Genomic DNA, 144,179 nt, shown 5'->3' with positions numbered 1-144,179 from the left:
TACAAAGTGGGAAACAAAGAGTCACATGACTTTCCCAAATACAACTAAGGGGTCAAAACCAGGCGGGCCCTCAGCTTGATTCCAGATGAAGAGGCCTGGAGCATTGCTGCAGAATCCAGACCCGGGACTTCAAAACTTTTAAGGTGAAATTTTGCCTTCCCTCCTCCTTTCCCACCTTTGAAACAAAGGTTCATTTTTCACTCCTGAGGAACTCAGCCTTCGCAGCGGGTACCCTGGGAACAACGAGTGTGCTTTAAACACCAAGGAGCTGGGGCCAGAGCTGGGGCCGGAGCTGCCTGCCCAGGAAAGTGGAGTCATGGATCATATTGACATCTGAACAACACCTTGGAAGAAGGAGAAAGGGAAAGGCCTGTGTTTCCTCTGTCAGCTGCTACTCTCTGGCTCCAGGGCATGTTCACTTTCTCTCGCAGCAAAGTCACTGTGGGGAATGAAGGACGCTCAAGGAATCCCAGACTGAGGCTGGAATGGCAGGCATCCTGTCACATCAGGACAGGCTCCCCGAGAAAGCCCTTGCTCTCTCCTCCTCAGCGAGCCTCTTTTCCTGTTCTCTCAAGCTGAGGGCTCTAAAAAGGGCAGTGCCTCGGAGCCTTTGCCCCACCTTATTAAGCCAGCCTCAATAACTCAACACTAATTGCATGTGTAGGTCAGCGCTTGCTTTTGCTTGTCTTCAAGCTCTCTGATAACGTTTAAAATAAAATTAAAACCACAGCGAGAAGCCATCCTCTATTTTCCAAACACTAAAAGGTTTTCTAGTGGTAATCACTTAAAATTCATGGAACGATATCCTCAAAGTCAGCAAGCAGGAATAAAGAGTGGCACACAGCTCGTCGAGGGCCTTAAAATATGCAAATTACCTGATCCACTGATTTTCTTGAAAATTTAGCCTAAGAAATGAGTAGGGAGATAAACCATGATTGATGGGAAAGAATATCATAGCAATCTGTTGAAATCTATGTTTGAAGTCTATCCTGAACCAGTTCCCACCCCTACACAAATTTTTACACACCCACACCCATGGTTTAACTGGCATCTTCTTACCCATCACCGTCCCCTGGCCACCACGGAAGGAGAAGTCTGGAGTTCTGACCCAAGTGGACTCAAACCGGACTCTTCAGACACCCTTTGCCAATCAGCATTTACGAGGACAGAGGTGAAAGGCAATTTTTCAAGTTGGGTTTCTCAAACGCATGGGAAATGGTGTGGACAGAGACATCACACATCTTCTACACAGGACTGGCTACATAAATTGTGGAGCCCTACAAGGAACTGCAGGGCTGTGACACCGGCAGCTGCAGCAAAAACACTCTGTCTAGAACGTCCTGCCAAGATCACATTCTCCCTGGATCCGCCATGTTCTCTCTCATTTTCTAGAATTTAGCAAAGTTGATCTTTTCAAAGCCACTAGGGACTTTTAGCTGCCTGGTCTGTTGGCCTAGACCTTGTGTGCAGCATTTGGCACAGGCCTCCGTGCTGCCGGAATTCTTCTATTTCCTCACCCCATTCACCTTTTCTGTGCCTTCTCAAATCCTGGTTCCCTGCCATCCTCCCTACTTAGAGATATGGCAGTGCCTCAGAGCTCAGTCTTTGACTTGTGAGCCTTTCTTTTCCCGCTCCCTAGTAATGTCGACACATCACGATGGTTTTCTTCCAGCTGAAAAGTTGTGTGGGGTTTTTCCCTGACTCCCACACCAAGCTACCAACTCTGTTTCTTTGTTTGGCCATCTAATGGGCCCCTCAAGACCATCTGAGTGTCTTAATTCCCCCTATGTCCCAATACTTATCCTAAAACGCACTCTTTCTCCATTTTTCCAGCCTAATCAAACAGGCAATGATTCACTTTGTTGCTTGAGTTTGTATCTAAATAGCAGCTACCCCTGTGTGATAGGAAGACAGTCTTCTGGCTTTCTTGCAACACTAAATAGGCAGGCCTTGATCAGAAGGAGGCATCGAGCCAATCACAGAAGAGAGAGGATTCAAGAAGAATCTTTGCTGGATGGATCATCGTGTGAATTTCCTACAAAAATAGGTCTGAACCGCAAGGAAAAAAAAGACAGATTCTTTAAATAAAAACACGAAGTCTATACTTGCGTGAGAAGGAGAACTGAGAGGATGGGGTCAGGAGACAGGAAAGAATGACATCATAAAAATAGTCCTCCTCTTAGAAGCTTCCTTTGGGGTTGTTTTTAATGTTTGCTTATTTAGTTTATCTTTTTATGCATGCACGTGTGCCTGAGTACATGTCTGGGCACCATGTGCATTCAGGAGCCCTTGGAAGTCAAAGGGCATCTGATTCCTCAAACTGGAGTTACAAGCAGTTGTGAGCAGCCGTGTGAGTGCTGGGAACTGGACCCAGCCCTTCCGGAAAAACGGTCTGTGCTCTTGCCCATTGAGTCATCTCTCCGGTCCCCTCCCTCTGGGCTTTGCCCAAGTCACCAGGGTAACTTGAGTCCTTTGCTCCTGAATTCTTCATGCTTGCTGTCATCTATGATTTGACCCTTACTGTCTGTCTTTCTGTCTGACCTCTGAGACGGAATCCGATTAGCCTTATAATAAATGTTTATAGGAAAAGACCAAGACTTTCCTCCTAGTGGATGAGCAGATTGCCTCTGTGTTCATTTCTCAAACTTAGCCTGTCATTCTGTATTTATAAAATCATAAATTCTAGAGCAGGGTGGCATCTGGAGGTTCGTCAACTCCACCTGTCTGGGTCCTGGGAAATCAAGGCCCGAAGATGGTGAGCAGAAATGAGCTCAGCCCCAGCTCATCTATCCCCACTTTCTCTGAAGCATCATGGGAAGAAAGCATAAGAGGATCCCAGGCAGGATATCTATTGAATCCCCTCCCACAGACAGAGAAGGAGGGATACACCTCTCTCCACACCCCGCATATTCGTTACTGTGGGATTTATTGACTCAACTTGGTTAGTGTTAAACAAAATGGCTCACGTGGCTGAGTTGGCCCTGGTGAGGGATCAGCAAAAAAGAGACTGGAGCTTCTTCGATGATCATCCGGAGCTATCCCTGAAGGGCTAAGACACGGGGCCAATTTTGGACGACGGTTCTGATTGCTGGATAAATAACAGCAGGAAATTGAAATGAGCGGTGTGGAGGGCACCGGCAGGGCACATTAAGGGGAAGTAAACAGTCCTGTCTACCTTAGAGAAATCACTGCATTCAAGCAGAGAGGATCGTGCACGCTGTCCAGGGAAATAAGGAGGGACAAGGAAAAAGAGAAACGTAGATATGAGATACATAAATCAAAATGATAAAGTGGTGATAGAGGAGACGCAGAATTAAAAGGAAGGAAGAGGATGATAGCAGAAGATAAAACTGAATGGAGACGCAGATTGCAAGAACAAGAAAAAAATCAGAAATATATTTACCTCTCGATAGTTTCTTGGCTTGGTGATTTATTCGTAGCGTCTTTTTCATGCCAGGTTAGACTCACATGACCACAAAGCACGGAGCTCCTGTCTTTTCTCCTTGCCAGCCAATGCCCAGAGAATGCAAATGTGATAATAAAAAATGATCAAAGGTCAACATTCACTGTAGTCATAGCTGTCAATAAGTCATAAATAACTTATGCCGGGCAGTGGTGGCGCATGCCTTTCATCCCAGCACTCGGGAGGCAGAGGGAGGTGAATCGCTGTGAGTGTGAGGCCAGCCTGGTCTATGGAGTGAGTTCCAGGACAGCCAGGGCTACCAGAGAAACTCTGTCCCAAAATTAAATAATTAATTAGAACAAACTTATTCATTGATTTCAAACATTGAGCATTTAATATGTACCAGGCACTGTGCAAGATATAGCACTGGAGAGAATTGCTGCAGCCCCTATTCCTCATGTGCCAACACTCTAACAAGGGGACAATGTGATATACTACACAACCACCTCAAAGGAATTTGGGGTATCAGCCACGTTACAACTTGGGTGTCCCACAAGACTCAGCCACATTTAGTAGAAAGCCTAAATAAAAGAGACTCAAACAAATAGGGGTTGTTTTTTTTCTCATGTAATAAAATCCAAGCAAATACTGATATACTTTTCATACATGAAAAAAAATATGAATGTAGATAGTCTATAAAAGATGCAACTCCTCAAAATCACACAAAGACCCAGCATGAATCTGTTGTTCTAGACAGGCAGTGTGGCCCAGGGCTCCATGAAGGGATGTCCACCCCAGGTTGCTTGAATTAGTATTTGCTTAAAAGCTCTTATCAAATATTATTCTTAAATCATGGCCCTGCTACGCATTAGCTGCCTAACATTGAGAAAGGAGCTCAATGTCTCTCCAGTTCTTCAATTTCTTATCAGTGAAGAGGATGGAAATAGCAGGCCCTCTCGCCTAAGTCGCTCGTAAGAATTAATTTACGCGAACTGCCAGAATAGTACAGTGAGCATGGAAGGGTCATTGAAGGGCTGCTATTACTGTCCTGCCCCCTTTAATGTGTTGGATTTTTATCCTCATTCTTGGCCTCTCGTGACCTGTGTCAAGGAGGATACCCAGCTTCAGGCCCCATGAGATGCTCAAGACAAGAATGTTAAAGACTGTCTCTAGCTTCGTACCATGAGTTGGTTGTGGAAACTGCAAGACACGCGGCTAGTGGAAGGTCTTTAGATCATTGAGGATACTCTTGAAGATTATGCGGCCCTGCCCCCTTTCTTTTCTGATTCCTGGTGATCAAGTGAGCAGTTTGGCTCTACCATGGGCTCCTACTGTGGTGTGTTGCCTTATCAGAGGGTCAAAAAGCATAAGGACCCATTGATCATAAAATTCAACCTTGAAGACAGTGAGCCAATTTGGACTTTTTTGGTCTAGAACCATCTCAGGTGTTTGTTACAGTGATGGAGCCTTAACCACTACATTAGCTGAATACAGTTAACCACTACCATAGCTGAATACAGTTAACCACTGCAGTAGCTGAATACAGTTAACCACTGCAGTAGCTGAATACAGTTAACCACTACCATAGCTGACTACAGTTAACCACTACCATAGCTGACTACAGTTAACCACTACTGTAGCTGAATACAGTTAACAACTACTGTAGCTGAATACAGTTAATCGCTGCAGTAGCTGAATACAGTTAACCACTGCAGTAGCTGAATACAGTTAACCACTACTGTAGTTGAATACAGCTAACCACTACCATAGCTGAATACAGTTAACAACTACTGTAGCTGAATACAGTTAATCGCTGCAGTAGCTGAATACAGTTAACCACAGTAGTAGCTGAATACAGTTAACCACTACTGTAGTTGAATACAGCTAACCACTACCATAGCTTGTAGTAGTAGGGGCGGCAGGGTTGCGTCCCCAGCACCCGGCCGCCCCCACGGCTAGCTTATGCCCCGAAATAATTACACACTGTATTCTTTTAATCACTGCTTGGCCCTTAGCTCTAGCCCTTACTGGCTAATTCTGATATCCCAATCAACCCATCTCTAACAATCTGTGAGCACCGGTCTTACCGGGAAGATTGTGTCTGCTCCCGAGAGGAGAGCTGCGGAGTCTGACCTCACTTCCTCTTCCTCCCGGCATTCTGTTCTGTTTACTCCTCCCACCTATCTCCTAACCAATGAGAGCCAAGCAGCTTCTTTTATTTTAACCAATGACCTTCCTCCATCAATAGCTGAATACAGTTAACCACTGCAGTAGCTGAATACAGTTAACCACTACTGTAGCTGAATACAGTTAACCACTGCAGTAGCTGAATACAGTTAACAACTACTGTAGCTGAATACAGTTAATCGCTGCAGTAGCTGAATACAGTTAACCACTACTGTAGCTGAATACAGTTAACCACTGCAGTAGCTGAATACAGTTAACAACTACTGTAGCTGAATACAGTTAATCGCTGCAGTAGCTGAATACAGTTAACCACTGCAGTAGCTGAATACAGTTAACCACTACCATAGCTGAATACAGTTAACCACTACTGTAGCTGAATACAGTTAACAACTACTGTAGCTGAATACAGTTAACCACTACCATAGCTGGCTACAGTTAACCACTACCATAGCTGAATACAGTTAACAACTACTGTAGCTGAATACAGTTAATCGCTGCAGTAGCTGAATACAGTTAACCACTGCAGTAGCTGAATACAGTTAACCACTACCATAGCTGAATACAGTTAACAACTACTGTAGCTGAATACAGTTAATCGCTGCAGTAGCTGAATACAGTTAACCACTGCAGTAGCTGAATACAGTTAACCACTACCATAGCTGACTACAGTTAACCACTACTGTAGCTGAATACAGTTAACCACTACTGTAGCTGAATACAGTTAACCACTACTGTAGCTGAATACAGTTAGCCACTACTGTAGTTGAATACAACGCTATCATGTTGCCATCCTTAACTACAACTCAACCTCTCAGTGGTACCCGAGTTATCAGCAGCCCTCACCAACCACAACCAGCAGTTTTCTTGTGCCCCGACTCTCTCCTGAGCTTTCTCTTTGGCTGGTTGTCTATGCTACATTCTACCCAGCTGTTCCATCCCTAAGGGCCTGAAATGATTTTGGATAAGATTAAATTGATTGACGTTGAGGAAAGCAGGTTGTTCTTCGTAATGTTCGCCTCTCTGCCCACACAATATGTTTCTCCCGTGTATCTGCAGAGCAACCCTAACAACACAAACCAAGAAGGCACTGAAGCAAGTCCAGGCAGATGTGGGAACTGCACTTCCACTTGGACCATGGAGTCCATAGGATCCAACACTGCTTGACAGATCGCTAGCTAATGGATGGAGATGTTTAAAGGCTTTAGCAGGTCCCCTAGAGGTCAGTGGTCTTACCCCCTCTGAGGTCACTATCAGATATCCTGCATATTAATATTTATACTACAGTTCTTAACAGTAGTCAAAGTAAGGTTATGAAGTAGCAATGAAACAATTTTAAGGTTGGGGAGGTCACCACAACAGGAGGAACTGTATTAAATGGTCGCAGAATTAAGAAGGTTGAGAATCACTGCTATAGGCAAACAGAGAGAGAGAAAGTGAGAGAGAGAGAGAGAGAGAGAGAGAGAGAGAGAGAGAGAGAGAGAGAGAGAGAGAGACTGTTTCTGGAGAACTCTCCCTGTTCTAGGTGAGCACATTCACATGCCTGCGCACACACACACACTTCTTGATCCTGTTTCTGGAGGACCTCCCCTGATCTACGTGAGCATATTCACACACACACACACACACACACACACACACACACACACACACACTCCTATTGGTCCTGTTTCTGGAGGACCTCCCCTGATCTAGAACACTTCTGTGATCCTTTTCTCTTCATGTCCTAGTCTTGTTTTGCTTTTGATCACTCTGATAAACACCACAACCCAAGCGACTTAAGGAGGAAAGGGTTTATTTCATCATCTACTTTCCAGTCCATTGTTGAGAGCGACTAAGGCAGGAACTTGGAGCTGGGAACGCTGGCTTGTTTTCCACTGCTTACTCAGCCTGCTTTCTCATAGAGCCCAGGATTCCTGCCCAGGGGAGGCACTACACATGGTGGGGTGGCCATCCTATGTTGATCGTAGCTCATGACGATGTCCCACAGATGAGTCCGTAGGCCGATTTAATGAAGGTAACTCCCCAACTGAAGTTCCTTCTTCCCAGATGACTCGGTCAGTGAAAAGTTGGCAAAAAGTAGCCGCCAGATCTGGTGACTGCAAGCGTTCCTCGACTTGTTTCTTCACCTTCACCGCATGCCACCTCCCCTCCTGTCTTTTATCAGGACGCTTGTCGCCGGATTTGGGAGCCACCCGCTAATCCAGAGTCATCTGGTTTTGAAATTCTTATCTGGGTCTGCAAAGAAGCTTTTTGAAAACTAAGTTCACATTTATAGCTTCTAGGGATTAGAATGCAGGCCTATCTTTTTAGGCCACCATTCAATCTGCAGCATCTCCTCACAGCCCATTCTCATTACTTAGGGGGCGGGGAGAATTTCATCTACTAACCCACTCAGTGGCACTCCTAAAAAGTTGCAGTGGACTTCCTTTGTGTATTGGTCAGGACTCTTTAGAGTCATAGAGCTTATGGAATGAATTGTTTTCTCTCTCTCTCTCTCTCGCTCTCTCTCTTTCTACATATATAAGCATATATATGTACATATGTATGTGTATGTACATATATACGTGTACACACACACACGCACATACATATATATATATATATATATATATATATATATATATATGATTTATTGGAATGACTTACGGGCTGCAGTCCAGCTAATCTGACAATGGCTAGCTGTGAACAGAAAGTCCAAGACTCCAGTAGCTGCTCAGTCCCACAAGACTAGATGTCTCAGCGTCTTCTGTATATTCTGGAATCCTGAAGAAGCAGGCTCCAATGCCAGGGAAGGAACAAATGTGCTAGCAAGGTGAGGACAAGCAGGCAGAGAGCAAACAGTTCCTTCTCCTACGTCCTTATGTAGGCTTCCAGCAGAAAGTGTGGCCCAGATGAGAGGCGTGCCTTCCCTGCTTTCCACTCCTAGAGGTCCAGATCAAAGATGTGTGTTTTCCTAGCTCGACGGTCCAGGCTAGAAGTGGGTTCACCCACTTCAAACCAAACAGGAAATCTCTCACGAGTGCGCCCTCCACTTCTGCACTGTAGTTCGTTCCAGACATAGTCAAGTTGACAACCAATCACAGCCCGTCCCACTTTGCGTTTCAAAACAAAGTCACCCTGCACATCTCCCTGACCTCACCCCTGCCTCCCCGAACTCCCGCCACACAGGTCTGGTGTTCCTCCTGGAAACCCGGCACACTTACTTCCCCTTGTGCAGGCTCACCTTCCTGTGACTCCACACTGTCATTCCCGTCATGGCTCAAGCCTCACCTCCTGAGCAACGGCTTTCCCGGAGCACTCAGCCTGCACTGTAATATTTCTCAGGCTCCCTACCTCTGTCTAGATTATGCATTTGTTTATTGGTTTACTTCCATCATCCAGGATTATAAAAATTTCATCTTTTTCACTGTGCTATTTCTCACCGCCTAGCCACAGCAGAAGCATGAAAAATCCTCGTCTGTAACAGAAGGCATTTTGAAATAAGCGGCTAGACTCTGAGATGGATTTGTTGTTCCTGCAGCTGGAGGCTGGAGGCCGGAGTGGAAATCAAACAGCATTAGATAGCCAAATTTTTAAGCTCAAGGAACTTTCCAGAAGCTTCTAAACATTGGGCTCATTGACACCCAGGCAAGAATTTCTGAAAGAACCCAGAACTGGCACACAGACCTCATCTGGAACTCACTACAGCTTACATTAGATACATAGCTATGAGAAGTTAGGAGGGAAATTTTTACGTCAGGAAGGTCAGTGTTTGTAGTAGGAGAACAGCTCTTCTTGGGTGCCGGGAAACCCTTTTGTAACATTAAGTGACGTGGACTGAACAGGGCCCTCCAAAGCCCCATGTTAAAGCCCTAACTCCTAGTGCAGTGGATTTGGAGAGGAGGGTCTTTAGGAGATAATTGAGTCAGGTGGTGGTGGCGCCCGCCTTTAATCCCAGCACCTGGGAGGCAGAGGGAGGCAGATCTCTGTCAGTTCAAGGCCAGCCTGGTCTATAAGAGTGAGTTCCAGGACAGGACAGGCTCCAAAGCTACAGACAAACCTTGTCTTGGGAAAAAGAAAAGAAAAAAAAAAGAAGATAATTGAGCCTAAAAGATGCCGTGAAGACAGGCTCCTATTGACTTTAAAGACACTCTGGCTTCCTCTTCACCCTGCTGCTGGGTTCTTTCTTCCTCCTCGGCCCTTGTCACTGCATGTTAAATGACTGACTCATTTTCTCCTTCCTTCAAAAAGGGTCGCATCTGCCTTGTTCGTTTCTATGCCTTCCGCCTGGAGTGCTTCCAGGCACACACGACTCCACGCTACGGGGTTTATAAACTACGTGGCTGATCAGGGAAATGGTGATCGGCCTGGCAGAAACGAGACCTGGGACTGACTCTCTAGCTGGCGTTTGTCCTCTGTTCTGCTAGAGGCATGGATAGAAACCCAGAAGAACAGAAATAAAATCACAGAGAAGCATAGGAGGAAAGTCTTAGGTTTTTAATACCCGCGACTTGCAGTTAATAAGCTCTGCTTGAGCCAAGGCCTTTCAAAAGAGGCCAGGGCATTCCCGAGTACGGCTTCCATCATTTCCTTCTCCGCGGGTACTCCAGTTGCTGGGAGGTATTCAATCTGAAGCAAGGAGATAGACAGTCTGGGTCCTCCATTTCAATCTTCGCATCCTCATTAGCACCACAAGATGGTTAACAGATTCAGTTTGGGAACTAAAGGCTACAAGCTAAGGTCTTACATAACAGCTACCTGCTTGCCTCCCTAGTCCGCCGTTCTAAAAGTAATGTTATTGTGGGTGCCAATACGCGCAAGCAACAGCTCAGACCTGGAGAGCCAGGCCAGGTAAAGTGAGATCCCCTAAGGGGGACAGAGCAAAGCCTTTGCCTTCAAGAAATGGCAGGAGAAAGGGCGCATTTTGCTTCCAAGGCTCAAGGTGTTGGCTTTTACGCTAAAATAATCTCTTTCTTAGAGCGCCACCTACTGGTACGGGGCTTTCTAGCAATGGCTAAATTCTGCTTGTACAAAGTACCTAATCTTGACTTCAGCGAGGTTTAGAAAAGATTATCGCATGGCATTTAAAAACAAAATCTCTCTCATGAAGGGGGTCTCTATAGAAGCGTTACCGTTTAAAAAATAGAAGAGCTTCCTGGGCCTTAGCTTTTATAAGAAACAGACAGGCCTTTTCATTTTGCCTTCTGTTTTCCACAAGTTCCTTGACTTGGTAAAACAAGCATACTCCAAAACTGAACGGAGAGATTTACATTTTAATTGCAGCGAGGGGACAGCCTGCTTTAAAGAGTCCCAAGAGTAATCGAATCCTTTTCTAAAGTCAAACAAGCACTCCATCGTGTTTGCTTTTAAACTCAGCCTCATATTTAATTTGCTCCAAATTCAGGCCCACCTGTTCTCATAACATGGGTTCTGGGCAAATTTAAATGACAGCAGCTCACTCGCACCCTCTTTAAAAACAAGCCAAATACACTCCCAGCCCATTCCGAGCCTGCCGCGAAACCGGTGGAAGAGAATATTTACGAGGTGTTTCCCCTGCCTGGATCTGGGGTTGGGGGTAGCCCAGACAGGCCCCACACTCTTGTCTTGCCCTACCCATCCTGCCTCGTTTCATGATGTGCTCAGCAGCCACCCCTCCAGGGTGCTGAAAACTCACTGTTTAGATTCCCTGATGTTGCTAGCCCATCCCCCAAATGAACAGAAGAATTTTGTGTGTGAGCCACAAGGAGGTTAGTAACTAAGGGGGAGGGGAGGGACTTCGTTATGGACCAGTCAGGGAAAGAGAACTCTAAGAGACTAATATCATTGGACCTGGTATTAATGTTATTCATATAAACAAGATCATTGAAGGCCAGGAGCCTTAAAAGATGGCGTTGTACACTCTCTGCCAAGAAAAGACGGCTCTAGGGGATTCGAATATGATCTTAAGTGTAAGCGTTTTCATTGTGAGTAAATCAGAAAGAGCTGATTTTTAAATCTCAATTCTACCTCATTATCCTTTAAGATGCAGGGGAAATTATTTAGCCTCCGCAACTTGATCCTCTCAGCCACAAAACAGAACAAAACGAACACTCTCCTGCAGGTGGTCAAGATGGAGTGAGAATTCTTACGAGGCTTCAGAACACAGTGGTGGCCATTAGCAATAGTGACCCAAATGTCATATTCCTTTAGTGAGCCCTGACAAGGACCTTCAAAGGCCAGAAGGAGGCAGTAGAAAGGGCATCTAGTTAGAGCAGCAGACTGAAGGCTTCGTCCATGAATGCAAATATAATAATAATAATAATAATAATAATATCCTTACCTCAAAGGGAATAAGAGGTGGTCAAGTATGAGTGGCTGTAGTCCAGGAACTCAGACTCGGGTCACCCCAAATGCCATATTCTACTGTGGAAGTAGCTTCTTGAGACTGTATCTGCTACAGAACACAGAAAGTCATGAATCAAGGAATGTAACAGACATGGTAGTGGAGACCACAGAGGGAGGTTACAGCAGAGCAAGGAAATGTCTACAAAGACCTTCGATCTACTCGATGGCATGATTAACTTTAGGTTGGTGGCACCTTGGGTCTGTTAGTATTCCTAGGGTTTAGCCTCTCGTCACAAGGGACATTAGATCACACACAGGTGGACAAGAAATGGTTATTTAGAGGTGTAAGGTAGGCCATGGTAATCTTGGCCCTGGACCTGCAACGTTCCAACTCTTTCCAATCACTCAAGTTTTAATGAGTCAATCCGACTTGTAGAATGTCTAACGCAGGTGCAGCCTTTTCTCTGGGAACATCACACGCCCCAGCTCTGTTTGGAACTGCCTGTTGTTGGGACCATTTGGAGTCCTGGCCTCCAGCTGCTCTTCCCTGCTAGAGATCTTTCTTTACTTTCCTTCTGATTTGAGTTACTGAAAGCTGTGTCAAAGTTGTTTACCAGCTCTGCTTCACGAGCGCGTGTTGCCTTGGCCTTGAGGATCAGGGGATAAGGTTTTCACCTGCTGGCCTACCTGGCTGTTGGGTATAGAAGCCTCCACGGTGCTATTGAATAAGGGCTTCTTACCAGTGACTAGAGGTCCGTGTCTCTGTCTCTGTCTGTGTGTCTTTGTGTGTTTCAACCTCCAGCCCCTTGTCCGAACCTCGCGGACTGTATGGTAGTACATAGTGCACAGACAGGCGTTGTGCGCTGTGATCCTCAGCTGGTCCATTGGTTTCCCTTTGGCCCTCATTCTCCTTACTTACTAGGTAAAGTCATAACGGTAACCAAAGAGCTGTTGCTTTAAAAATGTCTTACAGGGCTGAAGCAATGGATCAGTGAATAATGGCACCTGCTGTTCGTGCAGAGAACCCAGGTTCTGTTCCCAACACCTACACGGCAGCTCACTACCATCTGCAACTCCAGTTCCAAGGGACCTGCTGCCCTTTTCTGACTTCTGCAGGCATGCACATGGTACACAGACATACATACATACATACATACAGGCATACACATGGTACACAGACATACAGACATGAACATGGTACACAGACGTACATACAGACATGAACATGGTACACAGACATACATGCAGGCAGGCACATGGTACACAGACATACATACATACATACAGGCATACACATGGTACACAGACATACATACAGACATGAACATGGTACACAGACGTACATACAGACATGAACATGGTACACAGACATACATGCAAGCAGGCACATGGTACACAGACATACATACATACAGGCATACACATGGTACACAGACATACATACAGACATGAACATGGTACACAGACGTACATACAGACATGAACATGGTACACAGACATACATGCAGGCAGGCACATGGTACACAGACATACATACATACATACAGGCATACACATGGTACACAGACATACATACATACAGGCATACACATGGTACACAGACATACATACAGACATGAACATGGTACACAGACGTACATACAGACATGAACATGGTACACAGACGTACATACAGACATGAACATGGTACACAGACATACATACAGGCAGGTACATAGTACACAGATGTACATACAGGCAGGTACATAGTACACAGATGTACATACAGGCATACACATGGTACACAGACGTACATACAGGCATACACATGGTACACAGACATACATACAGGCATACACATGGTACACAGACATACATACAGGTAGGTACATAGTACACAGATGTACATACAGGCATACACATGGTACACAGATGTACATACAGGCATACACATGGTACACAGACATACATACAGGCATACACATGGTACACAGACATACAGGCATGCACATGGTCACATGGTACACAGACATACAGGCACGCACATGGTACACATACATACAGGCAAGCGCATGGTACACAGACGTACATACAGGCAGGCAAAACACGCATACACACAAATGAGTTTTTTGAAATGGCTTTACCATTATGAGCACTAGAAGTATAAAGATGATTATTCTACGGAACCCAAGAAAAGCATCTTAATCTAAACTTTAAGCTAAGTCTTCCCCCTTCTGTTTGCAGTGTCGTAAGTGTGTGTGTGCACTACAAACAAGGCTCCCTTTAGATTGTCACTAAAGGTTTGGTCTGAAATGAGGTCAGGGAAGGCGGAATGTGAATGCTATTGTCCCCATGGGGGGCTTCTTGTGGGCTCTGTCACAGCCACGAGAGTTTCCTCCATTGGCTGGAATCCAGGCAAAAGGAGGAACTGCTTGGGAAAAGAGCAAATATTCTCCAAGGACCCGATTTTAATCACCATCTTGTACCTTTCAAACTGCTAAGAATGACGTGTGGGGGAAATGACCTTGTAATCAAATCAGAACAGCAGAGGGAGGCCAATCTAGAACAGAAGTGATTTCTGGAAATCAGATTTATAAATGATCTTTTGACAGCAGCCGTACAGACCCCTCAGCTTCATTGACTGGGGACGGGCACCTTTACCATCACCAATGGCTGTACGGTGGAATTTCCTCTCCCAGAGAAGTTGATGCAGTCTCAGTAACAAGTCAGTGTGAGGGCCCTTCCCCTAAGAGCTGCCTACAACCCAACTGTCGAGGTCACATACTAACCCTTCACCGAGCAATCAAACAGGAATTTTCCAGAAAGAGCCTGTCTGATCGGCAGCGTCTGGTGGAATTGCTTAGGCCTGGGAATGATTTTCTGGGTCTTCTCAGTGAATCAACAGCACACATTTTAAAAACAAAACTAAATTTGCATATAGGAAAACTCTAATAGCAATGACAAAGGCTTCCCTTAATTCAGGAAGCAAAGAGAACTGAGAGGCCTGTTTTACAGTATTTTTGTGTATATTTTTATACAGGATGTGAATAAAAATGGGATCTGAAATACTTTAAAAATCAAAGAGTTCAAAGAATCAAATAATGAGTTAGAAAATAGAAACTCACAATTCTTGAGGCTCAAAATGGGTATTCAGCTGTGCTGGGTCTTGGGAAATGCTACCCAGAGTGGGGTGGGGGTACCGAAGAAGAGAGAGAAGGCCTCAGAAGCAAGAAAGTCACAGCCTCCCCTTGCCTTTCTGAGAGCTGGGCATAAACTCTAACCTACCTTGTCTGGAAGAAGATCATAAGCCCCTGGTTCCTAAGGGGCCACTCCCTGTGCAGAGGAAGAGAGCTGCAGAGAGAACTAGATAAATCTGAGCAGCTGGGCCTCGCTCGCAGGCTTCTACCACAGCCATTATCACTGGAGCCCAGGTTGGTCCACTCAAATCCTGCACAAACACTCTATACCTCATTGAGCCAACGCATAAAAATAGTTTTTCCTGGCCATTTGTATTCATATTTTTTAAATGCACTATTTTTTTTTATATGTGCGGGTGTTTTGACTGGGTATGTATTTGCAATGAGTGCCTGCTCAAGGGGGCCAGAAGAGGACATCAGATCCCTGGAACTGGGGGCTTTGGAAGAGTTGTGAGCTGCCATGTGCTAGCAATCAAACCCAGGTGGTGTGGAAGAGCAGGGAGTGCTTTTAACCCCTGAGCCATCGCTCCAGTCTGAGCTATTCATTTTGGGAGGCTCTTCTGCCGATAAGACTTGAAGCAAATTCATTACACTTTATTTTTATTAACCTGAGTTTTGTTATGGGTGTATAGGCAATGACCTTCATGAGGAGCAGGGTGGATGACACACTTATATTCTAGAGTATACTTTAAAGAAATAAAAACCATTTGTAATTCCAGGGTGTTGTCTCCTCCCTGCCCCCACACCCCTTTCTGTCAGGTCTACTTTATTTTTCAGTTTTATACTGGGGCTTCCTTTGCTTTTCTTTCTGTCCTTTTTATTTGCTCCTAACATCTAAGCTGCCTGAGACCCCTTTAATTGTGTCCTGTGCTTCTGTTTTAGGTCTCTCACTATTGGGAAGAGACTTCAAAGCATCTGCAAAATGTGACCATTAAGATCCTCATTAAACAGCTAGGGGAAGTTAGAGACAGAGGCTGCTGTGGAGACTTGAGACGGAAGGGATTGTATTGTCCGGTGAGAATAAAAGATTGCAATTAAAATTGATTGGATAAAAAAAAGCAATAATAACACTACAACCATCTTCTGCTTCAATAACATTAAAAAGAATCTGCTGTTTGCTCTCTTAAGATTCAAGGACATAGCTTCTATTAAAGTGGTTGTGTAATCTACGAGAACGCCTATGGGATTAGAAAATCATGTTTCATTGTATAAAATACGATATATTATCTATTACCTATTATTGTCGTGTGAAATTCATGTACCTGCTACACAAGACACACAGCAATCAGAGTCAAGGGAGTCAGTACTTCAAAGTGGAAACCTCGAAGATTCAGAGATGGCCCCGTAGTTAAGAGCACTGTTCCTACAGAGGACCAGGGTTCAGTTCCCAGAACTTACATGACGGCTCACAACCATCTACAACTCCAGTTCCAAAAGATATGATGGCCTCCTCTGATCTTTTGGGGCACCAGACATACATGTGGTGCACATACATACACACATACAGACAGACAGACAAACATTTGTACACATGAAAATAAAATAAATCCTTTTTAAATGTTTTCTAAATAAAATTTGGGAGTTTGGGACCCATTGTATTAGCAAAAACTCTAATTCATAGGCAAGAAAATCTGATTTTGAAAAGGAATTGAAGGGCAAGTAGCACTACTGAATATTCCAGTAAATAGCAATAAAGTTTAACACATGCCAAATGCCTTGCTAGACAGACGCTAACATGAACTAACCCGTTTGATCCTGACCAAAGTCCCTGTGGTCATATACTGATAGCTTCCCCCAATGAGCAGACGGTGAAACTAGTGAGTAGCTAGATAGTTGAGTACGGATCCTAGCCTAGGAAGCTTAGCTCAGAGCCTCCGTGGGTCCTCCCCTCACTAGCTCAGAGCCTCCGTGGGTCCTCCCCTCACTAGCTCAGAGCCTCCGTGGGTCCTCCCCTCACTAGCTCAGAGCCTCCGTGGGTCCTCTCCTCACTAGCTCAGAGCCTCTATGTGCAATGGGTCCTCTCCTCACTAGCTCAAAGCCTCCATGGGCAATGGGTCCTCCCCTCACTAGCTCAGAGCCTCCATGGGCAATGGGTCCTCCCTCTCCTCACTAGCTCAGAGTCTCCGGGGGCAATGGGTCCTCCCCTCACTAGATCAGAGCCTCCATGGGCAATGAGTCCTCCCCTCACTAGATCAGAGCCTCCGTGGGTAATGGTTCCTCTCAGGAGCTCAGAGCCTCCATGGCTCTCAATAAAAAAGAACGAAGACTGTTGTTGGTTCCTAATCCAAATAACTCAGATCTTTCATACTTTACCAGAATACTTCCCTTGAGACCTCGCCTACTTCCTTAGACTACATGAGCTCCGTGCCCTTTACTTAGCGTCATAGATGCTAAACAGCGTTGTCCAACTTACAAGTGTTGGAAGTTACTCGCCAAACAAGCTGCCTTCCCCAGTGTGACTCTCCACAGCAGCAGGGTCTGCCATTGGTTTTCTCATCTCTGTTCTCTTAGGGCCAGGCACAGATGAGACACATGATAGGTTTTCGGTGTATGGATAAATAAACAAACACGTTATATCTGTCCTTGCTCATAGGATGATGGGAAAAACAAGCGACATATGATACTAAGCCTTCCACAGTGGGGGGCAGGCAAAAAAAAACCCTATGCTATGAAAACAGGTTACAACCATCCCAGTAGGATCACAACAGATCAGACCTGACATCTGCTGGTGGTTTTATATATCAAGGAAAAGCTAGTTTGCAAAGAGAAAACCCGTTGGCATGGCTTGCTCGCTGAGGCTCTTACATGGCACCGCCCTGAGAGGGGGCAACTCAAACAGAAACCGCAGGACCAGCAGCGCAGGCCCCCGCTGCACAGCCTTTAAGGATGAACAGCAAAAAGCATCCAGGGTTTTTGTTACTGAGATTTAAGAAAAAAAAAAAAACTGTCTCCAAAGACTCGATTTTTTTTATAAAGACCCTGCATCTTCACTTTATCATAGGCTTCTAATGAGAACAGCTTATCTTAGGTAATTTGACCATTTCTATTCCATTTGGAAGCCTGGATCAGATCCCAGCATAGCCTGTTTGTTCATTTAACTCATTTAACACATTTTAGCCCCAAAATCTTGCGTTGGTCAGTGGGACACAAGAGACAAGAGTGAACAAAACAGAGGCAACCCTACTCCACGGTGTAGTAAAGCAGATAATACAGTGTGGTAACGGGCAACTAGCAGAAGCCTACCGCTTGTGCATAGCAGTTTCTTTTTTAAAAATATTTATTTATTATGTATACAACATTTTGCCTCCGTGTATGCCTGCAGGCCAGAAGAGGGCACCAGATCTCATTACAGATGGTTGTGAGCCACCATGTGGTTGCTGGAAATTGAACTCAGGTCCTCTGGAAGAACAGTCAGGGCTCTTAACCACTGAGCCATCTCTCCAGTCCACATGGCAGTTTCTTGAAGTGCTCTTTCAACAGTAAAACAAAATAGCAAACACTGGACGTGTGCATATCTCTGCATTTTCATCAGATTCTGTTTCTGCAAAGATTTACGTGTGTGTGTGTGTGTGTGTGTGTGTGTGTGTGTGTGTGTGTGTGAAGTATTGTGCCTGCATGCATGTATATGCATTATATGGGCATAGCGTAGGTAGAGTTCAGAAGAGGATATGCCCTGGAACTTCAGTTACAGATGGTTGTGAGCCACTCCATGGGTTCTGGGAACTGAACTGGGGTCCTCTGGAAGAGCAACAAGTCCTCTTAACTGCTGAGTCATCTCTCCAGCCCCTTCAGCAGATTCTTAATCTACTGGCTGAAGGAATTAAAAACTCAAAAGGAAAGCACAAATTGTCCATCTTGGCCCGTTGGAACTGGATCTATTATGTAATTGGACCAAGCAGGAACGGCTATGAGTTAGTTACCAAAAATCTTTATTCTATTTTAGAAGTTCTGTGCAGAGGATATTCAAAGATATAGAATGTGGCTTTGCTTCCTACCAGTCTCTTCTCCCTCCCTGTAATAGGGTGACACATCCCCAACCTCCAAGATATCAGGCCTGGCTGTGTGGTTTGCTTGCTTAATGACCTGTGCGCAGAAATGCCGCATGTCTTGTCCAAACTGAAACGTTGATATCTCTCTGGTAGATCTGCTCTGTTCATCGCCATGCAACATCTATTCCGAGCAAGAGGCGCTTCTCCAGACTAGGCCCAGAAGGGAAAAGATACAAGGTTTACCTGGGCAATGAGCAACACATGAATGAGGGTCAGGCCATTGCAAGATACATTCAATCAACATCCTTCAGTATCACCAAATAGTATCCACATAGTGGCTTCAGGAAAGGTACAGGAAAGACAGAGAGCAACACAAAGCCCTATATAACAAGCCAAGAAATTAAAGGCAAGAGAAATTTGTGGTCACATAGACAAAGGGGTCAGTAAACTTTGGGAGATGTTTTTGGTGAACATGAACAGGACTGATGTAATATTTACCTATAGTATACTTTAAGCAAAGAACTGGAAAATATGTATTTTTTTCAAGCTCAATGGAATAACCTGCGAAAAATGACTTGTGTTAACCATTAAACAACCAAAACAAATTTCTGACCATACATAATTAAATGATACTGAGAATTGATTTTAAGACAGAACTAATCACACAGCAGGTATGGCGATATGGTCAGCCTGGTAATCTGAGCCCTGGGGAAGGGGAGGCAGGAGAACCAAGGTTGCCCTCACCCTCTGCTGAGCAACAAATTTAAGGTCAGCCTAAGCTATGTGAAACTCTGTCTCAAAGAATCAAAACAAACAAACAAAAATGAGTGGAAGGGAGGGAGGAATGGAGGAAAGGGGAGATAAGGTGACATATATGTAGAAGTTGAAAACATACAAACCATGAAATAAATTATAATGCAGATTAGAACTAGGATGGGCACTCAGGGGGTGGAGGCAGAAGAAGATCAAGGCAATCAAGGCCACAATTCAAGGCCCAATCTCAAAATAAATAAATAAGTGAAGGATAAGAGAAAATATTTTAGAACAAACTGGACAACTTTTGATCACAATCTCCTTAGGTGTATTACTATGCTATGGCAAAGCTAAGGCTTGGGGGATGCCGCAGTCAATAAGAACACTTGCCTAAGTTCAGATGCCCTGCAACCATGCAAAAAGCCCAACATGGCCGCATGCACCTTTGACTCCAACACTGTAGGAGACATCGCTAGGGTTTGCTGTGTAACCAACATGGTGACCAAGTTCAGTGAGAGACCCCTGTCCCAAGGGAACGAGAGAGCACAGAATAGCCAGTGTTCTCTGTTCTCCACACAAGCACACATGGATCCATATACCACACTCAAGCGTGCACATGCACACACACACACATGGGGGGAGAGAGAGAGAGAGAGAACACTAAAAACCAATTAAGCACCCTGCTTTGTAAGTTTAAACATAGCAAAACAAAACAAAGGGGTAAAAATGTATCTGCCTTATCAGATAGTAGCTGAGATACGCTGACTAATGAAACAGTATAAACAATCCTGAAATAGACTAACCTGGTTTATTGCAAAGCCTATTGCATAACCCAAGCTACCCTTACTTTAAAAGAAGGAAACATTTTATGATTTCTTATAGTTCTGTAGGCTTAGTGGATTTGGCTGAATTTCAACGGTGAGTCACAAAAACCAAGCCACAGAATACTTACTAGAACCTATCTCACTCAACTTACACGAAGTTTAAACTACAGAAAGAAAAGAAATAATTTGATTAGAAACATGTATATGTGCATATAAATAAGGGAGAATAGGCATGAACTTCACAATAGTGAGTCCCCTTTGGGAGAAGACACTGAAGGGAACAAAGAGGCACCCAGAGTGACTTCAAAGGCACAGGTTACCTAGCTTTAAACTAGGTGTTGCATATGTTGATCCTCAGATCATATATAAGGCTTTTTTCTTGCATAGGTAACTGACCTAGGAAACAAGAACTTTGTATTTAAATGCAACATCTTATTCTCGGTGTTGTTGGTGAAGACCACTTTGATGACTGAGGTTTGCACAGAGTCATTATGTAACCGTCTTCTCAGTTATTATGTAACCTTCTAGACTGGTCTCTGAAAACCTTGTATTATTACTTTGGCCAAACAGATAATCAAGATCACCTGGGGTCAAATGCTTTTGAACTTTCTAACATGTCTAACAACTTCTAAAATCAAATTTAAAATAAAATTCTCTTGACCTTGAGCTAATAGAAATTTCCAAAGGGCCACTGGAATCTCAACAGAATTTGTCCCTTACCTCGTGAAAGTGATATACTACATTAAGAAGGTTTATTTGATGTGTCAGCTTCCATGGGAAGCACTGCCAGACAGGAAGGTGAAGCTAGGCTTCTTCTAGGTTAGATTCACAGCGGTTGCTGAAGCTGTGCTAGCATTCCTAAACACATCATGGTATGAGATCGATCATAACTTTGCCTATTACGTTAAAACATTATATGCCACATAAATAAATCCCCTGTCAAGAAGGTTGAAAGCAGAAGAAAGATGTATGTTGTTTTCTATATGTCCATTTCCCTTAACAAAGTCATATGCTCCTGAAGAAAATGTATGTTTTTCTTTCTTCTACTGTCAGATGCCAGCATAAGACTCAGCACACAACAGGCAGAAAACAAATGCCTGAGACATAAATAAGAGATATGAATGTCAGAAATAATAGCTAAATAATGCATTCTCTTTATAAATCCTTAAGACATTCATCTTTTGTAGCTTAGAAAGTTGCATATATAGCCAATGATGTTGAACTAATAAGATTAGACTTTGTAGAAGGTTCTAAATTATTGATGCTATCCCTTGGAACTCACAGTATAATAAGGGGGACTATTCATGACAGATTTGAGGAGCTCTGGGCATACACAAAGCTGTGGTAGAAGAAGGATATGGTATCCACTCACTTGCCCATATCCTTGGAAATCTGTGCTCAGCTATCTCAGCAGTTGAGATCTGGAAAAGAACCTCCAGGTGAGCCATTAGCACAATGCTGTCAGCTTCCTGGGTACTCATGCTGGGTGAGTCATGGGGAGAATATTCTCCTAGCAACTGCAGAGCCAGTAAGCATGTGACAGGGTAGCTGAGAATACTGGAAAAATGTGAGTTACATTTTTGGACATCTTTTGGAAATAATGAAGGTGACACCTGTGGGCAGGAAGCGGGTCCAGGTATAAGGACCACTGGAAGGCCATCAAGCTAGTAGGCATTTGAACAGCTCACGGAGCACGTTTCGCTTTGGTGTGGTATTTAGGAGGTTCTTCATAAAAGGCCTTATGGACGTTTCCCTTGATTGAGAAAACCTGTTCCTGGCCTAACTCTTCATCCCTGCTAATTTGAAAATCTTGCCCACCTATTATAGTTGGCCTTTCTCCTGGGGTCATAGCCCTTACTTCCTGCCCAAATGCCTGCACTTCCCATTAATAGCTGTCTCCCAGGGGCCGTGGTCATGCCACAGTTTGGCATCAGTCACAATATCTGGGCAAAATCTGTTTGAATGTTGGCCTTGAACTTTAAAAGGTCAAGTAGCCAATTTGCAACTTTAATGTCATTTCTGGCATCCCTACACGGACATATGATTGATGAGCGAGGGGTCAAGTAGTGACTATTGAATCTTATCAATAGAACCATGTCACCTACAGAGTGAGATGCGTCATTACATTATTAATAACTGAACACATCATTTCAAATATAGGTAGGCATGTTAGATGTAACTAAGAACAAACATATTGGTATGCCTTAGATTTTGAATTCCTATTACTCATTTGGAGTATAATCGTTTTGGGTTTTTGTTGTTTTGTTTTGAGATAGGGTCTCACCAGGTAGCCTTGTATATAACAGGCCTGGAACTTGCTATGCAAACCAAGCTGACATCAAACTCAGAGATCAGCCGCTTCTGACTCCGAGGCTCTGGGATTAAAGCATGTGCCACCATGCCTGAAATAATCGTATATTTTTTTAATGTTTAAGAACAAAATTCCAGAGCAGTTAATAATGACTGTGGAAATGTTTTGTTACAGAAATTAGACTAAGCAATTACTAATAAGCAGAGATAGCATTAACTAGAAACTGTCCGGAAGAATGCATACTATTCCCTTTTTTGTTATAAAAGTTTCAATAATGTGAACAGCCTAGATTAGATCAGAGCCCAATCTAATCTTCTTAGAAGCATGGGGGGGGGGGTAGCACTCATACCATTACATAAAGTAGCCTCCCAAAGCATTTAGTGTTTAGAGTCTTCATTCCTTTTAGCCCATGCATCTTCAGTTCTGTTTTCAGAGAGCAATTAGCATGCGGCCTAACGAAGCCCAATTGCTGGCTGTAAACAGAGCATAAGAGGATACTTTTATCATTTTCCTTCTGCCAAGGAGAAACCACGAGGCAGACAAGGGGTTTAGGAATTGGCTTGTCATGCATTCAAATAAGATGTTCAAGCTAGATGAAATAGAAGCTATTACGTTTTTTAAAAGGCTGCTTGAACAAGAAAGAGCCTTTAATGTAGCACTTTGCAGATTAAAATACCAACACAGCAGCAACTACTACCACCAGAAAGTCTGCACAGACCAGAACCCCCCGAGGAAGCAACCACACAGTGCCTTAAGGGAGCTAAAATGTCTTAGCCAGGCATTGGTGGTGCACACCTTTAATCCCAGCACTGGGGAGGCAGAGGCAGGTGGATCTCTGTGAGTTTGAGGCCAGCCTAGTCTACAAGAGCTAGTTCCAGGACAGGCTCAAAAGCTACAGAGAAACCCTGTCTTGAAAAACCAAAGAAAGGAAGGAAGGAAGGAAGGAAGGAAGGAAGGAAGGAAGGAAGGAAGGAAGGAAAGAATCGTCCAGGAGTTAGGAGTTTCATTGTCTCCCAGACAAATAGAACGGGTTACTGGCAGTAGTGATGTCACCATGGGCTCTGAAGTGGTAAACCTCATCACTAAGGCTGTCAGGTCAATTGCGATAACTGAGGTGTTCTCCCGCATGGGTCAACATCATCCAGCAGACCGGCCTGGGTTTGGGTTTGATCACATGGTAGTGGTTACAGTAACCCAAACTCAACAAAAGACAAAGCCTGTCCCTCCCTAAATAGATTCTGTCAAGATGCTGTTTGTAGAGATGGGGGATGTAGTTCACTGGGTGGAATGCTTATACAGCATGCATGAAGCTGCGGACTCATTCCCCTGCAGAGTTTAGCCCGAGTAAGGCGATACACACCTGTAATACCGGCATTCCAAAGGCAGAGGCAGGAGGATCAGGATTGGAGGTCATTCTGGGCTCTGGGGTGAGTTGGAAGCCAGATCGGACTAGGGACCCTGTCTCAAAAAAAAAAAAAGCGCATGAATGTAAAAATAAAGATTTTGATAAAGCCACTTCATTATTCCTTCATTATTTATTAAGCAGCTTTTCTCCCCTCTCCCATCTCCCCCTATCTCTTCTCTCTCCCCCTTTCTTCCTCTCCCATCTCCCCCTCCCTTTCCTTCTCCTCTTTTCTCTGAGGTGTTTGTGTGTGGTGTACATTCGTGTGTGGGCACAGAGGCCAAAGGAGGTCCTGCCCTATCACTGGCCACCGTATTTCACAGTCCCAGTGAACCTGGAGCAGTCATGGAAAGCCTCCTGTCCCCACCCCCACAACAGCATTAGCACAACCCCGCCTGGTTTTGTATTTAGGTGCTAGGCATTAGAACGTAGGTCCCCGACCCCGAGATGACATGTCTGAAACTACTTTGGCTCATGTATTTTGCCTACATGTATGTCTGAGCACAGTGAGCGTGCCTGCTGCTCTCAGAAGCCAGAAAAGAATGTCTGAGCGCCTGGAACTTCAGCCATAATCCCTGAGAGTGGTGAGCCGCCATGCTGGTGCTGAGAATTCATCCGGAGTCCTCTGCAAGACAAGCGAGTGCTCCTAACTGCTGAGCCATCTCTCCAACCGATAATTTTAACTTTGGGGGTTTGTTTGTTTGGGGGTTTTGTTGTTGTTGCTGTTTCCCACCCTGGAGACAGGGTCTCTCTACATAACCCCAGCTGTCCTGGGACTTGCCCTGTACACCAGGCTGGCCTGGAACTCAAGAGATCCTCCTCCCTCTGCCTCCTGAGTACTGGGATTAAAGGTGTGTGCTAACATGCTCATAAATTACATTTGAATTGAAAAAAATCACAGGGAAAAAAATGTTTCTATTTTTTAAGGCAGCTTCTGCATAGAAAACTAAAACCAGTGTGAGTCCATTATACAAAGTGGCCCCTTAAGAAAGGTTAGCCCAGCCCAGTGGCCTTCCGGCTAGGCACCCTCCTCCTCGACCAGGTTCCCAGTGATCTCCTTTTGAACTCACAGGTTTCACGGCAGCCAGAGTCTTTTTTCCCCCTTGCCAACCCTACTGAAAGTAAAAGCTCTTAGGGAGGAAAGAATTTAAAGATTTCTCCTTTAGCTTGTTGTCTGTGAGAGGGAACGGAAGTGGGAAGTTAGTGGTGTGTACAGAAAAGGTCCTTTTAAAACTTATATTCAATGTATCAAAGGCAGGGATTTAAAGAGTAGTTTCTTTCTGAAGCCTCAACAAATAAATCTTCTTCTGCTGGTAAATCTAGCAGTACATTCTAATAAGGCAGCTTAGGTTCATAGTCTCCACTTATACAGACTAAACTCCCCCTGACCAGTTCTGTCTATAGTTCGTTTAATTAAATCTTTCCAGGGTAAAACACTTTAAATTGTATTCATAAATTTAGCATTTTCAGTGTCTTCTTTTAAGCACATTAGTGACCAGCTCTGACAAGCAAAACATCCCCCAAGTACTTGCAGACCAAATTAAATTTATAAATGTAATGAATCCCTTAAAGATACCAGTACAGTACAGTTAGCGAGACGTAAAACCCTCCTGTAGCTCTTAGCAATAGACCACAAATCTAAACTATCTGCTTCTCCGATACACATTCCAAGCTGAAACCTGAAGATTAATCTCTCGGACACCCCACCATTTTAGACACTGCAAATACCACAGATATGTGTTAGATATGTAACACAGAGAGATTGTTCCTAGCTTTCTAATGCTCTGTATTTGCTCTCTTGATCTTTTCACATTCATTTTCAAGTCTTCCAAAAGCTAAAATGCATATGTGTATACTAGAATGAAGGGAATAGGAACTGAACCTCAGATTGGGCAGCTGCTTCCATCCAGACAAGTTGAGTTCATCTTTTGCCAGAAGACTTTTGGCCCAAAATAGGATGGGATAGGAACTCTGAGGTGATTTTCACACACACACAAAGGCAAGCCTTTGTCCTTTCAGAAAACCAGTCAATCTAGGACCACTGCAAAAGCTCCTTCCTGGGAAAGACATAAACAATGTCTACCCCTCCTTCTCGGGTACAGATGACAAATGTCTTCGTTAGGGTCATGATGGCTGTGATGAAACACCGTGACCAAAAGCAACTCAGGGAGGAAATGGCTTATTTGGTTTACACTTCCACATCACCGTTCATCATTGGAGGAAGTCAGGATAGGAGCTCAGACAGGGCAGAACCTGGAAGCAGGAGCTGATGCAGAGGCCTTGGAGGGGTGCTGCTTACTGGCTTGCTCCTCATGGCTTGCTCATCCTGCTTTCTTATAGAACAGAGGACCACCAGCCCAGGGATGGCACCACTCCCAAGGGGGAAGGTCTTCACCCATCAATTGCTAATTAAGAAAATGCTGTAAGGCTTGCTTACAGCCTAATGCTATGTAGGTATTTTCTTAATTTAGGTTCCCTCCTCTCAGGTGACTTTAATTTGTGTCAAGTTGACATAAAACTGTCCAACACAACAAACTAAGGTATGATTTCACATAAGTTCACCTGGGAAACCAATGAGCTAGCCTTGCCCACAGAACAAGGAGGAAGAGGTTATGGACAAAAGAACAAACGACTTTAAAGCAACCATCTTGACAGGCCACCCAGCAAGCAAGATGGCTTTCCCAAGGCCGCATAGATGGAGCACCCCTCCCTCATTCTTCCCCACATACATACCTATGCCCCTCCCAGAGACCCTGAGCAATGGGGCAGAATTACATAGAAATGCTTGGGAGAGCTGACTTGATATCCAGATGGGGGTCCCATAATTCTCCCTACCCCTTCTTTCCTAGAGGGAATGTCAAGAGTCAATAAACCCAGTCATGATGGTTTGGCAAACAGCCAGTGGTACTCCTGAAGATAACAGCAGCTTGGCCCAGAAGACGGTCCTGTACAAGAAGACAAAACATGATCCAGGAGACCACTGACTTTGTGAATCTGCCTGCCGGGTTTAGGTTGTACCATAGCTTTTCTTTGAGTTACACGCCTGCTCTGTACTCTACAGTGTTTCTCCACATTGATTAGATTCAATCAATAGTTGTACTCTCTGATTAAATTAAGCAATTTCCAATGTTTATCTTTGCCATCTGTACAAGTTAGAAGTTTTATTGATGGTGTGTGATAGCTTTGAGGAAGGAATGAAGCCTGGGGAGCTGTATGATGCTGAAATCTGCTGAATGAGGAAGGAGAGAGAGCCCGAGCCACTGTGTGCAATGTGAAGAGACGGAAGAGTGTCATACATGTGAGGAGACGGGAGCCTGTCATACATCTGAGGAGATGGGAGCCTGTCATACATGTGAGGAGACGGGAGCCTGTCATACATGTGAGGAGACGGGATCCTGTCATACATGTGAGGAGACGGAAGCCTGTCATACATCTGAGGAGACGGGAGAGTGTCATACATGTGAGGAGACGGGAGCCTGTCATACATGTGAGGAGACGGAAGCCTGTCATACATGTGAGGAGACGGAAGCCTGTCATACATCTGAGGAGACGGGAGCCTGTCATACATGTGAGGAGATGCAAGCCTGTCATACATGTGAGGAGACGGGAGAGTGTCATACATGTGAGGAGACGGGAGCCTGTCATACATGTGAGGAGACGGGAGCCTGTCATGCATGTGAGGAGACGGGAGCCTGTCATGCATGTGAGGAGACGGAAGAGTGTCATGCATGTGAGGAGACGGGAGCCTGTCATACATGTGAGGAGACGGGAGAGTGTCATACATGTGAGGAGACGGGAGCCTGTCATACATGTGAGGAGACGGGAGAGTGTCATACATGTGAGGAGACGGGAGAGTGTCATACATGTGAGGAGACGGGAGAGTGTCATACATGTGAGGAGACGGGAGCCTGTCATACATGTGAGGAGACGGGAGCCTGTCATACATCTGAGGAGACGGGAGAGTGTCATACATGTGAGGAGACGGGAGCCTGTCATACATGTGAGGAGACGGGAGAGTGTCATACATGTGAGGAGACGGGAGAGTGTCATACATGTGAGGAGACGGGAGCCTGTCATGCATGTGAGGAGACGGGAGAGTGTCATACATCTGAGGAGACGGGAGCCCGTCATGCATGTGAGGAGACGGGAGTCTGTCATACATGTGAGGAGACGGGAGCCTGTCATACATCTGAGGAGACGGGAGCCTGTCATACATCTGAGGAGACGGGAGCCTGTCATGCATGTGAGGAGATGGGAGCCCGTCATGCATGTGAGGAGACGGGAGTCTGTCATGCACTCGGCAGCTCATGCTTGGCAGGAGAAAGAATGATGATGATGGCCCAGGCTACCATCCCTGGTCATTCACTCCTCTCCCCCTCTCTTCAAACCTTAACCTGGATTATAGCCTGTGTCACCTGCCACAGGGATGGTGGTGCTAGCAGAAGGTGTAGGATCTTGTCTTGCTACTCTATGGGAAGATGTGTTACTTATTTCTGACAAGCTATTATTCCAGAGGAGCTCCTGAAGGTAAACCTTCCCTGTAGTAATATGGAGCGGCGGCGGGGTTGCGTCCCCAAAACCCAAGCCGCCTGCCCGGCTAGCTTATGCCCCGAAATAATTACACAGACACTGTATTCATTTAAACACTGCTTTGGCCCATTCCTATCTAGCCTCTTCTAGGCTAATTCTCACATATTAATTTAGCCCATTTCTAATCATCTGTGTAGCGCCCCTAGGTGCGCTTACCGGGAAGATTCTAGCCTATGTCCATCCTGGGTCGGAGCTTCATAGCGTGCATCTTCCCTGGAGCGGGCAGCATGGTGTCTCTCTGAAGGCGTCTGCTCTGGAGAGGAGAGCTGTCGAGTCTGACCTCACTTCCTCTTCCTCCCGGCATTCTGTTCTGTTTACTCCTCCCACCTATCTCCTAACCAATGAGAGCCAAGCAGCTTCTTTTATTTTAACCAATGACCTTCCTCCATCAATACCCTTAGTATTTCTTTGCAGACGGGCCTGAGAGTCTCTGTAACTACAAATTATACTTATATAATAAAATTCCTCTCTGAAATGTGGCCTTTGGTGGCCTGCCCTTTTTGACTGTGATACCTCCTGCTTGAGTTATGTCTGTTTCCCTTTGCTTGTGACTCTGCGAGACCTTTTCCTAACTACTTCCTCTTCATGAAGCACCTTTGGCTTGTTCTTCTTGCCCATCTCCTCTGCTTGGTTCGTCTTTACCTTAAGATCTTAGTTTCAGTTGCTTTCCGTCTGCGCTTGCTCCTTCCTTTCCATACAAGTTCCCATATCCTAATGAACAACCTCCTGTTTTGGCTGACACAGGGTCTCATGTAGTCCAGGCTGACTCTGAACTCCTGCTGCCTCTGCTACCAGCTCCTAAGTCCTGGTATGACAGGCATGTGACATCATACCCTGCTCACACCCTTCTTGGCACTCTTTCTCACTTGGCTCCACCAGGACAAGGTTATGTCTATATCAATGGTTAGATTTCTAACTGTGGTGGTTTGAATGAAAATGGTCCCCATAGTCTCAAAGGGAGTGGAACAATTAGGAGATGTGGCCTTGTTGGAGGAAGTGTATCACTCGGGGGTGGACTTTGAAGTTTCAGATGCTTGAGACAGGCCCATTGTCACACTCTCTTCCCTTTGCCTGCTGACACAGATAAAGATCTCTTAGCTAACTTTCCAGTACCATATCTGCCTGTGTGCTGCCATGATTCCTGCCATGATGATAATGGACTAAACCTCAAACTATAAGGCCAGCCCAAATTAAATGTTTTCCTTTATAGGAGTTGCCATGGTCCAATTTCTCAAAAAATTAGAAAACAACATTCCTCAAGACCCAGCAATACCACTTTTGGGTATATATCCAAAAGATGCTCAATCATACAACAAGGACATGTGCTCAACTATGTTCACAGCAGCATTATTTGTCACAGCCAGAACCTGGAAACAACCTAAATGCCCCACAACCAAACAATGGATAAAGAAGGATGTGGTACATTTACACAATAGAGTACTACACAGCAGAAAAAAAAATAATGACATCTTGAAATTTGCAGGCAAATGGATGGATCTAGAAAACATCATATTGAGTGAGGTAACCCAGACCCAGAAATACAAATATCATATGTACTAACTCATAAGTGACTTTTAGACGTAAAGCAAAGAAAAACTAGCCTACAATTCATAATCCCAGAGAACCTAGACAAGAAAGAGGACCCTAAAAGAGACATGGATCTAATCTACATGGGAAGTAGAAAAAGACAAGATCTCCTGAACAAATTGGAAGCTTGGGGACCTTGGGAGAGGGTAGAAGGGAAGGGGACAAGAAGGGAGGGGAGTAGAGAAAAATATATAGCTCAATAAAAACAATAACAAAAATTAAAAATATATAAACGTGTGGAAATAAAAAAAGTTTCTGTGGTCACGGTATCTCTTCATAGCAATAGAAAACCCTAACAAAGACAAAAGTTAGTACCAGGGATTTAGGGTACTTCTCTGATAAGCTGGACCATGCTTTCGTTTGGAGGAATATGGAAGACTTTGACTTTGGACGAGAAAAACAACTGGTACATTAAATAGGCCATGAGAGTAGGAGCATGGGTGATGGAGGTGGTGGGGATGATTTGAACTGTGGGAGTGGCCCAGCTTAAGAGGTTTCAGAGAAGAAGAATATTAGCATGTAGCCTAGAGACTGTTCTTGTGATGTGTTGGTGAAGACTATGGCTGTTTTCCACCCTTGTCCCAAAAAAAAAAAATTTAACCTGAGGCTAAATTGAAGAGTTATGGATTAACAGCTTTGGCAGAGGAGATTTCCAAGCAACCTAGTGGCTGACTGCCCTGTGGCTATAAGCGGCCAGTCGTGTGCAGATCTGTAATGAAAAGGAGCAAGGAGAGCAAGGAAAAATACAAATGTCCAGTTGGAGGAGAAAAGGAGCAGCAGGAAGTATAGATGGTGAAAGAAAAGCCTGATGCTATGGGGGATAAAGGGAGCAAGACTTTTTAAAATGCAGATTATGATTTTGCCTTGTGTCAAAGCTACTGTAGACAAGGCTAAAAGTGTTTGTGTAGCATGCATAAGGCCCCAGATTCAATTCCCATCCCCAACAACAACAAAAGGAGCTTCCAAAATTATATTTTGTTGCAAAGCTCAGTAGCAAAAAACTTTCATTATTAATCTTACACTTATCAATAAATATTAGGATTTCCTTAAGTTCGTAACTGGTGTTTTCACATCATTGTGACACAGCCACTGCAAAATTAAATGGCTTGAAACAGCAACATTTGCTAATTTGCTCATTAACATGCATCTGGGTAGTAGTGGGGAGGACAGCTTGTCTCCTGGCCATGGGGGCCGTGCTTGAGTTGGATCCAGAGCATGACTGAAATGCAAGGGTATATTACATTTTTTTTTATTGGCTCAAACGACTTTAGCTTGCTGCTAAATTTTTAAGTCATTTAAAACAATGCTGTCTTCCACCCGGTCAGTTTAAGCTTTGTTACTTACCTACTAATGCTTAACTAAAGATTTTCAACTGCTATGAGAGAGAGAGAGAGAGAGAGAGAGAGAGAGAGAGAGAGAGAGAGAGAGAGAGAGAGAATAAAGGCAGGAGTCAGGTACCTCTGAGCATCAAGAAGTGACATCTACATCACCAGATGTTAGGAAGAGCTGCCACCCCCAACAGAGGAACAGCAGAATGCCACACTGCATAGTGGTAGCGCCCCCAGGAGACGACAGGTTATTGCCAGAACTGATGGGGATGTGAGCAATAAAACCCGATCCAATCAGAACAAACTGTTACTGTGTATCATATGGCATACAAAGTCAGCAAGTAGACGGAAATCTGAAAGGGCCATGTTAGGGATGTGAACAGAGTCTGTGCTTTCGTTTCTCTGATGACCAGACCCGAATAATCACAAATGAACTATATTAATTACATTGTTTGGTCAATGGTTTGGGCATATTCCTCGATAGCTCTTACATCTTAAATTAACCCATTTCTATTCATCTATGTATCGTCATGAAGCTGTGGCTTACTGGTAATGTTATGAGATCTTTCTCTTTCGGGGGCTACATGACATCTCCTTGACTCTGCCTACTGCCTCCCTCTATCTCTGTTTGGATTTCATGCCTGGCTTTACTCTGCTAAGCCATTGGCTGAAACAGCTTTCTTCATCACCCAATAAAAACAACACATCTACAGAAGGACATCCCACGTTATAGGCAGATGACCATTTCTGCAGAGGCCAGTCAGGACACACCAAGGGCCCAAACTGTGTCTACCATTTGTGCCACATGCCTAGATAAAGCTCCCAGGGAACATTAGGGAAGCCTTAAGAATAACGGGTAAGTTTCTTGTCAATTCGGCAAAGTAGAGGCATGGCATGAGAAATTGAGAGGAGGTTAAGAGCACTGGCTGCCTTTCAGAGGACCAGAGTCAGCTCCTGGTACCCAGATGGTGGCTCACAGTCATCTATAACTCTAGTTCTAGTCCACTTCTGAGGGAAATCTGAGGACCCTGTAAATATGTGATACACACACACATGCACACAGACAAAACACTCATATATATATATATATATATATATATATATATATATATATATATACTGTTTTTGAAAAGAGATTAAATTGATTCCTAGAAGATAATTTTTCAAGCTGGCTGGTAGTAGTGCACACCTTTAACCCCAGCACTCGGGAGGCAGAGGCAGGCTGACCTCTGAGTTCAATGCCAGCCTGGTCTACAGTGAGTTCCAGGACAGCCAGAGCTACACAGAGAAACCCTGTCTCAAAAGAAAGATGAAAGAAAGAAAATAATTCTCCTTTATATATACCTTTAAGGGCTAAGATTCAGAGCAACAAAATAAGGGTAATAAAGAGCTTGACTGGGGTGGAAATTTCGAAAACCTATGTGTGGGAACAGAGGCAACTCCAGTGCATTGTGGGAGATTAGGTACAGAATACTCAATAAGTCAGGATCTCCTAGAGGGCTGGGATAAGAAGGTTGGATTAAGGTACTTCCATTCCAACAGTGTTTTTTTTTTTAAGATTTCATTTATTTATTATGTATACAACATTCTGCCTCCATGTATGCCCGCATGCCAGAAGAGGGCGCCAGATCTCGTTACAGATGGTTGTGAGCCACCATGTGGTTGCTGAGAATTGAACTCAGGACCTCTGGAAGAGCAGCCAATGCTCTTAACCACTGAGCCATCTCTCCAGCCCTCCAACACTGTAATATGCAAATCAGTTTACAGATGATTGGCTAAAGCAGAAATGATGTCAACGAAAGGCAAAACCTGTCATATGTATTTTGCCTCTCCACTGATGCCATATTCCAACCTTCCCCTCCCCCCAGTAACAGCAGCTGAAAGGCACGCAGCTGTAGGCATCATTGTGAGCCATAGAGAAATACAGTGCTGTATGGAATACCCATGATTCATCCGTGTTTCCTCTTGTCTGCATGTAGCCTGTGTCTGTATTACAGGTGGATGTACCTGGCTGGCCTTTATTGAATTCTTATCTCAGGCTAACTTGTCCTATATCCTTTACAAAAAGTCAGCTTTGGTTTTTAGAATTAAAGCCCCATGTTTAACTGCTCACATGGAGATTAAACTTGTTAGGATCATCCTTTGGATGCTGTAGGTATTAAATTGTGGGCAGTTAAATGTCCAGTTCAACCTCATCTTTAATAGACCTTGTGGCTTTAACTGCACGTCTTGCAGAATAGTCCATACAGGTATGCACAGATTCTCACGGCTCTTCTTTTCTGTCACATGCCTCCAGGTGGCATCACCCAGTACCAGGCAACTTCATTGCTCTCCTGGAATTCGAGCCATTAAGGGTGAGAGGGAAGTGCCGGCTGGGCAGTGTTCTCCCAGTCAGCATGTGCTTGTAGCTTGCCTTCCTTTGGTTACCTCTCAGTTTTGCTCAATAACTATTTCTTACTTAAAGATCTAGCCAGGCATGGTGCCCCCACCTATAATCCCAGCAGTCAGAAGGCAGAAGCCATAGAATGGCAAGTTAGTGCCAGCAGGGACTCAGAGTAAGACCCTGGGGGGGGTGTTTTGTTTTGTTTTGTTTTTGTTTTGTGGGGGGGGGGAGTTCGAGACAGGGTTTCTCTGTAGCTTTTGGTTCCTGTCCTGGAACTAGCTCTTGTAGACCAGGCTGGCCTTGAACTCACAGAGATCCTCCTGCCTCTACCTCTCGAGTGCTGGGATTAAAGGCGTGCACCACCTCTGCCTGGCAAGACCCTGTCTTAACAGTACTAGAGCCTTTGGCTTTGCAGACACAGAGGCCGTCCTATCTGTTTTAATACCTTGAGCTCAAAATACTTGTCATTTTTGCGTGTTTTCTTCAAAGCATTCCTTTCAGTTCTTTCGTGGCTTTGGTTACCATCTGAAGCAATCTCTAAATCTGCTTGTCTATACAGACACCTCTCCAAGTGCGGGTGTGTCAGTATAACAACACCAACAGCCACAGGTTTATTCCTCAGTGAATGTCCAAGCTCCACGGACCCACGTCCTTTAGAAAGCACTTCTACAGCCCCAAGCAACATGAAACACAGCCTCCCTACGGTATCTTTCTGTGTGTTCTATCCCTTCCTTCTCACTGGCTGTGTTGATGTTATGCTTCTAACCCACACCTCCGCACCCCAGGTTTCTGTGTTGTTCGTTATGTTTTCAATGTGCAGTCAACATACTTCTTCTAAGACACAAAAGTTGACATAAGCCTTGTAAGTAAATACACTGCCACATGTTGTCCACTACCCAGTTCTTGGGAACCTCCCATTCGTTCCTTTTTAAATATTTGGTTCTGTTTAATGTGGATGCAAATTTCTACAGCCTTCTGAGGTCCCTGTTAACCCGCATCCCTTGCCTTCCCCATGTCCCAAGAGGTCTTGATTTGCACCTCTGAAACAGCCTCTAAATGCCACTCTGGGGGAGGCCCTGGGGAGGCTCTGCTCCCTACCTTCTCCATTTTTAAGAAGCTGACGAATCTGGGCCTCAGTTATCTCATTGACTTTGTTCCTCTGCTCGTTACTATGTTACTATGACAAAATGCCTGAGAAAACAAGCAGAAGACTTGGGGAGGGAAGGGGTCTGTTTTGGCTCATAGTAGGAGGATACAGTCTATGGTAATGGGCAAGTCCTGGCAGCAGGAAAGTGAGGCAGGCAGGTGGTCACCTTGTATCCGCACCCACGGAGCAGGAGGGATTAGAGCTGGAGCTCAGCTTGCTTTCTCCTTTTTATTACATCCAGGCTCCTAGACCATGGAGTGATGCCATCTACAGATACCACAGGGCTCTTCCCACCTCATTTAACCTAATCTAAAAACTTCCGCCTAGGCATACCCAGCCCTTTGCTTTCTAAGTGATTCTAGAGGCCATCCAGCTTACAAGTGACTTCAGCAATCACAGCGGGAAGTCGGTGTAAGAGGTTCTACCGGCGGTCGCAGAACATGAGGCAGCTGATCACACTCTTTCTCTCTGAGTCTGAGTCATCTCACTTAATATAATAATTTCCATATCTATCAATTTCCTGAATTTTTATTATTTCATTATTTTACAGATAAATAAAACCCTCTTCTGTTTATAGATTTATCTGGCAATAAACATCTTGGCCCACTCCATTTCCTTGATATTTAAGAACGTCGCATCTTGAGGAAGGTTGTCTATGCTGCAGTCTGGTTTGGGGATAATCCTGTATGACCCCCAAACTATAATCTCTCCAAGCTGGCATTTGCTGAATACCTGTGTCCTCGTCTGTCAGCACATCACAATCCCTTATGACTTTTGCATTATACCATCCGCTTGTTATAACTCTTTAAGTAGCTGGTTTTCTTTTTCAGCTGATTTTCACTCCCCTGTGAGGAAGTGCAGACATGGAGACAAATCAAGCTGCGGGCTGGGATGTAGCCGAGATGACAAGAGTCCTTACATGGCATGCGCGAAACCCTGGGTTTAACCATCACCACCACATAACCTGGGCGTGGCGGCTCACACCTGCCATCCCAGAACTCTGAGGTGAAGGCAGGAGGACCGGGAGTTTAGAAAGTGGAAGGCAGCCTGGAGTACATGAGATCCTCTCTCAGAAAACAAAAAAGCTGCTGCTGATATGGCTCAGAGATAAAGAACAGTTGCCGAAGACCCTAGGTTCAATGCCCGGAACCCATACGGCAGCTCGCTATCATCTGGAACTCCAGTTCCAGGGGACCCAAAGTCCTCTTCTCAGCTCCTGGGATGCTAGGCCTGCATATGTGCAGGCAAGTGAAAGTCTGCCTGTTCTCTGGAGCCAGCGGGGGTCTGGCCTGTGCTTCCTGGGCTCCTCTGCCCCGTAGCGTTCCACACAGGCGATTTGGTTGCTACTACAAAAGTCTCAAAGGCAGTTCTTCCAGACACTTGGTCTCCTGATTTCAGATGGAAATTGGCCTAAATCCTTTCTATCGTCAGATTACCCAATGTTTATCTTGGTAATCTGAAGCTGACCCTAGATAAAAAGTATGTTAAGATATTACCTTCTTACTTCAGATACCGTTTGACCACATTTTATCTTATTTTCCTGTTCTTAGGTCTCTGTCCAGCATGGAGAGTGTCTATACGGTGTTGTGGGAGGAATGGGACACAGTGAAGCTTTCCTGATTGACACTGGGATCAGGCTTGAGTTCAGGACAAGACTTTGTCCTCTAACACGGCTGCTCTGAGACCAGACCAGAACACTGATGCTAATGCTGGCCTTGAATCAAGTGACCTGCACGGGGATCATCATAGGACCAAAGGAAAAAAAAAAGGCTGTGGAAAGGAAAAAAACATTGGCTAAATTTCACAATATCATATTGCTACATTTGTAACTATTTACACTTCGTAAATGTACTGGGTCAGCAAGGAGGATAAGAACCAGAGAGAGGGCTTTTCACAAGTACATCCTTATTAACTGGGTCAACTGTGGATTGCATTGATCTACAGCCAGGAAACCAAAATGACTGGTCATATAAAATGGGGAATATTTTGGTGTAGGAGGTCCTTCTGTCTGTGTGTGGCTTTTATTGGTTAATGAATAAAGAAGTGCTTTGAGCCTATGGCAGGGAAGAACAGAACTAGGCAGGGAAAGCTAGGCTGTATGCTGGGAGAAAGAAGGGCGGAGTCACGGAGATGCCATGGAGCCTCGAGAGACTGATGTGCTGAAACTTTGCTGGTAGGCCACGACCTCGTGATGATATACAGATTAATAGAAATGGGTTAAATGAATATGTAAGAGTTAGCCAATAAAAAGCTGGAGCTAATGAGCCAAGCTGTGATTTAATTGATACAGTTTCTGTGTGATTATTTCAGGGCTAAGTGTCTGGGAACCAACAATATTTAGTAAGAGGAACTATGAGCTATAATAATTGACTAAGATAGGTAGAACTCTAAAGAACACCCAAACCTGTGCCTGAGTACTAAGGACACATTTAGTGAAGCCAGGGATCTTCCCCAAGAGTACAATTTACACCTCACTAGAGAAGGTGTGGCTACAGACACTGGTGGAAGCCCACAGAAGTGGATCCATTCCGCCTTAACTAAAGGTCAGAGAGTTTAAACCTGTTCTTGTGCCTTCTGGTTATTGACAGGAGATTTGACTTAAGGTGTGGCTACTAGCAAAGAAATCTTGACCTAAGGTGTAGTTACTCGGTGTTTTGGTATTTAGATGATAACCATTTTGTTCCTGTATCATGATAAAAAGAAGTCTTTGGCTTTCTTCCCTGTTTTGGATTGGGGTATTTAAAGATCTTAAGAAATAAATGTGGACAGATTCAGTATTTACTGGTTTGCCCTCCTGGTACAGTCTCTGTATTTTGTATCTCTGTTTATTCTACCTAACATTTCTAACCCACACACCCCTACTCTGGATCGTAGGAAACCATCGAGGCTGGACCCTGATGGATGTCACCCCATGTGTGGCCACGACAGACACTGGAAAAGGAAATTAGCCAGAACTCACTGAGAGGCTGGTAGGCAGAAAGTCATTGCTGGCAGTGATCACAAGAAATGCTTCCCTAAAATGCACTGAGACTGGGACAGGGTACCCAATGTTAGGTTGTCTGTGAGACGCGGTGGAAAGCCACCAACCAGGCTGCTACTGAAACCTGATAAAAACTGGCTCATGAATGTCCACTCTCCAAGGGCTGCTGCCAACCACAGAGTAGGGGAAAGAAAAAAGAAAACAAAAGCATGCAGATCTCAGAAGAGATGGTGTCTCAGCTTTCCATCCTGCGTTCTACTGGCAATTCATAACATAATGCCAGAAGCAAAGGAGATGTCCTTTTAAGGTTTTGGTCTACTATCGAGAGGCAATGAAATGTGAATTTGGAGCTGAGATGCAATAACTAATAACTGATGTGTGAAGTAAACTCAGCGTTAAATGTATGAGCAGAGTCTCTAGAAGAGTTTATTACAGGGCTGGAGAGATGGGGTTAGCATTTTACATCACCACACTGAAGACCAAGCTTCTCACACATGCGCCCTCAATGTACAAACCACACCCAAACCATAGCAGTCCCGACGAAGTGAATGGCAAGAGATCTGTGTGTGTGTGTGTGGTTTTGTTTAATTTGAGAAAGGGCCTCACTAAGTAGCCTTGGCTAGCTAGTCCTGAACTCAGACTAATCTCCCCAACAGCCTCCCAACTGCATGAAACCACAGTCAGTTCTTGACTATGCCTGTAACTAAAATTCACTCTAAAAGAACAAGGGCCAGTGATGAGTTGTAAACCAAGGAAAGAACTTTGGATTTAGACACAGGTTGGGATTTTCATCCAGTTTTATTACTTATGTCCTGGAATTTTAGGATTTTTTTGGTTTTTTTTTTTTCAAGACAGGGTTTCTTTGTAGTTCTGGGGCCTGTCCTGGAACTTGCTCTGTAGACCAGGCTGGCCTTGAACTCACAGAGATTCACCTGCCTCCGCCTCCCAAGTGCCGGGATTAAAGGCACGTGCCAGCTCCACCCGGAGAGTTTTAGTTTCTTTTTTTTTTTCTTTTCTTTCTTTCTTTTTTTTTTTTTTTTTGGTTTTTTGAGACAGGGTTTCTCTGTGGTTTTGGAGCCTGTCCTGGAACTAGCTCTTGTAGACCAGGCTGGTCTCGAACTCACAGAGATCCACCTGCCTCTGCCTCCCAAGTGCTGGGATTAAAGGCGTGCGCCACCACCGCCCGGCGAGTTTTAGTTTCTTATCAATAAGAATTATCTTTCCCTGCTGGGCGGCTGTGCTACACACCTTTAAATCTCAGGACTTGGAAGGCCAGAGTCAGGCAGATCTCTATGAGTTTGAGGCTAGCCTGGTCTACAAGAGCTAGTTCTAAGACAGGCTCCAAAGCTACAGAGAAACCGTGTCTCGAAAAACCAAAAGAAAAAAAGAAAAAGAAGAAAATTATCTTACCCTAATAGATTTAACTGTATCCCAATAGCATTATAAAGATCACACCCAACATGTCATGCCACTAATCCGCAGACACAGGGTGTCCATGCAGCTCCCAAGAGGCTCTTGGTCCTGTCCACCACTTTGGAAAGCCCAGCCCCTGCCCAGGCTGTCCCCATACCCATAGTATCTTAGAACACCTACTGGACCTGCAGGGTGGTTTGGAAATGCCCTGGAAGACACAACTTGGCCATCTACTGACTGCATCAAATACACAAAAGTTACTGCCAAGACCTAGAACTGGTTTTCAGTGTGAAGAAGTTAAAAACTACCTTCTCCATGATGCCACAGCATAACCCCCTAACACCCACAAAAATGCTACAGAGAAAAAAGTATCACAAGATTACTAATATACTGTATATGGAATATAGCACTTGCCAAATAAGTCATGGATGTTATTAAATGGCAATCTCCATTGCCCAATCCAAATATAATAAAGTCATGGTTCATGTGCAATTAAAACCCTTTTGTATTTGAGAAATGCACTGTTGATACACTTTTATAACAGATTAGTACTTCAATGCTAAAGTTACACAAACACCCACACAGTGTCTGTTACAAAATTCATCTTTATTGAATGAACAATTCATAAGCAGAAGTCAACTCTACATGGATTAACTTTCTCTTCACTTCCCACCATTTCGTTTGGATTCTTGAAAACAGCTTTGATGTCTTTAGATACAATCTGCTTCCTTTCAGATTGTTCAAAGCCAAACATAAAACACTGTATCTTTTAAAGGTACAAAATAGGTCCTAGGACACAGCACCATCCCAGTGAAGAAGGCACAGCTCTGTTATCAGGTCTTCTGCATGGGCGATGAGAGGCGGAAGGTCCCTAGCAGTGACCACAAAACGTTTACGCCTTTTTGCAGAAATGAACAATTTGCTTACTTCTCTATGGTTTTCACGTACATAGTTTCAAATCTTCTGCAGAAACTAAAACATGAAGCCCGACTACTGTGGCAACAGAAGGAGAGGTAGAGAAGAATATTTAGACATCTGCTCCCTAAAGCACTGAAGTTAGCTTCCTGGTATCATTTGTTAAAGCTGCCATTATAAAGTACTGCACTCTAGGTAGCTCACAGCTACGGAATTTATTGTGCCACTTCCAGAGGTCAGAGTTCAAAAACAGGCATCGGGAGGGTCATGTGGTCTCTGTAGTCAGTAAGGAAGGATCTGTTCCAAGGCTTTGCTGATTCCTGCTCATCCCTCCGTTTGTGGCCAACCATAATTTCAATCTTCACATGGCATTCTCTCTATACACATGTCTGTCTCTATGTTCAAATTTATCCTCTATTTTGGACACTTAACATGTTAGATTAGAGTACACCTCAGAGATGACCTCATCTTGAATAGGTTGTACTTAAATACCTTGTTTCCAAATGTAGTCATTTTCACAGGTAAGGGGTTTTTGTAAGAACTTGAAGTAGACACAATTCAACCTGTAACTAGCACTATTTTCTTCCTCCTTTTAACTTTGCCAAACATAATGATGCCCGGCAACTCTTCATTCATTTGTTCAATTAACACTTAATTAACACATGTCTAGCTCTGTACTGGATACTGATGGCCCACAAAGACAAGCTGGACTCAGAGACCCTGTCCTTGAGAAGTTACACTTTGGAGGGAAGCAGAAACACATTTACTATATTGGTTAAGTATTGTTGTTGAGGTAATATTAGGTATTGTAATAAAATGTTTTGTTAGTCTTAGTAACAGTGTGTCAAGTGATGTATCAGACACATGCTTGGAGGACTCAGGGAGGCGCTATATTTGTAGTAGAGGTAAAGAATGTTTTCACAAATTAGGGAGCATTTTATTTGGATCCAAAGGGTATGATGAGATATATACTTTAGGTAGCTCAAAGATGATTGCAGTGAGCTGTAGATCCCAAAGAGCATTCCTCTGTCAAAAGAAAATCCTGCACAATAAAGAGTAAGAAACAAATTGCAAACTCCAGGAAGGCTGGGGTTTTGTTATCTCCTTTGCACACTCCTGCTTCATTCAATAAGCAATCGCTATGCTGGCCCTAGTGGCACAGGTGCCTGTAACACTGAGGTTGTACTCCTGAAGATGAAGCAGGGTGTGTAAAGATATCCCTGGCTTACAAAGTAAATTAAAGGCCACCCTAAGCAACTTAACAATATCCTCTCAATAGATAGATAGATGGATGGAGACTATATAATATATATATTATATAATATATTATATATATACACATTCTATATATATATATATATATAATCTCATGAATAATATAAGCACATGGGCGATGTAGGACTCAGGGATGGGGACATGAGAATCAAAGTCATTCTCAGTTCCATAGCGGGTTCAAAATAAACCAGGGCTACATGAGACCCAGCAGCAACAAAAAAGGCATTATATGTCTAATGCATGACATGTAGTTTATTGTTAGAAAGTCTGGCAAAGGTGCACACGTAGCCCTGTGTTCTAGTTAGATTTCAAATGTTTGGATAAAACATCATGACCGGAAACAACATGGGCAGGAAGTTTACAGTTACTAGCCCTTCATGGAGAGAAGAAGTCAGGGCAGGAATTCGAAGCAGAAACCTGGGGACAGAGCTGAAACAGAGGCCATGGAGAGAGCTGTTTACAGGGTTGCTTCCCCTGGGTTTGCTCAGCCTGCTTTCTTATACAACCTGCCTAGGACCACCTGCCTAGCGGTGGCACCACCCACACTGGCCGGGACCTCCTCCATCAGTGATTAATCAAGAAAATGCCAACAGACTTCTCGACGGGCAACCTGATGGAGGCCTTTCCCGGTTGAGGTTCCTCTTCCCAGATTAACTCCAGTTGACAAAAAAACTAATCGATATCCTCTAAATACACCTCGTGTAATAGATTAGGGTTGATAAACTGACGATGTACCGACAGTATTATGAAACGCCGGGAAGTGCTGAATTAGCTGGTACTGGACTTGTCTTGTCCGGAGCTTGTGCAAAAGTGTCTGCGCCAAACAGAAGCAACAGCTAAAGGGGGTGGTGTCCGCTCCTTCCAGAGCAGTGCACTCCGGTTCACGCCGGACTGCGGTGGTTCTCCTCCTGTACGACTCACCCAGTTCTGCCGGAACTCTCGGGGTACACCACACTGGCCCCAGACCTCCCGCACACCGCTGAGGAAGAACCTCGGGCGCGCTCCCGTAACGTGGTCCCTTCGATCACACCGCCAGGGCTCCCGCGTGCCCGCGCGCCGGAGCCTAGCAGAGCGCGCGCTCGCGAGCTCCCCGCAGCCCCGTGCTCATCCGGGTCTCGGCGAGCCTCAGCCAATGGAAGCCGCTCCCGGCCCCCCCGGGGGAGCGGGGCCGCGCCTCCTGCCCCTCCCCCGAGGCCTGCATCCCCGGCAATCATCCTGGGAGTGGAGGACACCCGCTGAGGCGGTGAGCACGGCTCCCCGGCGAGCACTGAGGTCCCGAGTGCCCAGCGGCCACAACCGGTCCAGAAGCGCCCAGCACAGCCGCTCTCGCCGGGGTCCCGGGCCGGCGTAGTAAACACACTTCAGAAACGTGAGGTGCCGGTGGTCACGTGGGGCGCGTGCCGACCAATGAGAAGCCGGGGGCGGGGCAGAGGCCGCTGACGCGGCGGAGTCACCCGGGCAGCCTCGGGACCGGTGACCGGGCCGGGCTGAGATAAACGTCTAGCGAGCCGGCCTCGCTGCGCCCGCCGGCCGCGATCCGAGCTGCCTGCCCACTCCGGGGACTCACGGGGGCCGCGTGTCGGTCGGTGGGAGGCCGCTCGGGGCGAGCCACCGTCTCCCCCGCGGGCCGCCTCGCTTGGGCGAGGTCTCCGTGACGAGCCTCCCGGGGCGGCTGCGGCCAGCTCGGGCCGTCGTGGCGGCTCGAGCCCCGCGCGCTTGCTTGCGCTCCGGGGGTCGCAGGCCCTGGAAGGTATGCGTGTCCTCCGGACGCCGGCCGCGGGCGCGGGCTCCTGAAGGACGTCGCCCGTGGACCACAGCGCCTCGGCAGCCTCCATTCATCTGCCAGCTGCGCGCTCGCCGCCTCCTCGCCCGGCCTGGGCGCCGCCTCCTCCCGTCCCCCCTCTGCCGTCCCTTCCCCGCTCCTCGTGTGCGGAGGTTCTCCTGGAAGCGCAGGTGTCGGTTATGAACCCGGCTTCCCTCCTTTGAAGCTCTCGGTAGAAGAAGTCGGGGTGACCCTCTGCGCCCCCCACCCCAGGCATGGGGGTGAACGCCGTGCACTGGTTCCGAAAGGGACTCCGGCTCCACGACAACCCCGCCCTGAAGGAGTGCATCCAGGGAGCCGACACCATCCGCTGCGTCTACATCCTCGACCCCTGGTTCGCCGGCTCTTCCAACGTGGGCATCAACAGGTGGCGGTGAGTCCAAGAGCGCTGGGGACACTGATCGCGGTGTTCACGAATCGGGGCTTGATGAGTTAGTTACTAGCAGATCTGAGATTTGGTTTTTCAGTCCAGAGACCGAATTGCTTACGTCGTTTAAGAATCGTAGATGTGGTCATTGCTAAATGGTAGAGAACTCTCGACCTGGAACGCCATCGGTAAGTTATGTGTCTGTGTTGATGGGAACTCTTTCCCTGATTTGTGAACATCAGGGAAATGAAACACTCCCAGGCCTCGGTTCCTTTTGCCTATGAAAGGGTTGCAATCTTTACTGTTGACGTGTGTGTCTAGGTAACTCATAATGCGGAGAAAAACCATTCATTTATTATAGCCGATTCCAAATCCAGCTCACTTCCCCCTTGAGGTTAGAGGAGGAAAAGCAAGGGAAAAGATTACCTGAGTTCTCTTTGCTCAGCGCGCGCGCTCTCTCTCTCTCAACTCCTCCTTGTGGTTGACAAGATTAAGCACAGTTTTTTCTTTCGAGGTAAAATATAATCCTTCTAGGGAATCTACACTGGAAGAAACCCCTCAGGACTTTTTAGGAGCTGTTCCTGCAAAAACAGGATAGATGATTGTGCGGCTGAAGAGTTTGGCAGATGTCTTGATAGTGTCTGTGTGAGGCATAGCTTTGAATGAGAGAGATGGGTGTGAACGAAGGAAAAAAATATATAGTTTTTTAGGTAGTGAGACGTGCTGCAAAGAGACGAGGTAAACAGGAGTAGAGACGGAGCCACAATCGAAAGCGCTGTTAGGTAGCTGGGCATAGATCTCCCTGGAAGAGAACTCGCCTAGGATGTGTGAGGTTCAGTCCTCAGAACCATGGGGAAAACTGTCCGTTGGTGTACAAAGAGCAGAGAATGCGACAGCAGGTTTGAAAGAAGTGATGGGATTGTAGCTAAGTGAGAACGTTACAGGAAAGGGCCCTGAAGTGACAGTGCACTTGACCTTTGGAAGGAGCAGCCAGTCAGAAGGACTGGAGCGAAAGGAGTGGGGGAAGCAGGGTAAGGAGGTTGGAGCTGTAATAAGGGCCAGATGAATAGAGCTGGATGCGCAGCTGGATACGCAGTTATGAGGTCTGCGAGTTTGCTCAGAGTGAAGTGGAAGTGATCACAGGATTAGGAGCAGAGAAGTGGTGTAGTCTGACTCAAGTTAGTGCACACTGCATCAGGGTATGCACTAACTCCCAGAAAGGGACAGATGTAAACCGCTTTTGGGTGGGTTACTCAGTCTAGGGTAGAGCTCTCCTAGATTGCCCCATGATACCATCACATTGAAGATTAGGTTTCATCATAAGAATTTGTGGGGAGAGCCGGGCAGTGGTGGTGCACGCCTTTAATCCCAGCACTCGGGAGGCAGAGGCAGGCAGATCTTTGTGAGTTTGAGGCCAGCCTGGTCTACAAGAGCTAGTTCCAGGACAGGCTCCAAAAGCTACAGAGAAACCCTGTCTCAGAAAACCAAAAAAAAAAAAAAAAATTGTGGGGATGGAAATGCAACATTCAGACCATAGCAGGTGTAATATGTGTTCGTTTCTCTCTTCCATTTAACAGATTGTACCTTCCTGAAGATAAGCTATAGTTTCATTTAATCAAAAATCAATTCCCTCTTTCTATTCATAGAAGGCTCTATTCCTAGGGGATTTACAGCAGTGAATTAAACCATAGTATCTGCTGTGAGGAGTTTCCATTCGTGTAGAGGACAGAATGTGTGTGCAGGGGACGTGTAATAGAGAGAAAAATAAAGCAGAATGTGAAAATATAGACCTAAAGGAAGTGAGAGAACATGCTGGGCGGGGGTGTGGTCCTGCGTTCTTCATAGCATGGTGACTACACAGTAGTCTTCTGAGAAATACTGATTCAGTTTCCCTATAGATCTAGAGTTTAAGAATGAGGCAGTTACTCCATTTAACTTAGATACTTATGCACACCTTAAAATTATGACTGAGAAAACCTTTTAGCCAGGTATGGCGATACATGCTTATAAATAATTCCAGCATTGGGAAATAGAGGCTAGGAGAATCATAAATTCAAAGTCGTCCTCAGCTATGTAGAGTAATTCTGAGGTCAGCTTGGACTATATTAAAACCTATCACAGAAAACAAAATTTAAAATTTTTTCAGTGAATACTTTTTTTTTAAAGATTTATTTATTTATTATTCATTCATTCAGTCAGTCAAGTATCCTGCCTGTAGGCCAGAAGAGGGCACCAGATCTCATTATAGGTGGTTGTGAGCCACCATGTGGTTGCTGGGAATTGAACTCAGGACCTCTGGAAGAGCAGTCAGTGCTTTTAACCGCTGAGCCATCTCTCCAGGCCAATATTTTACTTTTTATCATTTAAACATTAACTACTTAATTGAAACTATCACATATAAGGCCTCTTAATTTTTAAAAACCAAATCTACAAAAGTGCCTACCATGTTTACCCATTTACTTTCTAGTATATGATTTCAATGGGAAACATGTAGGTCATCTTTAACATACTTTTTAATCCCATAGCTTCTAGTTTATCTAACTTTATATTCATATTTTCTTCAATGTCTGTATTTAACCTACAACTTCTGGTTTTATATGTATTACTGAAATATATAGTACATTTAAACTCAATACAGTTATTGTTAGTCTTGCTCTCATGTTACTGCTAGGTACTTGGAGTCTTTTCTTTGTGTCTTGGTTTGCTCGCTGCCTTATGATGATACACATCTGTAATCCCAGGACTCAGGAGGTTCAGGCAGCAAGGTTGCTGAAAGTTGGAGGACAGCCTGTACTCCACTGAAAAGACGCTGCCTCAAAGAGAAACAAGCAAAAAACATCCTAGAAATATAATAAATAACAGTAATATTAAAAGGATCACCTTCATGCTGGGCAGTGGTTGCATGTGCCTTTACCCCCAGCACTTGGGAGGCAGAAGCAGGTGGTTCTCTGTGAGTTTGAGGCCAGCCTGGTCCACAAGAGCTAGTTCCAGGACAGGCCCCAAAGCTACAGAGAAACCCTGTCTCAAAACAAACAAACAACAACAACAAAAAATCACCTTCACAAAAAGCATGAGGTCCAGGGTTCAGATAGTTTCATAGTTAGGTTTGAGTGACTTTTCAGTGAGATATAAAGTAACATCTACTGACTTCTCAGGGAGAGCATTGACAGAGAAGGAAAGGATCCCACCCAAATCCAGCCATTTGAACCAATGACTGTGTCTTGTATTATTTTTAATAAAATGCTGATTGGCCAGTAGCCAGACAGGAAGTAGATGTAGGGCAATGAGAACAGGAGAGTTCTGGGAAGAGGAAAGCTCAGTCTGCAGTCCTGACCCAGCCATAGAGGAAACAAGATAGCAAGATGTGACTGCCTTGTCAAAAAAGGTACCAAGCCACGTGGCTAACATAGACAGCAATTATGGGCTGATGTAAGTTCTAAGAGTTAATAAGAAGCCTGAGCTAATAGGCCAACCAGTTTATAATTAATGTAGACCTCTGTGTGATTCTTTGGGACTTAACGACTGTAGAACTGGGTGGGACAGGAACTTCTGTTAACAATAATGGAAGCTCATGTATTCTTGGTTTTCCTGTTAGGATTATAAAATGACGGGGAGCTTTAAAAACTACATCTGTCATAAAAAAATAGTTTTCACCTCAAAGGGAAGAAAAGAGTTTATTCTGCAGCCAAGTATGAGTAATATGGCCTTGGAGCACAGATTCAAGTTGCCCCAATACCATGTTTCACTGTGAAAGTAATTACATGAGATTTTACTAGTTACAGAACAAATAAAGTCATAAATCAAGGAATTTAACAAGCACTGCTGGGGACCACAGGAAATTTTACAGTTGTTAGAGGTTTCAGAGTCTATCTGGGGACATGCTTGGCTTTTGGGTTGATAGGAGCTGGTGGTCTGTCAGCACATTTTAAAAGTTTTGGTGGTTACAGACAGACAACACTGACTTCAAAGGGACTGAAAATTGCCCAGGGTAATTTGTCTATGGCCTATAACATGGTCATTCTCTGTAGTAACACAGTTCAGCCACTTAGCCTTGTAGAAACTTTAACAGACCTGGCTATTTTTCACCTCACATCTTTACCATCATGAGTAAACCACAGTGGGGTACTGTAGAGCTCTGTCCGCACCTTTGCCTTGGGAGGCGGGCATTTTAGCACAGATTCCAAAGCTCGTCACCTTTTGCATCTCACTAACTTCATTTTGTTCACATTCGCTGCTTGAGGCCAAAATACACCTTTCCATAAAGCTTCAAGAAATCAATCTCAGTGGTGCGGTGGTGCACACACATCTGTAGTCCAGTGGTGCAGTGGGACACATACATCTGTAATCCCAGCACTCAGGCTGAGGCAGGAAGTTTCAAGCAATTTCCAGGGTATTCTGGGTAACATAGCAAGACCTAGTCTCAATAAACAAAGCAAGAAAGCAGTCTCGTGCTGAATAAGTAGGATGAAAGGGGTGGGGTGCAGCTTTTAAAAAGGCACAGAGCATCTGCTACAGAATATATGCATCAGTGTCTGTTTGAAAACAACTAGAGTATCCATTACAGATGAATGCAGTTTTAAAAACATGTCACAGGGCTAGGGTAGCTATAGTTACAGAATGCCTACCCAGGTATGAGGCTCTGGGTTTGATAATCAACACTACAAAAATAATAATGAAATGAAATTTTTTAAATTGTCATCTTATGGAGCTGAAGAGATGACTCAGTGGTTAAGAATGCTTTTTGCAGATCTGGGTTTGATTCCCCGCAGTCACATGGCAGATCATGGAGTTACAGATCATCTGTAACTCTAGTTTTAGGGGATCTGATGCCCTTGTGACCTTCACGGGCACTACTCACACCTGCTGCACACAAGTGCAGGAGAACCATTTCTGCACATATAAATAAATAGTTAAACCCAAACCTTTTGTGAAATTCTAATCTCTCTGCTAACATGATCATAAGGGTTAATTAGAAATTGCTCCTTGCTCCCCCAACTCCTTCCTTTTGTTTTCAACCTCTCTATAATTCCTTCTGCAAAAGAGAAACTCCTCCTGAGTTTTCATGTAAACAGCTGGCTGCAGGAGGTCAAAGTCCATGTCACTGTGTCACAAGCCTGCATTCTAAGACGACCAGCTCCACCTCACTCAGCACTGAGGATCCAGGTTAGAATGACCTTGCCACGTCCCAGTGAAGTGGAGTGATTACCAGTGTGGACTATAGCCGCATAGAGAGAGAGGAGCCATATGTACTGTGGATGTCAAAGTATATACTATAGCTATACGTGCGTGCACACACACACACACACACACACACACACAATGTAAAGGTGTAGAATAATGTCCAGAACAGTTACTAAGTTGGTTATTCAGGGAGTGAGATGATAAATTGGGAGCTGCATTGTTGAAGAAGACTGTGCTACCCACAGCTGAAGGAACTTGGCTGGCAAGTGCATGACTTGAAACCAAATGCAGGTCTCTTACATTTGCCTGTGTCAGGTCCTAAATAGATATAATTTGATGGCTTTTGATAAACTGATAATGTCCAGCTAACAACAATTCCAATTATAATAAACAACATATCTTTTTACCACAGAAAATTTACTCAGAGCCCTCTTCCAGTCTTTGGAGTGTTTAATCCCAGCACTCGGGAGGCAGAGGCAGGCAGATCTCTGTGAGTTCGAGACCAGCCTGGTCTACAAGAGCTAGTTCCAGAACAGGCTCCAAAACCACAGAGAAACCCTGTCTCGAAAAACCAAAAAAAAACCCAACCAAACAAACAAACCAACACTTTGTTTCAGTTTGTACTCCTTCAGTTTCAGACCTCTGTCTACCAAATAGTTCCTTAGGGTGAGGCTTCCCCCCCTTCCCCTACCCTGATTAAAAACTGTGCCCCTAAGTGCTGAGGAGATGGGCCAGTGGGTCAAAGGATCTTCCACACCCATGTTAACAGCCAAGCACATGTATCTGTATACCCATGGCTGGGAGTGAAGAGATGAGGCAAGACAGACTGATCTCTGGACCTTGCTGGCTGGCCAGCCTAGACATGACTTTAGTTAGCTCTAGGGTCAAAGAGAGATTCTGTCTCAAACGAGGTGGAAGGCAGTAGAACAAGACACCCAGTGTTGATCTCTGACTTGTAAACACACATGTATGTATGTAACACACATAATAAATAAATAGCATTATTAGCAATTTTACACTTAAAATTCATTTTTAAAATTCCTAACACATTAAAGTTCCTGTTAGTTTTACTTGATTATGAGCTGATTCTCTCATCTTCAAGCTTTGGGCTATAAGGAAGTTCATGGGGATAGAAAGAGGTGTTGTGTTACTTCTCCATCTCAACCAGTTTTCTCATCTTCTCATTCCTAATTCAGTAGACAGACTTTATCTTTTTAAGCTGTGTTATACTGCTTTCTGATTTGCCGGTTTATCCATCTTCGTGTGTTGTATATTGGTATTATAAAGGTATGTGCTGTTCTCACAGGGCACCTGTCTTCCCTGCCTAGTGTCATAACCTGGGTGAAGAGCAGAAGAGACCACGTGTGTCAGGTGGCCTTGCTTTGTGATTGCCTGCTCTCATGAAAACCAACTTGATCTTACGAGAGCTAAGTTAATCCCTGTGAAGGGGCAGGACCCGTGACTTAGCTTCTAGCAGGGCCTTCCTCCTAAGGTCTGCTACCACTTACTGCCAGCAGAGAGATGACACGCTTCCAGATATGAACTCAGAACATACACAGTCTTACCAGAGCACAGAATATCATCCCCGTGTTTGCCCACATACACGGGCCGGCAGGCATCACAGGAATTGTTCCACTTGGCATTTTTTTAAGCTTTTTTATTCTGCTTTTATGATTGTCTCATCAGTTCATGTTTTTTAGTCTTGTCTACAGAAGTATTAAATATTGTGCCGTATTTTATAGTGTGTTGGGTGCTTTTGTAACTATTTCTTGCTATATTGTGAGTACTTGGAAGGTGGTTTTCTTTCCTTTTTATCTTTTCTTGCACATCTTATAATCATCTGTGATCTTTTTTCTTGAAAAAGATCTTTTTGTTTGCTTGAAACATAGAATTTAGAATTTCCTTCAGTGACATCTTTTGAAGAAAAATGCTTTTTATCAAAATGTGTCATATTGTATTTGTTTTAATTATTGAAGGCTATTTTGATGAATATAAAGCTTTATGTTCCTGGGTTTGTTTTCAGCTTATTAAAAATACTGTATCCTTTCTTAAATTCCATTGTTACTGTCAAGAATGATTGCTACTTAATAGGTAAGCTGTCATCTGCGTCCAAACCCATAGTTACATTGAAAATTTTCATACAATGTTTGAAAAAATTTGGAAATATGCAGAGGTACAGAGGGTGTTTAAACTGGAGAGAGTTTAAACTTCTTAGAGGTAGTAGAGTTACCGACTCCAGGGCATTTTAAGTTTTCTCTCTTTTTAAAAAACAAAATAAGAAATGTATATATTTATTTTTTCTTTATTTTATTTTTATTATATTTTTAAAAAAGAAAACAAACTATCTTTTTTCATTATACATGCCAACCCAAGTTCCCACTTCCTCTCCTCCTCCCATTCTCTCCACCCCTACCCTTTCTCCCCCTTCCCTACACTCCCCATCCACTCCTCAGAGAGGGTAAGGCACATTGCTTTGGGGAAGGTCCAAGGCCCTCCCTTCTATGGGTTCCCAAAAAGCCAGTACAAGCAATAGAGATAAATCCTGGTGCCATGGCCAGTGGCCCCTCAATCTGACCCAGCCACATAACTGCCACCCACATCCAGAGGGACTAGTTTGGTCCTATGCTGGGTCCTTCCCTGTCTGGCTGGAGTTGCTGAGCTCCCATTAGCTCAGGTAGACTGTTTCAGTGGTGTCCCCATCATGGTCTTGACCTCTTTGCTCATATTCTCATTCCTCCCACTCTTCAACTGGACTTTGGGAGCTCAGTCCAGTGCTCTGATGAGGGTCTCTGTGTCTGTTTCCATCAGTTGCTGGATGAAGGTTCTGTGGTGATATTTAAGATATTCATCAGTCTGACTACAGGACAAGGCCAGTTCAGGCACCCTCTACTGCTTAGGGTCTTAGCTGGGGTCATCCTTGTGGATTCCTGGGATTTTTTTTAGAAACAAGTTTCTTGCTAGAACCATAATGGCTCCCTCAATCAAAGTATCTCTTTCTTTACTCTCATCTCTGTCCTTCATCCACTTCAACTATCCCGTTCCCTCAAGTTCTCCTCCCCATCCCCTTCTCTCCTCCTCTTTCCCTTCCACCCTCCCGTCTCCCCCAACCCCTATGTTCCCAGTTTTGTCAGGTGATGTTGTCTATTTCGACTTTCCAGGTGGACCTATATATGTTTTTCTTAGAGTTCAGCTTGTTACTTAGCTTCTTTAAGATCATGAACTATAGGCTCTATGTCCTTTGTTTATAGCCAGTAGCCACTTATGAGTGAGTACATATCATATTCATCTTTTTGGGTGTGGGTTACCTCACTCAGGATGTTGTTTTCTAGTTCTATCCATTAGCATGCAAATTTCAAAATGACATTGTTTTTACTGCTGGGTAGTACTCTAATGTGTAAATGTGCCACATTTTCTTTATCCATTCTTTGGTTGAGGGGTGTCTAGGTTGTTTCCAGGTTCTGGCTATTGTAATGCTGTTATGAACATGGTTGAACAAATGTCTTTGTAGTATGATTGAGCATCTTTTGGGTATATTCCCAAGAGTGGTATTGCTGGGTGCTGAGATAGGTTGATTCCCAATTTTCTGAGAAACCGCCACACTGATTTCCAAAGTGGTTGCACAAGTTTGCATTCCTACCAGCAATGGGTGAGTGTTCCCCTTACTCCACATCCTCTCCAGCATAGGTTATCATTGGTGTTTTTTATCTTAGCCATTCTGAATGGTGTAAAATGGTATCTCAGAGTTGTTTTGATTTGCATTTCCCTAATGGCTAAGGATGTTGAACATTTCCTTAAGTGTCTTTCAGCCATTTGAGATTATTCTGTTGAGAATTCTCTGTTTAGTTCTGTACCCCATTTTAAAATTGGGTTATTTAGAATCTTTTTGTCTATAAATTTCTTGAGTTCTTTATATATTTTGGAGATCAGTCCTTTGTCTGATGTGGGATTCATGAAGATCTTTTCCCATCCAATAGGCCACCTTTTTGTCTTACTGACTGTGTCCTTTGCTTTACAGAAGCTTCTCAGTTTCAGGAGGTCCCACTTACATATTGCTCTCAGTGTCTGTGCTACTGGGGTTATATTTAGGAAGTGGTCTCCTGTGCCCATGCATTGAAGGCTGCTTTCCACTTTTTCTTCTGTCAGGTTCAGTGTGGTCATATTTATATTGAGGTCTTTAATCCATTTGGACTTGAGTTTTGTGCATGGGGATAGGTGTGGATCTATTTTCATTCTTCTACATGTTGATATCCAGTTACGCCAGCAGCATTTGTTGAAGATGCTTTCTTTTTTCCATTGTATAATTTTAGCTTCTTTGTCAAAAATCAGGTATTCATAGGTCTGTGGATTAATATCCAGGTCTTCTATTTAATTCCATTCAACCTCTCTGTTTTTTTGCCAATACCAAAATGTCTCCATTACTGTAGCTCTGTAATAGAGCTGTAATGTCAGGGATGGTGATGCCTCTGGAAGTTCCTTTATTGTACAGGACTGTTTTGACTATCCTTCATTTTTTTGTTTTTCCATATGAAGTCGATTATTGTTCTTTCAAGGTCTGTGAAGAATTGTGGTAGGATTTTGATGGGGATTGCATTGAATCTATAGATTGCTTTTGGTAGGATTGCCATTTTTATTATGTTGATCCTACCTATCCAAGAACATGGGAAATCTTTCCACTTTCTAGTATCTTCTTTTGTTTTTTTCTTCAAAGACTTAAAGTTCTTGTCACACACTGAAAATTAAATTTTGGGCTGTAAATTCACTCTAGAGTTGGTCAGTGCTTTCCTGCTTACCCCTCCCCCTTGATTCAAAGAGCCAAGGAAATCTCACCATAAAGCATGGAGATGCTATGTCTGCCTCACCCTTCCCTACTGTGTATGTGTGGCTTTTAGAAGTGTTGGCTTAATGTTTCAAATGCCTTCATTTAGACTTTATGTCTACTCTGGTGCTCAGTCTTGACTCTGTCCCCCTCGCGTTGTGAAGCCTTCAGAGCCAGCAGTTCAGGTCCTCTGGGATCAGCACCCATCAGGGCAGACACTGAGTGCACACTCTGCTCACCCTTTGATTGTGACCCCTTGTTTTGTTAGCTCTTAGCTGCCGTTAGGAGGTGTTTTATATATCTATTGTAGTTTCTGTTTCAGTGCCAAGATTGCCCTAAATCACCTAGTTATTATTAAAATTGAATACATTTGACTTTTTAGTGTGTTTGACTTAAATGTATTATCTATACTTATTTTTCCCTTTTCATTTTCTTTTTTATCATAAAAATTTTAATTATATTATTTTTTGAGATGATAATATAATTACAACATGTTCCCCTTCCCTTTCCTCCAAACCCTCCCATATACCCTTTTTTTGATAGCCTCTTTCACATTTATAGCCTCTTTTTTCCTTCTTTCTTTATGAAAGAATTTGCTTGCATTTATTTTGATCATGTTTTCCTAGTCCCCAGTTTCCCCCAGATCCTCCCCCATGGCCTCTTTATTTCAGGAATTGTTGTTACTTACATCTATGTGTATGTGTATGCATGTGTGTGTATACACCCATTCCTAAATACATAGATATTGCTTGCTCTGTCTGTGTGATGTTACCTGGATATAGATCTTTAGGAATGACCATTGGTATTGGGTAACCAATGGGTGTGCTTTTCCTTGGGTAAGACTGTTTCTCCCAAGCTCAACGTTCCTTAGTTGCCTGTAGTTCTTAGTGGGTTTTCTTAGCATGTCTGCTGCTGTTGTTGTCCTTGTTCAGCTCATATTTAAGAAGTCATCATGGAACTCTGGTTGTCCTGGAACTCACTCTGTAGACCAAGCCTTGAATTTACAGAGATCCACTTGCCTCTACATCCTGAATACATTGCTGGGATTAAAGACATGCACCACTAGCTTGGCCCCTTTCCATTTTTAGTAATTTTTATTTATGTTTTTCTCTTTTTGTTTTGATTTGATGTTAGTTAAAGATATTTTGAAAACTAAATTTCCTGTTCTTTTCTATTGGGTTTTGTTGTCGTTTCTTCCTCATTTATTTCCTGGTGTTAGGGGTTGGATCCATATCCTTGCGCCTCTAGGCAGTAGTACTCTACCACTGAACTGCATCCGTAGGTCCCATGCATTGTTATTCTCACTAGGCTCTTCTGTCTTACTTCTTTTTCGTACTCTGATTTACTGAAATGCTGTTAGGATTAAAATAGCCTATTATGCTTACTAAGGTAAGTTCTTAGCCTTTTTATTTTTCTAGGGTCAGCATTAAGTGTTCTGCTTGACTTTATAACTGTAGCTCACAGTCTTTTATGTGAGAGTTTCATTATTAAGAATTTCCAAATAACTTTGTAAAGTTTATTATTCTTGTTTCCTTTGATTAGTGATTTAGAAAAAATTGATTATATACTTAAACTTTTTATAACATTACAGATTTTTTGTTTAAGAGAGGGTTTCCCAGTAGCTATGGAGCCAGTCCTGGAAATCACTCTGTAGACCAGGCTATCCTCAAACTCAGAGATCCATCTGCCTCTGCCTCCCGAGTGCTGAGATTAAAGGTGTGCGCCACTGTTGCCCCACCAATTACAAATTTTTCTCTTTTTTATTACAGATTTTTCTAGTTAACTTTTTAATACGAGTTTTCAACTTAAGTACAAGAAATTATGAAATTTGCTATGTTTTATTTCAGTTCTTTGACAAATGTTTTGCTTTTAATGAGCTAACATATATTCAGATAAAATGGCCTATATGTATACTTTATTCCATATATATGGAAATATGTTCATATATTCCAGATACACACACTGTGGTTCTTAAGGAGGACATGCTTTGATTTTTTTCCCCCACTAGGCCAGGGTTGGTTGTGTATTGTCCAGATCTTCTCTACCTAGTGTTGGTGGGCTTCACTCAGTGTCGTCTTTACTCTCTCACTGTTGTGACTGAGTCCCGACAGAACAACTTCAGGGAGGAGTTGGCTAAGCAGGTGTCAGTCCATCGTGGCAAGGGGGATGACTCAGAGCAGTTGACATGGTGGAAGCCAGGAAATGAGATAGGAATGCCACTGCTTCTTTCCTCCCATTTGGGCTGGGTCTTCATCAGCATTACTAAAAGTGCCTCACAGACACACAGATGTCTCACAGTGTCCCAGGTGATTCTAAATTCAGTCAAAATTGGCATGAAGATTAGCCACCTCTGCATGAGCAGCAAGTGCTCTTACTGCTGAGCCATCTCTGCAGCTGTATGTCAATGATCTTATTTCATATTTTCTTTTTTGTCATTCATGTTCTGTTGCTTTATCTCTGTTATTTTAATTTTATTGAATTAAATTTTATTAATAATATTTCTACTGTTTTGGAAAGTATACATTGTCTTAACTATTCACTGTTAATATCAAATTCATATAGATCCATGCCTACAGTTAATAAATAATTTGTCCCTTTATTGGGTAATAAAATATGTTTAAATTGCGCATTGATTGGCCTCCTTCTGATGGGTATGTATTTCTAGTTATTCTGGTCTTCTCCTTGTTTATAAAGCCACTGAGGACCTCTGTGTGCACTCACCATGTTTGTTCTTTGTTCTTTTTTCTCCTCACATGTCAGACTTTCCTTTACTGCACCAACTGTAGAGTTCACTCTAGCGGAGGATCTAGGGGCGCGCTCCTTCATCTTTTGTCTGAAGATACTGCCGTTGAGTCCATCATACCACAGCACACTGAGAACCAGTTAGCTGAGGAAAGTTTGCCTGTAGCTCATGGTTTCAGACACGTCAGGTCATAGTTGCTGTCCCAGGGATCAGACCTAGGTCATTGTAGAATAGCAAGAAGGGAATGTGTGTTAGAGCAAAGTGGGCAGTGACCATACGGTGTCTAGGAGGCCACGAGAGGGAGAGGGAGAGGGAGAGGAGGGGAGGTCACAAGTGTCCCCTTAGTAGAGGGAGAGGGGGGTGGGTCAGGTCACAAGTGTCCCCTTAGTAGAGGGAGAGGGGGGGAGGTCAGGTCACAAGTGTCCCCTTAGTAGAGGGAGAGGGAGGTCACAAGTGTCCCCTTAGTAGAGGGAGAGGGGGGGAGGTCAGGTCACAAGTGTCCCCTTAGTAGAGGGAGAGGAGGGAGGTCAGGTCACAAGTGTCCCCTTAGTAGAGGGAGAGGGGGGGGAGGTCAGGTCACAAGTGTCCCCTTAGTAGAGGGAGAGGAGGGGAGGTCAGGTCACAAGTGTCCCCTTAGTAGAGGGAGAGGAGGGAGGTCAGGTCACAAGTGTCCCCTTAGTAGAGGGAGAGGGAGGTCACAAGTGTCCCCTTAGTAGAGGGAGAGGGGGGGAGGTCAGGTCACAAGTGTCCCCTTAGTAGAGGGAAAGGAGGGAGGTCAGGTCACAAGTGTCCCCTTAGTAGAGGGAGAGGAGGGGAGGTCACAAGTGTCCCCTTAGTAGAGGGAGAGGAGGGGAGGTCACAAGTGTCCCCTTAGTAGAGGGAGAGGAGGGGAGGTCACAAGTGTCCCCTTAGTAGAGGGAGAGGAGGGGAGGTCACAAGTGTCCCCTTAGTAGGGGGAGAGGAGGGGAGGTCAGGTCACAAGTGTCCCCTTAGTAACCTTTTCCTATGACAAGGCCCAATCTCCGAAAAAATTCTCCCGCCTCCCAATAGTTCCATAAATTGGTAATCAAGCATTTAACATAAGAGTTACGGGTGGTCATAAATTCTCACCCATACCAGATCTCATCATTTTACAGTATGGTATAGAATAATTATAAGTTGACAATTATACTTTCCCTACATACTAGAAGTGTGTGATCAGCTGTTGCTCCCAATATTAAATCTGTGAGGTCAGCATACCATCTTCGTCTGGTTTTAAAAATTCCCTTTGTCTGATGCTGTACAGTATTTTAAATGATAATTTGTGTATTACTCTGTTAACTTCGTATGGACGTGTCCAGCTTTCTGAAACTGTGTGTCAGTGTCTTTTGTCAGGTAGAACATGTTCCAGATATCGCCTTTCTGATACAACCCTGATGGTTCTCTTTTCTCCTTTTAAACATCCATTTGTTTATGTTAAATGTGTTTACTGTATTTTTCATGTCTTCTTCACATTTGTGTCTGTTGGCTCTATTTTGTTTTGTAAAATGTTTTATGCCAGCCTCTTTCAATTAAGAAATTAAGTTATATAAATAATAGCACAAAATCACTATACATGCATACAGTATGTAATGACCAAATCACACTAACATACTTACACTTCCAACATCTCTTGTTTCTTTATGTTGAGAGCCTTTAAATTCTTCCCCTTTGTCTCTTTATGACCTATACAATAATTACTATAAGCTGTAGACACCTGACTGCATGCCGGAGCTGTCCTTCTGTGGCCATTGTTCTAGCCTGCACTTGTGTGAACCAACTGTTCAGTTCCCACATACATCTCGGTGTGTCTGGATCATCTCACTTGATGCGGTGTCTGTGTTGCCTCAGTCCTTCTTCCTTGTCCTTCCCAGAATTTATTTTTATCTTCTTGATAATAGCGACTCTATTTAGGGAAAGGAGATAATTTTTCTTTTGGGGAAGGGAGGGTCTCGAGACAAGATTTCTCTGTAGCTTTGAAGCCTGTCTAGAACTAGCTCTGTAGACCAGGCTGGCCTCAAATTCAGAGATCCGCCTACCTCTGCCTGCCCAGTGCTGAGATTAAAGCCATGTGCCACCACTACCTAGTAAGAAAGATGATATTTCATTATAGTTTTGATTTATATTTCTCTGATGGAGAACTTTTTATTATAAGATCTTGGCCATCTGTCAAATCTTCAGCAAACCAACTTAATGCTGGTTATGGATCTTTAAAAGTAGAATATTTGTATTATTAACCTGAAGGCCAGAGATGTCAAGTCAGACAGAAAGAATCAGACTTAGATCTAGGGCAGCATGCTTTTAAGCACGTTAGGCAGATGTTCTTTAGTACTAAGTCCTCTGAAGCCTAGAAGTGCGTGTTATACTTGCTGTAACCTGACTTCGGAGTCAGTGCAGTGGTGTCTAAAATTAGAAAAGGAATATGATTTCTAGATTATAAATAGCTGTGTTGTTTTTTTGAGATCACAAAGGAATAAGAAAATTTTAGATTTTTATCTGTCCTCTGTATGAAACAAGAACCTCGATAAAATTAAAAATATCTATTCCTTGAATGTTTGATTGAAGTTTGCCTATAAAGCTGTGATTTCTTTGTGACTTTTTAACTATTGATTTTTGTTTAATTTTTCCCCTGTTTTTTTTTTTTTTTTGAAGTGTCTCATGCAGGCAGGCCAGGCTGACCCTGATTTCCTGGTCTTTCTGTCTCTTCTGTCTGAGAAATGGGATTGAGTCACAGTCTACCATGCCAGCTCTGATTGCTTGCTCGTTGTTGTGCTTGGCTATGGAATCCTGTCCACACTGTCTAGTCTCTCACAGTTCTCTTGCCTCAGTGTGCCACCACCCCTGGCTTCAATGTCCTTTATAGATACTGGGGCCATTTTATATGCTCTTGTGCACTCAAGTTCATTTTGGTAAATTTTATATTTCTTCAGGTCATGTTTAGTAAGGAACTTATTCATCTTAAGTTTTTTATTTTTATCCACGTGTTCTCTCTCTCTCTCTCTCTCTCTCTCTCTCTCTCTCTCTCTCTCTCTCTCTCTGTGTGTGTGTGTGTGTGTGTGTGTGTGTGTGTGTGATATGTGTACATGGGCATATGGAGGTCACAGGCCAATGCTGAACATCCTTTAGAATTGTTTTCCACCTTGTTTTTTGAGACAGGGTCTCTCACTGAACCTGCAGCTCACCAATTGGGTTAGACAGGGTGGTCCTTGTGTTCCTTGCTCCACAGCACTGGGACCCCAGGCACAGACTGTAACACACTTTTCCACAGATATCGGAAGTCAGACTCAAGTCTTCATGACTGCTGAGTGAGCCATCTCCCACAGGCCCTTAAGTTTTTAATTTATTTGCACAAAATTCCTTCATAGTATCTTTTAATTTAAAGCCACCTGTATCTGAGATTATGCCTTTTTCCTTAATATTGCTTATTTTGCCCTCTCATTTTCTTAATTACTTTTACCATAAGTTTATTATTTTGTTTTATTTTTCTTTTCTTTCTTTCTTTTTTTTTTTTTTGAGACAAGGTGCAAGGTGGCCTCAAACCTCAAACTCATAGTAACTCCTGCTTCAGCTGCCCAAGTACTGGGATTATAGGCATGAGCCACCATGCTTTTTATATTACTTTTGTTTTACTATTTATATTGTTTCTTCATATGATAACTTTGACCTTTTTTCTATTTTTATAAATTTGTATTCTATTTTCACATCTTTATAATTTCCTTTTTCTACGTTTTTAGGGGTTCCTGGTGTTTTTCTAATGTAATTTAAAATCTTTCCTAGTTAGCATTTAAGCTGATATATTTCCTTCTGCTGTGATGTAGACATTGGGTTGTGTGTTCCCCAAAAAGTTCCATGGCTGAAGACTTAGTCCACAGGCAGATGCTGTTGTGAGGTGGAGCCTTTAGGGGGTAGCGTCTAGTAGGAAGTCCTGGGAGGGGGACAAGTGTAGAGCCACACCCATGTTTTCATCCTTTCTGCCTCCCAGCTCTGACCCATGCTCGTGGTCCTCTACAGTCCCACCACGGTCCATAGCGCAGAGGCCCAAACACTAGAACTGTCCAGTCTACACCTCAACCACCAGGTGATCCAAATACACCGCTTCTCTTTATAAAGTTAGTTGTCGTGGGCATTTTGTTGTGGTGAGGTAAGACTGACATACAGCACCACTTACAGTACGTTCAACAAGTTTTAGGTGTATCTTCATTGTTTTTCAGATCTAGGCCTTTTCTAAATTACCACCACATCCTCCTCTCCATATCTTGCTTCATTTTCTATATTGATTTTATTTCTTCTAGTTCTTCCCCTTCCCCAAACACCTTCCTAAATCTTTCCCTGTCTTACTTTGCTTGAGATTCATGTGTTTCTTAGTTAGTACCTTTCATGAGCTCCAAAAAGTTCTCATTTATTTTTAGATCTCTTATTTGCAACTCAAGTGATTCTCTATTTTGTGATCGATCTTTTCTTTGTGTGGAACTTTTGATGGGATTTCTCTATAGCATGTATTGAATTTAGGAATCTGATAGGATTTGTTATTTGTGCATGCATGTTTGTGGAAGGGAGGGGTCTTGTGCATTGATGTTTGGGGCATCACAGAGAGGCATAGGTAGACTTTAGCATTCTAGATTACTATGAACCTGTTATTACTTTAAATGCAAGGCTTTACTTGAAGTGTTTTCTAACACATAAATTCCTTGAATTTTCTTTCTTTTTTAAAAGATGTGTTTGTTATGTATACAGTGTTCTGTTTGCATGTTTGCCTGCAGGCCAGAAGAGGGCACCAGACCTCATTATAGATGGCTGTAAGCCACCAAGTGGTTGTTGGGAATTGAACTTGGGACCTCTGGAAGAGCAGTCAATGCTCTTAACCTCTGAACCATCTCACCAGCCCAATTTCTTAAATTTTCAATCCAGTAACACATTCTTAGGGCAGATATTTGTCAATAAAACTTATTTTGAATTATTTTAGATACATAGAAAATATGACAAATAATTCAGAAAAGTCCTGTGCTCTCCGTCTCCAGTTCTCTAATATTAATACATATTTTTTCTTCAAAATTGAGATAGTACATTATTTACCAAAGTCCAAGCGTTATTCAGATTTCACTATTGATTTATTTTCTGTTCTAGAATTCTATGCAAGGTACAGCAGTGACTCCAGTTAGCAATTTCCTTCATCTGCTTTATCACAGTTCTTTGGGATTTTCCTGCATTTTATTTTTTTTTCAGGGTTGAGTTCCATGATTTTATTTTTTTTTAAATTTATTTATTTATTAAAGATTTCTGCCTCCTTCCCGCCACTACCTCCCATTTCCCTCCCCCTCCCCCAATCAAGTCCCCCTCCCTCATCAGCTCGAAGAGCAATCAGGGTTCCCTGACCTGTGGGAAGTCCAAGGACCACCCACCTCAATCCAGGTCTAGTAAGGTGAGCATCCAAACTGCCTAGGCTCCCCCAAAGCCAGTACGTGCAGTAGGAACAAAAACCCTTTGCCATTGTTCTTGAGTTCTCAGTAGTCCTCATTGTCCGCTATGTTCAGCAAGTCCGGTTTTATCCCATGCTTTTTCAGACCCAGGCCAGCTGGCCTTAGTGGGTTCCCGATAGAACATCCCCATTGTCTCAGTGTGTGGGTGCACCCCTCACGGTCCTGAGTTCCTTGCTCATGCTCTCTCTCCTTCTGCTCCTGATTTGGACCTTGAGATTTCAGTCCGGTGCTCCAATATGGGTCTCTGTCTCTGTCTCCTTTCATCGCCTGATGAAGGTTAATATTCAGGAGGATGCTTATATGTTTGTCTTTGGATTCACCTTCTTTTTTAGCTTCTCTAGGATCACGAATTATAGGCTCAATGTCCTTTATTTATGGTTAGAAACCAAATATGAGTGAGTACATCCCATGTTCCTCTTTTTGGGTCTGGCTTACCTCACTCAGGATAGTGTTTTCTATTTCTATCCATTTGCATGCAAAATTCAAGAAGTCCTTGTTTTTTACTGCTGAGTAGTACTCTAATATGTATATATTCCATACTTTCTTCATCCATTCTTCCATTGAAGGGCATCTAGGTTGTTTCCAGGTTCTGGCTATTACAAACAATGCTGCTATGAACATAGTTGAGCATATACTTTTGTTGTATGATAGGGCCTCTCTTGGGTATATTCCCAAGAGTGGTATTGCTGGGTCCAGGGGTAGGTTGATCCCGAATTTCCTGAGAAACCACCACACTGCTTTCCAGAGTGGTTGCACAAGTTTGCATTCCCACCAGCAATGGATGAGTGTACCCCTTTCTCCACAACCTCTCCAGCAAAGGCTATCATTGGTGTTTTTTATTTTAGCCATTCTGACAGGTGTAAGATGGTATCTTAAAAGTTGTCTTGATTTGCATTTCCCTGATCGCTAAGGAAGTTGAGCATGGCCTTAAGTGTCTTTTGGCCATTTGAACTTCTTTTGTTGAGAATTCTCTGTTCAGCTCAGTGCCCCATTTTATAATTGGGTTGATTAGCCTTTTACGGTCTAGTTTCTTGAGTTCTTTATATATTTTGGAGATCAGACCTTTGTCAGTTGCAGGGTTGGTGAAGATCTTCTCCCAGTAAGTGGGTTGCCTTTTTGTCTTAGTGACAGTGTCCTTTGCTTTACAGAAGCTTCTCAGTCTCAGGAGGTCCCATTTATTCAATGATGCCCTTAATGTCTGTGCTGCTGGGGTTATTCCTGCATTTTATGACCTTCATGATTTTGAATATTATTTTTGTATTTTGTAGAATGAACCTAAGTTTGTGTTTGTCTGATTTTTTTCCATGATTAGACTGGAGTTATAGGATTAGGAAAAATGTCTTATTAAAATGTTCTTCCTGTACTAGAGAGTTGGCTCAGTGGTTAGGGCACGTGGGACTCTTGCAGAGGACCCAGTTCTGTTCCCAGCACCATATGGGAATGCGCTACCATCTGCGACTCCAGTTCCAGGAGAGCTCGTGCCCTCTTCTGGCCCCATGGGCACCAGGCACACACATGGTATACATACATGCATGCAGACACACACTCACACATACAAAAGAAAACTTTAAAACAACTACAGTGGTCTTCTCATCTCATTGGCATAGAGTGCACATGATAACGACATGTCTGACTTAGTATTGGTGTGTTTGAGCTGATCGTGGGGTTTACTCTGGTGGTGACCCTGCTGCCCACTGTTCATTTGCTGTTTTACTCTTTCCACTCAAGGGTAAACTTTGCTTCTTTCTGGGACTGGGAAGAACGAGCAGTGTATTCTGTGACTTAATCCTTGCCGTACTTAGATTTGAACTGGGAGTGAAGCTTGTGGGTGCCCTGACTGGAGGAGAAGGGTCTGTTATTAGCTCGCCTGCTCTGGAGGGCCTTGGACTCTTACCTTCTGTGTTCCAGAGCTTTATAGAAATCCTCAGGCTAATGCTGACTCCAGCACCTGCTTTTAGAGCAGCCCAGGGAATTATTTTAAGAAATGTTCAGTTCTCTTGTTTGCCAGCTTATCAGCTGTTCTCTGGAGAGTGCCTTAACCCAGAGTGCTGTCCACAGGGGTAGTAACAGACTTCACTTGGCATTGAGTTTTCAATGTGTTAAAACTTGAGGGACATGCACATTATTTTAGAAAGTATGGTGCTTATTGTAGTCATTTTTCAAATAACACATTCCTCACCATTCTCAACTTTTAGGAGTTTTCTTGATTTAGGCATGATATTTTCTGATTGCCTTTCCTACTTCAGTGTCTTGATTGGTTGATACCTATCATTCTTTCTACCTATACAGACGCACATGCACACACAGGCATGTGCATGCAGGTTTCTTCTGTGAGTAGATGAGCCTCCGCAGATGTGTCACACAGCATGAGTGAGGAGTGAGTGACCTGTGGAGTGGCTGGAGCCTGGGGGAGGAGCTTTCTTACGTAGGAGGAAGTTCTTCACTCTTCCTCTACCTTACACCTCTGCGGCTTAGGTGTTGAACTGCTGGTCTCTGGCTATTAGAACACGATGTGCTTATATACATGGATTTATACATTGATGGATTGATAAATTGATGGAATTATTGGAGAGTGGTAGAAGCTAGGACACGTGGCCTAGTTGGAAGAAGGACGTCATGGAGTAGGGGTGGGATGTGCCCTGAAAAGACAGTTCTTTTCCTGGTGTCTTCCTTCTTTCTGCCTCATTTTGCTTCACCTCATGCTGCCTACCATGATGTTCTAACTTAGGCAAGGTGCCTGTGGACTGAACTCTGTGGAGCTATGGCCCAAATGCAGCCTTCATATCCTAAGTTGTTTTTGAAGGTATTTTATTACAAAAAGAAAAAGTGAACTGATACAGCGCCCATCTTCCCCAACCTCGAGGGAAAAAGAAAACTGTTGTAGTCATCTTAATGTCCTTAAAGCGTCAGGTTAGTTTTTCTGAAGTATCGTTGTAATACTCCATGTTGGAAAGATAACTAAAATTATATGAGTGCTATGGGACAGTGGTCCTTGCCTCTAAAGATTCGTCTCTTGTACTTGTTTAATAAAATGTTGATTGGCCAGTAGCCAGACAGGAAGTATAGGCAGGGGGACCAGAACAGGAGAATTCTGGGAAGATGAAAGGCTCAGCAGCAGTTGTCACCCAGACACAGAGGAAGCAAGATAAGAATGCCTCACTGATAAAGGTACCAAGACTTGGCTAACACAGACAAGAATGGGTTAATATAAGATATAAGAGTTAATAAGAAGCTTGAACTAATAGGCCAACCAGTTTATAATTAATGTAGGCCTCTGTGTTTCTTTGGGACTAAATAGCTGCGAGACCAGGCAGGACAGAAACCTCTGTCAACGTATGAGTTCTTAATTTACCAATGACGAAGAACAGGCTTGTGCCTCAGAGTCTCTTGGTGCCTAAACTCAGGGATTTGGCATTTTTATAAAGCCAAAAACCACATGACCTTATATCAGAGTTAGATGAGGGTCAGAGTAACCTTATATGTTCATGCCTGGCAGAGCATAGTAAGTACTTTAGACATCACATGACAATTATTTTTGACATATACCTTCTTTAGTTATTTTGGTTTGCATGAATTATTTTGGTTAATACATTTGGACCATGGCCAAAGTCACAGAAACCTCAGGTTGCTGCCTAGATCTAGAGCTGTCTGAGTGGACACAGATGGAGTCAGGGTACGATGTCATTGCCTCAGTCTCTTCTGTGTTAGTGCATGCTCCATAGAAGTGGTGCTGTGCAAGCAGAGAGCACAGCTCTGGAGTCAAGCACATCCATAGTAAATTTTTTTTATTCTTTTTTTTTTTTTTTTTTTTGGTTGTGAACTTGGCTTTTAACTACTGGGCCATCTTTCCATTCCTTAAATTCTTTTTTTTTTCAGCTAATTTTTTTTTTTTGGTTTTTCGAGACAGGGTTTCTCTGTGGCTTTTTGGAGCCTGTCCTGGAACTAGCTCTGTAGACCAGGCTGGTCTCGAGCTCACAGAGATCCGCCTGCCTCTGCCTCCCGAGTGCTGGCATTAAAGGCGTGCACCACCACCGCCCGGCTCAGCTAATTTTTTAACATTTATTTGTGTGTATGCACATGTACACATGCATACACTGCATAGCCTGTGTTAGGAGACCAGACAATAATTTAGGAGAATGAGAACACCTGGGAAAGAGCTGTCTTTTCAGACACATCTCCCCCACACCCCGCAATCTATGATGTATTTCTTCCAACTAGGCCACATTTCCTAGTTTCTACCACTTCCCAATAATTCCATCAACTTATGAATATATCACTGAACTAATCCATTTATAAAAGCACATCATGTTCATTTTATTTGTTTGTTTATTTTTGTTTTTTGTGACAGGGTTTTTGGTTTTTGTGTAACAGTCCTAGAACTCACTTTGTAGACCAGGCTGGTCTCAAACTCACAGAGATCCACCTGCCTCTGCTTCCCAAGTGCTGGGATTAAAGGCATGCACCACCACCACCCAACTCCACACATCTTGTTCTAATAGCCTTTCAGCTGCGTCACAATCCATTGTCTCCTTCCATCTGGATCTCAGGGATTGAACTCAGGTTCTCACTAGCCCCAAATTAAAGTTTTTATTTCATTTCATAGCTGATGTTGGAAAACATACATGATGAGTTTCCAAATTTGTAGTTATTTTAATGGGATATTTTATAGGGTTGTATGACTAGTACTTAGCAAAATAGACATGGAACAAATATTCCCTCCCTGTCATACTTCTCCACCGACTATTGAGTCAAGCCTTTAAAATCCTTCTCATTACTTAATGTTTGATGATTAATTAGGTAGCTATGTATGGTACTTCTGCTATATGTCAGGAATTATCTGGACATTGGAAAGTGGTAAACCTGCCTTGGTTGAAATCCAGGTTTTTCCTTCTCTTTCTCTACCTCTATTACTGTATTGATACTAAAAGGTACTCCTCAACCATCACTAGGTTCTTGAAATTTTAATATCTTCCCTACCTTAGAGAAGGAGGAAAAGCCAAAAATGCTTTCTCCCTTCTGGTTTATTACCCTTTTGTGCTACACACACATGTTGTCTTCCATCATAACAGGTGTGATGTGTGTCTCTATGTCATGTACATGGTCAAATACCTTTCCTAGTTCTGGGGACATTAAAACTCTCTCCTAAATTAGTTATCACTTCTTAGAAGGCATTTTAGAGGTTTTTCAGAGGCAATGTTGGTTGTTAAGATGGTTGGAGAAAGCTAGGGGTCTGGTGCAGAGAGGCCCAGAGTAGGGTGCTGCCCTTAGAACTGCACGTAGTGTCTCGCAGTAAAAAAGTTTTCCATCCTCTGAATGGAAGCCTAAATTCACTGTACCTCAAATCAGCAGGTATGAAAACGCTGTTTTATATGGAGATTTTTCTGATTTTATGTACTACTTGTACACATTAGGGAAGCTTCAGGCTTTAATAAATCTTTCTTTTTTTTTTTTCTTTTTTTTCAGTTTTTTAGAGACAGGGCCTCTCTGTAGCTTTGGAGCCTGTCCTGGCACTTGCTCTTGTAGACCAGGCTGTAATAAATCTTTTCATAAAGCTCCAGGGAATCGCATCACCAATGATGATAGTGCTCATCCTGTTTAAGATGCCAGTGATACAACTGCATCAATCTGGTTTTGCAGCTTTTGAACTTAAAGTTGTTATGTAATGTCTTTGTTCAGTCAAGGTTCCACTGTTTCCAGGCCCTGAATTTAAATTCTGTGTCAGTAGCCTGTGTGCCACCGTCGCGAGTGTGCGCCTGTGTGTCACCGTCGCGAGTGTGCGCCTGTGTGCCACCGTCGCGAGTGTGCGCCTGTGTGCCACCATTGTGAGTGTGCGCCTGTGTGCCACCGTCGCGAGTGTGCGCCTGTGTGCCACCGTCGTGAGTGTGCGCCTGTGTGCCACCGTCGTGAGTGTGCGCCTGTGTGTCACCGTCGCGAGTGTGCGCCTGTGTGCCACCGTCGCGAATGTGCGCCTGTGTGCCACCGTCGCGAGTGTGCGCCTGTGTGCCACCGTCGCGAGTGTGCTCCTGTGTGCCACCGTTGTGAGTGTGCGCCTGTGTGCCACCGTCGCGAGTGTGCGCCTGTGTGCCACCGTCGCGAGTGTGCGCCTGTGTGCCACCGTCGTGAGTGTGCGCCTGTGTGCCACCGTTGTGAGTGTGCGCCTGTGTGCCACCGTCGTGAGTGTGCGCCTGTGTGCCACCGTTGTGAGTGTGCGCCTGTGTGCCACCGTCGTGAGTGTGCGCCTGTGTGCCACCGTCGTGAGTGTGCGCCTGTGTGCCACCGTCGTGAGTGTGCGCCTGTGTGCCACCGTCGCGAGTGTGCGCCTGTGTGCCACCGTCGTGAGTGTGCGCCTGTGTGCCACCGTCGTGAGTGTGCGCCTGTGTGCCACCGTCGTGAGTGTGCGCCTGTGTGCCACCATTGTGAGTGTGCGCCTGTGTGCCACCATTGTGAGTGTGCGCCTGTGTGTCACCGTCGTGAGTGTGCGCCTGTGTGCCACCGTCGCGAATGTGCGCCTGTGTGCCACCGTCGCGAGTGTGCGCCTGTGTGCCACCATTGTGAGTGTGCGCCTGTGTGCCACCGTCGCGAGTGTGCGCCTGTGTGCCACCGTCGCGAGTGTGCGCCTGTGTGCCACCATTGTGAGTGTGCGCCTGTGTGCCACCATTGTGAGTGTGCGCCTGTGTGCCACCGTCGCGAGTGTGCGCCTGTGTGCCACCGTCGCGAGTGTGCTCCTGTGTGCCACCGTCGCGAGTGTGCGCCTGTGTGCCACCGTCGCGAGTGTGCGCCTGTGTGCCACCGTCGCGAGTGTGCGCCTGTGTGCCACCGTCGCGAGTGTGCGCCTGTGTGCCACCGTCGCGAGTGTGCGCCTGTGTGCCACCGTCGCGAGTGTGCGCCTGTGTGCCACCGTCGCGAGTGTGCGCCTGTGTGCCACCATTGTGAGTGTGCACTGCAGGCCTGGCCTTCTGATTTTTATTCATTACTTTAATTTCTTTGCTTTTGAACCTAGAGCCTTGACCATGTTGAGGAAGAGTTCAACTGTTGCAGTGCGCCTGACCACCCACACAAAAGTCCCGTTCTGTCTCTGTTGACTTCTTTGTAGGAAGGTCCGAAAGGGGTAGCTATAAATAATTTTGTTTTAAGATTTTAATCAAGGCATTTAAAAGGATTTGTCCTAAAAATAACTTTGGGTTCTTATATGGGTCTGTTGATGTGTGCTCTTAATTCTGAGCCTAGCAAGTGCAGAACTCACCTGCATGATACATTTTATCTATGTTAGGTACTCAAGTGTTATCCTTGGGGAATTAGCCTTCGTAATGTGTATTTTATCTGTATTAAATCCTAAAGTCTTGTCTTTGGAGGAAATGTGCACCGTATTTGACAGACTAAATGTAAGCACTAGTTTATTAAAAGCTCTGAAAATGGAGCATATAAAAACCTTATTCCATACTTAGAGATGCAAATTATGATTTTTAATTTTAAAATCTCTGATAAAAGATTTGGTATGGTTGAGAATCTCGTTTTTTATTTATAATAGTAGGTCTAGATCTTTAATTTTTTCTATATTGAACTTTGATTTCATATGTAGAGGAGATGTTCTTCATATGGTTTTAGTTTCTATTCTGTAGGGTCAACACTGTGTGGTTTTGTTTAGGAGTTCTAAGAGTAGTTTGCACTGACAAGTGTGTAACACAGTATGGACCAACGTTAGCAGATGGCTTCGTTCTGGTGTGCACACGTGACTTCGTAACGCCTTGTTTTCAGTAGCAGTGGGATTATGTTGTATCTTGCCCTTGCTTTTTTCAGACTATTTTATGGACAGAACTAGAAATACTAGTTATATAAGCTATTCTAGCACAGACTAGAAAGTAGGTCATTGTGATGGGAGTTTGCTAAACCACCCACTGGTTGCTATAGCAATGACCTACTTTAGAAACTATTTCTGTTGATTCATGTTGAAATCATCTTTTGGAAGTGGCATAAGGAACTTACTACATGTACGCTTCTATAGTAGTAAAAGGTAGTGGTTTTTAGAGGAAAATTCCTTAAAACATTTAAAATAAGGAGGTGCATTAGTGTCTCTTTATTTCAGAGTGGTTCATTCAGTGTTATAATTAAGTTGTGCCTTTGTACAGTGAGGGATTGTAGTGAGTTTACTAACAGTTGGCCTGTTTAAAAATCAGTCTATTTTCAGCCAGATCTTCCAATGGGAGCACATGGCTGCAATATATGCCGAAATTGTCTGCTCAGTGTTCAGTTCTGTTTTAAGGCACATATCTTTATAGTGTAGGAGTGTTTAAATGATGTGTTCTGTGGAGCACACAGTCTGAACTCTGAGTAATCCTATTCCAAACTAAGGACAAAGGGTTAGATTTTGTGTAGTTTTCAAATACTGGTTTTCATTTATCACTAAAGAGAAACTGTTCTATTCAGTGACTTGGTGCTCTGAATCTACACTGTTTATGGCTAATTTTTATATAGCACCACCACAGACTTACAAGCTTAGAGATCAGTCGATTTGAGTTTTAATTGTATCGTCCCTTTTTAACAAATAGGTATTTGTATAGCAGTGGCTTTGTCACTGGGGAAGATAAAACCTTGGTTCACAGTCACATTCATATGGAGTTATACATTCAGTGAGATTCTGTATACGCCTGGGCATCCAACTAATTTATTCTTCCTATTAATGTATATACATGGGGTTTGTTTTCAGAAATAGATATTACTCTCTTTTTTCTCTTTTCCTTTAAGGCAGGTCAGACGGACTGCCTATATAACCCTTGGCCTTGGGATCCTTGTACTTCATTTCTTGAGGATTAGAATTACAAGCGCACACCTCCCTGCCCATCTTAAGAACAGAACTATTCTAAAGGGAAAGTAACAATGACTTCATTTAATGTATATCAGCCATGTGCTACCAGTTGACTTTACGTATTTCTAATCCTCTCAGGACCTGTGTAAAACAGCCGTACTAGCATCTTGTCCTACTTCCGGTCTTTTCAGTAGACTACAAGACATGTGGCGATGACATAAACTAAAACCTAGGTTAGGGAGGCCAAGGCATGAAAACTTAGATACAGGAGATGCACAGAAGAGAGGGGTGTGCGTACATACACATGTTGGCATGCAGGTTTTTCTGCTAAAATGAATGATTTGAACTTTGCTTGTGATGGAATACATTCTTGACAGTTGAGAGAGGAGAGAAAGTGACTTCAGCTCTAAGACTTCAGACTTGGTATAAACTTGAGATGGGAATTGGCAAAAATCCTTCAGACTGAGGAAAGATATCACATGTTCAAGAGAACGGTTGTGTACACAAGAGTAGTAGCTTGATGTAGTGCAAACAGTAGTGGCGTAGGATAGAAGATGAACCTGGAGCCATTGGATGGTGACTGAGAACATGCTTTGCTTTTTATTGAATAAAAAATGAGTCTCAAAGATCTTTGTACAAGAATATGTGCCTCAACGCGATCTGATAATGTGCACTGAGGTGGATTATGGCGGCAGAGATTGCTGGTAGGCAGGGCTATTTTAAGACTGCAATAAATACAAGCAAGAGATAAAACTACTGTTATTGTAGTAAAAATAGAACACCAAGTATTCAGTAACACATAATAATGCTCACCATGTACAGACACTGTTCTAAGAGCCTCACATACGGTAATTTACTCAGCTTCCACAAAAATTCCCATGTGTGTCCGTACTATTATACTCTAATTTTATAGACAAGGAAACTCAAGACTTTCTGTAGGTCATCAGTGTATAATACGTACTGTTAGACTTGTTAAGAATATGGAACACCTGTACAGTACATGCTGGAAAACATGAAATTACCTGTTGCTCTCTAAAGGTGTTTAGCGCCAGTAAACCAGGTGCAGGAGATCAGACCTCACCCGTCCTACCCCGAAGGAATGTGTGCTGGAATCAATTTTGAGATTAGTGCATTTTTATCTCTACTCAAACTCCATTTCTCAGGGTAGATATAATAAGTACCCTGGTAAGTAACGTTCCAGTTATTTTCTTATGCACAACTAAACATAAATTGATACATATATAGGTTTTATTTAACCAAAGAAATACGCATATAGTTTTTTCTGTATTTGTGGTAGATACATGTCTATCATTTTTTATGGGTATATGAATATGAATTCACATGCATGATGTTAATATAGACTTGGTTGTTTATTTTATGAATTAATTATATCCTTTTGGTATTTTTCTTTCTTTTCCCACCTTCCTATTATAGATATGTTCCCATCATTACATTCAGTATGAAGAACACTTACTTCCAGTTTTGGTAGAAAATGTGGGCTCAGTAATACAGCAAAGATTTAGAGATCCCATCTGCCTTGGATTGTCTCTATGGGATGTTTGCGCTTTCTGCTGTTTTTACTTAATGCAAACTAGTTCATTCCATTTCTTTTTATCAAAAAATTCTTTGATGATCTTTATTACATCTGAGATATCTCAAATATAACTTGGGAAGTGGTGAGCTAGAGATGTGGCTCATTAGTACTTACTGCACAATTATGAGGACCAGAGTTCAGATCCTAGCAACACATAACAAGGTGCCCCTCAAATACCAGTCATGCCAGTGCTTCAGGGAGAGACCCTGCCTCAAAGGAATAGGAGGAGACTTTCGGGGGGCACTGACACCCTCTATTGTCCTTCATGGGTATGAACAGGTGCATACACCCCACACATGGCTGTCTACTCACAGAGCCATATACTGCAAATAAATAATCTCTAACCATTGTTGTAAAAATTAAATATCTCTTCTGGGGCTGCAGCTGTATCTGAATTGATAGAGTGCTTGCCTCACATGCTGGATTCAATCTCTAGCACCATATAAAGAAGCCTAGCATTGTGGCACTTACTTAGAATCCCAGCAGCCGGGATCAGAAGTTAGAAGCCATCCTTGACTTCACAACAAGATCAAGGCTGGCCTGAACTACAAGACCACATCCTCCCAAACTCCAAAACAATCTTGCTAAGAAAACACAAGAAATTGCATGACTGCCGGTGAACACTTCTCACTTATTAAATTATGCATATTTGTGAATAATATGAACCTCAGATGTTTTTGTATCACTGCATCTACTAACAGCAATCTTTTCTCAAAATAGTAAGACATGTTGTAGTAGTGCGCAGGGGTGGGGTTCAGGTGTTAGGAAATAAGTCCAAACCAGGACAGAAAGGGGATAGTTGAAATAAAAAAAAAAAAGAACAATGTTTTGTTTCCTGTTTGTTTAACACCATGAGACTTGTTAAGATGAAATGCTAAGATTATCTTTCATATCTACATGGGTATACCTATGGATATAGAGAGCTCTGCAAAGTTCTCCAAAGCTGTGGGAGGTTGCTAAAGAGGGGCTATCTCAGACTAACTAGTGCACTTACGTCACTGATGACTGGAGTTATGAAATACCAGCAAGACTGAGGTACTGAAGGCAGAGATGCACAAAGAATACAGACAGTCCCTAGTCGGAGCAGTCTGTCAGGACAGTGCCGTGTGTGTGACCTTCCAGAGGTAGAAATGTGCTCTGTGTCGGGATGTTGGCTGCTGGCCGCTGGAGATTGGACACCACGGCTCCACTTAACCCTTGGCTACCGTCCTGTAATGTCTGTTTCTGCCATGTGTTCTTCTTTTCCGCCTGGCTTCCTCCTCACAGCTGCTTCTCAGTGAGGTTGTAACTCATGGGAAAGGCAGACAAAAGAAACCTTAACCCGAAGAACATAGAAGAAACAAAGTAGAGACAAACTGAGATCTGCCCAGCTGAGAGGAGCAGAATCTGGGTGGAATTAATGGATAGAGCTTGGACTTTCCAGAGTAGCCTTCCTTTTGGATGTGTTTCTGGGAAATGCTCTGTCCTCAGAACAGAAGATGTAGAATAAGCAGTTTCCCTACTGCTCCAGAATTTTCCCAGGTGTCTCTCATGTGTAAATCTTATTTCTGCTTACTTCACTGAAGAAGTCCGTGTGATCCCACCCACTCCATGAAACCTTTGTTTGTTTCAAATTAACATAGTATTCTCTATAGTCACGATAATGGCATATGATTTAGCATCTATCTATTCCTTTTTCTTATATTAGAAGCTTTATTAGATTTAGAAAAGGACATTATAGCTTCCCCTAGGTGATTGCAATGTCCTTTAGCAAAGTATTCATTTTCTCTCATTTGCCTGTTTGGTTTTCTGCATCAGGGTCTCATGTAGCCCTGACTGACCCCAAACTTGTTACATAATTGAGGCTGATCTTGAATTTGTGGCTCTAAGGTCATCTTTCAAATGCTCTGTTTTCTGGTGTGTAGCACCATACCACACCCAAGATGCTTAAATTATTCAGACATCCGGAGTTACCAAATAGAACGTTTCCATTTTTCCCAATAAAAGATATTCTAGATTCTTTGAAGTAACTTTTCCATAAAAAAAAATTCACTTTATCAGATTTGAACAATGAAACTAGTTCATTTAATTGCTTTGATATTTATTTACATAATTTTTATGATTACAAGTTAATTTTTTACTAGATTATTTAGTGAAAATAAGTGATTTAATTCAGGGCTTGCTTAAAATGTTAGAGACTATGATGTAATAAAAAAAACTCTTGTCAGTATGGCTTCTGAGAATACTGAGTCACCAGTAAATAAAATGATGAGTCCACATTTGTCATTTGTAGAATGTAGTGTTACAATATTTTATACCTTGTAGATACATATTTTAAGGTTTATAATATTTTCTCTCTAGATTTTTGCTTCAGTGTCTTGAAGATCTGGATTCCAATCTACGGAAGCTGAATTCTCGTCTGTTTGTGATTCGTGGACAGCCAGCTGATGTGTTCCCCAGGCTTTTCAAGGTAATTTGAAAACATATGCATGAATAATAATCTTTGCCAGAGCAAATATTTGACAAATACCTTTTTTCGAAAGCATGGGAGGTAGTATTTTTTTAAGCTTTTTATTGATTCTTCGTGGATTTCATATCCTATATCCTGATCCCATTCATCTCCCTGTCCCTTTGTATGCGTCCTCTGCCCTTGCATCTTCCCCCTCAATATAAAATAAGAAAAGTTAAAAAACAAAAAACCTCATCATGGAAGCTAGAGTGTGACACAGAAGTCACAGTGCCCTTTAGTCCACACATCTTTACTTGTGAGTGTTCATTGCAATGAGGCCTCTGGTTTCTGCTACATTATCAATACCGGATCCTCACTGGGACTCTTCGTGGAGATCCTGCAGCTCTGGATCTGAGGTCCGGCCCTTTCATGTGCTCCAGCAGTTCACGGATGGGGTGGATGCTGGGTGGGTCAACTCATAGTTCTGCTGGGTTGGTCAGCCCACCAGCTCCCCCTCTTCCCCACCATCAAGGTGAGCTCTCCAGCACTGCCCCGGGCAAACTCATCAGTGCAGCAGGCAGCAAGGGGCCAGGCCAGTTCTCCCGCTCTCTCCTGCACCCGCACCACCAGGGCCAGCCAGCTCCAGTGTCTTGCCCTGCTCTCCCAAATGCTGCAGCCAGTGAGGACCAGAGCCAGCTCTCTGCTCTCATGACACCAGGGCCATCACTCCCACGTGCTGCGGGGAGGAGGTTGCTGTGCCAGGACCACATGGGTGGGGCCAGCTCTCCCATGCTCATGTTCTTGAGGCTGGCTCACCAGAGCCCTGTCAACAGGATCAGCTCTACTGTGGTGTCCAAAGGAAATAGTATTTTTAAATTAAAAAAAAAATGTGGCTTTTCTTTATTGACAGTGCTAATATAGTAAAATTAGACATTAGAAAGGTTAAAATGAAAAGTTCCTTTTTGGCCTCAGACTATTAGTTCTCCCCAAAGCAGCACTATTTCCATTTCCTGCATGTGCAAATATAAATACCCTTTGTATGAACAAGAATTTGTGTGTGTTTAGACATCCATGTGTCTGTGTCTGTGTTAATTGTTCTCTGCTTTAATAGTCAAATGAGAACACATTATACACAATCCTCTGTTCTGTGCGTTATTCATATGTTGGAGGACATTTCGTGTCATCTCCTGGTCTTTTCTATGATTCTGTAGTAGTAACATGTATGGGTGTGTTAGATTTCTTCTACTGGTTTTCTATTGAATGTTTAGTTACTCTTCCCATAGGCCTCTGGCTAACACAGTGTTGCCAGGGAACCTCCTTGTCCACATTTATGTTCCTTTGTGAGTTTTTTTTAAGAGGGCAGTGACAGTTAATCTCCACTGTCACCTTGATATTTAGAATCACCTGGGAAATGGTTCTCTGAACATGACTGGGATGGGATTGTCCTGACTGTGTTACTCGAAGTGGCCAGACCCACCCACTGTGGGCGGCACCATTGCTTAGTGGGATCCTGGACTGTGACTGGAGGAGGGGAGCTGAGAAGCAGCGTGGCTCATCACTCCCTGCACCCTGATGCTCGACTCTGAGCCCCAGTCCTCAGGGAGTCCCATCACAGCAACAGGAAAAGGAGTGAACACTCACATTTTACCAGTAGTATAGAATTATAGTATTGGGGGATTTTGTTTTGACTTGAATTGGAAGAATCTTCCTAATTTCCTTGTCTTACTGCAGAGGAAACTTCTCAAGGTCCGAAGGAAATTAATGAGTTGCCCAAGATGAGACGTTTAGCTGATCTGAGCATCTCAGACCACTCATGTTCCTGCAGTCTTAAATTCTTCCCCTCCCTACTACACATAGATTTCTAGCTGTGTATCTGCTCGTGTTGCAGCTATTTGATATACCTTAGTTTTTAAAATGGCTTTTTACATGCATTTTCGAGTCAGGGTTTCTCTATGTAGCCCTACCTGTCCTGGAACTCATCACTCTGTAGACCAGGCTGGCCTTGACCTCAGAGATCCATCTGCCTCTACCTCCCCGGTGCTGGGATTAAAGGTATCTGCAAAAATAGCAATATTTCTAATGCAAAAGAGACGCTGCTTTCCCTGAATGAGAAGGTCTCCAGTGCTGGGAAGTAAATCAGTTTTGCCTAACTTTCCTAGTATGGAAGAAACATTAGTGCAGTCTTAGTTAGAAGAGACTGTTTACTCCTGAAGAATTCTCATTTAGTCTAGGTATGTGGAAGAGTTTTGACAAGAAAGCAGACTGAAAGTAATGATACCTCATCCACAGCTCATACAAACCGCAGTGTGTGGAGATAAGTACATCAGTCCTCCCTCCAAATCTGTTTGGTAGAAGTAAAATGTCTTCTGAGATTTTGGTATTAAAAATACCACAGTTTTTTATTTCGTTTTTAAACAGACTTTTTCTCAGGCCAGCGACTTTTTTGTATTGTGTTGGATTTTCCTCCCTAGGACGGGAGAGAGGGTTCAGTGACTGACATATTCACTGCTCTTCCCGAGGACCTGGACTTGGTTTCCAGCACCCACATGACAGCTCATGATGGTCTAACTCCGGCTCCAGGAGATCCAGTGCCCTCTTTTGGCCTTTGAGGACACCATGCATTGTGAAGAACTTCATATATGCAGACAAAATACCCATACACATAAAATAGAAATAAATTTAAATATATAATTTTAAACTTTAATTCTGGATAGAATAGCATCATATTGTTTCATGCTGCCTTACACAGAGTCAGTGAGATGGCTTAGCAGGGAAAGGCACTTGTCACCAGATCTGACACTTGAGTTTGGTCTCTGGACCCATATGGTAAAAACAGACTGCTCCCGCAGCTGTCTTCTGACCTCCATGGCAATGAGACGTGCACATGCATTCTCTCACACATTTGACACTCTCTGAGTCCAATAGAATTAAATTTAAAATAAATAGCAACAAAATACCAAATATGGATAACCGCCCCCAGAAGTACTCAGGAGAGCTCATAGCTTTCTATATTGTTATAGATATAAAGGAGACAAATAAGTAACTTTTTGCCTCAAAGATGGAAAAGGAATAAATCGAGCTATCACAAAGTAGAGGAAAGAAAACAGTAAAGGACTGGATATGAGTGAAACAAAGCTGTCCTGGGAAGACATAGTGCAGGCATCGGCTGCTGTGCCTGCAGTCCTGGGAAGGCATGGCGCAGGCACCGGCTGCTGTGCCTGCAGTCCTGGGAAGGCATGGTGCAGGCACCGGCTGCTGTGCCTGCAGTCCTGGGAAGGCATGGTGCAGGCATCGGCTCCTGTGCCTGCTCTCTGACTCTGCCCAGCACTGTGACGTGAGCTGGGCACTGTAAGCATGTCTCCTTTACTCGTTGCCATGACAGTAGCCACTCATGGTTGTTCTTTTCAAGGATATTTCAGAGGTGCTTCCTAGAAGAAAATGGTGTGTAAATTAATACATCTAATGTTCAGGGAATGTTCTCCCTGGCTTTTCAGTTTTTCTTATGGAGAACGTTCACTAATTCATTCCCAGGGAAGAGATGTGATGTATTGAGGAGTTGAGGAGAAAGAGCTGGGTGAGTATGGTTCAGACAGTTCCTTTTCTCTTTCACATACATTTTACCCTCCTCTTCTGTATACTGTCTTAGAGCGAGAGCCCATAATGTAAGGGAGGCGCTCTGTATGATTGGCAGAGTAGGGAATGTTAACTACCACTGTCCACTTCAGTAGTGACATCAGCAAGCTGATTTCCCTTAACCCTACGATATTTTCTCCAACTAAGCTTTACTGATAATGTGCTTATATTTTTACCTTTAGCTCTTGAATGTGCCTGAACTCAAAAAGCAAAAATAACAGGGAATATTATTTATTAACTCACCTCAAACACTTAACAGCTAAAATATTATTTCTCAAAAAATAATAAATAAATAAATAATAATAAATAATAAAACAGAACTAATTGCAAGATACTCGTTAGGGTAAAGGTCTTCATGACTTACACAATGAAGGGTTCTGTTGTTAAATTACAAGGAGCTAAGAAACCACACAGTTACAACAGAATCAAGAGGACATGGGCTGCAGTGCACAGAAGCGCGCACGTGGAAGCCATGGTGCTTAGGGTTCACCATGCTCCCCCGTGCTCTCTGCTCTCTGCTAGGAGAGCAGTGTGTCTGCAGTGTGAGCAGTCTTCACTAGGAGACCCTCAGCTTCCAGTCCTGGGGTGTTTTATTGCTAGACTGTACACCTTAGCATGAAATAAACACATAAGTGTGTATACACTATGGTTCCTACTCTCATTTACAGTTTATCCTTAAATTTCAAAACTGTGACATTTGTACTAGCAAATACGAACTTTAAGGTAATCATCTGTTAACTGCTGTTACATTCCAGACCTTCAAGAAAGGAAAAACTTTTAAATGTATTATTTTTCTCCTAGCAGTTTCAAAGACGCCTTTGAACGATAATGAATATGTGCCTGGCAGTCACTCTAGGGCAGTGCTGATGGGAATTTAAGGCACAGCAGCTGAGAACATGCCCAGCATCTAAGCTTAAAATGTGCTTGTGTTTAATTCATCATTTTTCTCTCAATGATTTATTTCTAGGAAGGTATGATAAATGACTAAATACATCTTAAATGTATGCACTGGGCTAGAGAGGTGGCTCAGCCCTAAGAGAGCTTACTGCTCTTCCAGCACACTTGACTTCAGATCCCGGCACCCACAACGACAGCTCACAGTGCTCCATAACCCCAGCTCCGAGGATCTGATACCTTCTTCGGCTTCTATGGCATCCACTCACACGAGCACAAATATACACACTAAAAAAATATTAAATCTCTTTATCCGAAAGATTAATAAATTAAATCCTTATGAAAGGTAATCAATTGCCAAATGTATTATGTGCATTGTACCATCGGTGACACCTTTGGTCTGTTCATGTGGTATCATTTAGTCGTTTAAATAACAGAAGTAAATCAGAATAGATTTTAGAATTCAACAAAACTTGACTACCATCCTGAGGTAATCATTTAATTCCCTGAAGTCATAGTCTCCTCATTTATAGCAGCTATAAAAACATGTAAGCTACTGATGCAATAATAGTCAATAGTTGCTGTTTTATTGCTCGTTCCAAGTTTTCTCCTGTCAACTTTTTGTTGTTGTTGTTTTCAAGACAGGGTTTCTCTGAGTAGCTGTCCTGAAACTCACTTTATAGAACAGGCTGGCCTAGAACCTGGAAATCTGCCTGCCTCAGCCTACCAAGTGCTGGAACTAAAGGGTGCACCACCACCACCACCCAGTTTGCTGTCAACATTTTAATAGTCAGAAATAAGGCTTTCTAAGCAAAACGGTTCATACCATATCAGCTATCAAAGGCTTTTTAAAGAGAAGTTCTTAGAATCACCAGATATAAGTTCATGTGTCTCTGTAAGCCTGAACATGTCCCTTTTTAGAAAAAAAAATAATAACCTTATCTGCAAAATAGCGAATGGAGGTGGTTTTCATTCAGAAATAAATAAGGCAATAAAAGTAATTGAAATAAATACTACCTAAACACTGTAGTATAGAAGAGTACAGTAAGTATGTTGCTAAATTTGCTCATGCCTGGCACAGTGCCCGGAATCTAGTTAGCATATATTTGTCATATTTTTACATTGACAAATGGTTTATTGTCCACCCACATTTCTGAAGTTTGGTTTATGTATATTGTTTGATGTAGATGTTGAGCTTTTCATTATTTGATGTTAGAAGAAGAACACATTTATAAAACCATAATGTCTTGTTGCGCCCTCTCTCGTCTGGCTTTAGGAATGGAGCATCACTAAACTTTCCATTGAGTATGACTCAGAGCCTTTTGGGAAGGAGCGCGATGCAGCTATCAAGAAGCTGGCCACCGAGGCTGGGGTGGAAGTCATCGTGCGCATTTCACACACCCTGTACGACCTGGACAAGTAAGGCGAGCTTTTTATTGCAAGGAATATACAGTGACATTCACCATCTTAGACATTGTTAAGTACTCTGTTGGGTGACATTAAGTGCATAGTTGAGTAAGGTTATAAAATGGAAATGACAAAACCAGAATGTACACCAAGCAAGCCCTTAGCATTTTACTCAGCTGCTGTGATTTCATTTGCTCAGTTGTAATACCAAAATTATAGATATACCAAAATTATAGATATAGTGCATGCTCAGTTGTAATACCAAAATTATAGATATAGTGCATAAAAAAAGTATTTAGCCTTTCAGCATTAAACTAAGAAATGTTATTTACACATTTTTATCCAACTACTGATTCACCCAGTATTGCTTTCTAGGGTGTCAGTATTTCTAAATTTACAGCTATGTGTTTGACACACAGCCATAGTTTACCTTGATATATTTTGTGTTACTATGTGGGTACTCTTTTGTCCTTTCGTTTAGCTGAGATGAAAACAGAAGTAATGGGGGGCAGGAATAAAAAAAATAGAAGTAATGTAACTACCCAGCTAGGGTCCTCTGACCATGGTATCATCCCCTATTGGTCAGTGTATTTATTGAAACACTATCCAGTCTCTGAGGCGCTTTGGCCAGCAAAGATTCTGTGGCCAAATTGAGCTTAGCGTGTAGCATGTGCTAAGATTCTAGGGAGTTCATGAGCTGTGCAAGTTTACAGTAACTGCTGGGATGAAATCGTCTTTATAAATATGAAAAGATCACCATTTATGTACTTATTAAATGATTTCACCTTTTAAATTATGTACACATTTTACCATTAACAAAATAATTTTGTAAGTCACATATCAAACTAACTTCTGTTTGCAAGTGGATGAATAGAATCATGATTTGATTTAGACAGATGTCTTACCTTGTTATAAACCTAGAAGTGCCCAGCCCTTTTGGTAATAAAATGTGCCTTCTAGTTTACCAGTTTTCTTAACTACAGCGAGTGATTATAAGGAGGCAAATGGGATAAGAGAAATTGCTGCTAAGTGGGAGACTCGGCTGTGTTGTGAACTTAATTTTTATTGGGTTGTTTATGAATGCATATTAAAGGTTATCATATTTATGTTATGTATAAAATGTTTCTGTGGGTTCCAGTTTTCTAGTAGATATTTAAGAGACATGTGATCGTGTCATTGTAGCATCATTGCACTCAGCAAAATTCATTATAGTCCTGTGTGTGATCTCAGGACACTCAACCAAAACAAACTTTACTTACAGCAAGACTAGCTTTCCTGATGTTTTTTTTTCTGTAAATATAATTGATATTAAGGTATAAAGAAAAATACGTTATGTTTGGGATGAAGATATACTTGATTAGCAATGTTATCAGTTATGTGATCTTTGCTAATCTACCTAAAGGATAAAGCTGCTTTAACCTGTAGTTGTAAGCAGATAGCTGGAACGAAAAAGCATAATTAGTTATTGTGAAAGTGTCTAGACAGCAGACCTTCGAAGGTGCTGCTGCCTGGTCTGGTCCTGGAAGTGTGACTGGACTGAGGCATCGTGGTCAGCAATCACGACATAATGTACTTAAGTCTAAATGACTTGGAAAAAATGTAATGATTTGGAATTTGGTGTACATATATCTTTGGTATTTCTCTTTTTATCCATAAGGATGACATTCCAAAAGCCCTGGTAGATGCCCCTAAACCACCAATTCAAGCCCTGCGTATCCTGTACTTTCTGTCTAAATATCACACAACGATGAAGCTTGCTTTGGAAATTATAAACCATAGGAAGTTAACAGCAGTAGTGAATAGTTAACACAGTATTCTACAATAAGTTATATCGTCTAGATGTAATATTTTGCAGCACAAATGAACATAACTGAACCACAGATAATAGAAGCTCAGAGAGGGGTTACTGCTGTCTCACAGAGGCACACACACAACAGAAAACACCTATATAGTCTTAATGAAAACTGATCAAGGAAATGGGAAGACAGAGAAGAAAAGATACAGGAACAGAATGAGAATGTCTGGGGGTGGAAGACACAGCGTGTGGGCTGTAGTTGAGGAGGTGCTGATGGCTTGGGAGTTGTGCTGCACAGTGGATTTTAGCTATTCTAGCCACAAAACAGGAACAGGTTACCAGTGAGATCATTTACTCTTCAGTAAAACTAGTATCTGTATGTTTCCTGCAGCATCATGGTGCAAACCTCAAATACAACAAATTTAATTTTACTGACAATTTATTGGTGTAATCATCAGCCTAGTTGAGTTGTATAGAGCCTCTGAGATTCCTTGAGCTCATTTTTCACTTGTCCATTGATGGTAGTTATTATATACACATCCTGTAGGCTAGTTGAGCCACTGTTATTTTTAACTTGACATCAATGTTTTGATATTTGCATATTCTATTATTTGACACATAATAAATATCTAAGAATTTGAAAGAATGATTTTTAGATTTATTAACTATTTTGAACACATTTTCTGGTCATACCAAAGGTCCTAATTGATAGATTTCTGATCTTAAGTCTTTGAGCTTATCAAAGTCTATTGTCATTTCCTGTGTTTTACTCGCTCCTGCAATAGGATCATCGAGCTCAATGGTGGACAGCCACCTCTCACTTACAAAAGATTTCAGACTCTCGTCAGCAAAATGGAGCCACTGGAGATGCCAGCAGAGACCATCACTTCAGATGTGATAGGAACGTGTGTGACCCCTCTGTCTGATGACCATGATGAAAAGTATGGAGTCCCTTCCCTGGAAGAGCTAGGTGGGTACAGCTCTTTAGAAACACGGTGCTTAGGGGTTAAAAATCCACCCAGAGTAAATGGGCAGCACAGAGTGGACCTGATGGCTTTGTTAAGAAAGATGAACAAGAACACAAAGTCAGGATGGGAAGCTTTAGGGGATGGGGGATAAGGGACGTGAGTGTGCTCAAAATACATTGTATGAAACTCAAATAATTTAAAATATATTTTAAAAGAGTTAATATCATAAATCATTTGGAAAATTTACTTTTAATGTAATTTTAATTGGAAGAAAAGTAAAGGGGAAAATAAAGGGAAAACCTCAGAATCTAAATATTTTGTATATTCTGTAACACGTGACCTGCTGTTCTTGTGAAGAAGTGCATTCTGAAGATAAGTGTTAGGGGAGGGGCTTGTTGTCCCGGCTGTATTGTGGTCTCTGGGCAGGAGTCTCACAGCTGGTGAGGCCAGTGTAGGCCTTCATGTGCAAGTCTAGGCAGTCTTGTGCAGTCCTGTGTACTTCTGTGCAGGCCTGTATACTCCTGTGTAGGCTTGTGTACTCCTCCTGTGTAGTCCTGTGCAGTCCTCTGTAGTCCTGTGTACTCCTGTGTACTCTTCTGTGCAGTCTTGTGTACTTCTGTGCAGGCCTGTATACTCCTGTGTAGTCCTGTGTACTCCTCCTGTGTAGTCCTGTGTACTCCTCCTGTGTAGTCCTGTGTACTTCTGTGCAGGCCTGTATACTCCTGTGTAGTCCTGTGTACTCCTCCTGTGTACTCCTCCTGTGTACTCCTCCTGTGTATTCCTCCTGTGTACTCCTCCTGTGTACTCCTCCTGTGTACTCCTCCTGTGTACTCCTCCTGTGTAGTCCTGTGTACTCCTCCTGTGTACTCCTCCTGTGTACTCCTCCTGTGTACTCCTCCTGTGTACTGTCCTGTGTAGTCCTGTGTACTCCTCCTGTGTAGTCCTGTGTATTCCTGTGCAGGCCTGTGCAGTCTTGTGTACTCCTCCTGTGTACTCCTGTGCAGGCCTGTGCAGTCTTGTGTACTCCTCCTGTGCACTTCTGTGTACTCCTGTGTACTCCTGATACAAATTATTTTTGTTTCATGAAAATAACAATAATCATGCTGATTTTCTTTTCTATCTTTTCCCGTAGGCTTTGATACAGATGGTTTGTCCTCTGCAGTGTGGCCAGGAGGAGAAACTGAAGCACTTACACGTTTGGAAAGGCATTTGGAAAGAAAGGTACAATGTCGATCATGTACCCAGCTCACAATTCCAAATGAGCTTTCAGAATGATTTCAGTCTTGGTTAGTGGCGTCAGGCACATCCAGGGTGGCTCACCCACAGGCTGAAAACAAAGCATAGACTGCTGGGAAAGGACCCACAGAGATGGCTGAAACAGCACAAATAGAACAGTTGGAATCGCTGTTAGCCATCATTTAAATCCATTTTCCTTCCTCTTGATTATTCCCTCTGTTGCTAGTGCCATGGTGTTGCTTCTGATCTTCACTGGAGCTAGGGCAGGGTTGTACCTATAGTCACGCTCCCCTGTCCACAAGACTCCTGTATTTACCATGTTTGTGCCTTTATGGCTGTATCACGATACAGTATCACTTATTTGTTATTGTTACTGTCAGCACATACTGATGATACAAATTAACAAGGCTCACATGTATTGTGTTTATTCACACACACCCCCATAAGCCCTCTGAGATCACTATTAATAGAACTTGTTGATGTTAGACAATGAGGAGATGAATTCAATCACTAATGGTAAGTTAGAGTAGTTATGATCCATTCTGTGGTCAGTCAGTTAGGACCTGTAAGTTAGAATAGTTATGATCCATTCTGTAGTGGGTCAGTTAGGACCTGTAAGTTATTTGTGGGATTTTCCAACTCCCTTCATGTGACCATGAGCCTCTGAACTCTTGGGACACACGTGCCACAGAGATAGATCCTCTCCTTCCGCGTGGGGCGAGGTGATTGAGCTCATGTCTTCAGGCGTGGTGGCAGGTCTCTCCAAACTGCTGGGCCGGCTCACTAGTGTCGTTCTGACACTGACGTGATTGAGGAAATCACTTTCTTGTCCCTTGTTTCCAGGCCTGGGTGGCAAACTTTGAAAGACCTCGGATGAACGCGAATTCCCTGCTTGCAAGCCCCACTGGACTCAGCCCGTATCTCCGGTTTGGTTGCTTATCATGTCGACTGTTTTATTTCAAACTAACAGATCTCTACAAGAAGGTATTATCTAAAGTCAGAGCCTATTTTTTGAAATACTTTTAACATTTTTTCTGATAATACTTCTATGCTTTTTAATTGCAGGTAAAGAAAAATAGCTCCCCTCCCCTCTCTCTTTATGGGCAACTTCTGTGGCGTGAATTTTTCTATACGGCAGCAACAAACAACCCACGCTTTGATAAAATGGAAGGGAACCCCATCTGTGTTCAGATCCCTTGGGATAAGAATCCTGAGGCTCTGGCCAAATGGGCAGAAGGCCGGACAGGCTTTCCATGGATTGACGCCATCATGACACAGCTTCGTCAGGAGGGCTGGATTCACCATTTAGCCAGACATGCAGTTGCATGTTTCCTGTCGCGTGGTGACCTGTGGATCAGCTGGGAAGAAGGGATGAAGGTGAGTGTCATGACTAATGTAGCCTTTGAAGGAGCCTGTAACTATTACAGAAGCATTTGGAGTCTGGTCTACACCTAGATATGCATGCTAGTGCATGTCTGAAATCAGAGCAGCCTGGGAGGCCGAGGACAGAGGAAGCCATCTTGGGCTGCAGTGTGCAGTGAGGAAGAGGTTGGTGGGGTGGTATATGGTGGGGAGAGGGAGCACTTATCTGTTTTGTAGTTTGGCTTTTCAGCGGATAAAGCATACAATAGCCACAATGTAAATAGTTCCAGAGCATGGTGTCAAACTCAGGCAGGACCTAGTTAAATTGTAGCCAAAAGTCGTCTCTGTGACCAAGCCAGCCTCCCATAAGAAAACTGTTACTGTTGAGCGCTTACGCTCTGGCCTTGTGTGGTAGTGCATGTCTGTAATCCCATGCAGCATGTAGACATGAGAATGTCTGGAACCCAAGGCCAGCCTGGGCTACTGTCTGTCTTTAAGAATAACAAAAGCAATTTATTGGATAGATGTACTTATAGGTGAGAGTTTCTGTCATACTTATCTGTGAGCTCTTAGAAATAGTGAATTCCTATTACATGGAATTATCAGTCATCTTACCTTATCTTAGTAAGCCTTTAATACATACATTGAAGCATACTGTGTTTTCTGACATCACCATTGTAACTATGCGTAAGACTTACATACATGCTTTAATACATACATTGAAGCCTGAAACTTAACATACAGCTTAATAAAAGTTTATTATGATGTTCCCTCAGCAAGAATTCATCTAGGAAGAACTCTTCCTGTGCACTGCCTAGGGAAGTTGTGTTCATACACTCACTCGAAACTGAATGGGTAAAGGTGTTCAACTCATTGAGTACCTACGGAAGTTGAAGCATGTTCTGTAGGAGGCTGTCAACTGCTGGTGGTCTGACAAGTCACAAATCTCTCTCTCTCTCTCTCTCTCTCTCTCTCTGTGTGTGTGTGTGTGTGTGTGTCTCCCTCTCTCTCTCTGCTTTGTACTTGTGGCTCAGATGTACGCTCTTTACTACTGCTCCAGTTTCGTGCCTGCCTACCTGCTGCTATGCTCCCTGTCGTGATGGCCAGAGAGAGAGCATACATGGGACATGGAGTGGGCTTTTGAAACCTAAAGTCCACTGCCAATGACTCACTGTCTCCACAAAGCCACACTTCCTAATCCTTCCCAAACAGTTTCACCAACTACAGACCGTGTATGTGTGTGCGTGTGTGCGCGTGTGCGTGTGTGCGTGCACTAGCGTACATGCTCCCCTGTGGGGGCCATTCTCATTCAACCTTCACAGTTATAGAAGTAATTTCTATCCAGAAATCTGTATTTACAGTATATTCTTTCCCTGAAATTGCTTGTTAGAACATATATTTTGTAATGTTTAATTTTACAGTTCTATTCAGATTTCTTGTCTTTTAATCCACAGTGACCTTAAAAATGTTGATCAGTTACTGTTACTTCTGCAGGTCTTTGAAGAATTGCTGCTCGATGCAGACTGGAGCATAAATGCTGGAAGTTGGATGTGGCTGTCCTGCAGTTCTTTCTTCCAGCAGTTTTTCCACTGCTACTGCCCTGTTGGTTTTGGTAGGAGGACAGATCCCAATGGAGACTATATCAGGTAAGGCAAGGGTGATGTTTGTACAGTTTGAAAGAGCTGCTCCAAAGGAGAGCTTTTCCTGCTTATGCAGCACTCAGGGGCATGGTGGCACACGCTCTTAATCCCAGCACCCAGGAGGCAAAGGCAGGCTCCTCTCTGAATTCTGATGAGCAGCAGAGAGAGTAAACACGTCATCCAAGTGATGCTGCTTTGCTCTGTGTCACTCATGGTCCATGTTCTGTTATAATGTGCAGTTCATTAAAACATCTCTTCTCCCAAAAGACGTTATTTGCCTGTCCTGAGAGGCTTCCCTGCAAAGTACATCTACGATCCTTGGAACGCACCTGAAGGTATCCAGAAGGTCGCCAAATGTTTAATAGGAGTGAATTACCCCAAGCCGATGGTGAACCACGCCGAGGCAAGCCGCCTGAATATTGAGAGAATGAAGCAGATCTATCAACAGCTTTCCCGGTACCGAGGGCTAGGTATGTCGATCACGGGCTACATTTGGCTGGTCTCCTTCAGCTGTGCAGCTGTCGCTGGATTTTGCCTTAGTTGTAAGTTTAATAGGAAAATGTTTTTTTTTCCCTTTAGGTCTTCTTGCCTCAGTCCCCTCTAATCCGAATGGGAATGGAGGGCTCATGGGCTATGCTGGAGAGAGTGTCCCAGGCTGCAGCACTGGAGGAAGTAAGTAAGAAGTTTCTATGCTGCACTGTTTAGTGGCCTTACTGGAATAAGCATCACTGCTTAGAAACTGTATGAAATTATGGATTGTTTATGTCCATATGTGCATACAGGGTCTTAGACAGGGTTCTTGTTGCTGTGAAGAGACACCATGACATGGCAGCTCTTACAAAGGAAAACATTTAATCGAGGCTGGCTCACAGTTCAGAGGTCCAGTCCGTTATCATCATGGTGTGGGAGCATGGCGGCAGCAGGACACTGGGTGGTGTCTTAGCATATGAGACCTCAAAACCTGCCTTTACAGTGACACTTCCTTCAGCAAGACCACGCCTACTCCATCAAGGCCACACCTAATAGAGCCACTCCCTGTGAGATTTGGGGCCAGTCACATTCCACCTACCACACTTAATACAGTCCCCTCTGTCCATTGGTGACGTGTTAAAGATGCGAGAGTAGCTGAAGGGTTTGTCACATGGCTGCCTCATGCTTTTGCACACGAGTTCTTACAAAGTCTGTCTGTGATGGTGGTTAGTAATTTTAAATGTGTGTAACAGTAGTATCTAGAAAAGAGCACTTGCTGTTCTTGCAGAGGATCCGAGTCAGGTTGCCAGAGCACATGCTAGAGGCTTCACAGCTGGCTGTGTGTAACTCCATCTTCAGGAATCTGACACCTTCTTTTGGCCTCCTTAGACACCTGCACACACACTGTGTGCATAAAGACAAGCAGACACAGACAAACATAAATTGAAAATAGGTATCTGTATTTTTTAAAAGTCAGTGTATTTTGGAAATTTAAGGCATTATATTAGTTTTCTAAAGTTACAGCCAAAAATCACATGAGGCCAAGTAACTAGATTCAAAAGAAAGCATCATTTCAGAAGTGCTTTCTTTTTAGGTACATGTTCTAAGCTGGTATTAAAAATAAAGCTTTTTTCTGTTTTTTGTTTGTTTCTTTTGTTTCTTTTTTTGTGGTGCTGAGAATTAAAGCCAGAGTTTTCATGCTGGGAGGAGGTGTTCTACACACTGAGCTATTTTCACAATCCGAGAATAAAATCCCTTTAAAAAGTAAATATTTGTAACCAGAAAGTTCCTATGTCTCTGTAAAAGCCACAATTATGCTGTCTTTGTAGGATTATTTTTTAGGGAAGAAAAACCTATTTTTCCTGCCAGTCATGCACTGGGAAATAGGGGGTTGGCTCTGTGGTGACAGTGATCTCATGGGGTGAGTGGTGGGGTCCTCACTTGTTATTTGGAAGGTTAAGCTGCTTAGCCAAGCTCTCCCAGCTCGTAAGAACTGCACGGGACTGTACGGCCCCTCTCAGCTCTCTCCTGCCTCCTCTGCAGGTGTGGTATTGTATGCGTTGTTTGTGGGGTGAATATTTCATTTCTGGGACATGACCCAACCCCAAACAGTTGCCAGGGTCCACTTCAGAAAGGTTCCTTGAAAGGAAGTCTTGGTGTGTCATTTTGAAAGTCTTTCAGATCGCTTGTTCAACTCACAAGTGTGAGAGACAGCCCCTGGGGAGCACTGTGATGACAGGCAGGAAGCAGAGGGGTGGCCCGGTCGGCTCCAAGTGCTCCCGAGTCCACTTTGTTTGGGATAACCCAAATCTAATCATGATAGCAAGTTAAGCGAGCTCCTTTTGCTTCATGAATTTATAAAATAAGATCATTTTTATGGATAGAATTAATCATGAAATTACTATATTCATGTAAATGTTTACCTACACCGTTTCTTGGGCTCATTCTCTGAAACATTTAAAAGACATGCAGAATATACAACCTACATAGTACTTCCTGTCTAAATGAAGTACAGAGGAGAAAAAGTGACGAACTACACACACACACACTTCCAGCCACTGGTTGAGTGGGTGCAAGGGAGGAATCCCTGAGAGCCGACAAACCTAGAAGATGGTGGATTGACAGTGTTTTAATTGTCAGGTGGAGACGAAAACGTTTTGGAGCTAGACACGTATGTTGTGGGGAGATCTCTAGGGTTTTGCTCATGCCCAGCCCCTGTCCTTTCTGTGGGTCACCAGGCTCATCCAAGTTCATGATTCTCGGTGGCGTTTGGGTTGTGTTCTACCTCTGAGGTAATAGGCAGCTCTCTTTGGGGGATTGCTTTTTTTCCTTTTTTTTAATGACTGGCAAATTCTAACTCTCTGAAATGTAAATAACTCTTTTTGTTGTTGTTGTTTTTACGCTCAGGAAATTAGCTATAGACCCAGAGTGAAATAGCTGCCACCTGTTCCTAGTACCAAACTGATTTAGTTTTAATTTAATTTTTGATACATTTTTTTCTAATAAAAAACTACCTTTGTCAGAGAAGTGCAGATTGAAAGTGTTGTGAGGTGATGCTTGACACACACCACGTAGAGTGACTGGGGCAGGATGGTTCCTAGATGCCTGCTAGAGTAGGGGAGAAATTCTAGTGCTGTGAAAAAGACAAAACAGGTGCCCAGAGGAAAACCCTGGAAGCTGTGGAGAGAGAGCAGAGTGTGAAAAGGCATGAATTTACTGCGCAGCTCCCAAATCCCAGTCCAAACTAGTTTCCCAGAAGAAAACATACGTTCCCACAGGCTAACAGCTGATTGTGACAACTTGACTTGTGTGCCCATGCAATCAAATGTTATTTATAAAAGAATGAACAGTATGTTAACATGTGTCACATGTGTGACCTCAAAAACACTGTGAGCTAGACAGGAAAAATAACATCTTGCAAATGTTATTTTTAGAGCAGTGGTTCTCAGCCCTCCTAGTGCTGTGACCCTGTAAGATAGTTCCTCATATTGTGGTTACCTCCAACCATGAAATCATTTTCATGCTACTTTATAACTAATGTTGTTACTGTTATGAATCATAATCTGTGTTTTCTGATGATTTTATGCACCACTCCCATGAAAGTATCATTTGGACGAAGGGGTTGCAGCCCCTTGTTGAGAAGCCCTGCTTTACAGTAAGGTGTAAGTTAGCATTCACTCTGGACTGAGGGTGTCTGCAGTGGGTGTGAGGAAGCGTGGCTGTGGCTGCACAGAGCTAAATTAACTTTAAAACAGAGCCCTGGGCCTACTTAAAACAGATGAATCCAGTGACACCCAGATGCACCTGCTGCCGGCAGCCCTCAGGGTTAGGACTGCCTGATCTTCTGAGCCGGCGTACTCTCCGGTCATTGTTGCCCAGAAATCTCAGAATGTCCTGGGGCAGTCCTTCCACTGCCTTTGAGCATAAATCGCCCAGCCAGGCAGACACTAATATATGCTTATGTAGCAAGAACTCAAGCTGTAAGTTGTTCAAAGTAGCGCTGTATGGGAGAGTAAGGAGAGCCTTTCTCCTCGGCGAGCCCTGCTTGTGCAGTTGAGTCACCTCAGCCAGATAAGTAGTGTGCCCATGCCCGTCAGACTCACGGTAGACACGTGTGTGGTTGGCATCTTATTTCTAGAGTGTGCATGCTTTTGTTTCATTTTAATGTGCTTTTTTAAATATGAGTTAGGGAAATGAACTTAGCATCTGGAAAACTGATTAACTGATAATATAATTCCCTATAAGCAGTTGTTTGTTGGGGGAGGCTGTTTGTTCATTTTCCAGCGGCCCAGACTCCCAAAATAACCACATAGAAACTATATTATTTAAATCACTACTTGGCCAATCACTTAATCACCAGTATTGCTAGCTAGCTTTTACATCTTTGCTTAACCCATTTCTATTATTTTATATTTTACCGCGAGGCTCCTGGCCTACTGGCAAGGTTCTAGCTGGCAGCTCGTGCCTTTCTCCTCTGGCAACTCCATGGCTTCCCCTGACTCTGCCTACTCTCTCCTCCTCTATCTGCTTGGAACTCCTGCCTTGTCCTATTCTGCTAAGCCACTGGCCGAAGCAGATTCATTCACTAACCAGTAGAACAACACATAGACAGGACTTCCCACACCAGTTGTTTCTATGTGTTCAGGTGAAGTGGATCTGAACGAGAAGTCATGGTTGTAATAAACTTGTGCTGCTAAGCTCAAGAACCATTGTCTCTTTTGAGACAGGGTTTCTCTGTGGAGCCCTGGCTGACCTGGAACTCACTCTGTAGACCAGGCTAGCCTCCAACTCTGAGATCCTCCTGCCTCTGCCTTCCGAGTGATGGGATTACAGCCATGTGCCTAGTTTTTATGAGTTGAGGGTTAAACCCAGGGTTGCCTGCATGTTGGCAAGTGCTCTACCACCTGAGCTGCATCCCTGCCCTGCCTCCTATCTTACTTGACACAGTCTGGCAGTTGGTCTTAGGCCAGCCTCAAATTCATCTTCCCTCCAGGGAGCTGGGGTTACGGACATGATAAACAGGTGGTAGGTTTGGTGTTTGTTTGCAAAGGAGATCTTATAGGAAACTGGATTTGTTTAAAAATCAGAAGCTGTTCTCTCCCAGAGCTTTATGAACTAGATCAGTCCCTGGGACCCACTGGGAGAAGGAGGAATCCTAAAAGTTGGCCAGTAACGTCTAGACAGGTGCATATGCATGCATGCAAGCGAGCACACACAGGCCACATATATACAACACAATGCACATACATACATATACATCTCAAAGTAATTTTTATTAATGTAACAACAAAAACTGGAAACTACATTCTCAGCCATTAGTTGCTCATTGTGTTGTGAACAGTATCTTACAAAAGCAATGTGAGGGAGAGAGGGTTATCTTAACTCATAGTCAAGGATAGGATCTACCATTACCAGGAAGCAATGGTGGCAGGAATAGAGGCAGCTGGTCATGTGACATCCACGGTGGAAAAGCAAGTGATGGGTGCTGCTCAGCTTGCCATATCCTTTTATTCAGTTGGGGCCCCAGCGTATGGGAAGATGCTGCCCACAAGGGTGGGGAGCTCAGAGACTTGTGTCTTAGGTCATTCTAGACCCTGTCATATTGACAGTGTTAACCACCATAGCCATTCAGGTAACTGTGTTAGAAGGCGTTTTACAGGCTCTTTTCCCAGACTGCACATAGGCCTATAGTGAACAGTAGGCATAAATGATTCATTTTAGGGGGAATGATAAAATAATAATTCTCAGTGTAATGTAGAAAACTCAGAAAAATATAAAGCAGAAACGATGCCTTGTGTAGTTCCATTTAACATAGACTTACTACAATTTCAATGCATCTTTCCAGAATCTGAGAATTTCATACATGCATATAATGTTTTAATCAAATTCACCCCCTTTCCCTCTCCTCCAGTCCCTCACCCTCACACACGCTCTTCCAAATCCCTGCCCTCTTTTTAAAACACTCACTGAGTCCTTCTGTTGAGTTTCCTTGTAGAGAAATGTGATTGTTTTTGTTTTATCTTATTATATTTTGTCGTGTTTGGTTGTTATCTCTTAGAGGCTTGTTCCTTTCTTTTTTTAATATTTATTTATTATGTATGCAATATTCTGTCTGTATGCCCACACGCCAGAAGAGGGCACCAGACCTCGTTACAGTTGGTTGTGAGCCACTATGTGGTGGCTGGGAATTGAACTCAGGACCTTTGGAAGAGCAGGCAATGCTCTTAACCTCTGAGCCATCTCTCCAGCCCAAGCCTGTTCCTTTCTAATGAGAAACAAAAAGGGAGTGGATCCAGAGGGGAGGGGAAGTGGGAAGGAACTGAGAGGCATAGAGGAGGGGAAACTAATCAGAATGTATTATATAAGAAAAGAATCTATTTTCAATAAAAGGGAAAAAGAAATAAGTAGTCTTTTTGACATTTGTTTATTTCTTTACTAACCAGGGTTTTGCTATTTTGTCATAGCTGGCCTGGAACTTGCTGTGTACGCCAGGCTGACCTCAGACTTGCGGCAGTCTTCCTGCCTTGACCTCCTAGTGTTGGGACTGCACGTCCACACCACTATGCCCAGCAGAAATAAGTGTAGTCTTGGGCTGACCTACCCCATGGGCCGTGTGGCTGTATTTTCTTTTTCTCTCTCTGATATGTTTTGAGTTCTTTGTTTTGTTTTTGTGTTCAAAGTCTGGCTTTGCTGCGGTAGATGAGGATGTCCTTGAACTTCTTATGCCTCCTGCCCCATCCCTCATTTCTGGGCTTACCAACATGTACTATACATCTGGCTTGCATAGACTTTTCATAACCTGGGCACAATGACAAAAAAAATGACTTTATAAAGCTCCCCTGTGTTAGGAAGTCAATTTCATTTTGAAAGCATTAATAAAATTGCTTAGGGAACTGTTTCATGTCTGTATCTTGTCTTCGTGACCTGAATTGTTTAACTCTCGTCAGGAGATCCTTATTCCCGTCTCCAATGAAATACAGTTAAAGGCTCTGACAGAGGAGATGGACAAGACGGCAGGGCTGAAGGAAGGGCATCTGTTCTCACTGGTGCCCATGTGCTTTGTTGACGATTTCAGTTACCATACGGAACTGATAGACTTTGGGTGACTTACAGATGCCTGGTGACTCAAGCTCCATAGGCTTCTGGTGCCTCTGACCTCCATTGGCACCTGCACTTATACGCCATCCCCACATACAAGCACATAACTAAACAGAAAATAAACCTTTTAAGAAGTAATGAGAGGCTCACACATGTAAAAACCAGGTGTGGTTACACATATCTGGAACCCACGGACCATCCAGTCAGCCAGTTGGTGAGCTCTGCGTTCAGTGCAAGACCCTGTCATAGAGAAAGACACCTAACAACCTCTGCTCCATACATACGAGCACATACATGACATGTACATACACACACAATACATACACGTAAACACTACACACAAAATAAAAATAAAGTACCACCAGTAGTTGAACTGTCAGTGGTCAGCCTCAACTTCAGTTTTCTGGATTTTGAGATGTGATTTCTGGCTCAGAGTTAAGATTGAGAAAAGTTAAATACAAATATTAAAAAATAAAAAAAGTCTTTAAAATATACATCTTGGGTTTTTAGATATTTTCTTTTGTTTGAAATGCAGGTTGCTCTCAAGGAAGTGGTATTTTGCATTATGCTCACGGAGACGGTCAGCAAGGTAAGGACGAAGCAATCGGGCACACTGCGCCCTGCTCCTGGCCCACCTCACACGCCTTTGTACATGTGCAGGGAGAAGCTCCGCGGGCCCCAGCCTCGGCAACGGGAAGCGCCCTAGTCAGGAAGAGGACACACAGAGTGCTGGTCCCAAAGTCCAGCGGCAGAGCAGTCACTGATGTGGTAAATACTTGGGGGGCCGGTCTGGTCTCTGGGATGCATATGCAGCTGTTATAACCCAGCTAATGGCTGAACGGGAGGCAGCATTGCACTCGGAGTACCGCTCCCTGAACCTGCTGTGTTTCAACTTGAAAAACTGTGGTTTTGACAAAGACAAGATTTTCTTGAGATGTGACTGTAAGCCTAAAACACAGGAGCCCGCTCATTTCAGTAACTTTAATATGCTCTCTCTAAACCTTTACTCTCAACATTGATCATCAAGGAGCGAAGAGGTTTGAGACATGGTCTCGGTGTGTAGTGCAGGCTACCTGTGACCACATGCACAGGCTAGCCCCATACTGCAGTGTCCTTCTGTGTCATCTTCCTGTGTGCTAGTGTTGCACGGATACGTCATATGCTCAGGTCATGCCCCTGCCTTCTCTGGTGTACTGGTTCTGAAACCTACATCATTCCTTTTTAAGCAATGCTGAGCCTTTTTAGAAGTATCAAAAATTGTACTACATTCAATTTAATTAAAATTGTGATTCTGTTTTGTGTTAAAAATATTTGCATGCTGGGGCTGGAGAGATGGCTCAGAGGTTAAGAGCACTGGTTGCTCTTCCAGAGGTTCTGAGGTACTTTGGAGTTTGTTTAAAAAATATTTGCATGCTACTTTGCCAGTTTTGAAAGATTTTTTATATTTTTGGTTATCTTAAGCTGTTTACATTATCACATAGTTTTTATACTACCTAGTTATAATTTTCTTGAAGTTAAAGTCAGTAAATGCTCATCAGTTTTTTATTATCAATTCTTTGCAGAAGTTTTAATTGATTTTTTTTTCCCTTTAAATCACAGAAAGCATGCAGGAGCAGGAGTTCTGGCGCACCTGAGGTTGGCGGGAAGTCACTTCGCTTCACTTATATTATTTAAAATGTCCTTCATTTGTGGAAAGCAGTTAGATTTTGAACATATTATTTCTAATAACATTTCTGTGGTTTTTAACTTTTTAATGAATATCACATAGGACAAGTGCTAATTTGTATATAAAGAACTTGGTAAAAGATTTGCTTAATGTAAATATAGTCACAGTTAGTATAGACTCATCAGTATATTTTTGATAATTTTTCATGTATGGTAAAAGTTAAAGTTAACAGATATTCTGATATAAAACTCAAGTTTTGAGAGCCATTGCAAGAAAATGGGAAGTTTTTAGACTTTCTTAAAAGACTTTGTTAAAATTTTAGGACATGTTTTTCTTGACATCATTGTTTAACCTAATTTTGCAGTGTTTGATAATAATGCTTTAGAGAATACATGAGATCCAGCGGTGGACAATGCCTCTGTGTCACAGCCGTGTGCAGCTGCTCAGACTCACACGAGTGGGTGTGCTCACTTCTGTCTCCCCATTTGTTTGTTCATTTATAGCTAAAGTGGCTTTTGTTATTAAAGTATATGCAAATATGGAATCTTGTGCACTTGGTGTCTCTTCTCATTCTGTTCTGGGTAAGAGAATTGTGTGACACGTGATACAGACTACAGACACAGATAATCAGAGCCACGTGTCACCATTGTGAATAAAAGATCAAGTATTATCAATCTAGCAAACTGGTATTTTTCAGAACTATCTTAAAGATTTGAAATCTCATTGTTTGTATCACATAAAGGGTTTTGTCACTGTAAGGCTGTGTGAGCAGCAGTTAAGAGTGTGGTTCTGAAGTCAAAGCCTGTCTTTTCCCAGTTGTTAGCTTTTGAGATAGTGGGCAAAAGCTTACCTATCCGTCTTCATTTCACCATCTTAAATGGGAAAGAGAACAGTATCTTCTTTATAGATACTATAATATATATATATATGTATATATATATATTATATATATATCCCGTTTTATACAGAGTGCTCATTAGCACTGCAGGACAGCCCACGCCCACAAATGTTAGCCTGGCTCCCCGGGTTGTGTGGGCTAGGGCCGCTCCCAGTCACCCCCTTACTGTGTTCCACTAGGCACCTTCAACTAAAGGCTATTACAACCACTGGCTTTTCCTTTTCCTCAGACACCGCGTAGTGGGGATGTGGCTCAGTAGTAGAGCATTTGCCTAGAATGTGGAAGGCCCTGGGTTACATCCTCAGTACCGCACACACACACACGCACACACCACACATACACGCACACGCCACGCACAAACACAAAGTCAGTGATTTTATTTTAAAGGTAACTAAAAGGATAAATTTGAGTCAAGATGCAGAAACATGATTTTATATGACAGGCCTTTTAAAAATGTATATTGGCTAGTAAATTAATAATGCTCAATAAATTTCAATAATAATAAAAAGTCAAGAAGGCGAGGGCTCGGCTTTGCTGTCACCGCTGTCACAAACGGTAGCGTTCCAGTTGTCTTCACTAAACCGTCCTGTGGGCCTGCCTGATGAGTGTGCTCGGCAGAACTGCAGAAGTCAGTGGCCTGAGAGTTAGGGCCATCCCCGGGGAAAGATTCACTGTTAATATAAGTGAGTGTCTTGGCATAGGAACGCTGCCGCCACCTGCTGTTTCTCGGCAATCTATTTTCTCTCCAGGGATTTCCTGAAAGCTGGTCAGCTTGGTCTACACTGTGGCGAGAAAGAATCACTAAAGAAAAGGCCAGGCAGCTGGAGAGATGGCTCAGTGGATAAGAGCATTGACTGTGCTTCCAGAGGACCTGAGTTCAATTCCCAGCAACCACATGGTGGCTCACAACCATCTGTAATGAAGTCTGGTGCCCTCTTCTGGCCTGCAGGCATACATGGAGGCAGAATGTTGTATACATAATAAATAAATAAAATCTTTAAAAAAAAAAAAGGAGAAAAGGCCAGTTCACGCTGTCCTTGAATACAGAGTTCTCCCCGCAAAAAAGCAGAGGTAAGTCATGGAAACCATACCAGAGGTTGAAGTATTAAAAATCTTTCATTTAAGCCAGGTGGTGATGGTGCCCGCCGTTAATCCTGCCTCAGGAGGCAGAGGCAGGAGGATCTCTGTGAGTTTGAGGCCAACCTGGTCTACAGAGCGAGTTCTAGGGCAGCCAAAGCTACACAGAGAAACTCTGCCTCAATAATAATAGCTATTATTATTTATTTGGCCTCCTGAATTATTCTTTTAGCTTAAGAACAACTTTATTAGAGTTTAGGAGAAACCATAGTACAGGTTAGGTGAAACCCCTGGCAGTGCCAGGAGAGGGAGAGAGAGAAAACCATGCCTTTTAAGTTGGATGTAGACAGATGATTGAGGAAGGAAAAGGAACACCCAAGAGCGCAAGTGGCCAGTGAGCAGAGGAAAGAGCCAGCTTCCCGAATCCTGGAACTCTTGTGACTACACACTTTGGAAAACTGAACTGAGGGAGCCAGACTTTTGAATTAACTTACAAAGTTTCCTCATTTCCTTAATTTAATGATCTGCTACTATGATGAAACGCCATGACCAATGCAGTTTATAAAGGAATGCATTTAGCTGGGGTTAGGGGTCCAAAGGGCTAAACTCCGTGATAACAAAGCAAAGGAACAGCTGGGCGCTCACGTCTTGGTCCACAACTAAGATTTAGCAGAGAGAGTGTCTGAATGTCTGGGAATGTCAAAAGTCTGAAACCTTAAAGCCTACCCCAATGCTATACCTTTTCCAACAAGCGCACACCTCTTTAGCCTTCCCAAACACTTCTGCCAGCTGGGGCCTGGGTGTTCAAACAGTGAGCATTCAAACCACTGTAACCATTATAATTTCCACGCATTGCTTATATCCTAGAGACCTCATGAATTGTCTCATTTTTGTAATTTTCTTGAAAATATGCAGAGTAGTAGACTCATGATGTTCCTCCTAAGGCTTTTTCTGTGTGTGCTGTATGGCCAAGTCTGACGACATTCATTTGATACGGTTGGCGCAGTTAGTGTCCCCCCCTTGATTGCAGTGTGGCAGGGTCCATACTCCTCCAGCAGTCATGCGGAGCGCTGGTGCAAACCTCCCGTGCCCTGGTGCTCGCCTCTGCTCCCCAGCTCCTGACAGTGACTGCATGGCGTGCGATTCCAAGTCTTGACTTCACAACCTGTAACTGTTTCTTTTTTGTTTGAGTTTGTTTGTTTCGCGGTGGTGGTTTTGGTTTGTGTTTGTTTTTTGAGATCTTAGACTGTAACCTAGGCTGGCCTGGAATTTACTGTAGCCCAGGCTTCCCTTGAACCCACACCAATCCTCCCTCATCCACCTTTTGGATGCTAGGATTACAGGTGTGACTACTGTTTATTCCTCTTCTATGTCTTACAGGAATTTCCTTTTTCCAAATGAGAATAGCACATCCTGAATTCTAAGAAAGACTGTAATAAATCCGCGAATAGTGTTGATGTACCAAGAAGGGTTACTGGACATAAATAGCCTACCCTCTGTAATAGCTGCTCAGTAAATTCCAGAGTGTTCTACAGAACGGAATTGATCTTGAGTTGAGAATTCACTCTGCTTCCGTGAAACTCAAGAGCAAGTCATTGGTTCCTCCAACTAACGCCCAGAGCACAAACCTCAAGGGGCAAGGCTGCAATCAGATTTGATTACCATTTCCTGAGTCCTGACTGTGGATCAAGCTTTGCTCTTGGGAACATAATCAGTAACCACGGGCCTCTGCTCTACAAGAGGGGTGGGGAGCGGGCAGCAGCCTCAGTATATCCCAGCCTAGTGTGTGAGGTCCTGGGAAACACCATTTTCCTTGCTCCGCTGCAGACAACAGTGGGCACAGGGTACTCTGTCCCGGGTAGCGCTCAACTCTCATCGCGATTGATCCGTTGTTAATGTGATTCGTTTCTGGCCCTTGCATTGCAGTTCCACAGGCTTGGCGCTGAGGCTGGTTGGGTGGATGAAAGATTCTGGTTTTGTTGACTTTATGAGTTCGGGCATCACGATGAGAGACCGTAAAGCTCTAGGCCGTTTATCAGTTCACAGCAGCGATGGAGCGCGGCAAGGAGGTCAGGTTTCAAAGTTTTAAACTGTTCTGAGAGTTCTGAATGACTCCATCAGATTACATTACAGACTACAGCCTCTGGTACTATTCTCTAAGGGGCTGTGACTTCTCCAAGGGGCAAAGCGAGCAAACCGCCAAGCTGGCTGAGACGGAATCGCCAGGTGGCACTGGCCAACAGTAGTCCGGTTGTGACACGCTGATTCCCACGGGACAGCGACGCAGCCTGTATCCCGTAGTCTAATTGGCTGCGCTCCGGGCGTGGGGGCGTGGCTACTTGCGCATCAGTTTCCCGAGCTCTGATTGGTTAGCAGCCAAGGGCAAAGCGCAGCCGCCTACCTGTTTCCAGGGAGGAGAGGCCTGTGGAGCTGAGTGGGAACTCAGGACCCGGGGATCCCCGCTGCGCCCTGTGCTCGCACTGCCGCCCACGGGTGAGCCACCCCCTTTTCCTCCAGCTCGGACTGAGCCCCAAGCCAGCTCACCGGGGTCATGGTTAGCAGCTAACCACCGAGAACGTCCCCGCAGACACGCCAATGGGGAACACCGTGAGTTTTCCAGAAGGGAAGCTGCTCAGGCCCCTGTATCGGCCCTGGCAGTGCTAATTCCTCTGAGCAATTTTGTAGCTGCGATTTTTGCTTGCAGAAATAGGATTCACTTAAAACTTTAGATCAGAAATGAATTGGTGTTATCGGGTGGACTGTTTTAAGTATAAAAAAATGCATTTCACACCTCAAGAATGCTTAAGAAACGCGAACCTGCAAAGAGCAGATCATGTGACCTATTTACCAAGCGCATCTCCGCATTTCCGTACAGAGGACCCAGGGCCGAAAGCAGGACTACCTCTATCGGATGGCAGCCTTGGGAAAGCTGCCTTTCCTGCACCCGTCTTTAAGGTGGATTGTGGTCTAGTGAGCGTAGATGTGAGGGTTTTTTTTAAATATTCTTAATGACTTGTAATATTAACTCATTTAATACGCACTTTCACCGAGGAGCAGCGTCCCATGTTCCTGTTGCCCACACTGCCAGCACAGAAAGTGAAGTAGCTTCCCGAAGTTATGGCTGATTGGAAATTAACCCCAAAGTGGTGTAGCTGTGCAGAAATAACTCAGATTTTGCCCTCTGCATTGTTCCATGGCCTTGCTCTGTTAATTTGATTTCATTGCTTCCTGGGCCATGTTCTTTGCTCGTTACAGAAAGTAAAAACAGGGTCCACTGTCGTCGTCGTCCCCCCACCCCCCGCGATGACTAGGGGCTGCTCACAGATCCTGCTAAAACCATTTCCGAAGTGGGAAAGGTGTGGGCCTTATTTTTCTGGAAAGTCTATATGAAGAAGTGTGTGCAGGAGACCTGGTGCCTAGCACCCCTGATGGCAGCCTGGGCTTAAAAAGCAGAGCAGAGGGCTGGAGAGATGGCTCAGAGGTTAAGAGCATTGCCTGCTCTTCCAAAGGTCCTGAGTTCAATTCCCGGCAACCACATGGTGGCTCACAACCATCTGCAATGAGGCCTGGTGCCCTCTTCTGGCATACATGCAGACAGAATATTGTGTACATAATAAATAAATATTTTTTTTTAAAAAAAAAAAAAAGCAGAGCAGACCAAAAAGAAACTGCTGATGAATGCTTCTGTGAAAGTCGTAAGCACAGGGGAAGGCGCCTGCTCCTCCTTCGCAAAGTCAGCGTTGGCAGTCTGCGAAGAGGCGGAGATGGAGCCCATTAGAGCATGGTGATGTGAAGGGTCTTCTCTTCTGGGATACCGACACAGAAACATGGATCGCCATAGCCGTCCTAGGTAGAGTTGCAGTCCCTGGTGGCATAAAAGCCTATAAAGGGGACATGAGGTTTCACCTAAAAGGTCAGAGGGAGACGTTTCCTTAAGAAAGTGACACTCAGTCCTGCAAGTGAAGGCTGGGGTGGGAACAGTTAGTGCCTCAGGCACAGAGAGTGACTGTGGTTTGTAAGAATGGGAGGTGGGGATTCAGGTGGCACCAAAGCCCAGAGTCTTTTCTACAAATGGCTGTGTGTCTGTCCTAAAGTGCCACTGAACAGTCTGGTGTGGGGGGGGGGGGGTGACAAGGTCACATCTGAGGAGCCCCAGCTGAAGTAACTGAAGCTCTAGGCAGGGATAGGCTCTTTGGGGACTGTAAGGTAAGAAGGAAAGGATGCTTGCTTATTTGGTTTCTTCCCCTTACCCCCCCCCCGCCCACCACTGGAAAACCCTACCCGTTTTTTAAGGTTTTTTTTTTATTTATTCATTTATTATGTATACAGTGTTCTGTCTGCATGTGCACCTGCAGGCCAGAAGAGGGCACCAGATCTCATTACAGATGGTTGTGAGCCACCATGTGGTTGCTGGGAATTGAACTCGGGACCTCTGGAAGAACAGCCAGTGCTCTTAACCGCTGAGCCATCTCTCCAGCCCCTTTTTAAGGTATTTTTAATTAAAATATATCATTTCCCCTTTCCTTTTTCTTCCCCCAACCCTTTGTCAAGTACACATACACATTACTCTCTCCAATTCGTGGTCTGTGTTTCTTTAATTGTAATATAATTTGGTTTTTTTGAGACAAGTTGTTACTTTGCAGCCTAGGCTAACCTGAAAAACTCGAGGTAGAGTAGGCTGGCCTAGAACTCATGTGTCAGCCTTCCTAGGCTGGAATTTCAGGCTACCAAGCCTACAGATGAGGCTGTGGAGGGACAGGGGGAGGAGCCCTAAGAACACGGAGAGGTAGCTTGGAAGTCAAACAGAACATTTTGAAAAACAAGCGGTCGAATAATGCCGAAAGCTACAAAAGCCAAAAGAAATAGGACGTGGAACTACTCAGCAGCTCTGGTTGCAGGGCAGCTGCCTTTAGTGAGAGCCATAAGCAGAATAGGAAGGATCTGCAAGAATCAGCCAAGAGGACGGGACCAAGGGGACCGTGGGAGGAGTGGCAGTGGCAGTGAATGTCCGAACTGCAGAAAGGAGAGGTGGAGAAGGAGAGGGTGCAGCTGAAGGGGTAAATGTGAGTGACCGCGTTTGGATGTTATAGCCTTTATTGCTCTTCGTAGATAATGTGTTGGCCTTTTTTTTTTAATTAGCTGAAAAAAAGTATTTAGGGACGGTGGGAGAGGGGTGCGCCAAGGTGCATTGTGGAGGTCGGAGCTCAGTTCTCTTCACCGTGTTCGTCTCTAAGTTTAAAGTCAGATCAGCAGCCTTGGTGACAAGCACCTTGGTAGTGGCATTTCATTTGTATTTTAGTAAATAAAGCTTGCCACACTGACCAGCCTTACAGACCAAGCAGCAATGACACACGCCTTTAATCCCAGTAGCCACACTAACTTGCCATAGAAACCAGACGGTAGTGGTGCACACCCTTAATCCCAGAACTATAAAGGAATATACGATGGGAGGAGACAGCTCTCAGACACAGTCTCATTCCGAGATTCCTTTCAGACTGAGGTCAACGTAAGATGCAGTGACAGGCTGCTTTACTTTTCTGGTCTTCAGGTTAAACCCCAGTACCTGTCTCTGAGTTTTTAATTGCCGCGCTTCACGCCTTTACCTGCAGCGCAATCTCGCTGGTCTTTCTTTAGTGTTTTGTTGAGGTGCAAAGTCGTGGGATATGGGTAGAGTTCATCAGAAAATCTTCTGGCAAGGATCCCCTACTCCAGTTGGGAGGAGCCAAGGTGTCGGCATTGTTGGAGTTAGAGGAAGCAGTCAGCCCTTTGATGGGCTGGAGGCTTGTGAAGGAAGAAAATGAGGATGTGGTGGAAGCAGAGTTGGACACGGAGTGCACATAAAACTCTAGCAGATGTGGAGTTGCTTTTTATGAATGACAGGAAGCGGCTTCTTGAGGCGGAATCCATTCCTGGTGAAGATGACAGACAGCAAGGGACTTAGAGTCACATAAACTTAGTGGATAAAGCACTCATTCTGTCTGAGAGGCCTGGCTCTGGATTTGAAGCACTTCTACTTGAGGAAAATACTATCAAACAGCACTGAATGCTACAAAGAAGTCTTTTGGGAAAAGGTCAATTGAAGCAGCGGACTACATTGCCTTATTCTGAGAACTTGGCAGGGGCTGGCAGGATGCTTAAGCAAATCAAGGGACCTGTGAGTCAACCTAACAGCCTGAGATAATTCCAGAACATGTAAAGGTGGAAATAGAGAACCAACCCCACTGAGTTGTCCTCGGACCACATCAGGTGCCTCCACACACATTCAATAATAATAACAGAAAGCATTTTCAAATCATCCCAGCCTCCAGCATTCAGTGTTAATCACTCCACAGCCATCAGTTTCAGGGATGGCAAAGCCATCTGCCACCAAGACTGCAACCAATAAAGGCTCAGATGGTCATTAGCATTTTAAGCAATGGAGTGTTTTTTAAAATTAAGGTATTTTGTATACATAATGCTACACACGGTCAACAGAGTGTAGAGTGTTGTAAACATAGCATTTATATGTCCTAGAAAACCAAAAAGTTTAAGGGGAGGTCTGGTGTACTCGGTGAGGCAGGAACAAGGCAGAGAGGGAAGGGAGGGCTGGGCAGGGCAGTAGCAGGCTACAGATCTGAGAGGATTCAGGTTGTCGGTGGGCAGTGCAGAAAAGGGTGTTACCATCGATTAAGATGGTCTGACAGAAGAAGGCGAGTGTACCATCGATTAAGATGGTCTGACAGAAGAAGGCGAGTGTGCAGCGCGGGCAGGAGTGGAGCAGCCTGGCCAAGTTAGGGTGGGGAAGGCCTGCTAACAAGGCTCAGGCATGGATGGATGCTGAAGGAGGCATCGTACATTATGGGAAGACCTTGCTCCAAACGAGGTGGAAACACTGAAGGTTGTCCTCTGACCTCTGTGTGGGTGCTCACTCTCTCTCTCACACACACAGTCACACAAAGAATCTGCCTTGTTTTGACACTTGGTGCAACATGAATGGACTTTGAAAACATGATACTAAATGAATGAAGTAAGCCAGACATTTAAAAAAGATGTGTGATATGACTTCATTTATTAACCAACTGGAACAGGAATGGGGATGAAAGGAGGCGGCGTAGAGATTTCCAGATGTGAGGTCAGGGATGGAGGGTTATTGTTTCATGGGTACAGCACTTGTGTTTGACAAGAAAAGTCCTAGATACAGAGGTTGATAGTTGTGCAGCATTGTCAAAGGACCCTACCCACTAAAATACTGCCATGCCTCTCTTAGCATCTTACCACAACTTGTTAAAAGGGAGAGCTCTAACTCGTGCCTGTAACCAGCGTGTGGGAGCCTCTGTCTCTGTCTGTCTGTCTGTCTCTCCAAAAGGTGGTTACTTTGAAATGCTAAAAGACAGCAGCAACTGACAATGAATCAAAGAATGCAATTCTAGAAAAAAGATGCTGTTCCCCTTATGGAGAGTTTTTGCATGTTAATTTTTATGATGTACGAAGGACAAAAAGGCACTGAGAAAATCAGGCCAAAAGTAGCATATTAGCCAAAGGTCAGCCTTGTGACCAAACACTTCAATGGTCCACATTTCCGAGCCAGGAATTGCTTATATGCTTGTGTTCCTTAGGATGCCATCCAACCTTAGCAACCTCGTGTGCAGCTTTCCGCTCCTCCCTAGGATTCTAGAAACCCACTTTAAGGGGCAAACATGAAATGCAGGTGGCTGCCTGGCAATAGGAGTGAGCTGTAGTCGGCACACCTGTGCCGAGCTCCATTCATTCTAAATGCTTGTCTGCTATTTTAGTGTCACGGCCAGGCTTTACAAGTTGTATTTATTATTCAGGTTTTTGTTTTTGCTGCTAACCGTGTTTGCCCAGCAAAAGGGCAAGAGGCAGCCTGACTGTCCTGATGACTACCTCCAGCCTCACCTTTCAGTGAGCAGAAACTGGGGTACAGCTCACTTTCCCTTTCCTCATTTGATGGGCGCCTCTGTCGGTGGGAGTGGCTTGACATGGAAATGGGGCTGCAGTGTTCTTTCGTTTTGCAGGATGAGACCCTCACACCAAGCTAGCTATTTTATCCGGTGTCCGAGCTACACAGTATCTGCCCCGACACTCATGGGACCCTTGGCTCTCTGGGACTTTGTCAGAGTTGTAGACAGAATTCAGATGTAATTCAAAGGTTGTGACAAGGCAGTGAGAAGCAGAAGAAAACAGTAAGCTATGAGCAGCTGCCATCAAGCACATGCCTGCAATTCCAACTCAAGAGGCTGAGGCGTGAATGCCATAGTTTGAGGCTAGCCTGGGTTACACATCCAGAGCCATATAGCAAGACCCCACCTCAAAAATAACAAAGCATTAAGTTATCTATAAATGGCAGGGTTGTAGGTTTTTTACCTGTGTCTGTTCCTCACAATTCAGCAGCTCTGCAGAGGGTGTATTAGTTTTATGGAGTTATTTTGGAAAGCTGACATACTTAAACATTTCATTTACCCTTTGTAAACTGATTTTCTGTCTTAAACTTGGGATTTGGGGTTTGTTTAGCAGAAGAAAGTATTTTGCTTTAATGCATGTGGGCTCTTACAGGAGAGCAGCTTAGACGGGCCACTCATGAGAGTGGCTTATTATTCCTCAGTTCTGGAGGCTGGAGGGGCTGAAACCAAGGTGCCTGCAGGCTCTGTCCGAGAACAGCCTTCTCCTCACAGATGCCGTATGTTATGTGTCTCACAATGAGAAGACAAGCAATTTTTCAAAGCCTTTTTAAAGTATAGTTTTATTCTTTGAGAATTTTATACAGGCATACAGTGTATTTTGGTCATATTCACCCGACTCCTTACCCTAATTCATGTTCCAGACCCACCCCCTCCCAAATTCACCCCGAAATTCAGTTTAAAGTTGTATCACTACAAGACTTTGGCTTCCCGTAGTTCCCAGTGATAACTACCACTTATTAGATACTTACTCAGAGGACTTGAAACGTGTTTCCCTCCGACAGTGCCCTGTAAGGTGTGGGTGCTGTCCTGTTTCTAATGCTCACCAGCACGTTTCCCATGAGGTATTTTTTGAATTACTGTTTAGTCTGAAGCTAACAAACTTCACGATCACTCCGTAAGTTCAATCCAGGGCTGGCACAGGCAGCTCAGCCACAGAGCCTTGGCCCTAGCCCAGCATGAGGTCCGGACAAGAGGCCAGAACCTGCAGAGTAGCAACGGTGAGAACTCGCATCCGCCTGGGCTCCATCTGCCCGGGCTCCAGCATACTCACCAGCTCTTTCCCGCTAAAATTGTCAGCTCTCACAGAAACTATCTTAAAGATAATATTTTTATCTTGCCTTGTGGCATTGGGAACAATGTGAAGCAAGCTAAACTGTGAGTAAAACAAGCCATCTACAGAAACTATCTTAAAGATAATATTTTTATCTTGCCTTGTGGCATTGGGAACAATGTGAAGCAAGCTAAACTGTGAGTAAAACAAGCCATCTACAGAAACTATCTTAAAGATAATATTTTTATCTTGCCTTGTGGCATTGGGAACAATGTGAAGCAAGCTAAACTGTGAGTAAAACAAGCCATCTACGTGTGAGCCTCCACTACAAACCAACACTCCACACAGAGTAAGCATTTGGCTGGGACAGGTCTGCAGTCCGCAGCCTGCACGACAGGAACATTGGCGGTAGCAAGGACTGGAAATGGCCGTCTTTGCACTAACCCTTCCAAGTCTGTAAACACAAGGCCTCTGTGGCGGGGCTGACTCCCCAAGAGCCTTCTGTACTGAGGAGTAACCCTTCTTAGACCGAGTCTTACAGAATACCTCAGCTCTGAAGCCCCTTCCATGTAGCCTGTCCTGCTCTGGATCCTGTCTTTATATGGGCTTCCAAGACATGTCCAACTCGTAGGAAATAAACTGACATGCTCTCCTGTTGACCTTTTATGTCCCTTTATCACATGGGCCCAGCTAGGACTCCAGGATGGAGGTGGAATACTGCACCCCTACATGGGCAGGGCAGCAGTGCTTCAGACGGTGTAGCATCTTCTAATAGGTGAAGAAGGCAAGGGCTACTTGGGTAGATGTGAGGTCCTGCCAGATCACCACTGTGTTCAGCTGGATTCAGCTAACTCACCCAGCCTTACTCAGTCAGTTAGAGCCAGGTTCGGCATGGCTGGTGTAGCACAAGGTGAAAGGGTCACCGTCACACTGCTGACCTGATTTCCAGGGGTCTCTCTAAGGCTGTCACAGAGCACATCTCGCTTAGCTTGGCTAAGATCGAATTTAATCCTGAATTTATTTTTTTTTAAAGTTGCATTTACATAGTTCTAATAAAAACAAATATGCATTTATGAACTCATTTCAAATAAAACAAGGTCAGCTCATCAGCAAAAAATACTTTAAAATACAATAAAAGATGACATCTTCCCTTCCTAAGTGTCTACCCGAGCTAAACATCAACATGAAAAGACAATTACCTGTGTAATATGATGCACAATTAATAAAAACTCAAAGAGAGAAATTGGGGTTCAACCTGAAGATTTGCAAAGCAAAACAGTCAGCCACTGGCTCTTACCAGGACCTCAGTATGAAATGGCGATCCTGCCTCCAGGAATCTCAGCAGGAGACTGTATCTGAGAACTGTGTCCTCCTGTTTTATAATCCTCTCTAGGCCTGGGGTTAAAGGCATGCACTGCCCGGTTTCCATGGCAACTAGTGTGGCTATTGGGATTAGAGGTGTGTGTCACCACTGCCTGGTCTGCAAGGCTGACCAGGGGCTGTTTGACTTTCCTGATCCCCAGGCAAGCGTTATTAAAATACAGTGGAAATGCCACTACAGTAATATGCCACCTAAAAAGAAATATAACTGTAGTAGGAGGAGGATTTGTGTCCGATCAGTTGAGGCCCTTGAACCCCATGCCTTCCGACCTGTAAATGGATGGATGCAGGGCTCAGGCAGACGATGTTTATTCATAGAGGGCAGGATGCCTTCAATTAGGAGATGGCTTGGAATGGGGTGGTTTCCCCTGCTATCTTAAATCTTTCATTTCCAGTTACTGCTCGGAACGCAGGTTTCTGAGTATCTGTCCAAAAGTCAGTGCTCCTTTAAAGCCTTCATCTTCCTTGCAGGCTCAATGTGGACATTCTCAGTTTATGATGCGGGAACGAGCCAGGGCTTATAGCATGTTGTGGAGGACGTCGTGGAAGGTGCTGACGGGACCCCAGCTCTGCAGGCTGCGTCTTTACAGAACACCGCCACCAGCTCTCAAAATCAGACCTTTGGCGTATGTCACCTATGAAACGGACAGCCGGTCAAACCAAGAGAACACGAGAACAGTGGCTGGGCTCCACGCGTGCTCCGTGGACATCAGGAAGATCCGCAGATTGAAACCATGGGTGCTTCTAGAGGATGACACCCACGTTGAAGAGATTGCAGACATTCTGAAAGAACTAGGTGCCAGCAAGACTGTGGTAGCCAGTATCTTGGAACGCTGTCCAGAAGCGATCGTCTGCAGCCCTGCTGCGGTTAAGGCCAAAAGGGAACTCTGGCAGATGGTCTGCAAAAGCGAAGCAGAGCTAATCCGGTTAATAGAGCAGTTCCCAGAGCCTTTCTTTACTGTTAAGGACCAGGAGAACCAGAAGCTCAATGTTCAGTTCTTTCAAGAGCTGGGGCTCAAGAATGTGGTGATTAGCAGGTTTCTGACAACTGCCTCTAGCATCTTCCGTAATCCTGTAGCGAACAACAAGCGGATGATAGGGGTTCTCCAGGAGAGCTACCTAAACTTGGGCGGCTCTCCGGCCAACGCCAAAGTGTGGCTGCTGAAGTTACTAAGCCAAAATCCATTCATTGTGTTGAGTTCTCCCATGGCTGTAGAGCAAATACTAAAATTTCTTCAAGGGCAAGGTTTCACAGACTCTCAAGTTCTTCAGCTGCTGTCCAGACTGAAAGGGTTTCTTTTTCAACTGCAGCCAGGAAGCATCCAGAACAGTATTTCCTTCGCTAAGACGACTTTTGAATGCACAGACCGTGAGCTGCGGCAGTTAGTTGTGGACTGTCCTGTGCTGCTATGTTACCCTGCCCCAGTTCTAGAAGAGAGGATCCAGGCCCTTCTGAAGGAGGGCATCTCCATGGCTCAGATAAGAGAGTCCCCAATGGTCCTTGAGTTAACGCCACAGATATTCCAATACAGGATAAGAAAGCTGAACTCCTTGGGCTATAGAATAAAGGATGGCCATCTAGCAAGTCTAAATGGAACAAAAAAGGAGTTTGAGGCAAACTTTAGCAAAATGCAAGCCAAGCAAGGAAGGCCGCTATTTAACCCTGTGGCACCTTTAGATGTGGACGAGTGACGGGGAGCTTCTTTCTGGCAGGGAAAGTGACCGATTCACAAACAAGCGATACAGCTTGTGAGTACTAGGGAGTCTCAGGACCTACTGAGATTTGAGTTGTGTTCAAATTACCTCACAACTGATGGCCTCTGACTCAATTGCTGCGCTTTAAAATATAAAATAAATATAAATTGTGTTTGAATAAAATCATTGACTTGACCTATTTCTCCAAAGCATCACATAGCTTGATAGTTCATATGGACTGTTTGGAAGGAACTGATGAGGACACACTCTTGTTGGGAGTCCATGCACACTGTTGGTCCCAGAGCTGCTGGCAAAGTGGAATTCCTCACCGCCAGCCCTGAGGCACCAGTAGGCCAACAACACAGGCCTTCAGAGAGAACCAGCCTCACCTTGTGTGTGAAGGAGTGTCTCTACAAGTGTTGCTCATCCAAAGGGATGTAGTCAAGCACCTACTTCTACGAACACACACATCTGTTAGGAACCTAACAGAGAGTCCAGATGTATTAAGATCTGAATTCTGTCCAGCCTCAGGAATAGGGAAGATGGCCACCTTTCCCTGCACAGTAATGCAATCAGGAAGGAATGCAATCAGACTGTGGGGAGGGGTGTGGAAACGGTCATTTCAAACTTCATTCGCATCTGAAATGAATGCAGCTTCCTAGAAAGCGTGAAAATCTACCTCATGTGGTACCACTTCCAGCTGTACTGTTCCACTTCGTTTCTAAATCCTGTCCCAAGGTAAACATGACCCAGATAAAGACTGGCTCGCTTTCAGCTGTACCACTCGTAACAACTGTAATACTCACTGGCGATAACACACGGCCAGCTGACTATGGAGTGTGCACAGCTTCTGAAACATACTAAGAATGCAGCCAGTACCCTTTTTTATTCTCTTAGCAAATGCAAGTATCTCTCACTATCCAAATCTGCTCAGCTTCTTAGCTGGGATACTGAGTAGCCACAAGTGCTCAGGAAGTTAAGAATACTCACTGTTTACAGTGAGGCTCAGTGTAAGGCATTACCCAAAGCGCTCAGGACTGTCAAGAAAAATGTTAAGGCCAGAGGCAGCTTAGTGGCAGAGTGCACACTTCACAAGTGTGGTGGGGACCTCCAGAGCTCCATCCTGGCCGTGAGCAGTAACGCATGCACTCATCGCTCCTTCAGAGCAGGTCTGGAATCCGTTACAGGCTCTGTGGCCTTCTACAGTTACCTGTCAACTGTGAGGTGGTTGGTAACAGGCAAATGACCAAGTGTGGAGCAGCGAGGAGCCAGCAGAGGAGATAAACAGTAGCACCGTCTGCATTACTGTAGCATCTGAAGCTACACTGTGGATGAGATCCCCACAACGCAGAGCAGTGAGTAATCAATCTGGAGGGGGGCAGTCACTGGGTGACTGCATCAGGGGTGACTGGAGGAGTAGGGAAGTGAGGCAGCTGCGTGGGGTGGGCTGTGTGGGGTGGGCTGCGTGGAGTGGAGTGGGCTATGTGGGGTGGGATGGTGGGGTGGGCTGTGTGGGGTAGAGTGGGCTGCGTGGGGTGGGCTGTGTGGGGTGGACTGCGTGGGGTGGGCTGTGTGGAATGGAGTGGGCTATGTGGGGTGGGCTGCGTGGGGTGGGCTATGTGGGGTGGGCTGTGTGGGGTGGGCTGTGTGGAGTGGGCTATGTGGGGTGGGATGGTGGGGTGGGCTGTGTGGGGTGGGCTGCGTGGGGTGGGCTGTGTGGGGTGGGCTGCGTGGGGTGGGCTATGTGGGGTGGGCTGTGTGGGGTGGGCTGTGTGGAGTGGGCTATGTGGGGTGGGATGGTGGGGTGGGCTGCGTGGGGTGGGCTGTGTGGGGTGGGCTGCGTGGAGTGAAGTGGGCTATGTGGGGTGGGCTGTGTGGGGTGGGCTGTGTGGAGTGGGCTATGTGGGGTGGGATGGTGGGGTGGGCTGTGTGGGGTGGGCTGTGTGGAGTGGGCTATGTGGGGTGGGATGGTGGGGTGGGCTGTGTGGGGTGGGCTGCGTGGGGTGGGCTGTGTGGGGTGGGCTGCGTGGAGTGAAGTGGGCTATGTGGGGTGGGCTGCGTGGAGTGGGCTGTGTGGAATGGAGTGGGCTATGTGGGGTGGGCTGTGTGGGGTGGGCTGCGTGGAGTGGGATGGTGGGGTGGGCTGCGTGGAGTGGGATGGTGGGGTGGGCTGGTGTGAGGGAGAGGAGGGTTCAGGACACTCGTCAGTTGGCAGAGCGTTTGGGACATGAGAATCTAAGTTAGGTTTGATTCCTAGAACTCACATGAAAAATGCCAATTATGGTAACACTTATAACTCCAGCCCTGGAGAAGCGGGCATGGGACCCCTACAATGTACACTAAACGTGTTCGCCAGGTGTAACTCAGCGTTCACACTTCAGTGTGCCTGAGCACAACCTACAAGAGTTAAGAAAGCCTTGGCCCACCCTGGAGACTGACAAAACCTGGACATCTGAACTCAGTCTTAGTTCTTCCATTGTGTGTGTATTTTACTGTTCTGTCTACATCCAGATTATCACGTCTGTCAGCTACCACCAAAAACCTGAACTGCTATGTAACCGAAAGTTCTAAGATCCTGTTTACGAATTGCCTTTATTTCTGTAGATCTTTATGAAACATTCCATCTTTGCAGATCATAGTCCTTTATTATCAGATTCATGTGTCCTTCCCCATCCCTTTAATACAAAAAGGAACAACCCGCATTATTCAGTCAGCTACTTTCATCTGACATGTCACTAAATACAGTATTCATACGTCAACATTAGGTCATTTATTCAAGTGGATCACACAAATTTATCTCCACTGTGCCAAAACCCACTAAAAAAAAAAGGAGCTAAATACCAGATGCTTCCAGATGTATACAACAACCATAGTTTCGGAAGTGAGCTAGTCCTGTTTAACAGACCGGAAGAGACGTGCACAGCTGTACACACCAAATGTAAGCTCATCTCAACGGAACGACATAACTGCACATCTGCACAGTTCTGCTACCGCTGTAAAGCCCCTCTGAGCAACACTGCACGTCAGCATTTAGGAGAATGGAGAAAATTTACCGGGTGGCTTTTCTGTAGCAGAAATTAATCACAGCCATCTTCCTTAAGTGATTTTTAAAGACAAGCAAAGTTGAAAATAAATATGCAAGCTCACATAAACCAGTCTTGAAGTTAGAAACACAAACCAGCAGTAATTCCTAAATGGCAGGAATCGAGTTCTCCAACACCAGTATTTACATCACTGAGAATGGGTCTATTAATTTTGGAATTAAAAAAATATCATTTGTTAAGATATTTCACCAGATGTACCAACAAATGCCTCTTACGTTATATTGCATGAGATAAATGGCCTATTAATCCTTCTGAATTTAATTCCTTAGTGATTTTCAGTCTGTGTAAGCATAAAGGTCCAAGAACATTTATAGATTTGCTTGAAATTCCTGCTGTTATTTATGAATGCTTTTAAATTTTCTACTTTTATCCAGTTGTTGACCCACGAGTTACAAACATTGAAGCCTGCATGTGAGGGTGATCTCCTCACGTTCTCAGACCCTACACTTTGACTTATTTATGTCAAGGCACCACTCTCCTCTTCTCTCCAGGGAATTAGAAAGGACAAAATGGAGACAGATTTCTAGTTTTAGGTATAAAGAAAATTAAGGGTTTTCCCCAGGCTTAGCTTATAAGATAAATGCCAAATACATATTTCACTTACTAAAGTTTTCATGAAACTGAACACTAAAACAAAACAAATGGACTTTTGAGTTCGGTTCTGTGAGAGTAAATGAGCTATGATGAACATTCAGACACAACACACTCACCACCATGCCAAAGAAAGTCAACTCCCTACCTGACACTGGCTTGAACACCGTGTCTACATCCGCTTTAGAGGGCTGCAGAAGAACATGCGTTAAAGCACGAGTGAATTCTGCTGCACGTGCTGCTCAGCTGGTGCAGTCCTGGCCTACCACGCATGCAGCCCTGGGCTCCATCCCCAGCATCACATAGACCCAGCACTTGGGACGTGAAGGCAAGAGGATGAAGGAGCTCCAGGTTTCCCTCCGCTGTGTATCCAGTTCCAGACCAGCCTAGGCTGCAGGAGCTACCATCTCAGAAGACAGACAGATGAACAAACAACCTATAGAAGTCACTGAGAGCACTGTGTGTGTTTATTCAAAGCCAATGTGTGCAGCCCATCTCACTCATTTGAAGAGTCAATCCTCATATATGTGTGGTTGCTTCTATTGTATTTTTAAAGGAGTTGCTACTGATAATGTAAGACATCCTGAAGACAGAGATGCATGGAGGATTATCTTAAATGCTTCAGATAATTAAGAACTTAAAAACTAATACTTGTTCTTTCTTAATATAAAACTCTTCCCACACAGCTTCTGATCAGCTAAGAAATATTCCCTAGGCACTGTGGGGCATACTGACGATGGGACCGTGAGCCCAGCTGAAGCCTGTGTCTGATGTTAACTCCTGACAGCAAACAAGCACTGTCTCACTCACCGACACAGGAGACGCCTTCACCCAATACTCCTGAGATTCTTAAGAGGGAAAACTAGTTTTACAACCTTTAAAGGAATTCACTGATAATTATAAGAACTGCGCATATTTACGGTATTAGAAAAGATGTTTTCTTTTGTAAGGCATCAATGATTAAACAAAAGGTTTATCTAACAAAAAACAATTAACAGTATCATAAAACCATTTATCTTCTAAACTTCTGAATTCCTGCGACTTTTCTGCCAGCTTAAATAAGAACGCCTCTTGGCCTAAACCACTATTGTTATAAAAAACTAAGACATCTGAAACTATTAGGCACATCAAAGGTACAGTTTATGTGGTTCAAGAGTCCCCTCTAAGGGGCACATGAGTGACCTGGCACACTGCACACGTGGAGCTGTAGTCATCTACTAGGGTGAACTTTCACATGTTTAGTCAAACTGAAAGACTCAGAGCAAATATTTAAACATACCATATCTTCAGTTACAACCGAGCAAGTGTAACATTTTACCAGATAAAAAGCTGGACGTAAGTGTGAAAAGCCTCCACACACTGAGAGAGTATTGGTCTCGTCTTGTTTTAGAGAAGCCAGCCGTCAATACTTTGAGCACAACAGTTTAGCAGTGGGCTTGGCTGTAGTCTGTGTTGAGCAGTTCAACGCCACTGGCATCCTATTCTGTGGCACACGTGTGCCAGCGCACAAGCGCACGCGTGTTCCAGTCCCTTAATCAGACTTGTCTTTCTTCTTTCCTGATAAGGGCACTTTGTTTACAACAGCAGACCCCACAGCCGTCACACCTCCAGCCACAGCGGACACGCCGCCTTTCACCAACCCTATTCCCATGGAAGGCACAGTTGTAACAGCTGTTTTGGTCACCTCCAGACTCTTTCCACCAATCCAAGCCACACCACCAATGGTGGCGCCAACAGCTCCCTTTGTAACACTGAAGATCCCTCCAGTTACACGAGACAACATGCCTGGCTGCTGCTGTGGGTGATCCTTCATTGACCCTGGAGAGAGAAAGCAGACGACAGTCAAACACGAGGCAGTGCAAACGTCTTCCTCACAACCAGGAGCTCCATCTGACAAGCCCCTTTACCAAGCGAGCAGTAAGGAGCTCTTGCCTAAGTATAGCTGCACAAATTTTATATTATACCTTGGTCCAGAGCTAAGACTTCTGAAGCAAAGTCTTGTTAATGTAACCCACACTTTCCTCTGCCTCACAAATGCTGAGATTACAGGCATGGACCAGCACACTTAGTGTTCTGTAGCAATTTCCTCAAGATGAAAATCTATTTTGGAAGGAAGCTGGTTAAGACATAGATTATTTTATTAAAAAGGAGATGAAACAGTCCATTCTACATAGAAGCTCCTTAAGCTCAAAAGCAAGCAAATTAAAATAGCTTCTGGAAGTTCCTGAAATTGACCAGATTCACTAGGCCCCTCCCTTCCTGAGCATATGTAAACTGTAAAGAGGGCTTGGAGACGCACAGACCAGCTGAGCAAACTGGACAGGGCATTCCCCAACCTGCTGAGCTGCCTCCGGGCTGTGTGATGTGCTCCAGGTTTCCAGCTGCTGTGAGCTGTCACCCACACTGGAGTGGACTTTGAACCGTCCCTACTCCTATACGTAACTCCAGTTATACTCACTGGTTCACCAAGGCGGACTTTGGTCTATTGGTGGCTCCCTATCTCGAGTGAGCAGATGTCTCTGTGTCTACCTTGGAACAGTATCACACAGCAAGTGCAGCCAGGGCTAAGTCTTGTCTACAAGACATACTGTAGAGACTAACCTGCTTCAGTTCAGTTACTTAAATTTTACCTTTGGGAGTATAAAAAAATAAAATTATAAACATATGTATCCCTTAATTTCTTATGCAGGAATCAATCAATAATTACTAAAATAATCATCTTTATTAAATGTGTTTCTCGAGATGCTCTGGGGATCTCTAAGGACTACGGGGGGAAGGGATACATGGAAAAAGAACCTCTTTCAAAGTAATATCAAGATGTTACTGTCTTTTCACTTCCTTCTCACAATGACAACTCAGAGGTCCGGAAACGCGATGATGCACAGCGGAGTGAGTGCAGGAGCAGCCGACCGATGCGCCTGTCTTCTCTCACTCCAGACAGCAGAGGTTTATAAAATACGCAAACACCATCACTCAGGTAACAGATCTCTTATTTAAAAGTTCTAAAATCGAGCTTTTCTAAGACACAAAGCATAAATTCATCTTTAGACTTTTTTTTTATTGTTCTACATTCTAACTGGGAAAATCTTACTGATTATTCTAACTAGTACATCAGGCAGGAAATAAACGCCAGAATTAACAGTTGGGGCTACATGAAATTAAAAGGTTAGCCGGGCGGTGGTGGCGCACGCCTTTAATCCCAGCACTTGGGAGGCAGAGACAGGCGGATCTCTGTGAGTTCGAGACCAGCCTGGTCTACAAGAGCTAGTTCCAGGACAGGCTCCAAAACCACAGAGAAACCCTGTCTCGAAAAACCAAAAAAAATTAAAAAAAAAAAAAGATTATTGTACAGCACAAGAAATACTCAGAAAAGCAACAGCCTCCAGAACAGGAGAACATCAGCCAGACAACTAATATCCAGATTTTGTTTTCTTAAAGTACAAAGATCATACACACAAAAAGCAAGAGCCAATAAAGTATTTTATATCCTTGGCCCTCTGGAAAATGCAAATTAAAATTGCTGTGAGATACCATTTCACCCAAGTCAGAATGGCTACCATCCCCACTAATCAGGCTGATGCAGTGGTGTATGCCTTTAATCCCAACACTCAGAAGGCAGAAGCAGGCTGATATATACCTGCGTATTTTTATTTTTCTAAGTACTTATTTTTCACATGGACACACAAAGTATCATTATGGCATTTGCAAACAAAATTGGTTCTGATTTCCCCCATCAGCATACAAGTTCACCACCAGCCAAGGCTACAAGAGAGACCCTGTCTCGAAATAAGCAAACAAAAATAAGAAACTAATAGCTGATGCTAGTGTGGATGTGAGGAGAGAGAAACCTTTGTTCACTGCTTGAAGGAATGCCAACCAGTACAGCTATTGTGGAAATCAGTATGGTGGTCCCTCAAGAAGCTAAAACAGGCCATCCTGGGCACACAGACTCAAAGGCAGCACACCCTAACACAGAGCTACTCACATCCATATTCACTGCTTTTCTATCTACAACAGCAAAGAAATGGAAGCAGCCTGGATGCCCATCAAGAGATGATATTCAAAGTGTTGTGCGTATATTAAATTGTAAAAAGATGAAATTACAAACGTGCAGGGATATGAATAAATTTGGAAAGTATTATATTAAGTGAGATGACTCAAACTCAGAAAGAAGTAACTGCATTTCTCTTTCATATTTGGATCCCAGCTTACAGTATATACAAATGAGAGGAAATGCAGATACAATCTAAAAATCTAAAAAGGAAATCAAGAGGGTTAAAGAAAAAAAAGATGTCGAGGAAAGGGGACATGAAGGCTAAGGAACTCATGTGACCGGAAAAACAGAAACGAGAGAGGAAAAGGGAGGTAAGAAATGGGGAAAGGGAAATAAGCTTGAAATGCCATGATACTGATGTAAAATATGGAAGATGAGTATTTAAAAATGAACAAAATATTACACAAGGATAAGATACAGCCATTGCTAAACTTGTTTTTAAAATACAAATAGTAAAACTACTAAGCATAATACACTTTAAAATTTTAAATGGCTAAAAATAAAGACTTATGATATAGGTAAGAACCTGAATAGATTAGTTATAAAATTTTATTAAATCCTGAAAAATAAAGCAAGCAAGGAGCTTGGTGTCATCAGACATGCCTGTAATTAGGGCTCTGAGAAAGCACATGGGCCTCAGTGTAAGGTTTGCCTAGGCTACACAGGATGACCCTGTCTCAAAACTGTACAATTAACTTTATTACAATACACAATCTTTTCCTGGAGATGAGGACAAGGGAACAGTGGCACATATTTGTCAGGAAAAATCCTGTCTCCAAAGAAAAGAACAAAGCTGCTTTGTTTCTTTTTTCTTTTTCTTTCTTTCTTTCTTTTTTTTTTTTTTTTGAGACAAGGTCTCACTATGTATGCCTGGCTATTGTAGAACTCTGTAGATTAGGCTTGTAGATGGAAGTTTTTGTCCCACCCAGTCCCGCAGTCATTCAGCCCCAAAGAAACACACAGAGGCTTATATTAATTATAAATTGTTTGGCCTGTTTGCCCCCATTAGCTCAGGCCTATTATTAACTAACTATTACAATTTAAAGAAACCGTAATTCTTAGTCTATGTTAGCCCAGCTAACTCAGTCAGTAGAGCATAAGACTCTTAATCTCAGGGTCGTGGGTTTGAGCTACATACTGGATGCCAAATGTAGCACAAAAAATAAAAACACAGAGACAGATATTGGGGTTCAACCTGTAGATCAGAAAAGCAAAGCAGCCAAGTCACTAGACAGTTCTTACCTCTATGAAATCCTCAAACTGAAAGAGTGAGTTCCTGGTTCATGCCGCTTTATATTCCTCTCTAGATCTGGTATTAAAGGTGTGAGCCAGGTCTGTATGACTGACCAATGTGGCTGTTTTACTCTCTGGCCTTCAGGCAAGCTTTATTTATTAAAATACAAATGAAATATCACTATGCAAGCTAGCCTTAAAGTCAGAGATCTGCCTGCTTCTGCCTCCCAAGTGCTGGAATTAAAGGCGTGTTCCATGACACCTGGTTAACAAGTTTTTATTTTTTTATTTTTTATTTATTTATTTTAAAGATTTATTTATTATGTATACAACTTTCTGCCTCCATTTATACCCACATGCCAGAGGAGGGCGCCAGATCTCTTTACAGATGGTTTGGAGCTACCATGTGGTTGCAGGGAATTGAACTCAGGACCTCTGGAAGAGCAAACAGTGCTCTTAACCACTGAGCTATCTCTCCAGCCTGTTAACAAGTTTTTAAAAAGCAAAACACAGAAATAGAAACATACATTCAAAAAATATATATTTGTAAATTACATATACCCAGAGTATATATTAAACTTATACAAATTGTTCTTTTAAAAAAATCAAAACTGAGCTAATAATTTTCAGGATATTTTTTTCACTAAACTAAAACCAATTAGATAGTTCCTCTGTAGGTGTGGGGTGTCTCACTATGTAGCCACGCCTTGAGCTTGATATCCTCTGGCTTCTACCTCACAATTCTGGAATTATATTAATCAGTCACCAAGGCAGACAAGCACATCCATCCTCTTTGAGGCTTACCTATAAGAATTTTACTGTTATTTTTATGTTTTGAAGGTTTTGTTTTGTTTTAATATTGGCCCAGAAATTTGATTTGTGCATAACACTCTGGGAAGAAAATGAACTACCTAGAGTTAGGCCATCTAGCCCAGGGTCACATGCTGCCCCAAGGAGGTTGTGGTTTATGTTAAGCTTAGAAAGTCTATACCAAAAGACATGAGTGAGCGGTGACTTCAGGCATTTTCTGTAGGAGTCAGGATACCGAAGGACAGGAGACAATGTCTCCAAAGCTTTCAGAAGCAAGTGCTAAGAGTGATTTGTGTCACAATTTTCAAGCTAAAATAGTTATTATTTAGAAAGACAAATTAGCAGAGTCCAAGGTCATGTAAGAACATAGAAAGGTATCAAATATAACAAAGAATGATATGAATTTTTAAAATCTCAAGTCTCAAATTAGGTGCAGTTGTATGTAGGATATCAGAAATAAACAGAGCATCCTGTACCTCGCACACCTTTGTAAATAAACACATGGATGCTCTTGCTTGTGAAATGGTCTTAAGATAAAAGTGTAACAAGAAAATAAACCTTAAATAATGGAAAGTGTATCTCTATCCTCCAAGGGCTGTGCTTTCCTATTAAAGGCTAAAAGTATTTATTTCAATTATTTTGGAGCATGTTACTAACCAGATAAAAAGGTTATGATTCTTTATATTTAGTTTTTAAAAACAATCATAACTTTAATTTGATGTGGGTACTCTGTGCATGCTGTGAATACCATTAGTTAATAAAGAACTGTCTTGGCCTGTGATAGAGCAAAAGAGTAAAGCTAGGCGGGGAGAACTAAACTGAATGCTGGGAGAAAGGAGGCAGAGTCAAGGAGAAGCCATGGAGCTGCTGCAGAGACAGACAAGCTAAAACTGTGCTGGTAGGCCACGGCCTCGTGGTGATACACAGACTAATAGAAATGGATTATATTAGGATGTAAGAGTTAGCTGATAAGAAGTCAGAGCTAATAGGCAAAGCAGTGATTTAATTAATACAGTTTCTGAGTGGTTATTTGGGGGCTGAGCAGCTGGGAACCACAGAGGCCCTCCTCACTGCGGCACTAATTCACCAGGACGTCCCTTCCATTCCTACTCTCAGTACAAGCTTACCTTCCGGTGGCTCATCACTAAGGTAAGATGGAATTTCTTGATTTTTATCTGCCTGATTCATGATCACCTATAAAACAAAACATATTTCTGTGTAAGACTACCACTTCTCACATGCTGCATTGAATCAATTTAAGCAATTTTACTTAAACAGAGAACATTTTTAAATACCTACCACAAAAGTACCTCATCCTACTATGTCCTACTTCAAACTGCAGAGTTTACAAAGGACTTGAAATTACATCAATGGACACTAGAAACTTTAGCATCAACACTAAAGAGCTGCAGCAACAGTGTAAGTATTCCTTGGTTGTTTCTACTGTGGAACTTCACCTGAAATTGCTAGTGAAGAGAGCTGGACAATAACAAAAAGGATGAAAAAATAAGATCCATCCTATGTCTAAGTACCCGTCCTATGTCTACAGCCTCACGGTCACCCACGTATTCGTCCTATGTCTACAGCCTCACGGTCACCCACGTACCCGTCCTATGTCTACAGCCTCACGGTCACCCACGTATCCGTCCTATGTCTACAGCCTCACGGTCACCCACGTATCCGTCCTATGTCTACAGCCTCACGGTCACCCACGTATTCGTCCTATGTCTACAGCCTCACGGTCACCCACGTATCCGTCCTATGTCTACAGCCTCACGGTCAACTTGGGTATGGTGGTAGAGCAGACTGTAAAAACAGAGACTTTCAAAGGTAACTTTGATTTCATATATTATATATCTTGTTATGACTTTACAACCTAAATCCTAAAACAGACTTCAGTGGCCTAAAACCCAACAGCACAGATCATAGGATTGATAAATACCTTCTATTTGCTCTTTGATTGATAAATACCTTCTATTTGCTCTGTGATTGATAAATACCTTCTATTTGCTCTGTGATTGATAAATACCTTCTGTTTGCTCTGTGATTGATAAATACCTTCTAGTTGCTCTGTGATTGATAAATACCTTCTAGTTGCTCTGTGATTGATAAATACCTTCTAGTTGCTCTGTGATTGATAAATACCTTCTATTTGCTCTGTGATTGATAAATACCTTCTATTTGCTCTGTGATTGATAAACACCTTCTAGTTGCTCTGTGAGAGTCCTGACTCAGATACAGCAGCACCTAGTCTGTCTGACTTGTGAACTGAGGATCATTTCATAGGATTAAAGAAAGTAATAATGAAGCTATGAAATCTTGTACAAAGATGAACAAAGCGTATCATCTGGTGCATTACTCCAAGGTGAAACTCTTGACTAACTTAATTAGAAAACCCCCTCAAACTAGAAAGCTACATTTATTTTCATTTCTATCTATAATCATGGTAAGAACATAACAAATTATTCAGCATAGTGTTCAATAATTAGAAAGCCTAAGTTTGAATCCCAACTGATATAAAATATATGGCAAAGGAAAAATAACTAAGATTTCAAATAGAAATTAAGATATCCCAGCCCTGATGCTAAAGTGAGAATATTGTTTAACAAACTGTAAAGCAAAACATACGGAAAATCCTGAAAAAATGTACGTTCCTTTTGTGGAAAAAATTACTATATTATAGCCAATTTCTTCCTTAATTTCAAGAGGAGACAAACTTCTGTATAAACTATTCATTATATCCCACTAAATAATGCATAAATTTATATACTTATACATAGAAACACACCATAAACTGGCTGACGGCCAACATGATCAATAGAAGCTATAGTAATTTGGAAATGACATGAAAACATACATCTTACTTCTTTTTTTCTGTTTAGGTAGCGTCTCCTGTGCAGCCCAAGCTGATATGGAACTTAATCCCGCCTCAGTCTTACAAGGCTGGGATCACAGGAATATGCCACCACCCCCAGGTTCAGCCTACGTATTTTAACTGGAATTCAAAAATATATGTGAATGTGACTCCAACTATATTCATTTCAAAAGTGTCCCTATCTCATAAATCACTACTAATGGTTTTACACTTTCCTCCTACTATAGAACTTTTTTTTAAATTATTTTTCATACTTCATCTGTATGTATCTTGCATCTAATAGATAACACCACCACCCATAGACCATAGCTGCTTTACAATAGCCTACAGACATGGTCATTAAACGTAAACTGACCCCTTCCTACTCTGGACAGACAGTGAGGAACTAGTGCAGAGTAACAATGCCAGATCTGTGCTTTTAAAACCTAGCTAAGACTCCTTGTCCATTACGAGGTGAGGAGTCTCTGCCACAAGTCACCACTAACCCTGCCATGGAAAACTATGTACCCTGCAAACCCCTGAACCAAACCAAACTCCACCTCCCTTAAAAAAAAAAGCCACTAGCTAAAATCTTTAACGCATCTGAGGAAACACCAGCAGAGTGAACAGACAGCCTACAGAAGATCTTTGCCAGTTAGACATCAAATAGAGGATTAATATCCAGGATATATAAATAAAATTAAACATTGAAAGAGCAAACAATGTAATCAGTAAGTAGGCAAGTAAACTAGCCAATTTCCAATGTGCGCATTAAAAACATCCTTAGCCATCAAGGAAATGTAATCAAAACTGGATCCCCTCTCAGCCCAGTCAGAATGGCTATCAAGAAAACAAAAATCAAAAATCGAATCCTGTCAGGGTTAGGAGACTAAGGGGTCCTGGTATAAATACCTCCCTGTCAGGGTTAGGAGACTAAGGGGTCCTGGTATAAATACCTCCCTGTCAGGGTTAGGAGACTAGGGGGTCCTGGTATAAATACCTCCCTGTCAGGGTTAGGAGACTAGGGGGTCCTGGTATGAATACCTCCCTGTCAGGGTTAGGAGACTAAGGGGTCCTGGTATAAATACCTCCCTGTCAGGGTTAGGAGACTAAGGGGTCGTGGTATGAATACCTCCCTGTCAGGGTTAGGAGACTAAGGGGTCGTGGTATGAATACCTCCTGTCAGGGTTAGGAGACTAAGGGGTCCTGGTATAAATACCTCCCTGTCAGGGTTAGGAGACTAGGGGTCCTGGTATAAATACCTCCCTGTCAGGGTTAGGAGACTAAGGGGTCGTGGTATGAATACCTCCCTGTCAGGGTTAGGAGACTAAGGGGTCGTGGTATGAATACCTCCTGTCAGGGTTAGGAGACTAAGGGGTCCTGGTATAAATACCTCCCTGTCAGGGTTAGGAGACTAGGGGTCCTGGTATAAATACCTCCCTGTCAGGGTTAGGAGACTAAGGGGTCCTGGTATAAATACCTCCCTGTCAGGGTTAGGAGACTAGGGGGTCCTGGTATAAATACCTCCCTGTCAGGGTTAGGAGACTAGGGGGTCCTGGTATGAATACCTCCCTGTCAGGGTTAGGAGACTAAGGGGTCCTGGTATAAATACCTCCCTGTCAGGGTTAGGAGACTAAGGGGTCGTGGTATGAATACCTCCCTGTCAGGGTTAGGAGACTAAGGGGTCGTGGTATGAATACCTCCTGTCAGGGTTAGGAGACTAAGGGGTCCTGGTATAAATACCTCCCTGTCAGGGTTAGGAGACTAGGGGTCCTGGTATAAATACCTCCCTGTCAGGGTTAGGAGACTAAGGGGTCGTGGTATAAATACCTCCCTGTCAGGGTTAGGAGACTAGGGGGTCCTGGTATGAATACCTCCCTGTCAGGGTTAGGAGACTAAGGGGTCGTGGTATGAATACCTCCCTGTCAGGGTTAGGAGACTAAGGGGTCGTGGTATAAATACCTCCCTGTCAGGGTTAGGAGACTAGGGGGTCCTGGTATGAATACCTCCCTGTCAGGGTTAGGAGACTAGGGGTCCTGGTATAAATACCTCCCTGTCAGGGTTAGGAGACTAGGGGGTCCTGGTATAAATACCTCCTGTCAGGGTTAGGAGACTAGGGGTCCTGGTATAAATACCTCCCTGTCAGGGTTAGGAGACTAGGGGGTCCTGGTATGAATACCTCCCTGTCAGGGTTAGGAGACTAGGGGGTCCTGGTATAAATACCTCCTGTCAGGGTTAGGAGACTAGGGGGTCCTGGTATGAATACCTCCCTGTCAGGGTTAGGAGACTAGGGGGTCCTGGTATAAATACCTCCTGTCAGGGTTAGGAGACTAGGGGTCCTGGTATAAATACCTCCTGTCAGGGTTAGGAGACTAGGGGGTCCTGGTATGAATACCTCCCTGTCAGGGTTAGGAGACTAAGGGGTCCTGGTATAAATACCTCCCTGTCAGGGTTAGGAGACTAAGGGGTCGTGGTATAAATACCTCCCTGTCAGGGTTAGGAGACTAAGGGGTCGTGGTATAAATACCTCCCTGTCAGGGTTAGGAGACTAAGGGGTCCTGGTATAAATACCTCCCTGTCAGGGTTAGGAGACTAAGGGGTCCTGGTATAAATACCTCCCTGTCAGGGTTAGGAGACTAGGGGGTCCTGGTATGAATACCTCCCTGTCAGGGTTAGGAGACTAGGGGTCCTGGTATAAATACCTCCCTGTCAGGGTTAGGAGACTAGGGGGTCCTGGTATGAATACCTCCCTGTCAGGGTTAGGAGACTAAGGGGTCGTGGTATAAATACCTCCCTGTCAGGGTTAGGAGACTAAGGGGTCCTGGTATGAATACCTCCCTGTCAGGGTTAGGAGACTAAGGGGTCGTGGTATAAATACCTCCCTGTCAGGGTTAGGAGACTAAGGGGTCGTGGTATAAATACCTCCCTGTCAGGGTTAGGAGACTAAGGGGTCCTGGTATAAATACCTCCCTGTCAGGGTTAGGAGACTAAGGGGTCGTGGTATAAATACCTCCCTGTCAGGGTTAGGAGACTAAGGGGTCGTGGTATAAATACCTCCCTGTCAGGGTTAGGAGACTAAGGGGTCGTGGTATAAATACCTCCCTGTCAGGGTTAGGAGACTAAGGGGTCGTGGTATAAATACCTCCCTGTCAGGGTTAGGAGACTAAGGGGTCCTGGTATAAATACCTCCCTGTCAGGGTTAGGAGACTAAGGGGTCCTGGTATAAATACCTCCCTGTCAGGGTTAGGAGACTAAGGGGTCCTGGTATAAATACCTCCCTGTCAGGGTTAGGAGACTAAGGGGTCCTGGTATAAATACCTCCCTGTCAGGGTTAGGAGACTAAGGGGTCGTGGTATAAATACCTCCCTGTCAGGGTTAGGAGACTAAGGGGTCGTGGTATAAATACCTCCCTGTCAGGGTTAGGAGACTAAGGGGTCGTGGTATAAATACCTCCCTGTCAGGGTTAGGAGACTAAGGGGTCGTGGTATAAATACCTCCCTGTCAGGGTTAGGAGACTAAGGGGTCCTGGTATAAATACCTCCCTGTCAGGGTTAGGAGACTAAGGGGTCCTGGTATAAATACCTCCCTGTCAGGGTTAGGAGACTAAGGGGTCCTGGTATAAATACCTCCCTGTCAGGGTTAGGAGACTAAGGGGTCCTGGTATAAATACCTCCCTGTCAGGGTTAGGAGACTAAGGGGTCCTGGTATGAATACCTCCCTGTCAGGGTTAGGAGACTAGGGGGTCCTGGTATGAATACCTCCCTGTCAGGGTTAGGAGACTAGGGGGTCCTGGTATGAATACCTCCCTGTCAGGGTTAGGAGACTAAGGGGTCGTGGTATAAATACCTCCCTGTCAGGGTTAGGAGACTAAGGGGTCGTGGTATAAATACCTCCCTGTCAGGGTTAGGAGACTAAGGGGTCGTGGTATAAATACCTCCCTGTCAGGGTTAGGAGACTAAGGGGTCGTGGTATAAATACCTCCTGTCAGGGTTAGGAGACTAGGGGGTCCTGGTATAAATACCTCCCTGTCAGGGTTAGGAGACTAAGGGGTCCTGGTATAAATACCTCCCTGTCAGGGTTAGGAGACTAAGGGGTCGTGGTATAAATACCTCCCTGTCAGGGTTAGGAGACTAAGGGGTCGTGGTATAAATACCTCCCTGTCAGGGTTAGGAGACTAAGGGGTCGTGGTATAAATACCTCCCTGTCAGGGTTAGGAGACTAAGGGGTCCTGGTATAAATACCTCCCTGTCAGGGTTAGGAGACTAAGGGGTCCTGGTATAAATACCTCCTGTCAGGGTTAGGAGACTAGGGGTCCTGGTATGAATACCTCCCTGTCAGGGTTAGGAGACTAAGGGGTCCTGGTATAAATACCTCCTGTCAGGGTTAGGAGACTAGGGGTCCTGGTATGAATACCTCCCTGTCAGGGTTAGGAGACTAAGGGGTCCTGGTATAAATACCTCCCTGTCAGGGTTAGGAGACTAAGGGGTCCTGGTATAAATACCTCCCTGTCAGGGTTAGGAGACTAAGGGGTCCTGGTATAAATACCTCCCTGTCAGGGTTAGGAGACTAAGGGGTCCTGGTATAAATACCTCCCTGTCAGGGTTAGGAGACTAAGGGGTCCTGGTATGAATACCTCCCTGTCAGGGTTAGGAGACTAGGGGGTCCTGGTATGAATACCTCCCTGTCAGGGTTAGGAGACTAGGGGGTCCTGGTATGAATACCTCCCTGTCAGGGTTAGGAGACTAAGGGGTCGTGGTATAAATACCTCCCTGTCAGGGTTAGGAGACTAAGGGGTCGTGGTATAAATACCTCCCTGTCAGGGTTAGGAGACTAAGGGGTCGTGGTATAAATACCTCCCTGTCAGGGTTAGGAGACTAAGGGGTCGTGGTATAAATACCTCCTGTCAGGGTTAGGAGACTAGGGGGTCCTGGTATAAATACCTCCCTGTCAGGGTTAGGAGACTAAGGGGTCCTGGTATAAATACCTCCCTGTCAGGGTTAGGAGACTAAGGGGTCGTGGTATAAATACCTCCCTGTCAGGGTTAGGAGACTAAGGGGTCCTGGTATAAATACCTCCCTGTCAGGGTTAGGAGACTAAGGGGTCCTGGTATAAATACCTCCCTGTCAGGGTTAGGAGACTAAGGGGTCCTGGTATAAATACCTCCCTGTCAGGGTTAGGAGACTAAGGGGTCCTGGTATAAATACCTCCTGTCAGGGTTAGGAGACTAGGGGTCCTGGTATGAATACCTCCCTGTCAGGGTTAGGAGACTAAGGGGTCCTGGTATAAATACCTCCCTGTCAGGGTTAGGAGACTAAGGGGTCGTGGTATAAATACCTCCCTGTCAGCTCTCTAGGCCAGCACTCTCCTCCACTCTGCCCACTGTTTTCACTTCCGTCTGATTTCTGCATAGCTTTTATTAGAATACCTAAGTGTGTGTGTTCATGTTAAAATGTACACTCTAAGGACAAGGGTTTGGGTTTTGGGTTTTTTTGTTTGTTTGTTTTTTTAGTTTTTCGAGACAGGGTTTCTCTGTGGTTTTGGAGCCTGTCCTGGAACTAGCTCTTGTAGACTAGGCTGGCCTCGAACTCCCAGAGATCCGCCTGCCTCTGCTGGGATTAAAGGCATGCGCCACCACCACCCAGCTTGGGTTTTGTTTATGATTTCACCATCAGATTCTTCTCTCTCTCTCTCTCTCTTTGGTTTTTTGTTTTTCGAGATGGGGTTTCTCTGTGTAGCTTTGGAGGCTGTCCTGGAACACACTGTAGACCAGATTGGCCTCGAACTCACAGAGATCTGCCTGCCTTTTGCCTCCCAAGTGCTGGGATTAAAGCACCACCATCACCTGGCCTATCTTCAGATTCATAAGGTCAAATACTTGAATTTTTGTATAAAGTCAACTTGGATATTAATACAAACTTATGGGAAAGATCTAGGGTGTTCGCTTTCTAGTATGGGCAATTAAGTATGCAGAAATGATAACAAAGACAGGATATATTAGAAAAGAAACCATTTCATCGAAAAATGAAGGGTTTGTGAACAAGCCTTTGTATCAAAACATACACAGGAAGTTGAACGAGATACCTTCAGGGAATATACAGAAGACATCCATTAGGCAATTGTACTTAAGAAGCGGAGACAGTCTGAGACAAGGTGAGGTTTAGACAATGGCTCTAAGTACTAACTTAATCTATACAGGATGTGTGATGTGATCACGCTAATGAGTAGTGAGAATGGACTTACAGCCTTCATTAGGTTGTTTGCATTTAAGAGCCAGCTGAAGAGAATTTAGCAAAACAAACCTTCAAATAAACAGTCAGTACTCAGTGAACAGTTAATGTAGCTTCATAGAGGGCAAGAAAGGAATGTATAAGAGTTCTAAAAATATAAGACAGACATTAAAACAATTTATCAGGATCGAATACTAGAGGGAAGTGTTAATTATCACAGAGATTAATATAAAAGATTAGTTTCAAATGGCCTGGGTGTTTTTACATTGTACACACACACACAAAAATTAATCCTAAAGTTCTAAGATTGAAGCAGGAAGCCAGGTGTCAAGCAGCCCTATAGTTCCAACACCCTGGAGCTGAAGCAGGAGGATTGCCATGAGTTTGAGGCCAGCCTGTCCTCAGTGTTCTCCATACCAGCCAGAGCTGGAAACAAAATCATATCTCAAAAAGAAATAAATATATAAAAGTTACCCTTTAGTGAGAATTTCTTATTTTATGTGTTTGGCCTTGTGCAAAGTGTGTGTGTGTGTGTGCACCATGTAACTTACGACCAGAAGAAGGCATCCGATCCCCTGAACAGGATCACAGTTGATTGTGAGCCCCCGTGTGGGTGCTGGGAGTTGAATCCCTGTACTCTGGAAAAGCAGCCAGTTCTTTTGACCACTGAGCCATTTCTCCAGTCCCCCCGCAAATTACTAATTTCTGAACAAGCCGTTCTGTTGTAAACTCACTGAGTCATTGGTGTAACATACACTTGAACCCTAAGCATTGCATCCTGTGATGCATTTAGACACATACAGGCTACAGGCACTGCTCTAACCCAGAACTTACTTCAGTAGGAACACACTTTCCAAACAATTACCACTTTGATCATTCCTTAAGAAACAAAATATATTATCTGTATTTTAGGAGCTCATGATGCATACAAGTTAATAATGCATACAAGTGTCTAGTTATAAAAAAAAGCTTTCCTAAAGAGGGCAGTCTTTAGATCAAAGAAAATGATTTATTTTAGAAACATAATCAGTTCTATCTTTTGGTCCTGACATGGACAAACCATTATAATATCAACTATAGAAGACTTCTTTACTACAGGACTGTATAACATGACAGTAAGTTCAGCAATAGAGACTTTAATGGGAAAGGGATATTTCTTATCGTACAAAATACTACAACAGCTGGCAGATATATTGAGTAAATATCAATACCACTATTCCCTAGAGAGTAATTTGTTCCAATAATAGAAACAACCAAACACCTGCTGGAAACCTTTCCCTCTGTTGTGTGTGTGTGTGCTTTATGAAAAATAAAATCACTCATGAAAAAATGCTGTTTGTGGGTTTCAGCAACATTTTATATAAAATGGTTTTTTGAAAATCCTCTGGGTATAAACCTCTAAAGTCACATAAGTTAACAGTATAAAACTCTGCTACAAAATACAGTGTGCAACACTTCACCTTCAAAGTCACTTCAAGACATTTGTTACCCAAGTAACAGTCTTCCTATGTAGAAAGAGACTAAGCTAGGCATGGTGGCTCACACCCATAATCTCAGCTCTTGTGAAGCACAGAAAGATTGCCTTAAGCTAAACCAGCCTAGCTGCATTGTGAGGTCTAGACCAGTCTTTATCTTCTGTAGCTTACAGTCCTGAACATTGCTTGTATAAAAGGTGGCTCCTGCCAACTAAGTTAACAGCAGCTAGACTGAGGAAGAAAGTAGAAAAATTTATCAATGAAAGTTTAAAAATCACATACAAAATGACAAATAACAGTCTCAGAATAGAAAAGTTTAAGTGTTGTCCTTAAATGAAACATAGGATTAAAATATTCTGCCAAGCCAGAAAACCAGTATAACAGTCGTCCTCACTAAAATACACTTCACTGGCTCAAGAGATGCTGGCATCCCACTTCGTGCGAGATCTTGTGGAGACAACAAATGAACATACACACAAAGACCCTACTCTTACCTGTATGTAATCTGATGCAATACCATCAGGAAGTAGGAAAAGGGCAAAAACTCAAGGATTGAAACAGGAAAGTTAAGATTTTCCAAGAAATGGTAGAAAAAAAAATCAAATACTTGCCTCATGTAAAAATCACTTTCTAAGGATGTTTTCATTGAACTTGGTTTCTGGTATAAGCGGTATAACAAAGCCCAAAAAATTGAAAGTGAAAAATGAAAGCAGATCTCTATGACTTCATTAACGGTTGCTAAAGCAGGAGTGTGGAGATACACTTACCTGTTGGCGTGACAGCCCTTGAAGGCAAGCAGAAGTTTTAAACACTAACCAACAGCGGACACAAATAAACACAATGTTTCCTTTTGGATTAGCAGCGTTCACAAAGAAACAATCAAATAAGAATTCGCTTCCTAAACTAGGTGTTTCTAACTTCCCAGAAGCCCTTTCTCCCCCTCATTGATCCACCTTTAGCCTTTAGGCACAAGCAAGTCTTTTTTTCTCTCTCTCACTCTCTCTCATCAGCAGAGGGAGTGACGTGGCAGGAGAGGCAGAAAATGACCCTAGAGGCTAGTGCTGACTTGGGCACCTCCTTCCTCCGCTGTCCACCTAGCACACCCTAGTTCCTGCAGAATTCCAACGTAAGACGTGTTAAAGGGAGACGATCCAATCTGATCCGGAGTAGGAGCTCCGGGGCCAGTGCACAAGCTGCGTGAGCACGGCGGTCTCTGGTTTTGGATTAAGCCTGGGGTCGGCAGTGACTACCCGGAGAGGGGTGCTCCTGGACTCCCCAGTCGTTCCTTGACACTGCCAGCGCCCCCTTCTTTCCCACGCCTGCGGGTTTGGAAGAGGAGTGGGAGTGGAGCTCCCAAATTTAGGAAGAGCAGCGGGAATCTCCGCTTGGAGCCCAGCCCCAGACTTGAGAACCCACCCGGATGGTTTATCAACAGGTCAGAAGTGAAGTGGGGCGCGGAAGCCGGGCTCCTCCTCGGATGCACCCACCTTCCCCACCTCCTCCACCTCCACGCCAGCCTGATCACAGCTCAGACCCGGGCTTCCAGGAGCAAGCCACCCCCCACCCCGCCATCCATCACCCTGATCTCCCAACACCGCGTTGGTCCGCGAACTCACGGACCCAACCGGGGGGCGACCCGGCCGCACCACCTCCATCCAACGACGCCCCGCCCCGCCCCTCCCCCTTCCCGCTTGATCGCCCCCCAAAAGGCCAGGGTGGGGTAGCCAGGCCCCCCCCCGGGTCGCGCAGGTGAGATGCAGAGGGGCTAACGGAAAGGACCCCGGAGGCCCCGCGTCTCTCCCCCCAGGACACGGGACCGATTCACTCACCGCGGGGTCGGGGTCGGGGCGGGCAGCGGCCGGGCAGAGGGGAGGAGCGGCGGCACCGGGGACTGCAGAGGCGGCGACGCGATCGGGGTCGGCTGCGCGATCCAGATGCTCACTCTCCTCCGCTCGCTCTCCTCGGGCTCAGGGCTCGGAAGACTAGGTCCGAGGCGGCGGCGGCCTCCGGCTGCGGACGTGGCGCCTGACGCGAGACCCGCCCCCTCCGCAGCCACCCGAACTCCCGCCTCCTCCCGCGCCTCGGATTCCTACGCGCACGCGCGCTCGCGCCCCCGCTCCCCTCCCCTCCCTCTCCGCTCCCTCCCGCGCCCACCGGTCGCTCGGCGCGCACAGCCCCCTCTCCGCCCCCCGCCCCCGGCCCGGCTCGCCTGCGCGCGCCTCATCCGGGGTCTTCCCCGCCCCCTCCGCCCCGAATGGCCAATCAGAGCGGGCGAGGGGCGAGCCGGCCGCCAGCCCGTCGCTCCCTGGTCGGCGGCGCCTGGGAGAGCGCTGGGAGAGCGCGAGGGGAGTAACGGTTCTGGGAACGGGGAGCTGCTCCCCGGCGGAGGGCGGCGTGGTCGCCGGTGTCACCAGCCATCCTTCTGTAGCCTTCTGTCAGCGGTTCTCCTCGGGGGCAGCCTGCGTGCCTGTGTGGCCAAGGGATAGGGAGGGAGAGGCCTTGCTAGTTGCTCTGGGGGCTTTTTTGTTTGCTTCACCCTCCGCCTGTCTGTCCTACAGCCGGATTCCTTGGGAGTAAAAAAATAATAATAATAATAATCCTGCCAGGTTTGCCCTCATCCCGCAGCGCTTCGTGCCCAGGCCTTGCAGGGAGTCTGGAGTTTTGGTGGTGGAGAAAAAGGTTGGTCCTTCGTTGTGAGGCGTGAACTGGGAGTGAGAAAAGGCTGCCCTCGGTCACTTGTAACTCCCCGACCCTCCACGCTTATACCTGCCTTGGGAAGAAAGTGCCTGGTAGGGACCCGCGAACCCAAGAGTCCTGCAAGTCCAGCCCTGCCTCAGCCTGGGGTGGAAGCTGGACTCTTCTGAGCTTCAGAGGGACCTTATAATAGCCACCTGGGAGGCTGTTTGGGGGAGCAAAGGAGCTGGAGTAGAAAAATGCTGTTAGCTTTTCTTTGGCTCTCAACACCTTTAAGGCAGAGATGACAACGCACCCTAAGCTTTTGGAGAGGCTGAGATGGTGGGTGTAAAGGGGCTTTATAAACTGGAATCTTCCCCAAATGTGAGGTTTGTCTTTTCACAACCTCATTAGCCATGCGGACACATTCACAGGGTGGGGAACCTCAGTTTTTAAAGGACCATAGTGTAACTGAATAGTGTTGACAGGTCTCAAAATAAGGACTGTGAAGAAAGAAAAATCCCGGGAGGGAGCTAGCTTTGCTTCAGTTCTTAAGTAGAATGGACTAGAATATGACTTCTTAACCGTTATCAAATCATCGAGTTAAATCCATTTAGATCACTGTACTGAAACTAATCGTGATAATCTTGTGTGTACTGATCTTATCACTTTAATTTGAGTAGGATGACTAGGAGAGTCTGAACTGGGGTGTTGACTGGGGTGTTCTTTTAATCCTGAATTCTTCATAGGATTTTAATAGGCGAAGGATTAATATCTAGGCAAAATTACAGTGTGCAAAATTACACTTTATAACTTTCTTCCCAAAATTGACAACGATTTTGCTAGTTATTAAGGCCATAATTCAAAGCTGTGGTTCTCTCTGTTTCATAAACTAATGAAGATACTGGGGGGCTTTGGCTCCTTCTCAAACTGTAAGTCGCCGTAGTCCTGTATCCTGACTGCAGTCATTTCCTATTGCCTCAGGCTCCTTACCTATGACAATGAATAGCATCCCACTCAGTTCTCACCAACTCCGGTCTCTATGAGCGTTCGTATGAAGATCTTGATGAGATTGCTTCTGTCTTGATGCGATCCTGATTTCAGATATCTGGATGCAACCAGAAGGAGCCCCAGTGAAATCGGGCCCTATTTATTTTATAGGCTGACCTAAATGTCCCCTTCCCCCAGACAGGATTTCTCTGTGTAGCCCTGACTGTCCCGGAACTTCCTTTGTAGATCAGGCTGGTCTTGAACTCAGAGAACCAACCACCTCTGCCTTCCGAGTGCTGGAATTAAAGCCATGCACCACCATAGCCCGGCAGCAACATTTTTTTTTTACGTTCTCTATGTAATACATTCTTTTGTTATTTTGAAATGAATGATAGCAGCTTTGAATAGGTTGCCATCCAACATAAATAATAATTGCTGTTATTTTCGTGTTCTTACTGGGCTCTTCTTCCTTGACTCACGATTTGACGTGAGCTGTTAGGGTGTGCCATCCTATTTCTCTCGTGACGAGGCAAACACTTATATAATCGTATGAGCTGAAGCAGATCTGTTAATCTAGTCTATCTTCACAACTGTTGAAGATAAAATTTTACAGTCCAATGTTTGTGACCACAACCCAAGTTGTTGACTGTCATATTCTTTTTTTTAAAGATTTATTTATTATGTATACAATATTCTGCCTATATGTATGCCTACATGCCAGAAGAGGGCACCAAATCTCATTATAGATGGTTGTGAGCCACCATGTGGTTGCTAAGAATTGAACTCAGGCCCTCTGGAAGAACAACCAGTGCTCTTAACCACTGAGCCATCTCTCCAGCCCCAACTGTCATATCCTTGTTTGAGAGATGAGATCTCTCTATGTGACAGGCTGACCTGAAACTTATGTTCTTTCCAAGTGTTGGGCTTAAGGTCTAAGCCACTACATTCGATTTAACCACTGCATCCTGAGGGAAAAGCAGACCCTGAAATCCAGCAAATGACCTACCGCTATCAACAAGGCTGTAATGTTGGTAGGAGCTGGCCTGGCATAACTAGACCTTGGTATTTTCTAGTTAAGCAAAACAGCGTGAGGCAAGGCTACTTCACAATTGGTAATGGTCAAAAAAAAAAAAAACCAACTACTTTCTAATTACTTGAACCTGAACAAAATCGTCAATGCTGTCCAGGTCACCAAGCAGAATACACAAAATGAGGTGAACTGGTTAAGTGGCTTTTGCTTCTTCACTGGTTACAGTTTTACTCATTCCAGCCTTTCCTATTTTTAGGTGTCATTTATGAAGACAATGAACCATACAATCACTCCTGCCTCATCACAAAGGAAAGGCAAGAAGCTTCTATTTCCTTAAACCCTCCTCCAAAACATCTAACTCGACCCTAAATCTGAAGAGCCCTGCTTTATATCCTATTGTTGAGATGCCATCTGATTGACTGGGATGTGTGTTCTGCCTTCCTCTGATAAGTGATAACTGCAACCTGTTCAGCTTGCAGGAATTCTTGATCTTTGCTAAAATACACTGAGAATTCTTTCTGTCTTTTCTGTACCGACTGTTTCTATGGAGTGGACAACATGCAGTGAGGTAGAAGACAGACATGACTAGTGGGCCCTCGAAGACAGCCCAAGCCCTCTTCCTTTCATGCAGCCTGAATTCTAGCTTCATAGCCACCACCCAGCAGACAGCCTGCACAGCTGCATTGGCAAGCATCTCTAGGCAGCAACTGACAGCCATTCTCAACTGTGCCCCGCCCATCCCAAACAGCCTGTTCTTTGCACATCCAATGTGAGGTTCCCCCCAGCTGTAAGGCACCATGTCTGAGAAGTTCAACTGCCACTACTGCAAGAGACCCTTGCTGGGGCAGAAGTATGTGCAGAGGGAGAGCTTCAACTGCTGCCTGGAGTGTTTTGAAAAGCACTGTGCCAATGCCTGTGAGCAATGCCATAAGCCCATAAGCGCAGATTCCAAGGAGGTACGTTATAAGGACCGCTACTGGCACAGCACCTGCTTCCGTTGTGAGAAGTGCCTTCACCCCTTGGCCAGTGAGACGTTTGTGGCCTGGGACAATAAGATCCTGTGCAAAGTCTGTGCCACTCAGGAGACCTCCCCCAAATGCAAAGGGTGCCAACAGCATATTGTGGCAGGAGACCAGAATGTGGAGTACAACGGCACCATCTGGCATAAGAACTGCTTCACCTGCAGCAACTGCAAGCAAATTATCGGGACCCAAAGTTTCTTCCCTAAAGACAATGAGTTCTACTGTGTGGCTTGCCATGATGCCAAGTTTGCCAAGCACTGTGTGAAATGCAACAAGCCCATCACATCAGGAGGAATCAGTTACCAGGGTCAGCCCTGGCATACTGAGTGCTTTGTGTGTGTGTCCTGCTCCAAGGAGCTGGGTGGGCAGCGCTTCACCACAGTGGATGACCAGTGTTATTGCTTGGAATGCTACAAGAACTCTGTGGCCAAGAAGTGTACTGGATGCAAGAATCCCATCACTGGCTTTGGTAAAGGCTCTCATGTGGTAACTTACCAAGAAAATTGCTGGCATGACTACTGCTTCAACTGCAAAAAGTGCTCTGAAAATCTGGCCAACAAGCGTTTCGTCTTTCACGAAGAGCAGGTGTATTGTCCCGACTGTGCCAAAAAGCTGTAACATGACAAGGGCTGCGATCCTGTAAAACAGCATTCAAACCATGATTTGTGTTCTTTCTCTTTCTGCCCTGCACCAGCCACAGGGGGACCGGGGCCTTCACCTCTAGAAAGTCACTCCTCTGTCCTCCCTCACATTTCAGTGTTCAGCTAAGGGCACACGGTGATCATGTTAGGCTTCAACGTAGAACAACCTTGCGGCAAAAATCATTTCTCTGTTGCACTAACCATGTAACCACATGATTTAAGCAAGAAACATTAGTGATAATGCCTCTACTGAGATGTCCCAGGCTCAGCTGGGTTCCTCTGTGTAGTCACAGAACATGCAAGAGTTGTAGCAATTGCTCCAACTCACCTCTTACCCTCTTCTGTGAACAGAGAACTTTCCAGATTGCATGATTAACTTCTTCATCAACACTTGTGCTTTCACAGTACACGAATTAACAGAAAATAAACATTTTGAGCCTGGCAGTGTTGGCGCACACCTTGATCCCGGTACTAGGGAGGCGGAGGCAGGCGGGTCTGCAGAAACAGTTCCGGGACAGCCAGGGTTACACAAGAAACCCTGCTTTGAAAACAAAACTACACAAAATAAACATTTTGAATTTAGCTGTAATCCTCAGCTAATCTTCTCCACATACTAATATTTGATTGCTCCATATAATTTCTGCAAAATGCGAACGGTGTAGTGATAGGGAAGGAAATGGAAGCCAAAGTGATAGTGAGGGGGTGTGGGTATGGTTCATTTGATGCTTGCTTGCCATGCAAACATTTTGAGCACCCCTGCAAAAGGCTGTCTAGCACCAGACATGGACAGCTCTACTGGTGGTATGCTTCTGTGACCCCAAGGCTGGCATCAAAGACAGGCAGATCCCTAGGGCTCACTGACCCGCCAACCTAACCAATCCATGAAGAGCAATCCAGGGAGAGGCCAGAAGTAGATCTGTGGCCTCTACCTGTGTTCATGCACATGTGTGCATACACTCACACATACATGCCCCTCAGTAAACATCTACCTGGTTAATTTTTTTTCCATCTAAACGTTAAGGGAGAGAAGCCGAAACACTTAGTAGAAATTGAGCAAACACTTGGAGAGTGGCTTGAGAGTCCATTTACTTACAAAATAATACATTATGACCCAGATATTCCACTAGATATCAACCCAAGCCGATACACACATATACAAAAATAAATCATAACTACTTAAAATTAGAAACACTAATACCCTATAGTTAGTGAATCTATACACAGATGTTAGTACATATGCTCAGTGGAATCCACCTGGAAACAAAACTACACAAAATGAATAGGTGCCATTCTCAGTGGAAGACTTAAGACTGGAAAGTATACGTCCAGTATGAGCCCAGATGGAGAAGACAAAAAATCATAGAAAACATTGAATAGGAAGTAGGAGTTATCTAAGGGGCTTGAGGGATTTGGGAGAAGCAGTGGAATTCTGTAGATTGTGATATGGGTATACAATGTATCTGTCAAAACTATGCTAACAAATTTTTATAACTGATACTTCAGTAAGCTTGATATAAAATAGAAAAAAAAATGTTGAAATGGAATGAAATGAGGTGAGACCATTTGGCTCCTCTAAAAGTAAACACGCCCCAGGACAGAGAATGCTGGAACAGGAAGGGCTGAGAGTTCTACATCTTGGTCTGCAGGCAAAAGGAAGTGAACTGTGTCCCTGGAAATAGAGCTTAAGTATAGGAGACCCCCAAATCCACCCCCACGGTGACACACTTCCTCCAACTAGGCCATACCCACTCCAACAAATAATGGCACTTCCTATGGAGTCCATTTTCTTTCAAATTACCACAAGGAGGAAAGGGTTTATTCAGCTTACACTTCCATATCACTGTTCATCACTGACGGGAAGTCAGGACAGGAACTCAAGCAAGGCAAGAAGCTAGAGACAGGAGCTGATGCAAAGGCCATGGAGGAATGTTGCTTATCAGCTTGCTCCACTCGGCTTGCTCAGCCTGCCTTCTTATAAAGCCAGGACCACTAGCCTGGTGATGGTACCACTCAAAATTTTCTGGACCCTCCCCCACTGATCACTAATTAAGAAAATGCCTTACAGCTGAATCTTATGGAGGTATTTTCTCAACAGAGGCTCCTTCCTCTCTTGTGACTTTAATTCGTGTCAAGTTGAAATAAAATCACCAAGTACAAAAGGTAAAGAGCTAAATGGACATTGGTGAAAACCAGGAAGATGGAGCTTTCTTTAAAAAACAATAGTCTTTCAGAACTAGCCCTCAGAGTCTTTGGTGCCACGAGCAGTAGCTAGTTGTAAAGAAGGCGCAGGCATGGTCACCTTGAGAAGTGAGTCTACATTTTTTTCATGTTATCCCACATCATGAAAACTCACAAGTGAACTTCAAGTAAGAGATCTTTTTGGTTTGGCTTCTACATATAAGCAATTGCCTATCATCTCATTTAGGCATTGAAGTCCGCATTCTAAAATGGTTTCCTTTCACGGATAAGAGCCAAGCATGGCTGGCATCTGGCGTCAGGCCTAGACAGTGGAGATGGATTCCCACCAATCTGAAACACGAATATCAATCAGTCTGCAGATTCAAATGAGTCCAAGGATGATAGGAACTCTTTCTTAGGGTATTTTTAAAGTCTGTCTTCACATTCACATTGAAGTGTGAAGGAAATAGCAACCAGTCCTTATATGAGTATGACAAAGTCAATGTTAATATCTTCAAGCTGAAATTTGTATCAGTGACTACTTGGCCCACTTTCCTTCCTTCCTTCAGGGCACACCCTTATATGAGCCGAATCATTTCTTTTCCAAGAGAGCAATTCGCTTCTCAGCACCTCTGTGCTGTGCTAGTTAACAGCCCCAGAACTCAACAGTCACACAGCCACTGTTTCATAGAAGGGTGGATTATAGAAACAACAAAATCCAACAAGAATATATGGATCAGCTCTTAATATTTTAGAAAATATTTTAGCGTCAACTCCTTTGGTCGCCTCTCAAGAGTTCTGGAACCTTGAGAGGATGAAACACGGTAACATGATTAGGCAATGTGGCATGGAAACAAACTCAAATGTGTGCAGATCCAAAAGTGTGAACCTATTCCACCTTGTCTGAAGGTCAGAGAGTTTGGACTTATTTTTGTCTTTTTTTTTAAGATTTATTTATTATGTATACAACATTCTGCCCTGATGTATGCCCGCATGCCAGAGGAGGACACCAGATTTCAGTACAGATGGTTGTGAGCCACCATGTTGTTGCTGAGAATTGAACTCAGGACCTCTGGAAGAGCAGCCAGTGCTCTTAACCTCTGAGCCGTCTCTCCAGCCCCCTCATTTTTGCCTTTTCAAAGTTGTTAAAAGCAGGTGTGGCTACACGCCCTGACCTAGGCTGTGATCACTTGGTGATTTAGACTCGAGGATGGGCCAGAGGTCAAAGGATTCAAGCATCCTTCTGCTCCTGCAGGATACTTGGACTAGGGTGGGTTTACTGCCCAAACACAGATTTAAAAAAAATGCAACATAAAAGAATGCAACACATTTTCGCATCATTAAAACAAATGTTCCACAACATAAACAAATGTAACACATCTTAAAATAATATTTCACAGCAGAAACTCAGTAATAAAGCTTGGTGAGGATGTGGAGAGATGTACTCTGAAGACACAGGAGGTGGGGATGTAGACTGTCATTGTGGACAGTGCCTCAAAAGTGCTGTTCGCTGTGTTCACCCAGCTCACCTTAAACAGGAAGTCTTTAAACAACAGTAACAAAACCACCAGCTTCAGCATGTAACAGGGACTTAATTTTATATTCCCTCTGGGATAGCGTTTGATAATTCAGTATTCACGGCAACCTCAGGAATGACAAAAATAAAGGTAATTAACTGTGTATCCATACAAAGAAGCATTTCTCATGTGCAGTACACTGTATACAAATTTCAAAAACCGTATGCTACTCATGGAGGAGAAATGAGAAGTTGAGACTCAGTGGAACATTCCAGTTCATAAATATGCAGAATTACATAACTGTATTACTGATCAAAATACCAGAATAAAAAAAAATACCAGAATGCATAACGCTTAAGGGAATACAAAATGATAGTGGATTTTGAGCTCACTTTTTCTGAAATCAAAACTCCTGTTGTCCCATCTCATTCATGTTTAGTAGACGGAAGCACCTTGTCAACACGTGTTAGCAATCCCAGTGAGCTGATTCAAAATCTTTCTCCTGATTCTCACCCAGCTTGCTCTGGTGGTGTGGGAGGGTCTTTTTTCTATGTGTTGTTTTCATTGGTCAAAAGAAGAGACTGCCTTGGCTTTTTGATAGGGGAGAATTTAGATAGGTGGAGTAGACAGAACAGAATGCTGGGAAGAAGGGACGTGAGGCACAGCATGGCTCTTTCCCCCAGACGGAAGCTGGTTAGACTCATGCCGGTAAGCTACAGTCAAGTGGCTATACAGATTATTAGAAATGGGTTGAATCAATATGTGAGAGTTAGCCAATAAGAGGCTAGAACTAATGGGCCAGGCAATGTTTAAATGAATACAGTTTCTGTGTAATTATTTCGGGTGTAAACTCGCGGGGAGCCAGGCGGTCGGAAGCAGCCAGCTCGCCACTCCTTTTACAACACTCTGGTGTCCTGGTTTCTACAGTTATTGGGCTTGACCTGATGTTCTGCCCTTGGCTCCCCGCCATTGTTAGCTGGCGTTTAGTCACATGCTCGAACTTTCTCCAGTAATATTAGTGAGTGGTGTCCTACCTGTGAAAGAACCCAGATGCTAAGGACTGCATACTGTATTTTTTCATTTGTATGAAATGTCTGGAAAAGGCAAACCTAGAGTGACAGAAAGCAGATCCACAGTTATCTGGGACAGGGGGTGAGGCTAAAGACTGACCACAGAGGGGCATGAGGACCTTGTCAGGGGGATGAAAATTTTCTCATAGTAAATTTTGACAAAATGGTTCCAAGCTATTTAAATTTAGTAAAGTTTATTGTGTTGTACATAAAAAAACAAAGACAGGAATTACATAAATTTTGTTCATTAAACCTGTTGATTTAAAAAGAGGAAATACTTGAGTAGCCACACAGAAAACCTTAACCCACTTGTAGGAGGAGAAAAAATGAGTTTTTCGTTAGTTTCTCGTCTCATTCCATGATCTTTTGCAGTGTGGCTTTACCACTCTGTTAATATCACAGAGATCCACCTGCCTCTGCCTCCCGAGTGCTGGGATTAAAGGCGTGCGCCACCACCGCCCGGCTACCACTCTGTTAATAAAACGCGGGGCCTCAAGCCAAGCAAGATGACCCAAGCCTGTCATCCCAGCACTCAGGATCCCAAGTTCAAGGCCAGCCTGGACTATAAAAATAGTGGAAGCCGGGTGGTGGTGGCACACTTGGAAGGCAGAGGCAAGTGGATCTCTGTGAGTTCGAGGCCAGCCTGGTCTACAGAGCTATTTTCAGGACAGCCAAGGCTACAAAGAGAAACCCTGTCTCAAAAAAACAAAGCAAAGAGGAAAGAAGGAAGGAAGGGGAGAGGGAGGGAAAGAGGGAGGGAAGGAAGGAAGGAAGGAAGGAAGGAAGGAAGGAAGGAAGGAAGGAAGGAAGGAAGGAAGGAGTGGACGTTAGCTATCCTCATGGCCATCAGAATGAGGCAGAAGTAAAGGTGTGTGTCATTCAGTGCGAGCTTATAAAAGTCTGGTGGCTCCTTCAGATGCCTATTGAACTCTCTCTCTTCCACATGGATGCTGTGTCTCAGAACTCAGTACCAACCTGTGAAAAGCACAAAACCATCTGGAGAGGCCATATCTTAGGGTTTCTATTGCTACGATAAAAAAAAAATGAGCATGGTAGACAGCTGTGTTTTCTCTTACAGATTTGGAGTAACTTGTTAGCCATCAAGAGACAACCGTAGGGCAACAGCAGGCCAGAGCGGTACCATGTTCCAGCCCCATCTGTCTCATCATACCCCCCCTTCAACAGCTTATTCTAGTGTCCCATAATGCTAGTCTTTATTATTACAAATAAGTTTGGTTTTTTTCAGATACAATGTGAGACTTTGTAAATCATCTAATTCTCAATTGATTTGTTTTCTTATATTTAAATGAATACAGACTCTTGGCTTTATATTCTGTTTGATATTTTGTATCCACTACTGTTGTTATTTGATACTCATCTAAGCCTAGACCTGAACAGTGAGAGTCCATTCAGGTCGACAGAACTCCTTATTATACATGGGCGCATAGAAAGGTGTGCGATATTTCTCCCCATATGGACAACCAGGAGTCCACATCAGCATCTCTGGTTCTGAATCATCACCACACGGCTCATTTTTGTTCCCTG

General features: G+C 44.0%; 3 protein-coding genes and 1 pseudogene across 10 annotated transcripts; 3 read left to right on the top strand and 1 right to left on the bottom strand.

Moving 5' to 3' along the window:
• Positions 1-44,003: 44,003 nt before the first annotated feature.
• On the top strand, positions 44,004-97,428 carry Cry1 (cryptochrome circadian regulator 1). 3 transcript variants are annotated; one of them, XM_075954262.1, is made up of 13 exons: positions 44,004-44,161; positions 75,128-75,236; positions 81,019-81,161; positions 83,730-83,914; positions 85,045-85,133; positions 85,992-86,132; positions 86,214-86,525; positions 88,005-88,156; positions 88,418-88,620; positions 88,730-88,822; positions 95,754-95,807; positions 95,879-95,986; positions 96,818-97,428. In XM_075954262.1, exons 1-12 carry the CDS (start codon positions 44,004-44,006, stop codon positions 95,980-95,982), a joined length of 1,743 nt encoding a protein of 580 aa, XP_075810377.1. In that variant the 3' UTR covers positions 95,983-95,986; positions 96,818-97,428. The 3 variants fall into 3 exon arrangements, with proteins under 3 accessions (XP_075810377.1, XP_075810376.1, XP_075810378.1); XM_075954261.1 differs by having other exon boundaries at positions 96,813-96,950; XM_075954263.1 differs by having other exon boundaries at positions 95,879-96,005; positions 96,829-96,928.
• A 3,818-nt stretch (positions 97,429-101,246) lies between these two features.
• Positions 101,247-116,516, top strand: Mterf2 (mitochondrial transcription termination factor 2). Of its 6 annotated transcripts, none has more exons than XM_075954429.1 (5): positions 101,247-101,352; positions 102,511-102,709; positions 103,215-103,348; positions 109,942-112,520; positions 116,426-116,516. In XM_075954429.1, exon 4 carries the CDS (start codon positions 109,966-109,968, stop codon positions 111,160-111,162), a length of 1,197 nt encoding a protein of 398 aa, XP_075810544.1. In that variant the 5' UTR covers positions 101,247-101,352; positions 102,511-102,709; positions 103,215-103,348; positions 109,942-109,965; the 3' UTR covers positions 111,163-112,520; positions 116,426-116,516. The 6 variants fall into 6 exon arrangements, with proteins under 6 accessions (XP_075810544.1, XP_075810543.1, XP_075810541.1 ...); XM_075954428.1 differs by having other exon boundaries at positions 103,189-103,348; XM_075954426.1 differs by lacking the exon at positions 103,215-103,348.
• On the bottom strand, positions 113,791-133,404 carry Tmem263 (transmembrane protein 263). The gene is made up of 3 exons (XM_075954430.1): positions 133,343-133,404; positions 122,085-122,151; positions 113,791-116,678 (listed from the first exon to the last, which is right to left on the bottom strand). Exons 2-3 carry the CDS (start codon positions 122,143-122,145, stop codon positions 116,392-116,394), a joined length of 348 nt encoding a protein of 115 aa, XP_075810545.1. The 5' UTR covers positions 122,146-122,151; positions 133,343-133,404; the 3' UTR covers positions 113,791-116,391.
• A 304-nt stretch (positions 133,405-133,708) lies between these two features.
• LOC142838797 (four and a half LIM domains protein 1 pseudogene) lies at positions 133,709-137,887 on the top strand (annotated as a pseudogene).
• The last annotated feature ends 6,292 nt before the right edge of the window (positions 137,888-144,179 follow it).

Source organism: Microtus pennsylvanicus, chromosome 20, assembly GCF_037038515.1.
Source record: "Microtus pennsylvanicus isolate mMicPen1 chromosome 20, mMicPen1.hap1, whole genome shotgun sequence".
NCBI classification, from domain to species: Eukaryota; Metazoa; Chordata; class Mammalia; order Rodentia; family Cricetidae; genus Microtus; species Microtus pennsylvanicus.
The sequence above is the reverse complement of the archived record's forward strand: the minus strand, read 5'-3'. Positions and strand labels throughout refer to the sequence as shown.

What these genes read in the sequence shown, in the direction of transcription:
- Tmem263 (XM_075954430.1), bottom strand. Translation starts at nt 122,145, where the DNA reads ATGAATCAGGCAGATAAAAATCAAGAAATTCCATCTTACCTTAGTGAT. An exon ending in TAGTGATGAGCCACCGGAAG is followed by an intron (nt 116,679 to 122,084) that starts GTAAGCTTGTAC and finishes TTCTCTCTCCAG; the next exon opens with GGTCAATGAAGGATCACCCA.
- Cry1 (XM_075954262.1), top strand. Translation starts at nt 44,004, where the DNA reads ATGGGGGTGAACGCCGTGCACTGGTTCCGAAAGGGACTCCGGCTCCAC. An exon ending in CCCTTCCCTGGAAGAGCTAG is followed by an intron (nt 83,915 to 85,044) that starts GTGGGTACAGCT and finishes CTTTTCCCGTAG; the next exon opens with GCTTTGATACAGATGGTTTG. An exon ending in CCCAATGGAGACTATATCAG is followed by an intron (nt 88,157 to 88,417) that starts GTAAGGCAAGGG and finishes TTCTCCCAAAAG; the next exon opens with ACGTTATTTGCCTGTCCTGA.
- Mterf2 (XM_075954428.1), top strand. Translation starts at nt 102,687, where the DNA reads ATGGATCGCCATAGCCGTCCTAG. An exon ending in GATCGCCATAGCCGTCCTAG is followed by an intron (nt 102,710 to 103,188) that starts GTAGAGTTGCAG and finishes TTATGTATACAG; the next exon opens with TGTTCTGTCTGCATGTGCAC. An exon ending in CTCTCCAGCCCCTTTTTAAG is followed by an intron (nt 103,349 to 109,941) that starts GTATTTTTAATT and finishes TCTTCCTTGCAG; the next exon opens with GCTCAATGTGGACATTCTCA.